The sequence below is a fragment of the Heptranchias perlo genome, chromosome 5 (assembly GCF_035084215.1).
Source record: "Heptranchias perlo isolate sHepPer1 chromosome 5, sHepPer1.hap1, whole genome shotgun sequence".
NCBI classification, from domain to species: Eukaryota; Metazoa; Chordata; class Chondrichthyes; order Hexanchiformes; family Hexanchidae; genus Heptranchias; species Heptranchias perlo.
In genome coordinates this window covers 73,130,311-73,274,489 of record NC_090329.1, presented here as the reverse complement: position 1 = coordinate 73,274,489, position 144,179 = coordinate 73,130,311, and the positions used below count along the sequence as shown (strand labels likewise).

The 144,179-nt window shown below is 43.8% G+C and overlaps 1 protein-coding gene across 5 annotated transcripts; it reads left to right on the top strand.

Annotated features, from left to right (window-relative positions):
- The first annotated feature begins 41,899 nt into the window (after positions 1-41,899).
- Positions 41,900-135,680, top strand: pkib (protein kinase (cAMP-dependent, catalytic) inhibitor beta). Of its 5 annotated transcripts, none has more exons than XM_067983809.1 (4): positions 41,906-42,022; positions 117,488-117,594; positions 132,317-132,491; positions 134,973-135,680. In XM_067983809.1, exons 3-4 carry the CDS (start codon positions 132,344-132,346, stop codon positions 135,056-135,058), a joined length of 234 nt encoding a protein of 77 aa, XP_067839910.1. In that variant the 5' UTR covers positions 41,906-42,022; positions 117,488-117,594; positions 132,317-132,343; the 3' UTR covers positions 135,059-135,680. The 5 variants fall into 5 exon arrangements, with proteins under 5 accessions (XP_067839913.1, XP_067839910.1, XP_067839911.1 ...); XM_067983808.1 differs by lacking the exon at positions 41,906-42,022 and adding an exon at positions 105,429-105,675; XM_067983812.1 differs by lacking the exon at positions 117,488-117,594 and having other exon boundaries at positions 41,900-42,022.
- Positions 135,681-144,179: the final 8,499 nt, after the last annotated feature.

The following is a 144,179-nucleotide window of genomic DNA, read 5'->3' as shown; positions in this document are numbered from 1 at the left end:
AATGTCTGGTGGAAAGTCCAGAAGTGATGTTGGATGCCGGGTAGCTGGTGGAACATCTCCCTGCCACATTTCCACTACTGTTCCATGGGAAATCCAGGTCAACAGATCATCTCTAACTAAGTTGCTAGAATTCTTTGTGGAGCTAATGGAAGTGGTGGATGGAGACCATCCAATCGTCATTATTTATTTGGATTTTCAGAAGATATTTGATTAAATTTCACAAGTTACTTCTGAAGATAATTAAGATTCATGGAATTAATGGCAAATCAGCTAGCTCTATTAAAAACTTGGTTAATAGTTGGAAGCAGGAGATCATTATAAACAAAAAGGCTCCTTTTTTGCAGTAATTGGCATGTGTCTCTTCTGTTTTCCTAATGTTCATACTATTGATAAATGATTTGGTGAAGACTACTCTCATGGATCAGAGATCTGTCCTTGTCAAAATCATAAGAGATTCCATGGCCTAGATTTTGTGCTTGCATAATGTGCTTGCACAAAATCCTTATCAGAAAAATGTTTGTCTGCGATTTGCAACATTATGTCAGATCCCTGTTCCAGTACCCATCTCTGGCCACCCAAAATCGGGAGGACAGTGATGAAAAATCTATGTCTATGTTTTTGACACTTCTTCACGGGAGCTTCTAGCTGTTCTGCATTGTAGTAAATTTAAATTGGTTACTGCATGGCTGGGAGCAGCCAGCCCATATGGAATATACATAGGGTCTGAAAATTTGTGTATTTGGGGTGTGTTCAGGTGGGTGAGGACCTTCAATGACAGAAATTGGGACCGGACGCAGCAATATCGGGTCTTTGCCCTGATGAAACTCATCCTAGGATTTACTATAGGGGCAGGAGGTTGTTACACCCACCTCTTGCAGCCTGACGTAATAAATGGATGCAGGACTAATGAAATGATTTCACCTGCCAGAATACCCGCTAGTCTCACTTCCGGTGCCTCCAACGTACTGTTCACCTGCAAGATAATGCAGATGAACAGTGCATTTCAGCGGCAGAAGTGGGATAGGCGAGAGTGTTCCAAGCTGGTGTCATGGCCTGGAATATTCAAGAGAAGACTTTTTGTCAGTAGGACAGAGGCTTCCTTGAGAAGGATCAGAAAAACCAGCCCTCATGAATTTGTTTGCATCCTTCAGTCTGCAGACTCACCTACATTAACAGTTCAAAGAAAGACTGCCCAGCCACCAAGGAAACTGAGTTATAGCTGTGGCGCCAATAAAAATGTCTAGCTGACTCTGATTGAAAGTGTAAATGGATCTGGCCAGGTTTGTATATTGGCAAATCTGTTAATATAAAGACAAAGGGACTTTTTTTAAAAGCTACGGTTATCTGCAGCCAATTTTAAAATTTGCATTTACTCTATCTAAAGTGAAAAAATATATTACAAAACTTTTCCTCATTTGACGCAGGATGAAACTTTGCTTTCAGCACAACATACAATTCTGGGCAGCCTATTTTCTCCATATCATTGAAGTATTGGAGAGGTTTCAGAGAAAAGTGACAACTATGATTCTGATACCTAGGACTGCAGGTTATGAGATGAGACTCACAGAGGTGAACTTGTGTTTAACTGCAGAATATAATTTTATGGGGCGGATATGCTACAGGTCAGAGAGACACAGATGTAATCAGGGTATTTGACAAAGACTATGAGCAGAGAATAAGATGACATTGGTTTAAAACTAATAAGCTTCATATGACACTATAAATTAGCACTTTCCCCAACGGAGCAAAACTATTGCATTGATTAACTCATTCGAAAAAGGAGCTGCATAAATATTTAGTTGGGAATGGGATTCGGCGTTACGGGGGTATCTGATGATGATAAATATTCAATGGGACATGATAACTATAAAAATATGCAGCCCATCCTCCTAGGAACAGATTTTCCTGGGATTAGGTGGCACTAGATTGACTTCCAGGCTCTTCCAAATTTATGTCCCACATCAAAATAAATTAAACTGCTCCAAGACACAGGTAACTCTTCCTAATCTGTGACATCACCAGAATGTCCTAGACTGAAGAAACCCTACATAGTGGGTCTCTGGTGGAAACTTTGCAGTTTTTCTATGAAATATATTTCTAATTGTATTCTTAACATAAACAGTACATTGAGTAAAATGTAACCCCACTATTTAAGAAAGGAGGGAGAGAGAAAACAGGAAACTACAGACCTGTTAGCCTGACGTCAGTAGTAGGGAAAATGCTAGAATCTATTATAAAGGATGTGATAACAGGACACTTAGAAAATAATAATAGGATTTGGCAGAGACAACATGGATTTGTGAAAGGGAAATCATGTTTGACAAACCTGTTGGAGTTCTTTGAGGATATAACTAGTAGAATAGATAAGGGGAACCAGTGGATGTGGTGTATTTGGATTTTCAGAAGGCTTTCGATAAGGTCTCAGACAGGAGATCGGTGAACAAAGTTTGATCAGATGGAATTGGGTGTAATATACTGGCATGGATTGAGAATTGGTTAACAGACAGAAAATAGAGAGTAGGAATAAACGAGTCTTTTTCCAGTTGGCAGACTGTGACTAGTGGGGTACCTCGGGGATCGGTGCTTGGGCCCCAGCTATTCACAATCTATATCAATGATTTGGATGAGGGGACCAAATGTAATATTTCCAAGTTTGCTGATGACACAAAACTAGGTGGGAATGTTAGTTGTGAGGAGGATGCAAAGAGGCTTCAAGGGGATATAGACAGGCTAAGTGAATGGGCAAGAACATGGCAGATGGAATATAATGTGGAAAAATGTGAAGTTATCCACTTTGGTAGGAAAAACAGAAAGGCAGAGTAATTTTTAAATGGTGAGAGATTGGGAAATGTTCAAAGGGACTCGGGTGTCCTTGTACATTAGTCACTGAAAGCTAACATGAAGGTGCAGCAAGCAATTTGGAAGGCAAATGGTATGTTGGCCTTTATTTCAAGAGGATTTGAGTACAGGAGTAAAGATGTCTTACTGCAATTATATAGGGCCTTGGTGAGACCACACCTGGATTATTGTGTACAATTTTGGTCTCTTTACCTAAGAAAGGATATACTTGCCAGAGAGGGAATGCAACGAAGGTTCACCAGACTGATTCCTGTGATGGCAGAATTGTCGTATGAGGAGAGATTGAGTAGACTAGGCTTGTATTCTCTAGAGTTTAGAAGAATGAGAGGTGATCTCATTGAAACATACAAAATTCTTACAGTGCTCAACAGGGTAGATGCAAGGAGAATGTTTCCCCTGGCTGGGGAGTCTAGAACCAGGGATCACAGTCTCAGAATAAGGGGTAGGCCATTTAGGGCTGAGATGAGGAGAAATTTCTTCACTCAGAGGGTGGTGAACCTTTGGAATTCTTTACTCCAGAGGGCTGTGGAGGCTCAGTAATTGAGTACATTCAAAACACAGATCGATAGATTTCTAGATATTAAAGGCATCAAGGTATATGGGGATGGTGCAGGAAAATGGTGTTGAGGTAAAAGAGCAGCCATGATCTTGTTGAATGGTGGAGCAGGCTCGAGGGGCTGGGTGGCCTACTCCTGCTCCTATTTCTTATGTTCTTATGTACTTCACCAGACTATCATTCCCCTTTAAAGAAACAGAATTGTTCTGGGATGGCATATTTGATTGTAACTGATCTCCAGTGAGAAATACAGCTTATCTAACGGGTGCTGAGTTATTGAGTGTGAGATGTATAGATGTTACACTGTAGAGTGATATGAAATGTATTGCTGAAAGTAATTACATTAAAGTGATAACACTTTATATCAAATTGGTTTTTTACCTTCCGAAGGAAAAGGAAAAGCAGAAGGGACAATGCTATACTGCTAGAATTCTAGCCACCCACCAACACCGTCACTATCAATCACTTTCTGCTGCCTCGCTAAAGTCTTGAGTCAACAAACAATAAAATAACCTCTCCTCCATTCGTTATAAATTGTTTAATCCATGAGTTTTGTGAAATCTATAAAAATAAGCATTATATTAAATTTAGGAGTCAGTGTAAAACATACTTTCACCTGCTGAAGTTTCGAAGTATTCCCCATTTGAAGATTTAACTTCAGTATTTTTTTCTGAATTGGGAGCTCAATAATCAGCAGCCATTCACTAATCAGCCACCATGTTACCTCTTGTTATGAAGTTCTTCAATTAACCTCCATGATTAGCTCAAACCTTAGCCTATTTTGCTTAGTGCCTGTCAACAGTTTGACTTTTAACTGACAGTACAGCTTAAATTTATTTACTGAAGCACATTGATGAGTATATATTTTCTCTTTCTTGTTTGTCAGTGTTTTCGTTATGTGAAACTGGCATACACAACACAATTTTTTATTGTGATATTGTCGTGGTAGGAAAGAACGTTTGGATAGTTTTGGATTTGCAAAGTCCAGAATTCAGATCTTCAGAATATAACATCTCTCTTTTAGATTTCAAGGAATGGCTCCTGAATAAGAAGAGGAACCCACCAGACTGCCAGCAGGGATAGGATTACAATTTATTTCTAAGAAGGTTCTGATGTAATGAATCAGAATATTTGGTGTTAGTGTGTAAACAATAAAGGTATACAGTCAATGCCATAAAACTGCCTAAAATGCCTTCATGTCCAACACTCCCAATAATTTAAAAACAAAATTGGTTATAGTTCCTTTCAATATAATTTAGAACCTCCACAAGAGGGTGCTCAATGCATAATATCACTGGGAAATATTAGTCTGATGAATGCAACAAAAATATTTTTTACCATAGTTGTTCTTTATATCCTGTTTAATTGCAATAATTCAATTTGGAATATTTTAAGAAATATTAGTTATAGTCAAAATTGAATTTGACTGAGAAAATATGGATTTGATACGATCACAATCTTCTGACAATTGCTTTCAAAAGCTACAAGGTAATTATAAAACCTTTCAGAAGCAGAATTATTTGTACTTATCATCTAATATCATATTTTGTTATTTTACAAGTTGTGTCCTTATTTTATCTCTACATCCTTTTAAGCCTTCACCATTCCTTCCTTATCCCTGTGCCACTATTCCTTTGAAGGCAATGCTAAGTTTATCTAAGATCACAATGGATCTGCATTTTTGAAGTGCTGTAGCCTTTTTCTTTTATGGCTGCTCTACAGACATAAAGATGTACATTGTTGTTGCTCTTACTGTGTTATTACCTTTATTTCCTTCCTTATACTAACTTTATAATGCCTTGTTTCTTTAATAACACAGTTCATTCTGTGATACTGAATTAATATTTCTTCTATTCTCTATTATATTCTCCACTATAGATTGCCTTTTTGTCCCTTACTGGCGCCGTCCTTTCTTTGACTGTCCTGATGCTCCTATCACGCTTATAAAATTTCTTGTTATTACCCTTTATGTAGATCTCCATATATTAGACCTGATACCAATTCATCTTTTGGATAAGTACATGGCAGAAGGCACTTTAGGGTGTAGTATTTAAGACTATTTCATATCATTGCATATACACTCCAGAAGAGGGAGCTCATCGTGGAGTCATTCATTTTGTTAAGCTCCTGACACGGAGGTATGTGATCAGCAAATTAGGTAAAGGGCTGCAGGAAACAAAGAAATAAAGGTACTCTGTGATCTTTGTAAAAGAAGTATTTTCTGTTCAGTTTAATTCAGAATCCAGTTCCATACACATTAGCATCGATGAGTGGCAAGAGCAGCCACACCAACTGAGAAAAAAAATCTGTTTGAATACATATGATCTTTGAGTCTGTTATCTCAATGGCCTCAGCGATGCCTATTCTGCCTATACTTGATGCAAATTCTTCAATTGTGATTTATAAGATAAAGAGCTTTGAAGATACATTGTTGAAGTTAAGCTCTGTTGAATTACAGTGGACTAACATGGTTAGTGCTAATTATAATGGTACTAAAACAGCATCTACCAATCATTTCATTGCGAAGGAAAACACTATGAAATCTTTCATCATGTTTTATCTCTCTGATTCTTTTTATCATCAAGGAGTAGTTAAAATCCATACTTCCAAACAATAACACTGCTACAGCCTATGCTTGCTCAGGTACTGCTACTCAGGCTAGTTCTCTCAGTGATCAAACATATATAATGAAAAGTCTCGTATCTAACATGCATCAATAGCATGATACCTGTCAAAGGCATCACACCTAAGAGCATAGTCCTAACTACATCATAGGACCCTGATTTGCATAATCTAGAGGCCTATCTCGTGAAACAGGCACGCTCTGGCCACCCAAGGGAAGGCCTCTTTCAAAATGGTGGCAGCCGGAACGTCGGCATTAATAGGACGGTAAGTCGATGGCCTCCATTTTGACACTGCTACAGCCCCGTTAACACCGATTTTGGCCTGGGGGTCGTGAATGGTAGCAGTGCAGCAGTAAAGTTGTAACCAAACAAAGGGGAACAAATTGATTCAATCCAAAGAAACCAAAAGTGGCCCCAAAACAATGATTAATGACACCAAAAGGTTAGGATGAACAGTTTAAAAATCAATCTGGTGGCCGTGCACTTCTAGGAGTGTGCTTTGCTTCTGCTTTTAAAGGTGCAGAATGTTGGCCTCGTGCCAATGTCGCAATGCATTACAATTCTCAGGGTAGAAAGGACATGCCTCAACAAGCCCTCAAATGAATGCACTAATGAGGCTTGTGACACTAAGCAGCATAAGCCTCCTGGGCTTCCAGCACAGGCCCGTTGGGAGACTCAGGGAAAGCACAATTCTGGAGCAGAATTTCAAGCCAAAAGACAGCAGCAGTAAGTTTTTTTTTATTCATTCATGGGATGTGGGCGTCATTGGCAAGGCCAGCATTTATTGCCCATCCCTAATTGCCTTTGAGAAGGTGGTGGTGAGTCGCCTTCTTGAACCGCTGCAGTCTGTGTGGTGAAGGTTCTCCCACAGTGCTGTTAGGAAGGGAGTTCCAGGATTTTGACCCAGCGACAATGAAGGAATGGCGATATATCACCAAGTCGGGATGGTGTGTGACTTGGAGGGAAACGTGCAGGTGGTGGTATTCCCATGTGCCAGCTGCTCTTGTCCTTCTAGGTGCTAGAGGTCGCGGGTTTGGGAGGTGCTGTCAAAGAAACCTTGGCGAGTTGCTGCAGTGCATCCTGTGGATGGTACACACTGCAGCCACAGTGTGCCGGTGGTGAGGGGAGTGAATATTTAGGGTGGTGGATAGGGTGCCAATCAAGGGGCTGCTTTGTCCTGGATGGTGTCGAGCTTCTTGAGTGTTGTTGGAGCTGCACTCATCCAGGCAAATGGAGAGTATTCCATCACACTCCGGACTTGTGCCTTGTAGATGGTGGAAAGGCTTTGGGGAGTCAGAAGGTGAGTCACTCGCCGCAGAATACCCAGCCTCTAACCTGCTCTTGTAGTCACAGTATTTATATGGCTGGTCCAGTTAAGTTTCTGGTCAATGGTGACCCCCAGGATGTTGATGGTGTGGAATTCGGCAACGGTAATGCAATTGAATGTCAAGGGGCGGTGGTTAGACTCTCTCTTGTTGGAGATGGTCATTGCCTGGCACTTGTCAGACGCAAATGTTACTTGCCAGTTATCAGCCCAAGCCTGAATGTTGTCCAGGTCTTGCTGCATGTGGGCACGGACTGCTTCATTATCTGAGGGATTGTGAATGGAACTGAACACTGTGCAAACATCAGCGAACATCCCAATTTCTCACCTTATGATGGAGGGAAGGTCATTGATGAAGCAGCTGAAGATGGTTAAGCCTAGGACACTGCCCTGTGGAACTTCTGCAGCAATGTCCTGGGGCTGAGATGATTGGCCTCCAACAACCACTACCATCTTCCTTTGTGCTAGGTATGACTCCAGCCACTGGAGAGTTTTCCCCCTGATTCCCATTGACTTCAATTTTACTAGGGCTCCTTGGTGCCACACTCGGTCAAATGCTGCCTTGATGTCAAGGGCAGTCACTCTCACCTCACCTCTGGAATTCAACTCTTTTGTCCATGTTTGGATCAAGGCTGTAATGAGGTCTGGAGCCAAGTGGTCCTGGCAGAACCCAAACTGAGCATCGGTGAGCAGGTTATTGGTGAGTAAGTGCCGCTTGATAGCACTGTCGATGACACCTTCCATCACTTTGCTGATGATTGAGAGTAAACTGATGGGGCGGTAATTGGCCGGATTGGATTTGTCCTGCTTTTTGTGGACAGGATATACCTGGGCAATTTTCCACATTGTCGGGTAGATGCTAGTGTTGTAGCTGTACTGGAACAGTTTGGCTAGAGGCGCAGCTAGTTCTGGAGCAGAAGTCTTCAGCACTACAGCCAGGATGCTGTCGGAGCCTATGGACTTTGTTGTATCCAGTGCAATCAGCCGTTTCTTGATATCACATGGAGTGAATCGAATTGGCTGCAGATTGACTTCTGTGATGGTGGGGATATCGGGAGGAGGCCGAGATGGATCATCCACTCGACACTTCTGGCTGAAGATGGTTGCAAATGCTTCAGCCTTGTCTTTTGCACTCACGTGCTGGACTCCGCCATCTTTGAGGATGGGAATGTTTTTCGAACCACCTCTTCCCGTTAGTTGTTTAACTGTCCACCACCTTTCACGACAGAACTTTGATCTGATCTGTTGGTTGTGGAATCGCTTAGCTCTGTCTATAGCATGTTGCTTCTGCTGTTTAGACACAAGTAAACTCAAACTGAATGAACTGTCAACTTTGGGACCCATTTTCCTGTCCCGCACCCCAGGCTCCTGGGTGCCAGTCAGACGGAGTGCATCAAAAATGTGCTCTGCCTGCAAGCACACCTATATTTCTGGGCTCAGTTCATTTACAAAGGCCAGATACTTCCCCAGTGCAGGCTCGCCACCGGCAGAGCCTAGCACCTGGAAACAGGGTGAGGAAAGTCATCCATGGGAATGGGCGCATGTATCAGAGTCTTCTGGCTGCTATCCCAAAGCTGCAGCCAAAGGGCCTCCAGTGCCAATTATTGCCCCTGGAAAAAGAAAATGGGATTTACTTTGGATCCTGCTTTCTCTGCTGCCTGCCCTTCTCTGATCCTCTGATTGGAGAGGGGTTGGGTAAAGGGTCTATGGCCCAATTCTGAGAGGTTTTGATAAGGCAAAACAAGAAAAATTATTTTCACAGGTTGTTGTTTCGGTAATTAGAGGGCATAAATTTAAGACCATCACCAACAGAACAAAGGGAGAGACTAGGATATTTTTTATTTTACACAGAGGGTTGGCTGTTAGGACATGCAATATGGTACCAGAAACAGTGATGGAAACTGAATCCATAATAGCATTTTAAAAGGAAATGGATAAATATTTGAAAAAGAACAATCTGAAAGGGTATGAGTAAAGGGCAGATCAATGGCACTATGTGGATAACACAGCTGAACAGGATTAAACTGCATGAAGGACCCCCCACCAACACTAGTTAAAGGGATCACGCAGGAGTTAGTTGCTGGATTAGTTATTCTGGCTGCTGGTACAATTGTGGGAGTTTGTGGAAGATTCCTATACTTGGAGAAAGTTGCAATATTATATGGAGAGTGGTCTGGCTGGCCGTGCAGTATTGTTAGTGGCATTTAAAATAGTGTGCTGAACAAGGTTGCTGCAAGACATGGGTGGCCTGCTAGAGTTTCCTTTGGGAATTGAATATAACTAGGAGCATGCAGAGAAGCCACGCAGAGTAGGACAAACTGCAAGAAGAGGGAGGGGGAGGAGGAGGAGGCACAGGGCACTGAGCAGGAGGCCATATCCAACGAGCGCCTTCAGGGATCAATTCTCTTACCTCAACTTCAGCGACAGCCGGTGCATCCAATGGCTGTGGTTCACTAAAGAGGTCGTGACTGAGATTTGTCAACTGCTGCAGCCACAACTGCAGCCTCAGATCAGGGCAAGGACAGCATTGCCTGTGGCTGTCAAGGTAACCGTGACGCTTAATTTTTACGGCTCTGGTTCCTTTCAGGCTGCTGCTGGTGATATAAGCAACATCTCGCAGTTTGCAGTGCACTGCTATATAAGGGAGGTCACGGAGGCTCTGTACACACTCAGAAACAGATTCATTTCATTCCCTCTAGCCTGAGATAAGCAGCATGAACGAACGCGAAGGTTTGCTCACATTACAGGCTTCCCCATGGTGCAGGGTGCCATTGACTGCCGCAAATTGCCATGCGTGCTCCACATCAGAACTATTCACGAACAGAAAGGGATTCCACTCCCTCAATGTGTCGCTGGTGTGCGACCACAGGCAGCGCATCATGCAGGTCAATGCCCGCTATCCTGGCAGCAGTCATGAATCCATCATTCTGCGGCAGTCCAAAGTGCCACCTATATTTCAACCAGCACGATGAGTCAAAGGCTGGCTACTGGGCGACAAAGGCTATTCCCTCATGAAGTGGTTCATGACTCCGGTCCAGAATGCATGGACACGTGCACAGCAAGCATACATGAGAGCCATACTGCCACATGGAACATCATAGAGCATACCATAGGCTCCTCAAGCAATGCTTTCGCTGCCTGGACCGGTCTGGAGGAGTCCTACAGTATTCAGCTGAGCAGATATCAAGATTTGTCGTTGTATGCTGCATGCTGCACAACCTCACCATTATGAGGGATCAGCCCTTGCCACCGCCTATCAGGCAAGAACCTGAACAAGAGGCAGAGGAAGAGAAGAAAGAGACAGAGGACGAAGTGGAGGAGGAGGAGGAGGAGGAAAAGGAAGTGGAGGAAGAGCAGGGAGGCAACAACGTAGACAGGCCCCATCTGCCAGGGCTCTGCGTGATCAGCTGATTAATGAGCGACACCAGTAACCTCAACAACACCTCCCCATTCACCAACAGTCCCACACTCCTTACCTTTCCTCTCTCACATGACCATCAAATCATCCTCCTTATGATTACACATTGTTTCCTCCCTCAGTTCATCGCAGAAATAAAAACCACCACCAAATACAAATTCATAACCACATTTATGGATTTACACATCAAATGAAATGATTCAAACTGATGCTAGTCACCTTTGTGCATTCCCTTAGTGCCTGTCGTTCACCTTTACCTTTCCTAGTGCTCCTACGAGGTGCATCCCCAGTGGCTGGGCATGGGTGGTGGAAGGCTGTTGATCTTTAACTGAGGAGAGTGCAGATGGCCTTGGAGGACAACCTCGAGCAGCTCTAGCCTGGGAGGGCTCGGCTTCAGACTGCACCATCTCGGCCTGGGCTGCAGCAGTCTGGCCTGGCTGACAGGCAGCAGCAAGGGGAATGGCGGAGTAGCAGGGGTGGGAGCAGAAATGCTGTCATCCTGAGAGAGGACATCATTTCTGCTCCGTCTTCCACGGCGCCACTGCCACTCTCCTGGGGCAGCACCTCAGCAATCCTGGTGATCTGCTGGAGAACAGGTTGCTGGAGTGGTGTAATGCCCTGGAAGCCCCGTTCCACAGTGGAACCCAGAGCCACGATAGCAGCAGTCTGAGCTTCAAGGCAGCAGTCAGACCTTTTGATGGCAGATGTTTATGCTGCAATGGAAGCATGGGTACTGCAGGGATCAGTGCTTGGGCCCCAGCTATTCACAATATATATCAATGATTTGGATGAGAGAACCAAATGTAATATTTCCAAGTTTGCTGACGACACAAAATTAGGTGGGATCATGAGTTGTGAGGTGGATGCAAAGAGGCTTCAAGGCGATTTAGACAAGTTGAGTGATTGGGCAAATACATGGCAGACATAGTATAATATGGATAAATGTGAAGTTATCTACTTCGGAAGGAAAAACAGAAAGGCAGCGTATTATTTAAATAGTGATAGATTGGAAATGTTGATGTACAAAGGGACCTGGGTGTCCTTGTACACCAGTCACTGAAAGCAAACATGGAGGTGCAGCAAGCAGTTAGGAAGGCAAATGGTATGTTGGCCTCCATTGTAAGAGGATTTGAGTACAGGAGCAAGGATGTCTTACTGCAGTTATACAGGGCCTTGGTGAGACCACACCTGGAGTATTGTGTGCAGTTTTCGTCTCCTTACCTAAGAAAGGATATACTTGCCATAGAGGGAGTGCAGCGAAGGTTCTGCAGACTGATTCCTGGGATGGCAGGACTGTCGTATGAGGAGAGATTGGGTCGACTTGGTCTGTATTCACTCAAGTTTAGAAGAATGAGAGGGGATCTTATTGAAACATATAAAATTCTGACAGGGCTAGACAGACTGGATGCAGGGAGGATGTTTCCCCTGGCTGGGGGGGTCCAGAACGAGGGGTCACAGTCTCAGGATACGGGGTAGGACATTTAGGACTGAGATGAGGAGAAATGTCTTCACTCAGAGGGTGGTGAACTTGTGGAATTCTCTACCACAGAAGGCTGTGAAGGCCAAGTCACTGAATTTTTAAAATTCGTTCATGGGATGTGGGCGTCGCTGGCAAGGCCAGTGTTTATTGCCCATCCCTAATTGCCCTTGAGAAGGTGGTGGTGAGCCGCCTTCTTGAACCGCTGCAGTCTGTGTGGTGAAGTTCTCCCACAGTGCTGTTAGGTAGGGAGTTCCAGGATTTTGACCCAGAGACGATGAAGGAACAGCGATATATTTCCAAGTCGGATGGTGTGTGACTTGGAGGGGAATGTGCAGGTGGTGTTGCTCCCATGTGCCTGCTGCCCTTGTCCTTCTAGGTGGTGGATGTCACGGGTTTGGGAGGTGCTGTCGAAGAAGCCTTGGCGAGTTGCTGCAGTGCATCCTTCGGATGGTACACACTGCAGCCACGGTGCGCCAGTGCTGAAGGGAGTGAATGTTTAGGGTGGTGGATGGGGTGCCAATCAAGCGGGCTGCTTTGTCCTGGATGGTGTCGAGCTCCTTGAGTGTTGTTGGAGCTGCACTCATCCAGGCAAATGGAGAGTATTCCATCACACTCCTGACTTGTGCCTTGTAGATGGTGGGAAGGCTTTGGGGAGTCAGGAGGTCAGTCACTCGCTGCAGAATACCCAGCCTCTGACCTGCTCTTGTAGCCACAGTATTTATGTGGTTGGTCCAGTTAACTTTCTTGTCAATGGTGACCCCCAAGATGTTGATGATGTAGAATTCGGCAATGGTAATGCCGTTGAATGTCAAAGGGAGGTGGTTAGACTCTCTCTTGTTGGAGATGGTCATTGCCTGGCACTTGTCTGGCGCGAGTGTTACTTGCCACTTATCAGCCCAAGCCTGGATGTTGTCCAGGTCTTGCTTCATGCGGGCACGGATTGCTTCATTATCTGAGGGGTTGCGAATGCAACTGAACAGTGTGCAATCATCCGCGAACATCCCCATTTCTTACCTTATGATGGAGGGAAGGTCATTGATGAAGCAGCTGAAGATGGTTGGGGCTAGGACACTGTCCTAAGGAACTCCTACAGCAATGTCCTGGGGCTGAAATGACTGGCATCCAACAATCACTACCATCTTCCTTTGTACTAGGTATCATTCCAGCCAATGGAGAGTTTTCCCCCTGATTCCCATTGAGTTCAATTTTACTAGGGCTCCTTGGTGCCACACTCGGTCAAATGCTGCCTTGATGTCAAGGGCAGTCACTCTCACCTCACCTCTGGAATTCAGCTCTTTTATCCATGTTTGGACTAAGGCTGTAATGAGGTCTGGAGCTGAGTGGTCCTGGCGGAACCCAAACTGAGCATCAGTGATCAGGTTATTGGTGAGTAAGTGACGACACTTTCCATCACTTTGCTGATGATTGAGAGTAGACTGATGGGGCGGTAATTGGCCGGTTTAGATATGTCCTGCTTTTTGTGGACAGGACATACCTGGGCAATTTTCCACATTGTCGGGTAGATGCCAGTGTTGTAGCTGTACTGGAACAGTTTGACCAGAGGTGCGGCTAGTTCTGGAGCACAAATCTTCAGCACTACAGCCGGGATATTGTCGGGGCCCATAGCCTTTTCTGTATTCAGTGCACTCAGCCGTTTCTTGATATCACGTGGAGTGAATGGAATTGGCTGAAGACTGGCTTCTGTGATGGTGGGGATATCGGGAGGAGGCCGAGATGGATCATTCACTCAGCACTTCTGGCTGAATGTGGTTGCCTCATATTTAAGAAGGAGCTAGATAGATTTCTAGACACAAAAGGCATCAAGGGGTATGGGGAAAGAGCAGGAATATGGTATTGAGGTAGAGGATCAGCCATGATCATATTGAATGGCAGAGCAGGCTCGAAGGGCCGAATGGCCTACTTCTGCTCCTATTTTCTACGTTTCTATGTTTTATGTTTGTGCTGCAATGGAAGTTGTGACATTGGTCATCGGACGCTGCACCATGGTGGCTTCCACAGTGCGGATCCCTCCTCTATCCTGCCTCTAAAGTATGCACAGTGTCTGTATCTGATCTGGTGGCTGTGAGTGTAAGATTGAGTGATGGTGTGTCTGCATCATCACTGTCATCTTCCTCTGCCTCCCCTGACAGTGCTGGTTTTAGTTCTTGGGTATCTGAAATGACAAAGGGACACGGGTTGGGTTGTGGTGCAGGGAGAGGAGACAGTAAGACTTGCGTGCTTACACCATCTGCAGCACGTGAGTCAGAAAAGATTGTGGGCTGAGGGAGAAGTAGGAAGCGAGAAGGAGGATTAGGAATGCAGAGTCCTTCATCATTGATCCCTCCAGCATCATTAATCCCTCCAGTGGCCATGGCCGCAGGGCCGGCCTGCCCGATGATGGCCATTACTGACTCCTCCATGGGGGTGAGGATATGTAGGCATGCTTGTCCTCCCCAGTTCTTTCCTGCTGCATAGTGTTATGCGCCACCTTCTCCTGCAACAAAGAAGGAAGTGTGTCAGTGAGTGTCTTGCAAGGTGTTTGAGTGATGTGGCTGTCATGGTTGAATAGCTGCCAGTGTGTGTGACCTATGAGTTGTGGGTGTGCGGCTTGCAAGACTGGTAATGTCTGGTAATGAGATGCAGCATCTGATTTGAAGAGTTGAGTACTGATTGAAAGAGATTGTTCATACGTAGGTGACGGGCGGTGTAGTACGCGGAGCAGTGGATGATGCTAGTGATACAGTTGGTAGGAGATGCCACTTGACAGTTGAATTCACTCACCTTGACCACTCGTGTCAAATCATTGAACTTCTTTTTGCACTGCATCCATGTGCATGGTGTGATGCTCCTAGCATTTACCTCGTGTGCGACTTCCTCCCACTGCCTTTTGAGCATATGTCCGGAGGGCCGCCTGCCCCCCTGTGGATATAGGATGCCCCTCCGTTCGTCCACCTCTACCACCAAGGCCTCTAGTGCATCGTCCAAGAACCTTGTTGCGCGCTTTCTCCCAGGTGCAGCCATTCTTCACTACATTTCACCAAAGAGTTACTTCCCAAATGACTTCCTGCAGCCACAGTGCACTGCCCCTTTAAAAGGTGCAGGCTTCCTTTAAGTAGCGCTAGCCACTCCCGATATCAGGGCCCCCTGCTGGGATGTGCAGCCAATCAACAGCATAGGTAGCAATGGCTGCACGCAGCAATCGCTGAAATCACCAGGTAGCACAAATGTTACGTGCTGCCTGCATTACTACGACTGGGCCCCGGTTAGTCACACTCCGTAATCCCAGCGCCCCATTTTCGGGTGTTATCCAATATAACCCCCTATGATTCTATGAACAGTACCATAATCAAGTAGATGGCCATGGTATAAAGTGTAGCCTATCGACCTGTTCACATTTACTGCTCGTCTATACAATGCCTTCCCACAACTTACAGATTTTACATTGCATCTCATGTCAACCACACCTCAGCAGGACGCACAGACAAAATACAACATACAATTGAAAGCCGTGTCACCTTCTTATCTTCCAAGGGGTTTCAAATTGAATATTTGGCAGCCATCAGTTACTGTCTACAATTTTGGAAATGTACCAGTGGTGACATTCGGCATGTTGTCATAGTATTCAGTGGAAAAAGTGGAAAAAGAGATAAAAGCATCAGTCACCTTTGTGATATATATATTATCTCATCTTGCATTGCGAGCCAGAAATGGGCCATAAGCATAACAATTGAGGGCAGTTTCATGCCTGTGGTGTCAGTTTGCTTTAGGTTTCCTAAGGTTGCAACTGTTTTCTCCTAGGGAAAATCTTTTGAAGCATTTTGTTTACAGGGAAGAGGGACAGCCAAAACAAGGACATTGGAATTTTTAGGAAATGGACAAAAACCATCACATTGAAAAAAACCTTTTTGATAAACCATCCCCACTTACCCATCATAAACCCCCATCCCTTGCCTATTGCTGTGGTTCAATTGCTCGCATGCTTGCCTCTGAGTCAGAAAGTTGTGTGTTCAAGTCCTCCTCCAGAGACTTGAGCAAAAATCCTAGGCTGACACTCAAGTGTAGTACTGAGGAAATGGTGAACTGTTGGAGGTGCTGTCTTTCAGATGAAATGTTAAACTGAGGCCCTGTCTGCCTTCTCAGGTGGATATAAAATATCCCATGGCACTATTCAGAGTAGGTGGGTTCTGCCTGGTGTCCTGACTAATATTTATCCCTCAACCAACATCACTAAAACAGATTATCTGGTCTTTATCGCATTGCTGTTTCTGGGACATTGCTGTGCGCAAATTAGCTATCGTGTTTCCTACATTACAACAGTGACTACACTTCAAAAGTATTTCATTGGTTGTAAAGCATCTTGGGACATCCTAAGGTCATGAGAGGTGCAATCCAGAATTGCATCTAGTCTATTCTTGATACTTTAAAGTATCTTTTTGCACAAAAGAAGTCAAATTATCCAGTACTGGTCCTGAGGAATGAGGTGGGTCAAGTGGAGCAAGTGTCAGTGGGGGAACATTTAGGGAGCAGCGATCATAGTATCATAAGGTTTAGTTTCGCTATGGAAAAGGACAAGGGCAATCTAGAGTAAAAATTCTCAATTGGAGGAGGGCAAATTTTAGTGGGATGAGAATGGATCTGGCCCGGGTAAATTGGAATCAAAGATTGGCAGGCAAAACTGTAATTGAACAATGGGTGGTCTTTAAAGAAGTGATGGTTCATGTATAGTCTAGGTACATTCCTAGAAAGGGGAAAGGTAGGGCAACTAAAGCCAGAGCTCCCTGGATAACGAAAGAGATAGAGAATAAGATGAAGCAGAAAAAAGATTGCGTATGACAGATGTCAGGTTGATAATACAAGTGAGAACCAGGCTGAATATAGGAAGTTCAGAGGGGAAGTGAAAAAGGAAATAAGAAGGGTAAAGAGAGAGTATGAGAATAGACTGGTGGCTAACATAAAAGGGAATCCAAAATGGGCATATAAATAATAGTAAGAGGAGGGGTGGTACCAATTAGGGACCAAAAAGGAGATCAATGCATGGAGGCAGAGGGCATGGCTGAGGTACTAAATGAGTACTTTGTATTTGTCTTTACCAAGGAAGAAGATGATGCCAATGTCACAGTGGAAGAAGAAGTAGTTGAGATATTGGATGAGCTGAAAATTGATAAAGGGGAGGTATTAGAAAGGCTAGTTGTACTTAAAGTAAATTAGTCACCCAGTCCGGATGGGATACATCCTAGGTTGCTGAGGGAAGTAAGGGTGGAAATTGCAGAGGTACTGGCCATAATCTTCCAATCATCCTTAGATATGGGGGTGGTGCCAGAGGACTGGAGAATTGCAAATGTTACACCCTTGTTCAAAAAAGGGTGTAAGGATAAACCCAGCAACTACAGGCCAGTCAGTTTAACCTTGGTGGTGGGGAAACTTTTAGAAATGATAATCCGGGACAAAGTTAATAGCCACTTGGACAAGTGTGGATTTATTAAGGAAAGCCAGCACGGATTTGTTAAAGGCAAATCGTGTATAACTAACTTGATTGAGTTTTTTGATGAGGTAGCAGAAAGGGTCGATGAGGGCAATGCAGTTGACGTGGTGTATATGGACTTTCAAAAGGCGTTTGATAAAGTGCCGCATAATAGGCTTATCATCAAAGCTGAAGCCCATGGAATAAAAGGGGCAGTGGCAGCATGGATACAAAATTGGCTAAGTGACAGGAAACAGAGAGTAGTGGTGAACGGTTGTTTTTCGGACTGGAGGGAGCTGTACAGTGGTGTTCCCCAGGGTCAGTACTAGGACCACATGCTTTTCTTGATATTTATATTAAGGACTTGGACTTGGGTGTACAGGGCACAGTTTCAAAATTTGCAGATGACACAAAATGTGGAAATGTAGTGAACAATGAGGAGGTTAGTGATAGACTTCAAGAGGACATAGACAAGCTGGTGGAATGAGCGGACACTTGGCAGATGAAATTTAACGCAGAAAAGTGCAAAGTGATACATTTTGGTAGGAAGAACAAGATGGTACACACTGCAGCCACAGTGCGCCAGTGCTGTAGGGAATGAATGTTTAGGGTGGTGGATGGGGTGCCAATCAAGCGGGCTGCTTTGTCCTGGATGGTGTCAAGCTTCTTGAGTGTTGTTGGAGTTGCACTTATCCAGGCAAGTGGAGAGTATTCCATCACACTCCTGACTTGTGCCTTGTAGATGGTGGAAAGGCTTTGGGGAGTCAGGAGATGAGTCACTCGTCACAGAATACCCATCCTCTGACCTGCTCTTGTATCCACAGTATTTATGTGGCTGGTCCAGTTAAGTTTCTTGTCAATGGTGACCCCCAGGATGTTGATGGTGGTGGATTTGGCGATGGTAATGCCGTTGAATGCCAAGGGGAGGTGATTAGATTCTCTCTTGTTGGAGATGGTCATTGCCTAGCACTTGTCTGGCGCGAATGTTACTTGCCACTTATCAGCCCAAGCCTGGATGTTGTCCAGTTCTTGCTGCATGACGGACTACTTCATAATCTGAGGAGTTGCGAATGGAACTGAACACTGTGCAATCATCAGCGAACATCCCCATTTCTGACCTTATAGTGGAGGGAAGGTCATTGATGAATCAGCCCACTAGTTACAGCCTGCCAACCAGAAAATGACCTGTTCATCCCTACTTTCTGTTTTCTGTCCCGTTAACCAATCCTCTGTCCATGCTAATATATTACCTCCAATCCCATGAGCCCTTATTTTGTATAACAATCTTTTATGTGGCACCTTATCGAATGCCTTTTGAAAATCCAAATATATTGCATCCACAGGTTCTCCTTTATCTACCCTGCTAGTTACTTCCTCAAAGAACTCTAATAAATTCGTCAAACACAATTTCCCTTTCATAAAACCATGTTGACTCTGCCTAATCATATTATGATTTTCTAAGTGCCCTTAATAATAGATTCCAGCACTTTCCCGACTACTGATGTCAAGCTAGGTTAACTGGCCTGTAGTTCCCTGTTTTGTCTCTCCTTTTTTGAATAGTGGGGTTACATTTGCTACTTTCCAATCTGCTGGGACTGTTCTAGAATCTAGGGAATTTTGGAAGATCACAACCAATGCATCCACCAATTCTGTAGCCACCTCTTTTAGAATTCTAGGATATAGGCCATCAGGTCCAGGGGACTTGTTGGCTTTTAGTTCAATTAGTTTCCCTTGTACTTTTTCTCTATTGATATTAGTTACTTTAAGTTCCTCCCTCTCATTATCCCCTTGGTTCCCCATTATATTTGGTATGCTTTTTGTGTCTTCTACTATGAAGACAGATACAAAATATTTGTTTAACGTCTCTGCCATTTCCTTATTCCCCATTATAATTTCTCCTGTCTTAGCCTCCAAGGGACCCATGTTTACTTTGCTAATCTCTTCCTTTTTATATAGTTGTTGAAGCTGTTACAATCTGTTTTTATAATTCTTGCTAATTTACTCTCATATTCTACTTTCTCCCTTTTTATCAATTTTTTGGTCATCCTTTGCTGGTTTCTAAAACTCTCCCAATCCTCAGGCTTACTACTATTCTTCACAACATTATAAGTATCTTCTTTTAATCTATTACTATCCTCAGCTTCTTTAGTTAGCCATGAAAAGATCACTTTTCCCTTGGAATTTTTTTTGATCAATGGAATGTATATTCATTGAGGATTTTGAAATATTTCTTTAAATGTCTGCCACTGCTTATTTACTGTCATATCTTTTAATCTCATTTCCCAATCTACCTTAGCCAACTCGCCCTTCATACCTATGTAATTGGCTTTATTTAAGTTTAAGACTCTAGTTTTGGACTTAAGTATGTCAATCTCAAACTCAATGTGAAATTCTATCATATTATGATCACTCTCCCCCATAGATATGTGATTACTAATTACCCCATCTCATTATACAATACAAGATCTAAAATAGCCTGTTCCCTGGTTGATTCCACAACGTATTGTTCTAGGAAGTGGTCTCGAATGCATTCCATGAACTCGTCCTCCAGACTACCTTTGCCAATTTGATTTGTCCAGTCAATATGAAGATTAAAGTCCCCTACGATTATTGCATTACCTTTGTTACAAGCTCCTAATATTTCTTGATTAATACTCTGTCCAACGGAATAACTACTCCCACCAATATTTTCTGCCCCTTGTTATTTCTTGTCTCCACCCATACTGATTCTACTTCCTGATCTTCGAAGCCAAGATCCTTTCTCACCACTGTTCTTATGTCAACCTTTATTATCAGGGCTACCCCCACCACCACCCCCCCCCCAGCCTTTTTCCATTCTGCCTGTGTTTCTGAAACGTTTGTGTCAATTTTCTTCATAATCGTAACTAACACAATACTGCCTGAAATTACATATAAATTCATTTGTATGCAAACAAGGTTATTCTAAGTTTTTGGAAGTGAATTGAATTTGCCAACTTGGCTTCAGTGGCTCAGATCAGTTGGAGAATTTCAGCTCCGAATTTCTGATCACCCAGTTTCAATGATGTTTTCAATAGCTGATTAATTAGATAATGTTTTATTTTGTTGATGACACAGAATATTCAGATAAACAACCAAAGAGCAGGTGCATGTCACCTTCTCACATCTTTGTGTTGCTGAGTCATCCCTTATCCAACTCTTCAAAGACCAAAGTTTATATGGCTTCTCCAAAACAAATGCCAAAATTTGCAACAGCATAAATTAGAATGAAGTTATTTATGAAATAAAAATACAATGATCCTGGTTATAATGAGCTGAAAATGAATGTTATTCTATTTCCTGATAATATAACCACCATCTAAAATGTCAAGGTATTTTAGTATTTGTGCTCTGCATTAGAATTACCAAATGAGGATTTAATGAACCCATTCCTTGTGTGCGCAATATTTTTACAAATTCCACAGGAACCTCTTAACCCCTGTTAGTGACAAATGTTTTGCCAATACAGATGTGCTCATTGTAAACTTGGTAACCAAGACCAAAAAATTGACCAGATGGATATGTTTCAACGACGCAGAAGTGCTATTGATTGTCCAAGTGGTCCTTGCAAAGAGAGCTGCAAAATTCCGCTCCCATGTCCCTTTCCCCCCTCCCCTTCCCCTGTCTGTTCCACTTGCAAGAAAGCAATCTTGGAAGAAGTTCACCAGCTGAGTGAATACCTTGGCTATCAGCCATAGAATGTGGCAGGAAGTCTGGAGGAGATTCCATAGCATCAAAAAGAAAAGAAAGCAGAAGCTTGTTTTCAATCAACAGTCACATACAACTACCACTGACAAACCAGAGGAAATCAAAATGTTGACACCATCTAAAGAAGCTATGGTGGAACTTATGGCCTAGAAGCTTTGGAGAGGATGTCAAGAAGCGGGTGTATCGCCAATGAATCTAATCAATCTCCTCTGCATCCTTAGCTTTTTCTCTTATTATAGATTTGTAGCACTTGCAGTTTTTCATTTTCTCACTAGTAGAGGTTTTGAAAGATAATGGTGGAAAAATGAATTTATTTTTATCTCTACAGTTCAAAAACTGTAGACTGCCATAAGAAAATTGCAAATTTAGGCAACATTATGCAAGAGAGTGCTAGAATTATAGAACAGATTAGCAGCAGGAGTGGTGAAACAGAAAGCCGTGGCAGATTTTTTAAAAAAAAGAGTGGATTAATGCCTATAGAAAAAGGGATTATAAGGTTATTAGTTCCAGAATCATAGTGAGGAGACTGATGGGAGATTTGAAACGCAGCTCTTGCTCAATGCATTACTATGTTATATTAGGGGCTTTTTGTATATAGATTTGTGCAAACTATTAAAATCTACTAATCTAATTAGAAATACATAAATAATAGTACAAAAATTGAAAATATTAGGTTGTTGGACTATTTGTGTCATTATGCATGGCAGAATAAAATGTGCAAAAGAGTCTTACTGCATAGATTTACAATGATCTCTGCTATCCTCAAAAGAAAAATCATTTTGATTATGACAAGAAGATAAAAGCAAAAAGAAAGTAAACTAAATGTAAAAATGGCTGGTCCTGAACAATGTGGAGTTTCAGTGCTTATTGTGACTTTGTAATGAAATGGGAGAACTCCGGGCCCACGGCATTCAGAATAACCAAGTCAACATGCCTCCAGCCTCCATCAGGCTGCTGGAGGCCGCCACCGCAAAGAAAATTTTTTTTAAAATTATTTACTTGAAAGTGGAGACCACTAGAGCAGGAGAGCACCTCCCGGCTCCACAGCAGTCCTGAAGGTCGTTACCGGCCCCCTCCCATTTACCTCCCCCCTGTTCTGATCGCCTCCCCCCTCACGTTTGCCTCCTCCTTCTTCTGATCGCCTCCATCTCCTCACCCGTACCAGCACCTACCTGAGTGCAGCTGCCAGCGACTCAGCCACCCAAAATTTAAATCCGCTTTGCCAGCGAGCTGCCTGCGGATGCGCAGTAAACATCTGCAGCTCACTGGTCTAATTTAAATGAGGTCGTAGACCCAATTTCGAGTGTGCCTCGGACCTATCCGTTCCAGCACAGGGATTCCCGTGACCATTCCCAGTGGTTTGACTGTGGCCAACACCAATAATGATAAATAGATATTAATGATTTGGACTTGAATGTGGGGGGGCTTGATGAAGAAGTTTGCAGATGATACAAAAATTGGCCATGTGGTTGATAGTGAGGAGGAAAACTGTAGACCGCAGGAAGATATCAATGGACTGGTCAGGTGGGCAGAAAGTGGCAAATGGAATTCAATCCAGAGAAGTGTGAGGTAATTCATTTGGGAAGGGCAAACAAGGCAAGGGAATGCACAATAAATGGGAGGGTACTGAATGGTGTAGAGGAACAGAGGGACCTTGGAGTGCATGTCCACAGATCCCTGAAAGTAGCAGGACAGGTAGATAAGGTGGTTAAAAAGGCATACGGGATACTGTCCTTTATTAGCTGAGGCATAGAATATAAGAGCAGGGAGGTTATGCTAGAACTGTATAAAACATTGATTAGGCCACAGCTTGAGTACTGCATACAGTTCTGGCCACCAGATTACAGGAAAGATGTGATTGCACTAGAGGAGATTTATGAGGATGTTGCCAGGGTTGGAGAATTTTAGCTATGAGAAAAGACTGGATAGGCTGGGGTTGTTTTCTTTGGAACAAAGGAGGCTGAGGGGAGATTTAATTGAGGTATATAAAATTGTGAAGCATTTTACTGTAAACAGATTAGTTCATGAAATAAGTTGTATTCCTTCTCATTCAGTCAACCTCTGCATACAAGCAGGAACTTCTCCAGTGAAGAAATCACCTGTGGACAAGAGACACTTCACATCATGGGGGGTCAGATGAGCTTCCTGTGTTGTGCTCTAGTGCATCCAACACCTCTGTTTCAGGCCACAAACTTCATTTTCTTCTTTTTGTTGACAGCAGGTCTCAGTTGTCCCCACAAGTGAAGAAAAGCTTCAGTTGCTGTATCTGTTCTGTTTTTATTAGACTAGATAGGGTGGATAGGGAGGACATATTTCCCTTAGCAAAAGGGTCAGTGACCGGGGGCATATATTTAAAGTAATTGGTAGAAAGATTAGAGGGGAGCTGAGGAGAAATTCTTTCACCCGGAGGGTGGTGGGGGTCTGGAACTCACTGCCTGAAAGGGTGGTAGAGGCAGAAACCCTCAACTCATTTAACAAAGGATACTTGGATATGCACTTGGATGGGCTATGGACCAAGTGCTGGAAATTGGGATTAAGCTGAATAGCTCTTTTACGGCCGGCAAGGACACAATGGGTCGAATGGCCTCCTTCTGTGCCGTAACTTTCTATGATTCTATGATTCATTCCAATTTCACCCCCAATCAAGTTTGAGGCAGTATTTGATCATACCTGCCTACGCTAATAGACTATCACTTGGAATTCCCACTGGGGTTCTCCTGATCTCTCGCTGTGACATCGATGGTTGAATGATGGAAACTCTGGAGAAATAGCTTAAATGTGCATTTATGCCGTTTCTCCAGGGTTTCTGTCAGTCTTTTGCCAAAGTTACATGGTCGAAACTAATCCAGCAGATCACACTGGCACTGATTTACGTTTCAGGATACGTTCCTCTTGTACCAGGTGATCTCAGCCCCATCCAGAAACAGGTCCAGCTCTCACTTTAAGAAATACAGCAAATCAGGGTTCATCGCACGAGCCAGCAACCTGTTCACTGGGAAAAGAAAAACCGCCTAACATCCAAACGAGTTCTGCCTTTATATAACTTGTGAACGTGACCCATGGTCATCCCTAAACTATTTTGTTGAAATAATTGGTCCATATAAACACAGTCTGGCCCCTTCATTATTTTATAAATCCTGATCAAATCACCCTCAAGTCTATGCTTCTCTGAAGTATAGAGAGCCAGTTCATTGAGCCTATCCATGTAACTAAGGTGTTTTAAACTGTGAATTAATCTTGTGGCCCTCCTCTGCACCTTTTTCAAAGCCTCAATATCACCCACCATGTGAAGAGACCAAAACTGGACACAGTATTCTAACTGAGGCCTAAGGTCTTGTACAAGGACATGCTTTGTTTTATAGTGAATATATCCTAGAACCCTGTTTGCTTTAGCTATAATTTCACAGTTTTGGTCATGGACCTTTAGAGATTGATGCATGAAAACACCCAAATCTCTTTCTTTCATCACTGGCATTAATTGTTTATGTATGTTTAGCATTTGATCTCCCCATGTGCATAACACTACACTTTTCCAAGTGAAACATAATTTTCCAAACACGGGCCCAATCCCCCAGCACATCTAGATCTGGTTGTAGTAGTTGAGCATCTCCTACAGTCCTAACTTTCGCACATATCGTGGTATCGTCCACAAACGATGAGTTAATTAACACAGTATTAACTGCTTTTCCTGACAGTCCTTTACACTACTCTATTGGAAAAAACTCTTTTAGAATCTAGTTTTGCGAGAAGACCAAATCCATTGTTTTTACCCATGAACTTTGTACCCTTGAAAGACATTATCCCTTTCCCTGGCTGCTTGCTCAGGCTGAACCAGATTGTGCAAAACCTTGGCATCCTGTCTGACTCAGAGCTGAATTTGAAACCCCACAGACTATCCAGCACCAAGGCTTCTTATTTCTACCTCTGCAACATTGCCTGTCCCTGACCCTACCTCAACCTCTCTGCCACTGAAACTCTTACTCACACTTTTGCCACCTGCAGATTCAATTCCTCCAATGCCCTCCTTGCTAACTTCCCATCCTTTACTTTCCATCAATTCCAACTTATCCAAAACACAGTTACCTGTATCCTGTCTCACACTAAGTACCACTCACCTGACCAACATTGGCCTCTGTCTCCCACAAAATTAATTTCAAAAGCTTTGTCCTCATCTTCAATTCCTTCCTGAGCCTCATCATACCTATGTTTGCAACGTCCTCCAATCCTATATTCCTGCCTGCAACTCTCAAACCTCTGACTCTGGACTTTTGTGCACACCCTCTCCTTTCGCCCCAACATTAATGGCAAAAGCTTTAAACACCCTGGCTTTAGTCTCCAGAATTATTGTCTTAATTAACCCTATGCCTCTGCATCTCCTTTTCTTCCTTTAAAAATTTCCTCAAAACCCATCTTTCAAACCAAGCTTTCGGTCACCCCTCCTAATCTCTCCCTCCATGGATCAGCGTCCATTTCTGAAGCATCTTCGGTCATTTTTTACATTAAAGGCACCATAGGGAAGATCATCTGCTTCTTGCCAGGAATACCTGGTGGGAAATTGGGCAAATCCTTGATTTTCCATTAGCAGTTATGCTGGTGATGCACAATTTCCTGATATGCAACCTTGCTGTGTGCCCCAAAGCAGCAAATTTCTCCAAATTGTTCTTTAAGCTGTTATTGTTGTTGCTGCTGCCTTTGTTAATTCTGCACTCATGTCCTCTAGCCCTGTGCTCATACTCCAAGGTTAAACAGCCTGGTTTTCCATATTTTTCATGCTAGCAATGTGGTATAGTCCTTCTAAGTTTTTAATTAGAAGCATGTTTTGTATTCATTGCTGTTTTACATGCTGCCCCATGGCAACACTTAGTTCAGAGGTTTATGGCTCGCCTAGAAAAAAGATTTTCCATGTAAGCCACGAGATTTTTTTTTTATTATTCGTTCACGGGATGTGGGCATCGCTGGCAAGGCCGGCATTTATTGCCCATCCCTAAGAGGGCAATTAAGAATCAACCACATTGCTGTGGGTCTGGAGTCACATATAGGCCAGACCAGGTAAGGACGGCAAGTTTCCTTCCCTAAAGGGCATTAGTGAACCAGATGGGTTTTTATGACAATCCAGTAGTTTCATGGCTATCATTACTGATACTAGTATTTTAATTCCAGATTTTTATTTAATTAATTAAATTTAAATTCGCTAGCTGCCGTGGCGGGATTTGAACTCGTGACTCTGGATTTTAGTCCAGGCCTCTGGATTACTAGCCCAGTAACATAACCACTACGCTACCGTACCTTCCCTGACTTGTAGACATTCTATTGATGGAGACTACACGCATAGTGCCGGGGAAGTGAGGACTCAGCAAGTTCAGTAGAATATTTTTTTTATTCATTCATGGGATGTGGGCGTCGCTGGCAAGGCCAGCATTTATTTCCTATCCCTAATTGCCCTTGAGAAGGTGGTGGTGAGCCACCTTCTTGAACCACTGCAGTCTGTGTGGTGAAGGTTCTCCCACAGTGTTGTTAGGTAAGGAGTTCCAGGATTTTGACCCAGCGACAATGAAGGAACGACGATATATTTCCAAATTGGGATTGCATCAGACATATGTTTGGATTTAAGTACATTTGAAATTGACTGGTCCCAGTAATGAAGGTTGATAATATAAAACAGAAAAGGATATTTTGTCAAATGTATCTTTCCCTGGAGATACAGGAATTGCAAGGCAGCGGCAAAACATGTCCACAAGAGTGGGAATCTGAGTCTCCAACAGCCCTTCGTTGCTGGTGAGAGATTCACTATTAATGAAATGCCTCTCTCTCCAGAGATAATACCTGCTGGTAAATGCTCTATTAATGGTTACAAATGTGGCATGGCGACACACTGCACTGACCTTTGTTCTTTTCCTTCCATTGGAGAATACATTAGTTTCTGGTACTGACTAATATGATCATATATTATGTAATGTTAGAGGATAGTTTTGACCTTTAAAAACTCTTGGGCCTTTTTCTAAAGTGCTATAGTGAGAGGATGTTTTAAAGTGCACTTTAATGGAATTCTCACTTGTTTTCCACTTGGTTGTTATTTGCTGTGACAGTTGTTATTGCCTTGGTTATATTTCTGTAAGTTATTGCAATATCCTATTGCCTTTGGTACAGTGTGTAGCGCTGTATAATCAACAATATTTGTTCCTCTTTCATCTTTTTTGAAAATTAAATAAAAACCATGAACCTATATCACGATCCATTGTGAAACATAGAAACATAAAGACATTGAAAATAGGAGCAAAAGTAGGCCATTCGGCCCTTCGGGCCTGCTCCGCCAATCAAAATGATCATGGCTGATCATCCAACCCAGTACCCTGTTCCCGCTTTTTCCCCATATCCCTTGATCCCTTTAGCATTAAGAAATATATTTATCTCCTTCTTGAATACATCTAATGACTTGGCCTCCACTGCCTTCTGTGGTAGAGAATTCCACAGGTTCACCACCCTCTGAGTGAAGAAATTTCTCCTCCTCTCGGTTCTAAATGGCATACCCCGTATCCTGAGACTGTGACCCCGGTTCCGGACTCTCCAGCCATCGGGAACATCCTCCCTGCATCTAGTCTGTCTAGTCCTGATAGAATTTTATATGTTTCGATGAGATCACCTCTCATTCTTCTAAACTCTAGTGAATATAGGCCTAGTCGACCCAATCTCTCCTCATATGTCAGTCCTGCTATCCCAGGAATCAGTCTGGTAAACCTTTGTTGCACTCCCTCCATGGCAAGGACATCCTTCCTCAGATAAGGAGACCAAAACTGCACACAATACTCCAGATGTGGTCTCACCAAGGCCCTGTATAACTGCAGTAAGACATCCCTGCTCCTGTACTCAACTCCTCTTGCAATGAACGCCAACATACCATTCGCCTTCCTAACTGCTTGCTGCACCTGAATGCTCGCTTTCAGCAACTGGTGTACAAGGACACCCAGGTCTCGTTGCACCTCCCCTTTTCCCAATCTATCACCATTCAGATAATAATCTGCCTTTCTGTTTTTACAACCAATGTGGATATCTTCACATTAATCCACGTTATACTGCACCTGCCATGTTCTTGCCACTCACCCAACTTGTCTAAATCACATTGGAGCCTCTTTGTATCCTCCTCACAGCTCACATTCCACCCCAATTTTACCACCCGGAAAAAGACCCGTTTATTCCTACTCTCTGTTTCCCGTCTGTCAACCAATTCTCAATCCATGCCAGTATATTCCACCCAATCCCACGTGCTTTAATTCTGCACACTAACCTCTTGTGTTGGACCTTATCAAAAGCCTTCTGAAAATCCAAATACACCACATCCACTGGTTCTCCCCTAACTATTCTACTAGTTACATCCTCAAAAAACTCCAGTAGATTTGTTAAGCATGATTTCCCTTTCATAAACCCATGCTAACTTTGTCCAATCCCGTTAATGCCCTCCAAGTGTTCTGTTATCACATCTTTTATAATAGACTCTAGCATTTTCCCCACTACTGATGTTAGGCTAACTGGTCTGTAATTCCCTGTTTTTTTCTCTCCCTCCTTTTTTAAATAGTGGGGTTACATTTGCCACCCTCCAATCTGTAGGAACTGTTCCGGAGTCTATAGAATTTTGGAAGATGTCCACTAATGCATCCATTATTTCCAGGGCCACTTCCTTTAGTACTCTGGGATGTAGATTATCAGGCCCTGAGGATTTGTTAGCCTTTAGCCCCATTAATTTCCCTAGCACTATTTTCTTACTAATACTGGTTTCCTTCAGCTCCTCCCTCTCACTAGACCCTTGGTTCCCTAACATTTCCAGGAGTTTATTTGTGTCTTCCTTTGTGAAGATAGAACCAAAGTACGTGTTTAATTGTTCTGCCATTTCTTTGTTCCCCATTATAATTTCCCCCATTTCTGACTGTAAGGGACCTACATTTGTCTTCATTAATCTTTTTCTTTTGACATATTAATAGAAGCTTTTACAGTCAGTTTTTATGTTCCCTGCTAGTTTACTCTCATACTCTATTTTTCCCCTCTTAATCAATCTCTTTGTCCTCCTTTTGCTGAATTCTGAACTGCTCCCAATCCTCAGGCTTGCCGCTTTTTCTGGCAATTTTATATGTCTCCTCTTTGGATCTAATATTATCCCTAATTTCTTTTGTAAGCCACGGTTGAGCCACCTTTCCTGTTTTATTTTTGCGCCAGACAGGAATGAATAATTGTTGTAATTCCCGCACACGTTCTTTAAATATTAGCCATTGCCTATCCACCGTCATCCATTTTAGTAAAGTTCCCCAATCTATCATAGCCAACTCGCACCTCATACTTTCGTAATTTCCTTTATTTAGATTCAGGACCCTAGTTTTGGATTCAACTACTTCACTCTCCATCTTAATGTGGAATTCTATCATATTATGGTCGCTCTTCCCTAAGGGACCCTGCACAACAAGATTGTTAATTAATCCTTTCTCATTGCACAATACCCAGTCTAGGATCGCTTGTTCTCTAGTTGATTCCTCAACGTATTGGTCTAGAAAACCATCACATACACACTCCAGGAATTCCTCCCCCACAGTATTATTGCTAATTTGGTTTGGCCAATCAATATGTATATTAAAGTCATCCTTGATTATAGTTGTACCCTTCTTGCATGCGTTTCTAATTTCCTGTTTAATGCCCTCCCCTACATCTCCATTACTGTTTGGGGGCCTATAGACAACCCCCACCAACGTGTTCTGCCCCTTGGTGTTTCTTAGCTCCACCCATACAGATTCCACATTGTGGTTTTCCGAGCCAATATCCTTCCTCACTATTGCATTGATTTCCTCCTTTACTAACAACGCTACCCCACCTCGTTTCCCTTTTTGTCTGTCCTTCCTAAATATTGAATACTCCTGGATGTCCAGTTCCCATCCTTAGTCACCCTGCAGCCATGTCTCCGTAATCGCAACTATATCATAAACGTTCATATCTATCTGCGCTGTTAATTCATCTACCTTATTGCGAATGCTCCACGCATTAAGACACAATGCCTTTAGACTTGTCTTTTTAAGATTGCTCGTCATCTTAGTTTTATTTTGCACTATGGCCCTATTTGTTTTTTGCCCTTGTTTTCTCTGCCTTCCATTATTGCTTCTTCCCTTTCCATCTTTTGTTTCTAACCTTGTTTCCCCCTCCTCTGTCTCCCTGCTCAGGTTCCCAACCCCCTGCCATTCTAGTTTAAACCTTACCCAACAGCACTAGCAAACACTCCCGCGAGGACTTCGGTCCCGGTCCTGCTCGGGTGTAACCCGTCCCGCTTGTACAGGTCCCACCTTCCCCAGAACCGGTCCTAATGTCCCAGGAATCTAAATCCCTCCCTCCTACACTATCCCTGTAGCCACGCCTTAATCTGGTGTATTCTCCTGTTCCTATACTCACTAGCACGTGGCACTGTGAGTAATCCAGAGATCACTACCTTTGAGGTCCTGCTTTTTAATTTATCTCCCAACTCCTTAAATTCACCTTGCAAGACCTCATCCCTGTTTTTACCTATGTCGTTGGTACCGATATGGACCACGACTACTGGCTGTTCACCCTTACCATCCAGAATGCCCTGCAGCCGCTCCGTGACATTCTTGACCCTAGCACCAGGAAGGCAACGTACCATCCTGGAGTTACGTTTGCGGCCGCAGAAACGCCTATCTTTTCCCCTTACAATTGAATCCCCTATCACTATAGCCCTGCCACTCTTATTCCTCCCCTCCTGTGCAGCAGAGCCACCCGTGGTGCCGTGAACTTGGCTCTTGCTGCTTTCCCCTGATAAGCCATCTCTCCCAAAAGTATCCAAAGCGGTATATCTGTTTGAGAGGAAGATGGCCCCAGGGGACTCCTGCTGTACCTGCCGAGTCCTTTTACTCTGCTTGGCGGTCACCCATTTCCTTTCTGCCTGCGTAATCTTTACCTGCGGTGTGACCACCTCACTGAACGTGCTATCCACGATAGCATCGCTGATGCTCCACAGTGATTCCACCCGCAGCTCCAGCTCCAAAATGCGGTTAGCCAGTAGCTGCAGCTGGACACACTTCCTGCACACATGGTCGCCAGGGACACCGGTAGTGTCCATGACTTCCCACATAGTGCAGGAGGAGCATATCACGGGTGCGAGCTCTGCTGCCATGACTTGCCTTAGATTAAGCTCATTAGTTACTCCCTTAAGGAGTTTACTCCTTTAAATTATTCTTAATTTATAGAATGTTAACTACACTAGGGACCTTGATTCACTAAAAAACACTACTTGTTGTAAGACCTGCAGACCTTCCCTTTCTTTTTACTTTAGTCACTGCACTGCAGAATAGTAGAAATACTTACCAATCAGCTGCCTCCCCTGCGCCACGTCATTTTTTCACTGGTGATGTCACCTCTGGAACTCCACCGCTGGTCTCAGTTTATCCGCCTCCAATCTCGCTCAGCTCACCTCTCCCGCTCTCGGACCCTCCTTTATCCGCCTCCGATCTCGCTCAGCTCACCTCTCCCGCTCTCGGGCCCTCCTTTATCCACCTCCGATCTCACTCAGCTCACCTCTCCCGCTCTCGGGCCCACCTTTATCCACCTCCGATCTCGCTCAGCTCACCTCTCCCGCTCTCGGGCCCTCCTTTATCCGCCTCCAATCTCGCTCAGCTCACCTCTCCCGCTCTCGGGCCCTCCTTTATCCGCCTCCAATCTCGCTCAGCTCACCTCTCCCGCTCTCGGGCCCTCCTTTATCCGCCTCCAATCTCGCTCAGCTCAGCTCTCCCACTCTCGGACACTCCTTTGAGAAAATCAACCTGATTCAAAATCTCCAATTGTGATGGCAGTACCTCTGAAAAATATGTTCTTTACTAGGCGACCCTGCAAAGTCCTCCTCACGAACATCTGGGGACTTGTGCCAAAATTGGGAGAGCTGTCCCACAGACCAGTCAAGCAATAGCCTGACATAGCCATACTCACAGAATCATAACTTTCAGCCAAAGTCCCAGACTCTTCCATCACCATCCCTGGATATGTCCTGTCCCACCGGCAGGACAGACCAACCAGAGGTGGTGGTACAGTGATATACAGTCAGGAGGGAGTGGCCCTGGGGTCCTCAACATTGACTCTGGACCCAATGAAATCTCATGGCATCAGGTCAAACATGGGCAAGGAAACCAACACGAGGGAAAAACTTACTTGACCTTGTCCTCACCAATCTACCTGTCGCAAATGCATCCGTCCATGACAGTATTGGTAGGAGTTACCAGCGCACAGTCCTCGTGGAGACGAAGTCACGTCTTCGCACTGAGGACACCATCCAATGTGTTGTGTGGCACTACCACCGTGCTAAATGGGATAGATTCAGAACAGATCTAGCAGCTCAAAACTGGGCATCCATGAGGCACTGTGGGCCATCAGTAGCAGCAGAATTGTATTCCAGCACAATCTGTAACCTCATGGCCCGGCATATTCCTCACTCTACCATTACCAACAAGCCAGGGGATCAACCCTGATTCAATGAGGAGTGTAGAAGAGCATGCCAGGAGCAGCACCAGGCGTACCTAAAAATGAGGTGCCAACCTGGTGAAGCTACAACTCAGGACTATATGCATGCTAAACAGCGGAAGCAACAAGCTGTAGACAGAGCTAAGCGATTCCACAACCAACGGATCAGTTCAAAGCTCTGCAGTCCTGCCACATCCAGTCGTGAATGGTGGTGGACAATTAAACAACTAACGGGAGGAGGAGGCTCTGCAAACATCCCCATCCTCAATGATGGCGGAGTCCAGCACGTGAGTGCAAAAGACAAGGCTGAAGCATTTGCAACCATCTTCAGCCAGAAGTGCCGAGTGGATGATCCATCTTGGCCTCCTCCCGATATCTCCACCATCACAGAAGCCAGTCTTCAGCCAATTTGATTCACTCCACGTGATATCAAGAAACGGCTGATTGCACTGGATACAGCAAAGGCTATGAGCCCCGACAACATCCCAGCTGTAGTGCTGAAAACCTGTGCTCCAGAACTAGTTGCGCCTTTAGCCAAACTGTTCCAGTACAGATACAACATTGGCATCTACTTGACAATGTGGAAAATTGCCCAGGTATGTCCTGTCCACAAAAAGCAGGACAAATCCAATCCAGCCAATTACCGCCCCATCAGTCTACTCTCAATCATCAGCAAAGTGATGGAAGGTGTCGTCGACAGTGCTATCAAGCGGCACTTACTCACCAATAACCTGCTCACCGATGCTCAGTTTGGGTTCTGCCAGGACCACTCGGCTCCAGACCTCATTACAGCCTTGGTCCAAACATGGACAAAAGAGCTGAATTCCAGAGGTGAGGTGAGAGTGACTGCCCTTGACATCAAGGCAGCATTTGACCGAGTGTGGCACCAAGGAGCCCTAGTACAATTGAAGTCAACGGGAATCGGGGTGAAAACCCTCCAGTGGCTGGAGTCATACCTAGCACAAAGGAAGATGGTAGTGGTTGTTGGAGGCCAATCATCTCAGCCCCAGGACATTGCTGCAGGAGTTCCTCAGGGCAGTGTCCTAGGCCCAACCATCTTCAGCTGCTTCATCAATGACCTTCCCTCCATCATAAGGTCAGAAATGGGGATGTTCGCTGATGATTGCTCAGTGTTCAGTTCCATTCGCAACCCCTCAGATAATGAAGCAGTCCGTGCCCGCATGCAGCAAGAACTGGACAACATCCAAGCTTGGGCTGATAAGTGGCAAGTAACATTTGCACCAGACAAGCGCCAGGCAATGACCATCTCCAACAAGAGAGAGTCTAATCACCTCCCCTTGACATTCAAAGGCATTACCATCTCCGAAACACCCACCAGCAACATCCTGGGGGGTCACCATTGACCAGAAACTGAACTGGACCAGCCATATAAATACTGTGGTTACAAGAGCAGGTCAGATGCTGGGTATTCTGCGATGAGTGACTCATCTCCTGGCTCCCCAAAGCCTTTCCACCATCTACAAGGCACAAATCAGGACTGTGATGGAATACTCTCCACTTGCCTGGATGAGTGCAGCTCCAACAACACTCAAGAAGCTCGACTCCATCCAGGTCAAAGCAGCCCACTTGATTGGCACCCCATCCACCATCCTAAACATTCACTCCCTTCACCACCGGCGCACAGTGTCTGCAGTGTGTGCCATCCACAGGATGCACTGCAGCAACTTGCCAAGGCTTCTTCGACAGCACCTCCCAAACCCACAACATCTACCACCTAGAAGGACAAGAGCAGCAGGCACATGGGAACAACACCACCTGCATGTTCCCCTCCAAGTCACACACCCTCTTGTCTTGGAAATATATTGCCGTTCCTTCATCGTCGCTGGGTCAAAATCCTGGAACTCCCTTCCTAACAGCACTGTGGGAGAACCGTCACCACACGGACTGCAGCGGTTCAAGAAGGCGGCTCACCACCACCTTCTCAAGGGCAATTAGGGATGGGCAATAATTGCTGGCCTCGCCAGCGACTCCCACATCCCATGAACGAATATTTAAAAAAATCAGAAAAGCTGAAATGGGCTGTTTTTCTTTTTAAAAAATGGATCTACTGCTTGTGCTGTGTGAACAAGAATGAACTGTCTGGTGCAATGGTAATACACCTCTATGGTAATACACCTCTATGTTAATACACCTCTATGTTAATACACCTCTATGCCACTGATGCTCTACATCTTCCAATCTCCCAGACCTTGTGCAGAAAATAATATTTGTCTTCCTTATATTTCCAGCATTAGTTTGAATACAAAAGCTGTGTAATCCTCAGTAATGTCGGGTAAAATAAAATGTACACATATTGCATTTTGTGGAGCAGAGATTGCCAGGTAGATAAGTTATCAAGGATAAGCTGAGAGCTTTAATATGTAACGTAGCTGTTATTGATCCTATATTGTGTTAGTGCGGAAGAACAGCCCAAGATCACGTTATATAACTAGACAGGCCAGACTGATTAGAGATTTTCTTTCTCCCCAGCTGACCCAAATTTTGACATCAGGCTTCTTCTGGAACAGATAATGTACTGAAATTTTACAATTTAATATAATGATGTCCACATTTGGGCACACTTTTCCAATTAATTTTTACAGATTTATAGAAGGTGGCTATTTGGCCGGCTGCACTTGTGCTGGTTCTCTGAAAGAGCTATCCAATTAGTCCCATTCCCCTGTCCTATTCCCAGACTCTTTTCATTTTTTCTTTTAAAAATATTTATCCACTTGCTTTTTAAAAGCAATTATGGATTCTGGTAGGAAATTTCATGTCCTAACAACCTTATGCATATTAAAATATTTTAACCTCTCTGTTCTTTTGCAAAAGAAAATAAAAATTGAGAGCACAGGTGACAAGGTCTATATATGTGCATAAGAACATAAGAACAAAATAAATAGGAAAAGGAGAAAGACATATGGCCTCTCGAGCCTGCTCCACCATTCAATAAGATCATGGCTGATCTTTTACTTCAACTCCACTTTCCCACCCTATCCCCATAACCCTTGATTCCTTTAGTGTCCAAAAATCTATCAATCTCAGTCTTGAATATACTCAACGACTAAGCATTCACAGCCCTCTGGGGTAGAGAGCTCCAAAGATTCACAATCCTCTGAGTCAAGAAATTTTTTCTCATCTTGGTCCTAAATGACCGATCCCATATCTTGAGACTATGACCCCTAGTTCTAGACTCTCCAGTCAGGAGAAGCAGCATCTCAGCATTTACCGTGTCAAACCCTCTAAGAATGTTATACATTTCAATGAGATCACTTCTCATTCTTCTAAACTCTAAATAAGAGAATATAGACCTATTCTAGTTAATCTCTCTTCACAGGGCAACCCTCTCATCCCAGGAATCAATCTAGTGAACTTTCATTGCATCCCCACTAAGGCAAGTATATCTTTCCTTAGGTAAGGAGACCAAAGCTGTACACGGTACTCCAGGTGTGGTCTCATCAGAGCCCTGTATAATTGCAGCAAACCTCCTTACTCTTGTACTCCAACCCCCTTACAATAAAGGCTAACATACCGTTTTCCTTCCTAATTGCATGTTGTACTTGCATGTTAAGTTTCTGTGATTTGTGTACAAGGACACCTAAATCCCTCTGACTGCCAACATTTCTTAGCCTCTTTTTAAAAAATCTTCTGCTTTTCCATTCATTCTACCAAAGTGGATAATTTCACATTTCCCCACATTATACTCCATCTGCCACCTTCTCGCCCACTCACTTAATCTGTCTATATCCTTTTGCAGCCTCTTTGTGTCCTCCTCACAGCTTACTTTCCCACCTAGCTTTGTATCATCAGCAAACTTGGATATATTACACACGGTTCCCTAATCTAAGTCATTGATATATATTGTTAACAGCTGAGGCCCAAGCACTGATCTTTGCAGCACCCCACTAGTTACAGCCTGCCAACCCAAAAATGACCCCTGTATTCCTACTCTCTATTTTCTGTCCGTTAACCAATCCTCAATCCATGCTAATGTATCACCCCTAATCCCATGTGCCCTAATCTTGTATAACAACCTCTTGTGTGGCACCTTTTGAAAATCTAAATAAATACATCCACTGGTTCTCCCTTATCTACCCTGCTAGTTACACCCTCAATAAATTCTAATAGATTTGTCAACCACAATTTCCCTTTCATAAAACTGTGTTGACTCTGCCTAATCATATTATGTTTTTCTAAGTGCCCTGTTACTATGTCCTTAATAATAAATTCTAACATTTTCTCTACTACTGTTGTGAGGCTAACTGGTCTGTAGCTCCCTGTTTTCTCCCTCCCCCCTTTCTTGTATAGCGGGGTTACATTTGCTACCTTCCAATCCAAGGGGACCGTTTTAGAATCTAGGGAATTCTGGAAGATCATAACCAATGCATCCACTATCTCCGCAGCCACCTCTTTTGGAACCCTAGGATGTAGGCCATCAGGTCCAGGGGATTTGACGGCTTTTAATCCCATTAATTTCTCCTATACTTTTTCTATACTAATCTTAATTACTTTACTTTCTTCATTCTCATTGGACCCTTGGGTCCTCACTACACAGTATATATAAAACAATAGGTACTATCCCTTTGTAACACATGTCTGAAAGGTAATTCCATCCGTCATGTAGCTAACCCAGATAGAAATGGTATTGTCTCAGTCACTAATCCATGTAGAGATATAATTATGTGGACAGTTTATATTTGCATCTAAACTCACACAATTGAAGTGCACCTGTTTATTCAAAATGTTCAGCAGAGAAATTCGGCCCATTCTGAGTACAGAATCAGTGTATTCTAGATGGGGTGGGTAGGAATTTGGGAGGGAACTTTTTTAATTCGTTCATGGGATGTGGCGTCGCTGGCGAGGCTGGTATTTATTGCCCATCTCTAATTGCCCTTGAGAAGGTGGTGGTGAGCTGCCGTCTTGAACCGCTGCAGTCCGTGTAGTGAAGGTTCTCCCACAGTGCTGTTAGGAAGGGAGTTCCAGGATGTGACCCAGCGACGATGAAGGAACGGCAATATATTTCCAAGTCGGGATGGTGTGTGACTTGGAGGGGAACGTGCAGATGGTGTTGTTCCCATGTGCCTGCTGCTCTTGTCCTTCTAGGTGGTAGAGGTCGTGGGTTTGGGAGGTGCTGTCGAAGAAGCCTTGGCGAGTTGCTGCAGTGCATCCTGTGGATGGTACACACTGCAGCCACAGTGCGCCAGTGGTGAAGGGAGTGAATGTTTAGTATGGTGGATGGGGTGCCAATCAAGCGGGCTGCTTTGTCCTGGATGGTGTCGAGCTTCTTGAGTGTTGTTGGAGCTGCACTCATCCAGGCAAGTGGAGAGTATTCCATGACACTCCTGACGTCTGCCTTTTAGATGGTGGAAAGCCTTTGGGGAGTCAGGAGGTGAGTCACTCGCCATAGAATACCCAGCCTCTGACCTGCTCTTGTAGCCACAGTATTTATGTGGCTGGTCCAGTTAAGTTTCTGGTCAATGGTGACCCCCAGGATGTTGATGGTGGGGGATTCTGTGATGGTAATGCCGTTGAATGTCAAGGGGAGGTGGTTAGACTCTCTCTTGTTGGAGATGGTCATTGCCTGGCACTTATCTGGCGCGAATGTTACTTGCCACTTATCAGCCCAAGCCTGGATGTTGTCCAGGTCTTGCTGCATGCGGGCTCGGACTGCTTCATTATCTGAGTGGTTACGAATGGAAATGAACACTGTGCAATCATCAGCGAACATCCCCATTTCTGACCTTATGATGGAGGGAAGGTCATCGATGAAGGAGCTGAAGATGGTTGGGCCTAGGACACTGCCGTGAGGAACTCCTGCAGCAATGCCCTGGGGCTGAGATGATTGGCCTCCAACAACCACAACCATCTTCCTTTCTGCTAGGTATGACTCCAGCCACTGGAGAGTTTTCCCCCGATTCCCATTGACTTCAATTTTACTAGGGCTCCTTGGTGCCACACTCAGTCAAATGCTGCCTTGATGTCAAGGGCAGTCACTCTCACCTCACCTCTGGAATTCAGCTCTTTTGTCCATATTTGGACCAAGGCTGTAATGAGGTCTGGAGCCGAGTGGTCCTGGCGGAACCCAAACTGAGCATCGGTGAGCAGGTTATTGGTGAGTAACTGATAGCACTGTCGACAACACCTTCCATCACTTTGCTGATGATTGAGAGTAGACTGATGGGTCGGTAATTGGCCGGATTGGATTTGTCCTGCTTTTTGTGGACAGGACATACCTGGGCAATTTTCCACTTTGTCGGGTAGATGCCAGTGTTGTAGCTGTACTGGAACAGTTTGGCTAGAGGCGCGGCTAGTTCTGGAGCATAAGTCTTCAGCACTACAGCTGGAATGTTGTCGTGGCCCATAGCCTTTGCTGTATCCAGTGCACTCAGCCGTTTCTTGATATCACGTGGAGTGAATCAAATTGACTGAAGACTGGCTTCTGTGATGGTGGGGATATTGGGAGGAGGCCGAAATGGATCATCCACTCGGCACTTCTGGCTGAAGATGGTTACAAATGCTTCAGCCTTGTCTTTTGCACTCACGTGCTCGGCTCTGCCATCTTTGAGGATGGGGATGTTTGCAGAGCCTCCTCCTCCCGTTAGTTGTTTAATTGTCCATCACCATTCACGACTGGATGTGGCAAGACTGCAGAGCTTTGATCTGATCCGTTGGTTGTGGAATCGCTTAGCTCTGTCTATAGCATGTTGCTTCCACTTTTAGCATGCATGTAGTCCTGAGTTGTAGCTTCACCAGGTTGGCACCTCATTTTTAGGTATGCCTGGTGCTGCTCCTGGCATGCTCTTCTACACTCCTCATTGAACCAGGATTGATCCTCAGGTTTGTTGGTAATGGTAGAGTGAGGAATATGCCGGGCCATGAGGTTACAGATTGTGCTGGAATACAATTCTGCTGCTGCTGATGGCCCACAGCGCCTCATGGATGCCCAGTTTTGAGCTGCTCAATCTATTCTGAATCTATCCCATTTAGCACAGTGGTAGTGCCACACAACACGTTGGATGGTGTCCTCAGTGCGAAGACTCTTCCCCTTGATTTCCACCTCTTTCCAATCAGATTCCTAAATTCCAATGGGTGGGTGCCTCTTCCATTTCCCAGTGAGATCAATTGCTGTTAGGGAAGTGCCACAGCAACAATAAAGCAGCCAACACCTAAAATTTTCACAAAGGGATGCTTGGGCCAGAGCTGCCTAGATCCAAATGTGTAACACAACTATGGATTTTATTCCTCTCAACAGTTTGGATGTTCTGTTTATATATTTGAGTAGCAACTACATTGTAAGCATGCATAGTTACAGTCTAACTAATGGAATGCTATTTTGTAATTAACAGCCAATGGTAATAAAACCATCTAAAGCAACATAAACTGTACTAATACAAAACTAAACAGCCATATAAACAAACCTAAATGACCCATCTCAGTTTTAATAACAAGTTTCTCAATTGATAATTGAACAAAAATTATGTGCAAAATCACATTGTCATGTAAGATAGGTTTTGGGAAGGGGATTGTTATATTCTACTATATAAGTTCCTTAAAAGAAAGAGGGACAGATGAGTTCCAAGGACCAGTTTTCAATGTCATTATCAACATCAAATTGTCTGCACTAAAATAGACCATAAAATAACAATAAATAAGAGGAATGCAGAGAAATGCAGAAGATACCTCAAGGATCTTGAAAAGATAACATGAATGATGGTTGCCCATAATAAGGTCTATGTTGGATTGGGCTGTGTCACCGAAATTACAGACTGCTGGAGAAAGGAAAGTGGCCATACTTTACAACTGCATAGCACATTCATCAAGTCCTTAGGTTCCGGAAATTATTTTCTAATATTATATATTATTGTATCATGTTATTCATATCATGTAATTCACGGTGTAAACATATTTTCCACATGCACACATGTAATATAGGCTACTGTGATTTTAACGTGAGCACATATAGGCCTCAACCTAAGCCTTAAAAAGGCCTCAAGATTGTTGATAAGAAAGGTAGTTTATCTCAGAGGAGCATTCATAAAAATGTATCTGTTTTTCTGTTGCCTTTCCTGGGTTTCAGACTCCTCCTGTCAGTGATGCAGGGTGCGGCTCCGGCTTCTGCAGCACATCAGTTCAATGTTCTGCCTTTTGTAGTCATGAATTATATATATAAAGAAACTCATCTATTCAAGATTAGATTCTGCTTTGATGCAATTCAGCAATACTTCCTAGAGGGCTGATTATGTCGTATATATATCCTGCTTCTTCTTATTTAATCTGCTGATTACTACTGAAATAAAGTCACAAATGGTAAAGCATGAACCAGTCTCATGAAAAATAACTTTATCTTGACTAAATGTCCTCATTCTCCAACAATACTTTCAATAAAGTGCCTCAATGGAAAGTAGACCTGACAAGTAATTAAGATTGACAATGATTCATTTTGATTTAAAAGTGTGACTTATTTTGATGTATGTCGCTCTTAATTGTAACCATAGCTCATGTGTTTAGATGCCTTTGAAAGCTATGTCATTCTTACTGATCATAAATGTTTCCTTTATGATTTTGCTGATGTTGACAGCTTTGGAAATATATCTTGTCTTAATCTTCACTCAGTATTGGTTTGATGTTGAGTATGTTATGTGCAATTACTACTGAAGGATTACCTTTATTATGATAATTTGGACTCTACCAATGGAATGGTTAATCATGGGGAATTTCCATTTGTTTCAATTTTCAATGAATTTCAATAATGTAATTGAGAGCTCAAATGACAGGCAATTTGACTTTTGTCGTACCTTTAAATAATTATTTTGATAAATCATTACTGCATTGTCTTGAAAAGTAACAGGTTTGGGTTTTGTTTCAGACCTGCCTCCATGTGAAGCATGAAACAAGCTTGGCTGATGTCATGGTATCACAGAGGCAATGCGATGCTCACATCAAAATCAGCCAGGCAGAGATAGCCAGTAACAAATATAGACCAACATGTGTTCTTCTGCTGAACCTTTCCCTCTGGATTTTAATCATTACACTGGCTGCTGAGTGAATAGCATAAGCTTCTTGTGGCTCTGCTGCTTGGTGAGTAAATACATAAAACCAGTTTTATACAGAAATTGATAATATGCTGAATTGAAATCCTTACAGTGCTTAGGTTTTAAATACAATTAGCTGCATTGCTCCATCTGTCTTATCAGAGTTTGACTGAGGAAGTAAAGAGACTCCCTTAAAAATAGATATCTCAAATTTCTATTTCCTAAAATGTAGAATTTGTGCTTTATAAGTTTTTAATGATAAATACTGGAGCTATAATCTGAATGAAATTATTTGGCATGGTGGAATATTATCTAATTAATTTCACTTTGTTAATGCTACACAGATCAAGCATAAGAGCATAAGGGCATCATTAGCCAAGTGGTGAGGCAGAATACAGCTGAACGATGAAGACTGGGTTTTCATTTTCCAGAGGCTTTTTGCATTATGTTGGTGTACAGAGGTGATTTCCATTGACAGTGCTTATTACAGACTGCTTTCAGTTCAGTGGACTCTGTAGAAAAATTGCTACTAGATAGATTATCATTATTCTAAAGTGCGCTCATTTTGTTTGTCATCACAATTAGTTCCAGACACCTGAGCACACTGTTCAATGAAGCTAAAAATGAAATTAGAGAGTGTGGAGGCAGCAGCACAACCCAGTTTAATTTAAGAGGTTATTCGGAATCTGAAGCTTAAGTCATGCTCTTGGTTTGTAATTTGTGCAGAGTAAGTCGACATGATAGCATCTTGTTTGTTCCCATAATCATTGTCAATCATTTTAATCCTACTATTTTCATTTGTTATGCTGCTTTCTGTTCAGATAGAATTTGATTTATTTCTTAAGCTACTTGCCAGGTACTTTTGAAAGACCCAACGTGGTAATTCCTCCTACCCACTCCCCTGGGTTGTGTTACAGATAATTATTTAGTAGGTAACAAGTCCCAGAAGAAGGATTATAAAAGCAAGTGATCCTTGAGGGCTGTAGTGCTTGTCTTTGATATGTCCCATTTAAACACAGTTGAGCGTAAGAAATACATGTATACTATTTTCGGTAAAATGCTTTGCCTGTTATTTTTCGACCATTAATTTTAATGGATGGAAAATCACCAGCTGTGCGCCTGCAATTTCCTGTGATATGATGCACTACATCCTGTGAATGCTCTCCCTGCTGGGAGCACAGAACTGGCCCAAGTGTTCCACTGAAGCTCGCAGACCTCACCTAAGTGGATCTTCTTCTTGTATGAACCTTGATAGTGAATATTGACAGCCACTCAACCACAAAAGGCATCACAGCCAACCCCAATCTTGTCCCCAGCTGACATTCACACACTGTTCAGCACAAGTTACTCAACAGAGATCAAGTACAGGTACTTGATTTTTGCTTTCCCTTTCCCTAGCCCAAAGGATACAGGAGCAGCAATATGGGATTGCCCCTATTGCTGCTCCAATTGAGATCACTTTATTTCACATGGACTAAAGATTGAATCTGAAATCAACACAACGACGTCTGCATGATATCAGTGCCCGTATTGAGGGCAGGAGCAGCATTGTAACTATGTGAGATCCAATGGTTCTCAAAGGTCCACATGTTTGTTGGCGGGAATTTCCTTGGAGGTTCTTCCCGTCAGGCTCCGTAACTTTGGTGGAATATCAGCGGAAATCCCAGATACACCGCGTAGATGGGGTTTCTGTCAATTTTCCGCCAAAGTTACAGTGGCTGATTGAGAGAGGTCGGAAATTCCCGGCATGTATGTTTATCATGCAAGACAAGATTTCAAAACTAATAGAAATACAATCTATTCAGGGTGCTTTTATGAAATATTTGGATCATCTAAAATGTTTTAAGTAGTTTGTTTCTAAAATATGTACTGGCAACAACAGTAACTTTTAATACAAACAACACTTTTGTTATTTCTTTTACTGTTTTTGACTGAATTAATACTGAAGTCCTTAAATTTTAATTAAAATATCCAAAACTTTATGACTAAACCAGACTAGACGAAGGAGAGCATTTAATAGTTTTGACCTTTTTCAGAACTGGGATGTTGTGTTTCTTGCAGTATTTTTTTAACTATCTATTGTTCATATTCACATAAGCATTAAGTTTACATTTGTGGCATGTTTCTCATTGCAAATTGCTCCACAAAGCGCTAATAAAAATTATTTTAAAAACAATTTCATGATGGTAGCCATTTAAAGAATTACTGATAACTGCAATAATACATGTGGAAAAACATATAATCAGAGCTAGTGTATTCCATTTGAAAACTGATCCTGTAAGGAAAGGTTCTGTCTAAAATAAAGGCTTCATAGGAGAATAAATCCTTCAAAAGTTGCACAAAAGCATCCTGTAGCAGCAAAGCCTACCATGGAAGCACTGGGAAGAATTGTTGTCTACACCACCAGTAAGTATAAGAAACCAGTTTCCCACTGGAATTTTTAAAAAAAAATTTAAATGCTGAAAATGTTTCAAATAGAAAAATAATTGGAATGTTACTGACGATTCTTTCATTGGAGAATGATTGGTGATGGTGATTTTAAAAAATATATATTTTGGTGGTAAAATAGCTACATCAGCAAAATTGTTATTGCCGAAACCTCAAATGTTCTGAAAGTCTTAATTTACTCTGCATTATTTAAGCATAACCTTCCATTTGGCATGTGTAATATTTAGAAATTGATTGGCAGATAGCTGACTTTGTGCCAGTAGCCATTGCAGAATCAAATTTGTTCTGGTGCAAAAAAAGCCAGCAATAAGAGATTTTAACATTTTACAAATATATGACACAATATCTAATCATAAAGTGAGTCAGGAGTGTAATCAGAGCTGAATTGTACCATAAACAGCTGATGAAAGGTTTTTGGGAGATGGTGATTTTTGTATTCTTCACAATAGAAGCACAGCTGAAATCAGTTAATTAGAGCATTACCATAGAAATGGAATAATTGGCGCAGGTTTTCCTGTTATTGTGCCTGTGTGTATTGGATCGCCTAAACAGAACATCCAGAAGTAAACTAGGCAGAGAGAATCTCGCGCCCATAAGGGAGCCTGCCCAATTACCCATCCATCCATTTAATGGATCAAAATCAGGCAGGCTCCCTTTATGGGCATTTGATGCCCAAAACCCAAATTTCCCTCTGTGCTCTGTAACCAGGTAATCCAATAAGCCCAGATGCAAAAACAGTAAAATCAACTACTGATGTCATGATGCACAAACCTATATTGGAAAGAGGCATGTGTCTTGATATTGTGTCATCAAGGGGTGTGCCTATATTGTGTGCTGTTACTAAGTGCAGTTGGACCAGCTATAGACGCACGGAAGAATGTATCTCTCTGGTTACCAGTCTAACACAATCCAGAGATTTTCGCCACCTGGTTGCTAATGGGTTATGGGAGCCAGCAGCCAAAGTGGCTTCAATGCACTAAGAATTGGTGGCATAGTGGGCACTGGTGGAGTCCCAAAAGTTGGAGTCCCATTGCAAAGTACTTTTTACAGTGGTGTTTATTTAGTTTGGATTGTGGGAGTGTGGGTGTCTGTCTGCTTGCCCCAGTGTTTATACTGCTAACAGCAGCTCCTTTATCCCAATGGGAAAATTACAGACAGCACTGTCAGTGCAATCTGAACTAATTAAATGGTAATGTGAAAGCGCTTTTTATCGTGGAATAATACGACTTATGTTCAATGTCAAAATCATCTACATGCTGAGTTCCTGGTCCCAGCTGTAGTGCTGCAGAGATTTGCTGAACAAAGACCAGACACTTCCCCATGTAGAGGCAAAGAAAATCAGAGCAACAGTCACCTCTGGCTGTTCGAGTGCACCTTGTGGTGGCTGATTCAAGAGCAGCATTGGTACAGACTTTGGAGCAAGGCTTCTGTCCACTTTGTCGGCTTGGTGTTTGCCACTGTGAGATCCAAGAAAAGTAAGACTGCTTAGAATCCCTCATATGTTATAGTTGATCTTGTGTGATATTACTCATGGAGAACATTAAAAACAAAATTGGCCCTTTCCTTGCAACTTTCTTTCTTATAATTTCTGCTAATTCTTTGTGAGGCTGAAAATCCAGGGCCCTTCCAGTGCTCTCCTGCCATAACTCCCCCAAGAGGTGGGGGTTACCCAAACTGCAGATCCCACACCGCAGTGTAAACATTGACTCTGCAGTTTGGGTGCAGCAAAGACATGCCAAAAACTTTGCCAAGAAGGCAAACAAATTGGGAATTTTAGTGAAAAATCATGGAAAATTGTATGTCTCTCCTAGGAATAATAATGAATAAAATATTTTTCATTATTGGTAATGTTACAAATTGTTGTGTACATATATGCTCTGACTGTCATAACATCATACATGTATAATGATGCAATGTCAACAGGCTTCACTGCGATTTGAAAGGAAGAATGGAATTTGGGAGAGCCAATGCAAATCAGTTCTCCAAATCTAAAGCAAAGTTGTCAGTGATTCGCTATCAGTTCACTTGGTGCAGTATAAATGCACCCTTAAACCTAAATTTTCATTCCTAATGGTGAATCATAGAATCATACAGCACAAAAGGAGTCCATTCGGCCCATCATGTCTGTGCTGACTCTTTGAAAGAGCTATCCAATTAGTTCCACACCCCTGCTCTTTTCCCATAGCCCTGCAAATGTTTCCTTTGGCTACCCAGCCCCTTCCTCCCTTTAACACCCTAACATCTCTTAGATTAGCTCTCCCATGTCACTTGGCACACAATCCTTAACTGTTAGCCTCCCTTTCATTTACTGAACTTTCTTGCAAGAGAAAATGGTGCACAATGCCCATCAGAGGCAGACAACCAGAGGGAGCATTCCCATCTTTAAATCTCTCGTGTGGTATAATGAGAAGGCTATGGAGCTTGTGGGAGATGGCAAAGTCAATGGCATATTGCTGGTGCCAGGTTAGTGACTGAACACCTGTTCAATCACCCTGGAATCCCTGTGACGCTTCACCCCATTCTCTGTCTCCTTAATCCCAAGGGGGTAAGCCTCGCCCATTCTTGGCTTTTACCTTCTCTTCCTGCAGATCCACTACAGCACCGGGGAGCACAGGAGGAAGATGATGAAGTAGACAAGGAGGAGGAAGAATAGAGAATGAGCTACTTCTCATCATTATTGTAGTTGACTAAGAAGAATGATGATGAAGAGGGAGATGAAGGCAGACTGAAGCCCACCTAAGTTTCTACACAGACCTCCTGCTTCATTTTCTTCTGTGCCATCCCCTTCCAACTCACCACCTGCATCGCTTGCTTCTTCACTCCCAGACACCAGCTTAGGTACCTTCACCTTGGGGCAATTAGATCATGTTAGTGAGGATGTGGCATTGGGTGATTCTCAGAGCTGAGGGACTGAGGACTGGATGAGGATGTGCCACCTTCCCAGTGGAGGCTGAGAAAAAGGCTGCCTATGGCTTTGGAGTTGTTGGACCCATAATTCATGGATACTTGCCTGAAAAGGATGTTCAAGGAATGTTGTACCAATGTGCAGGTTCTAAGGTCAGTCTCTGAAGATGTGTGGCAACTGACAGGTGTGATTGTCAAGCCTATGGCTCTCATTTTCAGCATCAGGGAAGCTTTGTCTTTGTTGCAGGCACCAATGGATCATATGACAGCATAATTGGAATCTGCAGCAGATCCCCAGCTAAGAAGTGGCCAGAATCCAGGTGGTGCCTCCACCTCCATGGAAGTACAGACTGTAGCTTCAGTGGCATTTGGGGAGAGAATTGAAAACAGCCTGCATAGTGACCTCTGGACCATGGCAGCCGTGATGCATGCTGCTGTCTTTCAGGGCTTTCAGGATCTGATAGCTGCCATTAGACTAGCCATCCTGATGATCAGTGGTGACACAGATACAGGACCCAGTGGAATGGTGATGGCCCACCCTGATACACCACCTCTCAGGAGAAGTAGCACATGCCAAGCTTCCAGCCTCCCCCTTCAGAGATTCAACCTAGCGGAACATGGAAGGCAGGACCAGGCTGCACAGGAAGAAGCTCTAGAGATGCAACCAGCAGCACATCTCTGCCAGGAGCAAACTGCCATTATAGGAGGGCCACCTATGTCCCATAACCATTTTTGTAGTGTATGAGCAACCAACCACCTGCCGTGATAGTGGCCCTCAGGTTACATTTAGGAGAAGCACTAGAGTAGGTGAAAGAAAGGCACATGTAGGTATCCAGGGGAAGCATGGTTGGCTTGTGTTCACCTTTGGAGTTCATTGTATTGGAAGAGAATATGCACTGACATGACACTTTGTTATTGATGGAGGTTAGAGTCATACAGCAAAAGGTGTGCTTATTTGGTGCTGATTTATTGATGCAGTTGATGATTATTGGCAGGCTCCTGTAAGGCCAAAGAGGGCTGATGTGTTGTCATGTTGTAGGATGGATAATGGATCGAATGAAAATCCCTTTATTTGAAAGCGGGAGAGAAGGATGTAAAGCTCTGGTGTCAAAGGTAGACTGCGTTACACAGAAAAGAAGATTACAGTGATGAGATGTACTCTGATGTCCCTTGCAGCAGTCAGTGAGAGTCCTCTGAGTGTAGTTTTGGTTTCAACTGAGCCAAAGGAGTACATTTTCATCTTCATCACCTGGGTGGCAATCTGGCAGAGTGAATCGCCCACTCCTATAGAAACTGCTCGATCATCTTTAAAGTACTTTAAAAGCTTAGTATCAATTCCCCAAGAAGTACCACAGGACCCTTTACAGCCTAGCCTTCACATGCAAGTGTGCCTTCACCCGTTGCCTTATATACATGGATCCCATAAAAAGCCTCATTTGGTTTATAATTGCTTGTTTCAAGCACCTATCATCATTCCTATTATGGTCTGCATCCTAGTACCTGGATTTGACTGCATTTCTTGGCAACCAGAAAGCAATCATAATTTTGCATTCTTCTTAAAGGAGAAGACAACCCATAACAGAGCAGAGCGAAAGAGAGATTGGCCACAGATGTTGCTTGCCCCCAACCTCCGTTTCTTCTCCTCTGCAAGGAAGAAGCATTGGAGTTACTGGGCAGACAGGAGGGGGAGTCAGAGATGGGGAAGTTGGAGGGTAGGTGCCAACGGCAGCTTCATCATGGAATTCTGCTTCTCTTCTTTCTCATGCTTTTGGACCACATATAACCTGTCAGCAAACTACATCATGAAACTCTCCAGTCACTGGTATTGAAACGTACTTGTGTAGTCTGCTTCTCAGCAACCCATTCTAACCACCCTTCTCCCCCCTCCAGATGTCTCACAGCAAAAAGCAGCAGAAAAGTAAAAAGATCTGCCAAGCCCTTGTGCTTTCTGCCCTGCTGGCACAGCATCACTTGTGGCATCACTTACCCTCTCCCTACCAAGTATCAGCCCAGAAACATCCACTTGAGGGACATTACAGAAAGAAAGAGCAAAAGACCTCAGGATGCCCAAGCCCTTTACAACCAATGAGGTACTTTAGAAGTCTGTGTTTAGTTAGCCAGAGGGTGATGCATTTAGCACAAGTGGGCTGGAGGAGCTGGCATGAGGAGGCAGACATTGTTGACCGGAGGACATAGTAGTTTGGATGAACAGCAACTAGATCCAGATTTCATAGGTCCTACGTTTGAAAAAAGGATGCTTGTTGAACATGAAAAATGTGTACAAACACTGGGAATGGTGTCCCAGAATGTGTAGCAGACGGCGAGTCAAATGGAAGAGTTCACATCTGCAGTACCATGATCGATCAGATCATAGCACTGTAGTCCACCATAGAGCATGTTGCAGTTCCTGACCAATCTACTGTAGAAGCCTTCGCCACAGAGGTCCTAAAGACAATCTTAGCTTCTCCCTGGACAGACTTGCTGTAGTGGGGAGGGTTGTCCCTCTCAGCTTCAACACACTTGGCAACCAGTTACATAAAAACATCTCTTAGGGTTTCACTGATCTGATTGGTGCCATTGGGTCTGCTATAGTTTAAAAAAATTGGACTTCAAAATTGACTATTTTTGAGGTTAACAGAATGCTGTCTGGTTATGTTGCCTTTATGTCCAATGATATCATGGGTATTGGGCATCCAGTTATATTTGTGTACCCCTGCAATAAAGGTTTCTGGTGACTCTATTAAGAGTATACATAGGAATAGAGCAAAACTTTATTTACAGACATTTGATATTCATTTCATGTTAAATATTCGGGAACCTTTCCTGTCCAAACAGAATTATAAAACGCAATCTTTAGACAAGAATGGACATCCTAACATTAGAAGTACTTGTCACCATGAATGGTGGATCAGGATCATTATTCCTGCAGACAGTATAATCTTCCAATCCTTATTATAGACAGCGTGTTGTCATTTATCTTAAATGTGCCTTTTGTAGCTCCCTGTACATTTTCTTGAATTTTAATAGATTGTTACCAATTTTTCTCCAAATTTACCCAGATTTTTGGGATCCAGTTTTTTGCCACTGATTTTCTCCCTTTTTTTTTTCTCCTGGTTGTTGACATTAATATCAGACCCGAAAAACACTCCAAAAGACTCAGGTTTTAAAATCGGCAATAAAAAACAACTTTAATAATCCTTACAAATATTGCATCACCATAATGAAATCTTAATGTCTTGTGTCTTGTTGGTTCAATTAATAGGGATGAATATAAGGGGGAATTTTAACTCTCAGACGGGAAGCCAATGGGACATGCAGGCCACCCGCCTGGGAGTATCCTGGCTGACCTGGCCAATATTAACAGCTGGGTCTATTTTACATCCTGCCGGCCAGCCACTCTGCCCAGGGGAAGGTCAGGCAACCTAAAGGTCACCCGCCAGCCCTCAGATAAATCTGGGAGGGGTTGTAATATCCAAGTGGAAAACAGAAGCACCATATCTAGCTGCAGGTAGAGACATAATTCAGATATCTAGCTGCATCGCAATATTATTACAGCCTTGCACAAGATTGGAACAGTAGCCATCAACATTTCCCGAGTCCTCAATAGCATGTGGCACTCAATCAAAACGAATAAACATGACAAATATTGGTAGTAAAACATCATTACAGTGGCAAACAGGGAGCAAAATTATAGTTTAATTTGGCTCCGCTTTACCACTTCAAGTGAGGTATGTTTTGTTTCTCTAATTCGTTACTCTCCATCAGCTAGCCACATGAAGTTATTGTTGTGTGACTGACGAACCAGCATTATTAGACCTGGATAGTGGTAGAGGTGCAATAATGGCTTCAATGGGAATTGAGGCTGTATGCACTGCGAGTGGATTGTCATGGTTCGAGATTTTTGCCTACTTAGCCTAAAAGGGATTTTGAATTAATTTATATTGTAATGTTGCAATGAAATTAAATTCAGAGGTTAACTCCAAACAACACACGCACACTATCTGTGTTATTGATTAGGCCCCTTAGCTGGAGTACCAGATTTTTTTTTTATTATTCGTTCATGGGATGTGGGCGTCGCTGATGAGGCCGGCATTTATTGCCCATCCCTAATTGCCCTTGAGAAGGTGGTGGTGAGCCGCCTTCTTGAACTGCTGCAGTCCGTGTGGTGACTGTTAGGAAGGGAGTTCCAGGATTTTGACCCAGCGACGATGAAGGAACGGCAATATATTTCCAAGTCGGGATGGTGTGTGACTTGGAGGGGAACGTGCAGGTGGTGTTGTTCCCATGTGCCTGCTGCTCTTGACCTTCTAGATGGTAGAGGTCGCGGATTTGGGAGGTGCTGTTGAAGAAGCCTTGGCGAGTTGCTGCAGTGCATCCTGTAGATGGTACACACTGCAGCCACTGTGCGCCGGTGGTGAAGGGAGTGAATGTTTAGGGTGGTGGATGGGGTGCCAATCAAGTGGGCTGCTTTGTCCTGGATGGTGTCGAGCTTCTTGAGTGTTGTTGGAGCTGCACTCATCCAAGCAAGTGGAGAGTATTCCATCACACTCCTGACTTGTGCCTTGTATATGGTGGAAAGGCTTTGGGGAGTCAGGAGGTGAGTCACTCGATGAAGTAGTTAGTAAAATTCTGTATACTCACAATACCATATCAGGTTTGAGACAACAGGAAAGGTGCCGTTTTGGCAGAGAGGCTCGCACCTATAATGTTCAATTACTTTCACCTATTGAGTGTCGCAGAATTCCTAGCCATTTAGACAATATAGTTGTCATGCCACCTGCAGCAAGCTGGAGGGGCAGGGGTTAATATTTTGGCTCTCTTGCGTTCTCTCTGAGTGGAGAAAGTCGGTGTGCAGTAGGGTTGAGTCTCAAGCAGTCAGTGAGGCTGCATGTGTTTATGCTTCAACATGAGATCACTCACAGTCTTTCTCTCACTTGCTCTCCAGAGGAATGGTGTGAGAGATTTCAGGTTGAGGCGTGCAACCTATAATAAGGAAAGGTTAGTACCAGCTGGGTTTCAGGCATTGCTAGCCTGCAAATTGAGTTTAGCTTCTTTGCAAAGTAAACCACTCTAGTCCTGTTATTTTCCATGCTATGAGGAGTGACCTGAAAGATTGCAATTCACTAGAAATTGTGTTCTGTTCATTCCTATACTGCAGTTTGTTAGTTTACAATTAGCATTCTCTCGCTTATCAGTCTGCCTTCAAGTGAATAGAAGAAACACACTTGGTATAAGTCTAAGATCACAGTATCCAGTGAACACAACAAGGGGACATATTGTTACAGCTCCATATCATGCTATTGTATAACTAGTATTAGACAGGAAAGATATACTCCTGATTGTATGGGATATGGGTCCACTCATGACTCTGACTCTGAGTGACCAGTGACTCTAAACCCGAGAGAATACCTAGTGCAAACTCAAAATTTGTAACATGGGTCCTTCCACTTAGTAGCTCATCTCCAAAAATGATCCAGATGTTATGGCATTTTTTGGGTGTGAAAGAAGCTGAGTGTAAAACTTGCCTCTACAAATAATCAGTTTGTTGTAGCTTTAGCCATTTTACTTCAGTTTATTTTCTGTTTTGTTAGTCACAATTTCTATGGCAGTGACCAATCACTGTATAGATAAAAAATTGGCATGCAGGATCTGTACTGTTCAGATATAGAGGGAATGAGTCCTTGTCACACCTTGATTGCCTCTCACCTCCCCTTCCATCCACACAATCACACAATTTAGTTGTGGGATTGTAACAGAAGAGCAATAAAAAGCCAAACTAGAATATAAAATAAGGGATGGGCCTAACCTCCACCACACAAAAAAAAAGAGACTGTCAAGACTTCTCCACCCTGAACTGGAGTTTTTATATAGCAAACTTGTTTTATTAAAATGTATCTGTCACTTATTCCTCTGGATTAATCAGGATTGTCCAGTTATACTATGAAATATGATATTTGAACCTCCATACTGGGGTTGAAAGCTTCAATAAGGTAAAAATTATCCATAATTAATTTATTTATAAATGTTGCAACTGTACAAAATCTACTCACAAGTGGGGGTACTGGATAATGCAGAGAGGCACAATGGGGTGAAATTTCTTCTGATAATTTTAGCAAAAAAAGTCAGCATGAATACAAAATGGAAAATTTCATCTTATTCTCAAACAGACTTTTTCACGAAAATTATTGGCAGGAGGATTTCCACTCAACAGCCTCTCAGCATCTGCTCTGTCAAGCCCTCTCAGAATCTTGTATGTTTCAATGAGATCACCTCTCATTCTTCTGAACTCCAGAGAGTATAGGCCATTCTACTCAATTCCTTCCCATCTTACTTGTGATTTTATCATCTTGCTTTGCTTTAAAAAGTAAGGTGCTATCTTTTTTTAAAAAAAAACATATTATTTGCAATGAATAATATATTGTTGAAATCTTTTATCCTGCTCAAGCCTGGACCTGAAATGTAGGTCAGGTGTACTCCCTTACCACACAATCTTCTTTTATACATGACTGAATCAAACTGCCAGCTATTATGGCTTGATTTTGTAAAATACTTCAGTGCTGCATTCCTATTTGAATTGAAATAAGAACGTCAAAGGTTTAATTGTAAAATTCACTTAGTGGTCCAAAACAGCATTTGAACTGCCTTTTCATTCAATATTGAAAATCAGGCTGCTTTATAACGTTTTCAAGTGATTTCTGCATAGATTAAAAAGCAAACCTGCTACACAGTAAGGTGAAAGAGATAATTTAAGACTGTACAGATATAACCAGCAAATGGGATGACTGGTAACAGAAAATACTGGAAACACTCAGCAGATCAGGCAATATCTGTGGAGAGAACAGATAAGTTAATATTTCAGCTGCAAACTCTTCATCAATTCTGATGACGATAGTGGAGAGATATTTTTCTTGTTTTGGGGAATTTTGACAGTTTTATTTTAAATATTTGTTCTCTGGAGGCTGGCAAGGCCACGTTTATTACCCATCCCTCGTTACCCTGAGAAGATGGTGGTGGACCTTCTTGAACCACTTCTGATGCTCCCACAATGATATTAAGTAGGGAATTCCAGGATATTGACCCAGGGACGATGAAGGAATAGTGATATGTGACAGAGAGCTTCACTTAATTCCAGCAATAGCTTTATAAAGCAGCCTGATTTTCAATGTTGATTGAAAATGCTGTTTTAGACCATTAAGTGAATTTTACAATTAATCCTTTGAAGCCACATTACATATTTCACTAGTTTGCATGTATATTGATTTTGATCAACTTTCATTTTTTTATTAGATGCAGAAAAATGGATTAATGTACTTAACAGAATGTGCTGTGCAGTTTTCTTGATCTCTTTTATCACCAAATCAATTATTTCTAACAAGGAAAAGACATTAAATTTCTTCCAACAGAATTTCTTCCACATTTGTATCATGTACACATTGCAGCACTCTATCACCTTTTCGGACTCATTTGGTCAAGATTTAGAAACGGTCTTATCTTCTAGTTAGTGCCAATAACAGTGTCTGTTCATTACATGTGGGCTGCTCGCCTCTCTACATGAAAAATAGAATTGGTTTAAATGTGATAGAAACTGTACATGTAAGTTATACTGCAGGCAAGTGTACCTAGAATGCTCGAGTTTTTGATTTCATGTAATTGTTTTCTTTTCCAGTTAAATTATATTATTTTCTGTCGTCTTCTTTTCTTGGTGCTTCTGGTGGATGTATCTTGAAGGCATCTGCTCACAATATTTGTATAATTTGCCACCAGGAGACTCATAAGAATGTCTGAAGTTGGCTAATGCTCTGCTTTTCTGTCTCAACCTGTGGAGAAGGTATCTTGCTATATTGCATCTGAGAATACTAACACTCACTGGGTGATCACAATTGTAAACAATTTTACAACACCAAGTTATAGTCCAACAATTTTATTTTTAATCCCACAAGCTTTCGGGGGCTTTCCCCTTCCTCAGACCGCCTGAGGAAGGGGAAAGCCCCCGAAAGCTTGTGGGATTAAAAATAAAATTGTTGGACTATAACTTGGTGTTGTAAAATTGTTTACAATTGTCAACCCCAGTCCATCACCGGCATCTCCACATCATGGGTGATCACAGGCATTTCCACACAGTGGCACAGTGTGTCAGAGCCCCTGCACCATTCATTTAAACGTATATAACGATACATCAAGCTGATGTGTAAACATGGCTGAAAATCTATACTCCATTATCTCTGTGTACACTCTCTTGTAACCATTTTAATTAATAAAAATGTCAGTGATTTATGGAGTATCTGTGTTTTCCCCACATTCTATGGATATTTTCCATGACAGTACTGACCATTTAGTATGATCCTTTCAATCTTCTGTTACAGAACGTGTTGAACAGAGAAGGTTTCTAGAAGTCCAGTTGCCCCATCAATGCACCAATCATTTGCCATGTTTCATAAGAAGCTTTCCGTACTTCCATAAGGCCTCAATTTCGTCTGTGTTTTAAAGTTTCTGCTTTTGGGTGCTAAATAGCCTGTTTTATTCAGTTCATAAAAATGATCATCTCAATTACATTGGCTTAAATTTTAACCCTCAAGAAAAGGTGGGTTGGGGATGGGTGGGCATTGAAAATAGTCCATTTTCGGATTATGAGTCAAGGTCCCTGAATTACTAGTCCAGTAATATAACCATTACACAGATGAGCAACTATGAACACTAGAACAGATGTTAGAGTATACCTAACATTTAATAGTTTGCCAAAACTATTTTCTTCTTTATCTTTTGTTGTTTCTCCGATTTCTCCTCCCTTTCATTCTTTACTTTGTTCTTATTTCCAACAAATGGTTTGTTAGAAGACATGGAAATTTATGCAACAATCATTGTCAAACTAGTTTGTGTGTTTGTGTAAATGTCAAGCCGTTATCAGCATATATGGGACCTAACACTGGGGCAACTCATTTGACTGGCCAGCAAATTGGAGTGGAAATCATCTGTGCCGCTTTTACTCCCAAAAACAAAGAGCCTGAATATCTAAACATGATTTCCCAGTGTCCAGGCTGCAATAGATAGCACACACGTTGCTTTGCAGCCTACAGTTAACACCCTCAACTTCCTCAACAGAAGGAGCTTCTACAAAGGGTAATGAAAATTTGGAACACTCTCTCCCAAATAGTTGTGGATGCTGGGTCAATTGAAAATTTCATACCCGAGATTGATAGATTTTTGTAAACCATGGCAGGTAAATGGAGTTAAGATACAGATCAGCCATGATCTAATTGAATAGCGGAACAGGCTTGTGGGGTTGAACGGCCTACCCCTGTTCCTATGAAAAGAAAGACTTGCATTTGTATAGCATCTTTCATGATCTCAGTACATCCCAAAGCGCTTTACAGCCAATTAAGTACTTTTGAAGTGTAGTCACTGTTGTAATGCAGGAGACCTGGCAGCCAATTTGTGTAAAGCAAGACCCCATAGACAGCAACATGATAATGACCAGATAATCTGTTTTAGTGATGTTGGTTGAGGGATAAATATTCGCAGGACACTGGGGAGAATGCTCCTGCTCTTCTTCAAAATAGTGCTGTGGATTCTTTTATGTCCACCTGAGAGCGCAGACGGGACCTCTGTTTAACTTCTCATCAAAAAGCAGCACCTCCAACATTGCAGCACTCCCTTAGTAATGCACTGGAGTGTCAGCCTAGACTATGTGCTCAAGTCACTGGTATGGGACTTGAACCCACAGCCTACTGATTCAGAGGTGAGGCCACAGCTGACACAGGCAGACTGAATGGCAGATATTACCGTATTACTGATTAAAACCATTAAAAGCAGGTATTATCATTACATTTTAAGCATCACACTTTAGATGTTACCTCTAAGGTCAGTTACACCATTATAACAATGCAATTACGTGCATTGTTACACCAACACGCAGTAGGTGTAACGAACAGAAAATCTCAAATTTGAAATATTTTATTGATAGATACAAAATGCATTCCATGTAAGTTTGATTGTCTACTTCCATTTGCATTTTAAAAAAAGAAAAATCCATATTATGCTGAAATTATTAAATGATCTTGTTTCTGATAAATATGCCCCTATTCTGTTAGAATTATATTTGAATTAAATTTTTGTATTGAGTTATAATTATGTATTCAGGATTAATTACTCTTTTAAAAAATATCAACTCTTATTCTTGAGAAGTGGGTGAATTTATTGCCCTGAAAAGGTGCTGGTGGGTCATCTCTATAAACTGTTGTAGAAGGCTAACCAGGAAAACTTAAATGAGCCCGTTAATAAGAATAATGAGGCATATTTGTTATTTTTTTTCTTATTCTTGAGAATGTCCTCGATAGCTACTTGAAACAAGGTGAGATTTGATCACATCTGTTGTCTGTGAAATAAAGCAGCTTAACGATTTGTATCTTGCCGCACTGAAGTGCTTTAGTCCGCCTTCAGAAAGACTGGCGTAGTGTATGTGAAGGCACATGCAAGAGTCACAATATCCAGTTCAGATCACAAGGGGGTTCTATTGTTAAGCTCCTGGGTTACACTATCATATAATTAGATATTGCGCAGTACAGGTGCACTTCTGAATGTATGAACCCTGGGCCAATTATTGGAGTGGCTAATACCGCTGTCCCTAAAGAGAATATCTATTGCAGACTCAAAGCTTTTAACAGTAACCTCCTGCAATCCTCTGCCTTATAACAGGGCTGCCATTATAACTGAGGATCTTTGTAATGCAGGTGAGACATTGCAAAGCATAATAGTGACATCTTGTGGCAAAATAAAACCCAGGAACTCCTGCATGGGCTCTGAGTCTTCTGCTATGTTTTGCTGTTGTTGTTGTTTTGGATAATCCTGGGTTGGGCCTCTGCCAGACACTTGGCTTGGGTTTCCCTGGGCTTATTCACCTTCAATACCAGAAGCTTCGCTCAACTGGATACAAACAAGCATCTGTACATTGGTAAGTGACCTTTCAGGTTCTCTAGATTGACCATGGAACTGTAATTGAGAAAGCAGAAAATCAATGGCTATGAGGTAATTACAGGATATACAGCCAGATAGTTCTAATGGCAGCAGTTTCAACATGACCTCTGTATAAATGCTGCAACGCATGAAACGCTTCCAGTGTGGGACTCTGTCTTTAAGGCAACTAAACCTTTTATTAATCATGGATCTGATGTTGTCATAGTAAGCATTAGTTCCAGGCTGGATTATTATGAAATGGCAAATACAACACGAGCAATCATTTTTCTGGGACTCAAGATTATGTAAAGGTTATTTCGAATCTGGCCATGAATTTGCAAACAACTTTAGAGATTTTACAAATCAACAGACTAATATTGTGACTTTACATAACACCATTTTTTACATAGTCATAAATAGGTTCCAGATATTGGCAAAGAAACAGTTAAGTGCTGTAGGGAATTACGAAAACTCCTTTATCTTCCTTCTCTTGTTTTGCCCTCTTTTTAAGGCAAGTGGGAAATGCATACAGATCAGCTGAGTGCACTTAAAATAGCCATTCAGAATGCAGAATAGACTTTTTAATTTGTAAACTAATTAGAATAGCCAATCAAAACACCATAGAAATTCTCTCACAATAGTCCTCAGAACAATAGCTGAACCATGGGCACTCAAACCAACACAAAATAAAAGAAAGCAAGGTAAGCTGTAAGAATATATTCAACTCAAAAATATAATCAAGTGATATTTAATTGAAACATTCAGTACCTCAAAAATGTACCAACACTGTTATTATCAGTATTGCTATCAGTGCTGTTGCTACTCACTGGTGTAACGGCAAAGTACAGGATGTATCTTCAATGCTGAAACAGTAGCTCTTTTATTCTAATTTGTTTTGCACACGATAACATAACAACAAACTAAGTTCTAATACTAATGCAACTATTTCTATAGCCCAAATTTGAGCCATCCAAATATAAGTAGGATTATACTGTGTTTAAATTTTGTCTAAAAGCATACATCAATTGATTTATCAAATGATGCCCATACAATGGGGTAAGAATTCCTCTGGCTGCTATATGTAATAACGTTGTCTATTGATTCATGAAGATTTCTTGTTCAGTATTTCTAATGAAACACATTTACAATGTCACTTCATATACTGACCAGAGGAATTCTTTCCTCAAAATGTCGTTGAATTCCGAACTACTGACTTGTTATAGTATAAGGATATTTGTTTTAGTTGGTTGATGTCACTGAATTTGATGTTTATTCAGTTTTTGCTAATCATTTGCTTGAAAATTGTTTACTTGGGATTCCTAAGCATACGGGATTATGGTGCAGTATGTTATGCTGTGTCATATTGAATTGTGTTATTTGGAATAAACTAAAACAACCATATTTTTCCAAAGTTGCAATTTGATGGCTACAGAATAAAATTCATCTCCCTTTCTTGGACTGCCAGTTTGTGGCGACGTGTTTTTCTTTACTATAAAGCTCCACTAAAGCCACCAATAGGCCACATGGCATGCTGCAGGATCTGCCAGCCCCTTCTGATGTTTAAATACTAAAAGTCCTTTAACTTTGCTTTTTCTTCTCTATCAATAGTGCACTATGGACTTCAAGACATTGAAAACCATACCTGCCACATCAGTTATTGGCTTTCTGCAAAATTTGTGGCAAGTCCTCAGATCTTGGTTCTGTCCTTTTCCATCTCCAGTCATCCCATCCTTTTATTTCTTACTGAAACCCAAGTTTCATCTCTTTCATAACCACTACACTACTGTACCCTATCTACGGTATTAACTTTCAGATTATCAATCACCTTAACAATTCTAGCCTATGGATTTCTACCAGTAAACTTATTGCATCTGTTACATGCTGCAGCACAGCCCAGAGAACTATAGAAACTATATTCAGCATGAAAGGAGGCCATTCTGCCCATTGTGTCTGTGTCGGCTCATGGCTAAGGCAATCCAAAACTAATCCCACTGCCTCGTTATCTCCTGATAGCCCTGTATCTTCTTCTGCTTCAAATAATTATCCAATTATCTTTTAAAAGGGGCACTGGTCTCTGCCTCAACCATTGCCTGTGGCAGAGCATGTCATGCTCCAACAACCCTCTTATGTAAAGAAATTTCTCCTAACCTCTCTCCTCACTCTTAATAACAATTTAAAATTGATGACTCCTCATCACTAATGCTGCAATCAGAAGAAATAGACTTTCCCCATTCACCCTATCAAACCCCTTAATTGTTTTAACAACTTCTATTAAATTGCCTCTTAGTGAAAATAGCCTCAGTATCACAAGTCTTTCCTCATGACTGTAGTTTCCCATCTCTGGCATCATCCTGCTGAATCTATGTTGTACCCTCTCTATGGCTTTAATGTCTTTTCTATAATGCACATAGTACTCCAACTGTAGCTTAACCAATGTTTTGTTCAAATTTATCATCACTTCTTTACTCTTGGACTCCATGGGCCCGATTTTAGGAGGGGTGCGGGTTCTCGGCGGGTGGGCAAGCGGGCGCGTGGGTAACGCGCCCAGTGAAATTAGCAGGTTTCCTGCGCGATCGTAGCAAGCAACCCACTAATTGGATTCACTTACCTGCTCCTCCGGGTTCCCTGCTGCTGATCTGCGTGTCGGGCGAGCTGCGCATGCGCAGTAAAATCTGTCCGCTGGAGGCGCTCTATTTAAAGGGGCAGTCCTCCACTGACAGATGCTGCAACCAATAGCAAAGATGACTGCATGGAGCAGCCCAGGGGGAAGGCTGCTTCCAGTTTAATGATGCCTCACCCCAGGTATCAATACATGGGGTGAGGAGGAGGGGGAGGACAGAGATCTTCCACGCGGCGGGCGGGAGGAAGCGGCCCGCCTCCGCCACCAGGAAGGCCTGGCTCGAGGTGGCAGAGGGGGTCACCTGCACCACCAACATATCGCCCACCTGCACACAGTGCAGGAGGCGGTCCAATGACCTCAGTAGGTCAGCCAAAGTGAGTACACGTAGTCTTTCCCCTACACTCCGTCTGCCACACCACTGCCCCCACCCCACATCTCCTTCTGCACTGCCAACACTACTCTGTCACATCACCCCTCATACCCACTCAAACCCCATCCTGCACCTACTCACCTCGCCAGTACTCACCCCGCCACTACCACTCAACCCAATCCTCATACAATCTCATGGCTCTATCCCATACTCACCCTCTCGTGCATCTCTCTCACGGCCAGCCTCACTCAACCTGCCACTACCTGTGCTGCAGCCACAGGGCATGCATCACATATGTGCAGTAGGCAGCGTAAGGCAAATGTGTCGTGAGCATGAAGGGGATGCACAAGGATGTTTGAGGGTTTGTCATGGTTGTTACTTATATTGAATTTCAGAACAACTCACATCACACATTATATTGGCACCACTACTGCCATGTCTTCGCGAATCCTGTCCGGTTTGTGCAATAATGCCCGCTCCTGGGTATCACTATGAGGACCCACCACTGATGCCACCCATTGTGTCACTGCAGAGTGGGTGTAGGTGTATTTGCAGGGCTCTTCTGCGCAGACGACTGAGAGACATCGGCGATGTCCCCGGTTGCACCCTGGAAGGCTGTGGAGGAGAAGTTCGGGAGGGCAGTGGTGACTTTGACAGCGACAGGTAGGAAGATGGTGCATGGGCCAGCCAGGAGCAGCTCGGCATGAAAGAGGCTGTAGATGTCCACGGCTACATGTCGAGTGACTCTGAGCCTCCGTGTGCACTGCTGCTCAGAGAGGTCCAGGAGGCTGAGCCTCGGTCTGTGGACCCTGTGGCGAGGGTAGTGGCCTCTGCGACGCATCTCTCTCTGCGGTAGCCCTCCCTCCTGCTGTACAGGTGGATGTGTCACAGCACTCTGTTGTGGAGCTCCACGTGTCAGAGGTGGATGGCGAGGCTGGTGATGCTGTTCGCCCTCCGAGGAGGTCATGACTGCAGCTACGGCGGCCTCCATCCGCTAGATGTACATCTGAGGGGGTCTGCAAGGTGTCTCCGGACCCCGGGGTAAGTGTGCAGGTTGGTAACTTTGACCGTCAGGAGGAGGGTGGTGGAGGCCAAACTTTGTCCCAAGTGACGGAGCGGCCTCCTGCAATGTGTGAGGGTCTCCCCACCACCTGTCAAATGGACCTTTGCAGCTGCCACAGGCTGACAGCTGCAACACGTCCATTCGATCTGGGAGTGTTTCCCCCAGTGTGGGAAACAGTCCCATGTTGATCCAAAATCCCACACAGTCCCTTAATCAGGTCAGTTAATGACCTGAAATAGCTAAATAAATACTCTCAAGTGGCATCCCGCTGGCTTTAATTGCCTGCGGGATTCCCACCAGCGGGGGCTGCGCGCGCACGCCGGCGCGTCAGCGGGGAACCCGGAAGTGGGCGGGATCGAGGCGGGATCCGGTCGGGATCCTGCATTTCACGATTTTCGAGGCCCCCCCCGCCGAGAACGCACCCGATAGTGGGTGCTAAAATCAGGCCCCATGCCTCTATTTCTAAACTCAAAATGCTGTTGGCTTTTTCATGGTTTTATCCAAGCACACTCGTACTTTCAGGGAATTATGTATTTGAATCCCTAGGTCTCTCTGTTCATCCATGCCCTTCAGCATTCCCATTCCTTTTATTCCACCAAAATGTATTACCTCACACTTGCATTGAATCACATCTGCTATCTGTCTGCCCATTGCATTAACCTGTCTACATCTTCCTTAAGTCTTTTACTGTCCACCTTGCTGTTTGCAAAACCCTCTAGAGGGTTTTAAATAGAGTCATAGAGTCATAGAGTCATAGAGTTATACAGCACGGATAGAGGCCCTTCGGCCCATCGTGTCCGCGCCGGCCATCAGCCCTGTCTACTCTAATCCCATATTCCAGCATGTGTGAGTCAAAGGAGGAGATTGCGGGGGCTCTGACACATATATTCAGAACCTCTCTGGCCACAGGGGATGTGCCAGAGGACTGGAGAACCGCTAATGTAATACAATTATTCAAGAAGGGGAGTAGGGAAAAACCGGGGAACTACAGGCCAGTGAGCCTAACATCAGTGGTAGGAAAATTATTGGATAAAATTCTGAAGGACAAAATTAGTCTCCACTTGGAGAAGCAAGGATTAATCAGGGATAGTCAACATGGCTTTGTCAAGGGAAGATCATGTCTGACTAATTTGATTGAATTTTTTGAGGGGGTGACTAGGCGTGTGGATGAGGGTAACGCAGTGGATGTGGTATACATGGATTTCAGTAAGGCCTTCGATAAAGTCCCCCACAGGAGACTGGTCAAGAAGGTACGAGCCCATGGAATCCAGGGTGCCTTGGCACTTTGGATACAAAACTGGCTTAGTGGCAGAAGGCAGAGGGTGATGGTCGAAGGTTGTTTTTGTGACTGGAAGCCTGTGGCCAGTGGGGTACCACAGGGATCGGTGCTGGGTCCCTTGCTGTTTGTGGTCTACATTAATGACTTGGATATGAATGTAAAAGGTATGATCAGTAAGTTCGCTGATGATACAAAGATTGGTTCGGTGGTAAATAGCGAGGAGGATAGCCTCAGTCTGCAGGACGATATAGATGGGTTGGTCAGATGGGCGGAACAGTGGCAAATGGAATTTAACCCGGAAAAGTGCGAGGTGATGCACTTTGGAGGGACTAACAAGGCAAGGGAATACACAATGAATGGGAGGACCCTAGGCAAGACAGAGGGTCAGAGGGATCTTGGTGTGCAAGTTCACAGATCCCTGAAGGCGGCGGAACAGGTAGATAAGGTGGTAAAGAAGGCATATGGGATACTTGCCTTTATTAGCCGAGGCATAGAATATAAGAGCAAGGAGGTTATGATGGAGCTGTATAAAACACTGGTTAGGCCACAGCTGGAGTACTGTGTGCAGTTCTGGTCGCCACACTACAGGAAGGATGTGATCGCTTTGGAGAGGGTGCAGAGGAGATTCACCAGGATGTTACCAGGGCTGGAGCGCTTCAGCTATGAAGAGAGACTGGGAAGATTGGGTTTGTTTTCCTTGGAGCAGAGGAGGCTGAGGGGGGACATGATTGAGGTGTACAAAATTATGAGGGGCACAGATAGGATGGATACTAAGGAGCTCTTTCCCTTCGTTGAGGGTTCTATAACAAGGGGACATAGATTCAAGGTAAAAGGCGGGAGGTTTAGAGGGGATTTGAGAAAGAACTTTTTCACCCAGAGGGTGGTTGGAGTCTGAAAGGGTTGTGGAGGCAGGAACCCTCACAACATTCAAGAAGCATTTGGATGAGCACTTGAAATGCCATAGCATACAAGGCTACGGACCAAATGCTGGAATATGGGATTAGAGTAGACAGGGCTGATGGCCGACGCGGACACGATGGGCCGAAGGGCCTCTATCCGTGCTGTATAACTCTATGACTCTATGACTCTATGACTCTATTTAAATGATTAGCCAATTTCAAGATTGTGCTACCTATGCCCAAGTTCAAATGATCTATACATTATTAGAACAAAAGTAGATTCAGCACCATCCCCTGGGATACCCCACTTCCAACCTTTCTCCACTCTGAGCAACATCCATTTACCCGAGTTCTGTTAATGCTGCAGCATTTCCCATTATACACTGTACCCAAATTTTTCTAAATTTTGTAGGACACTTTATTGAATGCCTTCTGGAAATTCATATACACTACATCTACTGAATTGCCATTATCTATCCAATTGGTCACTTCTTTAATCTGTCAAATACAATTTACCTTTAATAAATTCATGCTGGCTGTCCTGCATGTTTTTAAAAATGCTCATTAATTCTAATCACTAGTTATTGATTCTAGGAGTTTGCCCACAACTGATATTAGACTAGCTCGTCTATAACTATCCAGTTTATCTTTTTTCCCCCCCTTTTTTGAACAGAGATTTGCATTGGCTACTCTCCAATCCCTTGGCACAATTTGCAATATTTAAGGAGGATTGAAAAATGGTGACCAGAGCCTCTTGCTATCTCCTCTGACTTCTTCAGCAGACAAGGGTTCATGCCATTAGGGTCTGACGACTTATCCACATGCAGTTTTGCTAACTTTTTCACAACTAATTCCTTTTCTACAGTTATCTCTAACCATATTCTCCTCTAGTACACCTACATTCTCATTTGTTAAAAAAAACAAAACGTTTATTCGATACCTCTGCCATAACTTCATCCTCAACAATTAGACTCCCTCCTTCATTCTGGATACAATGCAGTACAAAAATGGAGCACTGTTAATTCTAACCCTAATCTATTGTGACTATTCTATTGTACCTGAAACATACTGCCACTAAAGGGCATGACTCAGTTGGCAACACTGGCAGCACTGAGTTGACAGTGGCATCAGGTTGAGGCAAGAATGAGTCACACACATGCTACACTGCAGATAGTACTGAGGAAACATTGAAAGACTTGAGCATGCTCAGATTGTGTACTTCAGGGCTTTGGTATGTTCTCTGAGAATGAAAATGGGGAAAAAGACAATGGTAGAAATTGGTATGCATTTATATGCTTTGTGCCCATTTTACACCTGAAAAATGGATACAAAGCATATAAATTTTAGCAGTAGGATTGCCTGCACCCCATCTGCACAGGCGTCGGTCCTGCTGCTAAATTTGTGGGGCCCTTTTTGTTTTAGGTGTTGTTCCGGGACGCCTATAGATGTTAGGCCCCTTAAATATGTAAATTAAGGGCGTAATGCCTGCTGAAAGACCCCTTTTCAAAATTTGTGGACGATGAGCAGGGCAGGAGTTGCCCCGCCCTTTTCAAGATTCTTCAGTGCCCCCTGCAGCCACCAATGACAGTTAAGTTTAAAAATGATTGTTTGTTTTTAAAAAAAGAATCCCGAGGAGCAGGAGTGTCCCTCTGACTCCATAGGAGTCGTGATCATGCCCCCGCTCTCTTTCCCCCCCCCCCCCACCACCAGTAGCCTGCCAGAGCAATTTGCCTGCCTGTTCTAGAGTTCAATGGGATGAATTCTAGAACGGGCAGATGATCCGCTTTGCCAGATTACTGCCTGGGGGCAAAGTTGAGAATGACCCCAAATGGGGTTTAATGTGCTGTCAACAGCACAGTTGCCAACTATTTGCATTAGGAGTTTTACTGGCCATCGGGGGTGGGGGTGGTGGTGGGGCAGGAGGCCCAGATATCAACCCAAAAGGCAGTGGGAGGCAGCAAGAGACGAAATCAATGCCAGGCGCACAGCATCATGAACATGGATGCAGTACAGGAAGAAGTTCAATGCTTTGACATGAGTGGTCAAGGTGAGTGAGGTCAACTGTCAAGTGGCATCTCCTACCAACTGCACCACAAGCCGCATCCACTCCTCCATGCACTACACCCCCCATCACCTACAAACCAACAACTCTTCCAATCGGATGCTTCCTCTCAACCTTACACATTACCACTGTTGCAAGCCGCCCACCCACAACTCACAGGCCACAAATTAAAAGCTATTCAACCATTATAGGCACGTGACCCAGACACGCATCCCCCTTTCATGCAGGAGAAAGTGGCGCGTATCAGGAGGCAGCAAGTGGCAGTGGCATTTAGCCCCTTGAGCCTGTTCCACCAGTCAATGAGATCTTGGTGGACCTGTGACCTCAATCCATATACCCCTAATAGCCCCGTATCCCATAATACCCTTGGTTCACAGAAATCTATCAATCTCAGATTTAGAGTTCACAGTTGAGCTAGCATCAATTGCTGTTTGCAAAAGAGTGTTCCAAACTTCTCCCACCCTTTGCATGTAGAAGCATTTCCTAAATTCACTCCTGCACGTCCTGGCTCTAAATGTTAGGCTATGTCCTCTAGTCCTAGTATTCAAGTATAGGAGACCTCCAAAAACAGCTACAAATATCTCGGCAGCCAGAAGCAATAATCCAGCCACTAACCTGTAAATCCTGCACGGTCCCTTTACATAGCGCTGGCAGGGGGTCCTCCAGGCACTGCAAGACATATTCAGATGGTCGGGGTTAAGACTGTGCGTTGAGTTGAGCATTAAGTCCCAAAATGGTGTCTATCACTTTAAATCAGTGTTGCACACTGGTTGTATCCATTTTCTCCTTTTTTTACATGCTTCCGGCGTTCAGTATTTGCGCAAGCGCTAACTCCTATACCAAGATGGCATCCGGCGCACGGTCGCGCTGGAAACAAGCGTGCACAGCCAAGATGATATCTTGGATGTTGGAGAGGCAGTGTAGCACTGAAACAACGGGCGTACGTGGCCCAATTTAGCGCCTGATGTTTCTACTTGTAGGGGAGTCCAAAACTAGAGGTCATAAATATAAGATTGTCACTAATAAATCCAATAAGGAATTCAGGAGAAACTTCTTTATCCAGAGAATGGTAAGAATGTGGAATTTGCTACCACGTGGAGTAATTGAGGCGAATAGTATAGATGCATTTAAGGGGAAGATAGATAAGCACATGAGGGAGAAAGGAATAGAAGGATATACAGATGGGGTTAGATGAAGTAGGGTGGGAGGAGGTTTGTGTGGAGCATAAACACCAACACAGACCCGTTGGGCTGAATGGCCTGCCTCTGTACTGTAAATTCTATGTACTCAAATTTGTGGGATCTATCAGCTTAGTGCTGGAGGCTGGAAAACAGCTAATAACAGCTCCCAGTGTGAATAGCGCAAATGCAGGCTGAAATAGCTGATTCTCTGTGCAAAAAGCAGACAGTTGACATCTGTGTACATGTAGGCCTGCTGTGTTATGCACACTGGGCAGTCAGCCCGCTGAATCCATCAGCTTTCCACCCGGGAATTAAAAGTCCCCCTGTTGTTTTTTGAGTTGTCAGTATTTTTGGGGCTGAATCTGTTTCTTTCAAAGGTGTTTGTCAGCTTTTCTGAGTCATGTAGGTTGGCACATATGCAGAGCTCGGATGAAACAGGTCAGAGAGCATGTGATTGTAAAGTATTCACAATTGAGTGTATCTGAGTAATCTCAAAAGGCTTGTAGCCTGGGCTATAACCCAAAAGAAATACGTGCACAAATGATATTTGTATCTGGTGCTTCATTCGAACATAATGGTGAAGTGAGATGTAGGAGAGGGCTATGGGAAGTAAAAGGTGGATGTGTGATCAAGACTAGTCCTGAACTAGACAATAGAAAGAATCTTGTTACACAGACACAAACAGTGGAAAGAAAAGCATTGCCTTTATACTTCTAATAACTGTACTTTACTTGACACATACACACAATTTAAATTAGAGATGGTATGCTGTTTTCGCTTGGCCCATGAGACTGCTTATCAAAAATCCTTCATGTTTTATTCAGCATAGTTCATCCAAAAATTATGTTGCCTGGAAAATATCTACTTTGACTAGAATTGCAATACCCAGCTGAGTGAATTCAAACATTTTAAGAAAAAACTATAATTAATATTTGAAAGGTTCTGAGTGTTTTATTCTTCTGTGTTGAAGAAATTGTGGGCCTGAAATTTTAATTTCTTAAGTGCGAAAATTCTACAGTTCTGGAATAGGGGACTGGAATTTGGGTCATCAATTAGATATGACAGAATTAGCAGTGGCACAATAATTGGAGAGACTCTCATGCCGCTGAGAGGGAACGAGAGGCCCGCCCGATGTGATCTTCAGACCTTGAAATAGGCGTCCAGCGCTTCTGCCCAAAACAGGTGGGAGCCTCATTTAAATGTTTAATTCAGAGTCCTACACCTATTGGTACTTGATGTGGAGCAGCCTAAGCAGCGGTTCTTAAAGGGTTTGGCTCCCACAGCTGGTCGGTCGGATTCTAATGAGGGCCGACCATCAAAATTGTTCAGGCCGCTCGCTGCTGCAGTCAGACTGCTGCTGCAATTACAACACCTGCGGCATGCCCGATTATCGTAGAAAACCAAAATGTCCCCTTCTAAATGATTATAGAATTGTTTGGCAGAAGATGTGCCCGCCCCCAAAGTGGGGCACATAAGCAAATGACAGGATAATAACACCAAAAGCTACTGCCCCAAAAATTCCACCATTTACACCAGAATTGCACCTGACTTAAGTTTAACCTGCATTATTTGTTAAACCAAGAAGTGGTTGAGTTCACATAGCTTTGAATGTCCACAAACTTTGTTTGAAACATTGCCCCTGAAATTCATGGGTTGGGAGAGGGCATAATTCACGATTTGCACCTTTTGCAGGGGTTGGAATTTGAGGGGAATCCTTGATCCATTGGGATTCTGCACGAGAAATGCCTACACTCTGAGTGGCAAGCATATGTAAATCATGGTGTTAGGAAAGGATGATGCCATCCTGACTTTTTCTGTCCCATTGGGCATCCCATCTGATTGTACAATGCTACATAATAGATGCAGTTACCAGGGTCTGCTTATCAAAGCGGAAGTATTTATATAAAGGCAAGATTACTTTTGTAGACTTTTGGTCATTTCTTGGAATTGGCTGGAGCTATTTGAAAAATTCTTCCACCATTGCACTCAGGAAGACTTCACCTACATTCCCCAATACTTGTGGAAAGCCTGGTAATTAAAGGTAATCAGGGAAGATTATTTTTCCAGACTTCCCATTAGGCATCCCACCTAACATATGTGTTGGAGGAAAGAGAACAGCAGGAGCCAGATTAATCAGACAGCACCAGAAGACAGCCAGACTATCCTGGCAGTAACATCTAGCAGAATGCATTGCCCCAGGTGCACTCCCCAAGATCTCTCACATGAGCTGTGTCTCAGAAGGATGTGTTTCAATCATGAAACTTTGGCAGTCCTCTGGTCATTGGTACAGCCAGATCTGCAACCAAAGCCCACAGCATGTGCAGCTCTGACTGTGGCAGAGAAAGTGATCACAGTTCATTCCATCGAGCCAGGGGATTCTTGTCAGAGCATCCATTTTGTTAAAAATTGCTGTACAAGACGAGTCACCAATCCCCTTCTTGCTAGGGCGGCTCAGTTTACACACTTTTACGGTGGACCCAGAAAGATAAATGAGAGCAATAAATTTTTAGAGAATCATCGGATTCTCAAAGGTTGTGGGGGCCATTGATTGCACCCATGTGACTTTGCGTGCTCCAGATGTAAACCCCTATAGAAGTTAGAAGTTACAACATGGAAACAGGCCCTTCGGCCCAACATGTCCATGTCGCCCAGTTTATACCACAAAGCTAGTCCCAATTGCCTGCACTTGGCCCATATCCCTCTATACCCATCTTACCCATGTAACTGTCCAAATGCTTTTTAAAAGACAAAATTGTACCCGCCTCTACTACTGCCTCTGGCAGCTCGTTCCAGACACTCACCACCCTTTGAGTGAAAAAATTGCCCCTCTGGACCCTTTTGTATCTCTCCCCTCTCACCTTAAATCTATGCCCCCTCGTTATAGACTCCCCTACCTTTAGGAAAAGATTTTGACTATCGACCTTTTCTATGCCCCTCATTATTTTATAGACTTCTATAAGATCACCCCTTAACCTCCTACTCTCCAGGGAAAAAAGTCCCAGTCTGTCTAGCCTCTCCCTGTAAGTCAAACCATCAAGTCCCGGTAGCATCCTAGTAAATCTTTTCTGCACTCTTTCTAGTTTAATAATATCCTTTCTATAATAGGGTGACCAGAACTGTACACAGTACTCCAAGTGTGGTCTCACCAATGCCCTGTACAACTTCAACAAGACATCCCAACTCCTGCATTCAATGTTCTGACCAATGAAACCAAGCATGCCGAATGTCTTCTTCACCCCCTATCCACCTGTGACTCCACTTTCAAGGAGCTATGAATCTGTACTCCTAGATCTCTTTGTTCTATAACTCTCCCCAACGCCCTACCATTAACGGAGTAGGTCCTGGCCCGATTCGATCTACCAAAATGCATCACCTCACATTTATCTAAATTAAACTCCATCTGCCATTCATCGGCCCACTGGCCCAATTGATCAAGATCCCGTTGCAATCCTAGATAACCTTCTTCACTGTCCACAATGCCACCAATCTTGGTGTCATCTGCAAACTTACTAACCATGCCTCCTAAATTCTCATCCAAATCATTAATATAAATAACAAATAACAGCGGACCCAGCACCGATCCCTGAGGCACACCGCTGGACACAGGCATCCAGTTTGAAAAACAACCCTCTACAACCACCCTCTGTCTTCTGTCGTCAAGCCAATTTTGTATCCAATTGGCTACCTCACCTTGGATCCCATGAGATTTAACCTTATGTAACAACCTACCATGCGGTACCTTGTCAAATGCTTTGCTGAAGTCCATGTAGACCACGTCTACTGCACAGCCCTCATCTATCTTCTTGGTTACCCCTTCAAAAAACTCAATCAAATTCGTGAGACATGATTTTCCTCTCACAAAACCATGCTGACTGTTCCTAATTAGTCCCTGCCTCTCCAAATGCCTGTAGATCCTGTCCCTCAGAATACCCTCCAACAACTTACCCACTACAGATGTCAGGCTCACTGGTCTGTAGTTCCCAGGCTTTTCCCTGCCGCCCTTCTTAAACAAAGGCACAACATTTGCTACCCTCCAATCTTCAGGCACCTCACCTGTAGCGGTGGATGATTCAAATATCTCTGCTGGGGGACCCGCAATTTCCTCCCTAACCTCCCATAACGTCCTGGGATACATTTCATCAGGTCCCGGAGATTTATCTACCTTGATGCGCGTTAAGACTTCCAGCACCTCCCTCTCTGTAATATGTACACTCCTCAAGACATCACTATTTATTTCCCCAAGTTCCCTAACATCCATGCCTTTCTCAACCGTAAATACCGATGCGAAATATTCATTTAGGATTTCACCCATCTCTTGTGGTTCCGCACATAGATGACCTTGTTGATCCTTAAGAGGCCCTACTCTCTCCCTAGTTACCCTTTTGCCCTTTATGTATTTGTAGAAGCTCTTTGGATTCACCTTTGCCTGATCTGCCAAAGCAATCTCATATCCCCTTTTTGCCCTCCTGATTTCTCTCTTAACTCTACTCCGGCAATCTCTATACTCTTCAAGGGATCCACTTGATCCCAGCTGCCTATGCATGTCATATGCCTCCTTCTTCTTTTTGACTAGTGCCTCAATCTCCCGAGTCATCCAAGGTTCCCTACTTCTACCAGCCTTGCCCTTCACTTTATAAGGAATGTGCTTACCCTGAACCCTGGTTAACACACTTTTGAAAGCCTCCCACTTACCAGACGTCCCTTTGCCTGCCAACAGACTCTCCCAATCAACTTCTGAAAGTTCCTGTCTAATACCATCAAAATTGGCCTTTCCCCAATTTAGAATTTTAACTTTTGGGCCAGACCTATCCTTCTCCATAGCTATCTTAAAACTAATGGAATTATGATCACTTGTCCCAAAGTGATCCCTCACTAACACTTCTGTCACCTGCCCTTCCTTATTTCCCAAGAGGAGGTCAAGTTTTGCCCCCTCTCTAGTCGGGCCATCCACATACTGAATGAGAAATTCCTCCTGAATACACTCAACAAATTTCTCTCCATCCAAGCCCCTAATGCTATGGCTGTCCCAGTCAATGTTGGGAAAGTTAAAGTCCCCTACTATTACCACCCTATTTTTCTTGCAGCTGTCTGTAATCTCCTTACATATTTGCTCCTCAATTTCCCGTTGACTATTTGGGGGTCTGTAGTACAATCCTATCAAAGTGATCTCTCCCTTCTTATTTTTCAGTTCTACCCATATAGACTCAGTGGGCGAACCCTCGGATATATCCCCTCTCACTACTGCCGTGATGTTCTCCCTAATCAAGAACGCAACTCCCCCTCCTCTCTTACCTCCTGCTCTATCTTTCCTATAGCATCTGTACCCTGGAACATTGAGCTGCCAGTCCTGCCCCTCCCTTAGCCATGTTTCAGTAATAGCTATAACATCCCAGTCCCATGTACCCATCCATGCCCTGAGTTCATCTGTCTTGCCCATCAGACTTCTTGCATTGAAATAAATGCAGTTTAATCTAGACTTCCCTTGGTCTTTGCCCTGCTTTCTCAGACCATCTGTCCGGTCATGTTCTGTACACTCTCCCTTACTGCCTTTTGTTTCTGTCACCATTTTATTTCCCACTGACTTCCTGCATCGGTTCCCATCCCCCTGCCACATTAGTTTAAACCCTCCCCAACAGCACTGGCAAACACTCCCCCTAGGACATTGGTTCCAGTCCTGCCCAGATGCAGACCGTCCAATTTGTACTGGTCCCACCTCCCCCAGAACCGGTTCCAATGGCCCAGGAATTTGAATCCCTCCCTCTTGCACCATCTCTCAAGCCACGTATTCATCTTAGCTATCCTGTCATTCCTACTCTGACTTGCCCGTGGCACTGGTAGCAATCCTGAGATTACTACCTTTGAGGTCCTACTCTTTAGTTTAACTCCTAACTCCCTAAATTCAGCTTGTAGGACCTCATCCTGTTTTTTACCTATATCGTTGGTGCCTATATGCACCACGACAACTGGCTGTTCACCCTCCCCCTCCAGAATGTCCTGCAGCCGCTCCGAGACATCCTTGACCCTTGCACCAGGGAGGCAACCTACCATCCTGGAGTCTCGGTTGCGTCCGCAGAAACGCCTGTCTATTCCCCTTACAATCGAGTCCCCTATCACTATAGCTCTGCCACTCTTTTTCCTGCCCTCCTGTGCAGCAGAGCCAGCCACGGTGCCATGAACCTGGCCACTGCCACCTTCCCCTGGTGAGCCATCTCCCCCAACAGTATCCAAAACGGTATACCTGTTTTGGAGGGAGATGACTTATATCAATTGCAAAGGCTTCCATTCGCTAAATGTACAGCTCGTTTGCGATGATGCGCACAACTTACTGCACGTGAATTCTTAACATATCAGGAGCTGTCATGATATTTTTATACTTTGTCAATCCAGTGCCCCAGCTCTCTTTCTACAGAAGGGGCAAGGGGCAGGATCGTTGCTGAGTGACAAGTGATACCCTGTGCTCCTACAACTCACGACCACAATTTGTAGGGCCACCAGTGCTGCAGAGAAGCTTACAGTAAGACAAGGATGAGAACTGAGCGAGCTATTGGGATGCTTAAAGGAAGGACCTTGTGCCTGGATCGAACTGGATTTGCCCTGTAAAATGTACCAGGCACCATCTCTCGAATTATGGTCGTTTGTTGCGTGCTATATCAATATGCTATCAGGAAAGAACTGCATATCTCCTTATGATTAAGGTTACATCAAAATCAGAGTTCAAAGGTATTTAGGATCCAAAAATGTGCAATATTTACAAGTTTCTCTTTCCAGGCCTGATTTCCAGTACACCAACATCTTCTTTTAGTCCCATAACGTCTCTTCCAATTTCTGCCAGCACGCTTGTTTCCTTTGTTCATATAGTTTCAAATATAAACGTGACATGCTTCACATAGGACACATCTCTGCCCCGATCTGCTAAATCCTAATACTGAGACAAATATTTGATCATCACCAGCAATTTCGATTCTCAACAAGGTCCCCAAACACCAAATTGTTAGAACATTCATCATCTTTCTTTTACTATTTATTCATGGGAATTCAGACATATATTCTCTTTGATTTGACTAGCAGAATGTTCTGTCTTTGCATGCTGAACTTGTCTGGACAAAAATCAATTTGCACAGAATTAGAATGTGATACGGTGTAGGCAGCCTGTAAATTCCCTATGGTTGAGGACACTGGAAGAGATTCTGATACCCATAGTTATTGGTAAGTACCGCTTGATAGCACTGTTGACGACACCTTCCATCACTTTGCTGATGATTGAGAGTAGACTGATGGGCCGGTAATTGGCCGGTTTGGATTTGTCCTGCTTTTTGTGGACAGGACATACCTGGGCAATTTTCCACATTGTCAGGTAGATGCCAGTGTTGTAGCTGTACTGGAACGGTTTGGCTAGAGGCGCGGCTAGTTCTGGAGCACAAGTCTTCAGCACTACAGCTGGGATGTTTTTGGGGCCCATAGCCTTTGTTGTATCCAGTGCACTCAGCCGTTTCTTGATATCACGTGGAGTGAATCGAATTGGCTGAAGACTGGCTTCTGTGATGGTGGGGATATCGGGTGGAGGCCGAGATGGATCATCTACTCAGCACTTCTGGCTGAAGATGGTTGCAAACGCTTCAGCCTTGTCTTTTGCACTCACGTGCTGGACTCTGCCATCATTGAGGATGGGGATGTTTACTGAGCCTCCTCCTCCCGTTAGTTGTTTAATTGTCCACCACCATTCACGACTGGATGTGGCAGGACTGCAGAGCTTTGATCTGATCCGTTGGTTGTGGAATCGCTTAGCTCTGTCTATAGCATGTTGCTTCTGCTGTTTAGGATGCATGTAGTCCTATGTTGTAGCTTCAACAGGTTGGCATCTCATTTTTAGGTATGCCTGGTGCAGCTCCTGGCATGCTCTGCTGCTTATTGCAGGCAACTCGTCTCCTATACTGAAACGAGGCCCGATCACGAAAACTGATGGACCTTCCTCCAATGTCATCAGGTGAGCGGAGCAAACATCCCACCCACTGTATGCCAGAAACAAAAATTGACTCCCTTTTCTCTTAAAAAAGCATTATATAAATGTAAGTTGTTGTTGTAAACAGTCTACCAATATTAACGATTGTGATTCTTGAAATATATAACATCGCGTGTTTATATGAAATTGATTCTCTGTTAGTTTTAGAATCTTATTCATCCTTCATTTGTTATTAATTGTTGCATCCAGTCATTACCGTATAAAATAAATGCCTTCCAAAAGTCCATATTAATGATATCCACCTTGCTGATTTATATAAACATTCAACTAAATTAGTCAAACATGACCTGTCTTACAAATCCAAGTATGATTGTACCATGGATCAATAAATCAGTCCTTTTTCTTTCTTCGTTCATGGGATGTGAGCATTGCTGTCAAGGCCAACATTTATTGCCCATCCCTAATTGCCCTTGAGAAGGTGGTGGTGAGCCACCTTCTTGAACCGCTGCACTCAGTGTGGTGAAGGTTCTCCCAGTCAGGATGGTGTGTGACTTGGAGGGGAACGTGCAGGTGGTGCTGTTCCCATATGCTTGCTGCCCTTGTCCTTCTAGGTGGTAGAGATCGCGGGTTTGGGAGGTGCTGTCGAAGAAGCCTTGTAGTCCAGGCTCAGCACTACTAGGACTGCAGCTCTTCGGATGCTACGTTTAAATAAAATTTTGGTGCTTAGTGCATGTTGTGCTGGCGTGCACAAGGGACCAGTTGTTGGCCACGTGCTGCTGTTAAAGGGCTGTGGATTGTCTTTGAATGGGAAATGGCTGCAAATTTAAAATATGGCAGAAGCAAGGCACAGAGGCAGAACTGGATCTTTCCAAGATGTTGCTTTAGAGAGGCTTCTGCAGGAGGTGCTAGAGAGAAGGCTGGAGTGGAGGAGCACACTCCAGTCAAGAATATCACCAGAGGAGGATGGATGGAGATGACAGAGAATTAACACTGTTGAGCTATGCAGGATTGTCAGGTTATGTTTGCTCACACTTTCCATAATGGAACAGAGTTGGGTATCTTAATAGTACTTCAGTGTAATGGTGCACCATCAGAGGGGGACAATGGCCTGTTCAGAACCAACTGTTCATCTACTTTCCAAATGCAGAGATATGCCCATGGTTCACCAGGGCACTCTACATTGCTATCATCACAATGTGTTTACCCTGTTGCCCATTAAATGTAGCAAGCAACAAACATTTTGCCCACACAAGGTACCTGTGTGCTACAGATTGGCATAATCATTTGAAGTGGCTGTTTGTCTGGGCACTTGGGTCACACACATCTTGTATCACATTCCTAATTCCAGCTGGTACCAGCAAATGCAGAGAAGAGGCAGTTCATCTAAGCTCTGACCATTGACTCTTTATGGAGTTATGGCTTGGAGACTCTGGGCATGGAAGCAATAGAGAGACTTGGGGAAGTCACATCTTTTCCCAAACTCACAACTAGTAACATCCTTTGTTTTTATTCTTTCTCTCCTTATTCACTCACGCATTTGTGCACTCCTTCACATGCAGACATACACCGCTGTTCTACAACATCTTGCCATATGAATCTCTCTATTAAAGGGTGCCTTTATTATAAAATATTGGTGGGGGGGGGGGGGTAATTTTCAACTTACCGCTGGAGCATATAACTGGAATTGCATGTTGGGTGCCTGTTATAGAAACCACCTGATTTTCTTTTCTATTGATTTCAATGGGGTAGTTTTTATAAAGAGACCCCAACCCACAACACTGGTTTTACGCTCCGGTGGGTAAGTTTAAAAATTACCCCCATAGCTCTTTTGCTGTTCCCCTAGGTACCCAAGAGAAGGTGGTAGAGTCCAATGTCCCACCTCATCTAAACACCTCGCAGTACCCTACTTCTACCATTCCGACTGTGGCAAACACCAGCACAGAGTCATCCATTTCTGGGATAGATGGTTAGTGAGATGCAGGAGAGAGCATTTAAACACAGACCATAAGTGAGAAGAAGCAGGGGGAAATGGAAGAGATACAACCCGCTGGCTGAAGAGTCAGTTCAAGGACTCCAGCAGCTTCTGAGTCCTGGGATTTGGGCCTGCCGATTCAGTCATTTGAGAGTGTGCCAAGCAGCCAGCACATTGGGGGCATTTATGGAGAAGCTTGCAACACAAAGATGCATGACTGCTTGACCAAACTGCTGCCACTCCAGGATCCTCCACAGTAAAGCTTGAACCTTGTTCAAGGTCCTAGCTTCTTGCATACCTCCCATCATGAATGCTTCGGGGGTCTCAAGACCTCGGGCTCCAATTTACAGTAGTCTGTCTTGCCTGGACTCATCAGATTGGGGAATCAGATGGAAACAGCCATATGCTGGGTTTCAACAACTTCTTCCTGCCCAGCAGCCTGTTTGCACGCAGATTTCTGGACACGCCGTAGGAGAAAATGGGTATGGTAGTGTAGTGATTATGTTATTGGACTTGTAATCCAGATTAATTCACGGAACATAAATTCAAATCAGTTTTAAAAAGCTGATATCAATAAAGTAACTATGAAGTTGTTGGATTGTTGTAAAAATGATTTCCTTTAGAGAAGGAAACCTGCTGTCCTTACCCCGTCTGGCCTATGCGTGACTCCAGTTCCAAACCAATGTGACTGACTCTTAACTGCCCTCTGTTGTGGCCGAGCAAGCCACTCAATTGTACAAGGCAAATAGGGATAGGCAATAAATGCAGGCCGTGCCAGCGATGTCACATCCAAAATATTTTTAGATAAATACAGATGTGTTACATAGTATGCTGGCCTAGGTAGCCACCTGAATATCCATTTTGCAAGAGTACAGGGACACTGGGCTGTTGAAGAATGAATGTATCACGGCAGCTTCTAATATACTGAGCACTGATATGCAGAAACCAATGCCTGTGTTTGGACACTAATTGGACACTAAGGGATTGAAATCTCTTTCGGTCTCTATAATGGTGTTGGTTAATAGTTGGGCTTGCATGGCTACATGAGTGCAATCTATGGGTCCAAGCACTCGTGGAAATCCCATGATCCGATTAAAAATTAATGGCCCACTCACTTTTTTTATTTGTTCATGGGATGTTGGCATCTCTGGCGAGGCCGGCATTTATTGCCCATCTCTAATTGCCCTTGAGAAGGTGGTGGTGAGCCGCCTTCTTGAGCCGCTGCAGTCCATGTGGTGAAGGTTCTCCCACAGTGCTGTTAGGTAGGGAGTTCCAGGATTTTGACCCAGCGACTATAAAGGAACGACGATATATTTCCAAGTTGGGATGGTGTGTGACTTGGAGGGGAACGTGCAGGTGGTGTTGTTCCCATGTGTCTGCTGCCCTTGTCCTTCTAGGTGGTAGAGGTCGTGGGTTTGGGAGGTGCTGTTGAAGAAGCCTTGGCGAGTTGCTGCAGTGCATTCTGTGGATGGTACACACTGCAGCCACTGTGCGCCGGTGGTGGAGGGAGTGAATGTTTAGGGTGGTGGATGGGGTGCCAATCAAGTGGGCTGCTTTGTCCTGGATGGTATTGAGCTTCTTGAGTGTTGTTGGAGCTGCACGTATCCAGGCAAGTGGAGAGCATTGCATCACACTCCTGACTTGTGCCTTGTAGATGGTGAAAAGGCTTTAGGGAGTCAGGAGGTGAGTCACTCGCTGCAGAATACCCAGCCTCTGACCTGCTCTTGTAGCAACAGTATTTATGTGGCTGGTCCAGTTAAGCTTCTGGTCAATGGTGACCCCCAGGATGTTGATGGTGGGGGATTGGGCGATGGTAACGCTGTTGAATGTCAAGGGGAGGTGGTTAGACCCTCTCTTGTTGGAGATGGTCATTGCCCAGCACTTGTCTGGCGCGAATGTTACTTGCCACTTATCAGCCCAGGTATAGATGTTGTCCAGGTCATGCTGCATGCGGGCACGGACTGCTTCATTATTTGAGGGGTTGCGAATGGAACTGAACACTGTGCAATCATCAGCGAACATTGCCATTTCTGAACTTGTGATGGAGGGAAGGTTATTGATGAAGCAGCTGAAGATGGTTGGGCCTAGGACACTGCCCTGAGGAACTCCTGCAGCAATGTCCTGGGGCTGAGATGATTGGCCCCCAACAACCACTACCATCTTCCTTTGTGCTAGGTATGACTCCAGCCACTGGAGAGTTTTCCCCTTGCTTCCCATTGACTTCAATTTTACTAGGGCTCCTTGGTGCCACACTCTGTCAAATGCTGCCTTGATGTCAAGGGCAGTTACTCTCCCCTCACCTCTGGAATTCAGCTCTTTTGTCCATGTTTGTACCAAGGCTGTAATGAGGCCTGGAGCCGAGTGGTCCTAGCTTGATCCTATGTCACTTTTAATGAACTGGGCTGCTTTGTCAAACAGGGCATTAAGTACTTGCCTTATGTAACAATGCACAACATATTAATTGACCTGGCAGTAGTTATTGGTTGCTCCTTGGAGTGATCCAGTGGCCAACAAATTAAGGGCTGTAGCAACTTTCTGAGCCACTGTAAACCTTGTCCTGTTTCTTAAAGTTTTCAAATCTCCCTGCAAGATGACACAGAGCTCTCCCTGGGCTTCTGGGCTGAGCCACAGACTCCTTATACATAACTTCAGGGAAATATTCAAATATGGTCTTCTGGGTCTGTGAAGCCTGGGTATCTGCAGAAGGGTCTGGATTTGTGGCACTGCTGCCTTATGAGCCTGGCTTCCCTGATTCTCTGCTGTTCTTCCTCCAACATATAAATCATAAAGAGGAGAATTCTCACTGGGAAACTCATACTGCAGCCTAGCGTTATATTTTAGAGAAATTTCCCAGACAAAGAACAGTCTTGAGGGAGACTTCCAAATGAAGCTGGGAGCCTCAAAAACTTAATCTTATTTCATTATTTTCTTCTTTTTGTTGCATACATTTTACCATTTTGTTATAGTCCCAGGGAAAATCATCTCCACATTTTGGGGGAACATTATTTAAATCTTTAAAAAAAATGTGCTTTGATATTTGATTAGTCTTTATTTAATAATTTTATGAAAGATGACTATAATCCTGACAACATACTGCAAAAAGCAAATCTCACCTTTGCTCTTGTGATATGATGCTGTCTGCTTGTCAACATTTGTCAGAATAGCTCTGGTGGCTGTGATTACAGTGAAACCTGAAGAAAGGCTCAACAAAATAATAGAATACATATAATCAAAGAAATGAAAGTTAATTAGAATTCCCTTTTATGAGGCTGCAACACACCTTTTTGGGATGCGGATTATTTTAACAACTGCAAGAATATCACTTTGAGATTAGCAAATTGAGTTTAATTCAGAGTTTCAATCCAAATTTATATATTTCAGATTCTCCCAGATTGAGCTGACTGTAAATTAAATGAACTTTAAAGATTCAAAATGATTGTAAATGTACACATGCAAATCTCCATGTAGGTCAGTCACATTTTGGAACAAGATGACCAATGGAATGACTGGAAAAATAGTTGCTTAACACAGGGTGGTTACCTTTTGCCCAGCTCAAAACCGGACAGGCCAAGATATTTCAAAAAGGCAATGTGCATGCACAAAATAAGACCTAATTGTACAGAGCCTTTAAAAAAAAAAATCCAGCTTTAGAAAACTGTACATTTTTATTGCTCAGATTTAATTTCTCTAAATTATTGGATCACTACATCTGAAGCTCATCCCTGTCACTTTTTATGCCAAGAAAAAAACAACTTTTTAGGGAAGTAAATCTGGCTTCAAATGTTTTTTTTTACACTCTGTCATTAACCTGTACTTGCAGCAGTTGATCATAAACAAATGTGAAATGTTACATTAAATTATTCCCAGCTGTGGACAACAAGGTTATTTCAGTTCAATGGGCAGTTTCATAAATGTTAACACAGCAGTATCCATTGTCCTCTCAGCAGCTTTTGTTTCTTGAATAGAATAAGCTGTTCCAGCATCATTAAATGTGATAGGACAGCTACCAAATAAGGAAGAGGATTTAGCCTGCATCCGAAAACCAAGCCAATTGTTTCTGACATTGTAAGTGTATCTTCTGATGCAAATTAATTAGAAATTGATTTATTTTCTGGGAAGATGGGTTTGTATCAGAATCAGTAATGGCTATTTCAAAAATAGTTGTTAGAAGTGTGCGCTCATAAGCTTACATCAACAGTACAGCACTCACAGCACAGTGAGTCTTCTGTAGAATTTACAGTTGTTTTGGAATATTAGTTCATATTTGATATTTTACAGTTGTAACATATTATTTTTGTTGTTATGAAAAGATCTGTTGTCTGATAAGTGCCTTCAGCAGTATCTGAGAAGGGGGGTACAGACAGGCAATGTAATTTAATATTATGACAGGCAAATAAAGGTTTCACTAATCATTCAAGTGCGCATTTAGTCCATCAGTGTCTGCAATAAACAGCAGACCGCAGCCATTCCCAAACACTTCTAGTAGGATTGCTTCAAGAAGGGGAGACAAGAGTTAAGTGTATCTGGACAGGTGAGTCAGTTCTTTATCATAGCCACCAAGTCAACAAAACAAAAGTTGTGAATGTTGTAGGTTCGTTTCTACTCGTACGTTGACATTTAAAAATAATTGATTGTTATAATTCTGAAATAATAAAAGGAATACATGAGCTAAAGGATTTAGACAATATCAGAAGCGTACAAAAGCAAAGCTTTGGGAATTTAGAACTGAATGTGAACCCATAATTAGAATACGGACTTACATACAATCCCTGATATATATATAGGGAAAAAATACTGTACTATTAAAAAAAAATTGTCTTACTTCCGGCAATGGCTAATCATCATAACACTCCATGTATTTAATATGTGACTTTCCTAAATGGGTATTAATTGATTTGCAACATTTTTATTGCAGGTTTATCAAGAAATAATGATTTATTTGAGGGAAATTCAGTCTATGATATTTAGTTTCTAACCATTTTTAAGTGCTAGTGCATTACTCTTTCTACCGTATTAGTAGCATTTACTTCATTTCCAGACTATTCCAGGGTGAACCTGCTTTACACAACCGATTTAGCTGTAAGGCAGTGAATAACATCTGTTTAAATGAGTCTTTTAATTAGTCCAGTAGTTCTGGGTCTTGCTGAAAGGTAGTTTCTGACAAGTCACTTTAACTTCATGTCACAGCAAAGCTGTCACAGCATCAGTTTTGCAATTGCAGTATGATGCGCACATTTCTATCCTTCGTGATTTTATTTTCTGAATAAAATGCATTTTTACAAAGCTTATTTTGAGCTTTAATAAATTCTAAGTTATAACTGTGGGGGTTGATGATAATCAATAATATTGCATTCAAATTAAAGCATTGGATTTAGACTTTGCTCTAAACCAATGTATTTTATTTTTTTTGTGTGTGAACTCTCATCCAAATCACATTATAGAAAAAGCAGAAAAGAAATCATTAAATATTGTTTCGGGCAAACAAATGGTACTCTTATAAGATAATACCTGCCACAAATTCCTAATCCAGGAGAAACATCAAGCAACATTGCAACAATACATGCTTCAATATTGCTAAAGAAAACTTCTTGTTTTCTATTACCATCTCCACATTTGCCTTTTATTCTGTATAAATGAATCCTGTGCTTATTTCATTATTATTTTTATGCTTTACTTTTTTAAAATTCTCCCTCTTGGACTAATATTGGAAAGTATCAACTGACTGAAGGATTTGCATTTGACAATGTAGCTGATTTTCTCATCAATGAGACTATTTGTGTTTGGTTTAAAAAAAAGTTGTGATGATTGTGAAGTGTTACCATTTACAGAACCTGCAGGAAAATAGAAAACATTTGTTGCTAAGCAACATAATTCTGTAGAAGCATTTATCATCTGTGTATATAAGAGGGAGGCAGTTAGAGAGTTGAGTGGCATGGACAGTAATATAAAAAATATAACTGTCCTACTTAATTAAATGTGTTTTTATTTGGGGAGATGGAGGATGGGAGGCCAGGATGAAAGGTAATGTGATAATAAGTGTTCATTAGTTAACAAGTGATGTTTCATAAGCCTATGAACTATTAAAAGACCTGATTTAAAAAGACTGAAATGTCACTGCCAGTGGTGAACTATCAGAAAATTTACTTCTTTTTTAAAAAAAATCCAATTCACCCACTGAATTACATTCTACTGACTTGTTACAATATTTCTTTTTCATGTGTGTTTGTATAAAATTTTACATTTACAACTGGAACAATAATGCTAAATTGATTAACACAGTTATAAGAAAAATGCATAAGTAGCAAATATGATGGGCCGGATCTTGCTATGAGCGGCGAACAAATGGTGCTAGCCATTCGTTCAACTTGCACTTGCCCATAGACTTTGGGCTCGATTTTAGGGTCGGGTTTCCTGCGGGTTTCCAGCGGGGGGGACCCGAAAATCCCGATATGCGGTCACGTGACCGGATCGCGCCGCGATCCCGACCACTTCCGGGTTCCACGATGACGTGCGGGGCTGCGTGCGTGGCCCCCACTGGTGGGAATCCCGCAGGCAATTAAAGCCAGCGGGGTTCCACTTGAGTGTACTTACCTTGCTCGTTGTGGTCAGTTAATGAGCTGAATCAGCTGTCAAAAGAGGAAGTGTGGGATTTTACCTGCATCGCAGAGTGTTTCACACACTGGGGGAAACAGTCTCTCTCCAACCAGGCGTGTTGCAGCCAGCAGCCTGTGGCAGGTGCCAAGGTGCACTCCACGGGGGAGAGCCCTCACCCACGCAGGAGGCCACCGCGTCACATAGGGCAACCCCTGCCCCCCACCACCCCCCGCCAAGCCAGAGGACAGACCGACACGAAACCGCAGCCCCAGTCCGAGGAACCACCCACCTACCCTGCACAACCCCTCAGACCAACACCTGCCAGATGGGTGGTGCGTGGACACCCTCGGAGGACGAACAGCATGACCAGCCCCAGCAGCCTCGCAGTCCACGCCGTCCGCCGCAGAGACGTGGAGCCCCCCAACACGGTGTTGTTGCACACCCACCTGCACAGCAGGAGGGAGGGCTACCGCAGAGAGAGACGCATTGCAGAGGGCACTACCCTCGCCACAGGGTCCAGAGACCGAGGCGCAGCTCCCCGGACCTCTCCGAGCAGCAGTGCACACGGAGGCGCAGATTCGCTCGACATGTAGTCGTGGAGATCTGCAGGCTCTTTCATGCCGAGCTGCTCCTGGCTGGCCCCAGCAACAACTGTTTACCTGTCGCTGTCAAAGTCACCACTGCCCTCCACAACTTCTCCTCCGCATCCTTCCAGGGTGCAGCCGGCTACACCGCCGATGTCTCTCAGTCGTCTGCGCGGAAGAGCCCTGCAAATACACCTGCACCTACTCTGCAGTAACACGATGGGTGGCATCAGTGGTGGGTCCTCATAGTGATACCCAGGAGCGGGCATTATTGGACACAACAGACAGGATTCGCGGAGACATGGCAGTGGTGGTGCCAATATAATGTGTGCTGTTTGTTGCTCTGAAATTCAATATAGGTAACACCCATGGCAAACCCTCCGACACCCTTGTGCACCCCCTTCATGTTCACGAAACATTTGCCTTACGCTGCCTACTGCACATATGTGATGCATGCCCTGTGGCTGCAGCACAGGTGGTGGCAGGTTGAGTGAGGCTGGCCGTGAGGGAGATGCACGAGAGGGTGCGTATGGGATAGAGCCATGAGATTGTATGAGGATTGGGTCGCGTGTTAGTGGCAGGATGAGTACTGGCGAGGTGAGTAGGTGGAGGTAAGATGAGGATGGGGTTTGAGTGGGTATGAGGGGGGATGTGACAGTAGTGTTGGCGGTGCCGAAGGAGATGTGGGGTTGGGGCAGTGTTGTGGCAGATGGAGTGTAGGGGAAAGACTTCGTGTTCTCACTGTGGCTGACCTACTGAGGTCATTGCAGCGCCTCCTGCACTGTATGCAGGTGGGCGATATGTTGGTGGCGCAGGTGACCCCCTCTGCCACCTCTAGCCAGGCCTTCTTGGTGGCAGAGGCTGGCCGCTTCCTCCCGCCCGCCGGGTGGAAGATCTCTGTCTTCGCCCTCCTCCTCACCCCATCTGATGATACCTGGGGTGAGGCATCATTAAACTGGGAGCAGCCTTCCCCCTGGGATGCTCCATGCTGTAATTTGTTCCATTGGTTGCAGCATCTGTCAGTGGAGGACGGCCCCTTTAAATAGAGCGCCTCCAGCTGACAGATCGTACTGCGCATGCGCAGCCCGCCCGATGCGCAGACCAGTAGCGCGGACCCCGGAGGAGCAGGTAATTGATTCCTATTAGTGTGTTGCCTGCTACGATCGCGCGGGCAACCCACTAATTTCACCGAGCGTGTTGACCACGCTCCCGAAACCCAACCCGCCGGAAACCCACAGGCCTGGTAAAATCGAGCCCTTTCTGTGGGGTTTTGCACAGCAAGTTGCCGTCAACAGGACAGCCAAAAGACATGGCGCCCTCTACTGGGCACCTGGAACCTGTGTGAACAGGGCAAGCAGCTGTATATCTCCTTAACCAATCAAATTGAAGAATTGTTAATAAGCAGCGCAGAGTCTGAACTAGAAAGTGTGGACATGATTTTAACATGGATCTTAACAGAAGGGGGTCAATAATCAGGTGGGAAACCCGGAGAAAAAAATTGTGCGGTTTCCCAAGCGATCGCAACACAATTGAAACCACTGAACTGAACTTCCGGGTTTCGCGTCCTCAAGCAGTGCAGCGGACGGACTGCGCACCCGCATGATGTGTTTAAAGCCCGCTATTTAAAGGGCACTCCAACAATGCATTTTGAAGGAAAAAGGAGGCTAAAATTACCATACAATGTTCCAGAGCCAAGCTAGCTCTCAGGTTCTCTGACGCCGCCCCGGAGAGATAGCTACACGCAGTGAGAAGCAGGAGGGAGTTGCTTTATCCAGTGGACGGGAACAAGAAACCTGGGTCTGTCACGAAGAAGGCGTGGCTGGAAGTGGTAGACCAGGTCAGCAGCAGGAGCATGGTGTCCCAGTCGTGGTTTCAATACAGAGAGATTTAATGACCTAACCAGGTCAGGAAAAGTGAGTACAGTTACTGATTGACCTGCATTCTGTGCTGAACATTACCACCCTCACAGTGCCTTGTGAAATCTACTCCATCACATCACTCCTCACACCCACTTAAGGCTCAGTCTCAACTTACCTTCAATTTCTGTGCTCTTCTTCACCCCCCCACCACTCCGATTTGTGCACCCACCTCTCTCACTCACCCCAATCCTGATCCAATGTGATCAATGTTCTTAATCTGTCTGATCGTCACCCTCTGATGCATCTGCTTCATTATCATCCTGACCCAAAACAATGCATCCATCGGGTGACCACTTCACCCTCACTCACTCACACGTCTGTACTTTCTCCCCTTGTAAGGGAAGAGAGCGCAAAATGCACGTGAGAGGGCGAGGACTGGAGGGGGGCCACAACAAATCGTGGCCCTCAGAGGCGGAGGAGGAGGCATTGGACATAAGCTGGACAGTGGAGTGCCCAGCCTTAAGGAATGCCGAGACTGGCACCCCTCAAATGTTTGGTGACAGAACTTTAACATCCCTCACACACAACATGGACTGATGTTATCAATGATTGACCTGTTGCACACCTCAATATGCTCATCACAACATTACTTCTGCGATGATTATTAATATTGCTGTATGTTATCTACTATCTGGAATGCACTGCCCGAGGGGATGGTGGAGGCAGATTCAATCATGGCCTTCAAAAGAGAACTGGATAAGTACTTGAAATGAAAAAATGTGCAGGGCTATGGGATAGGGCGGAGCAAGGGGGCTAGCTGGATTGCTCATGCATAGAGCCGGCGCAGACTCAAGGGGCCGAATGGCCTCCTTCCATGCTGTAACCTTCTATGATTCTATGTTCTCTTCCAGGGGCGTCATAGACCGAAGACGTGGCTGAGGGCGATTCCTCAGAGGGCGCGCCATCACATCTTAGCGAGCCTCCACCAGCACAGATACTCACACTTCGGTGGGTTGTCACCTGGTGAGTCACCACACACAAGTGAGCACGAGCAGACATTAGTGGTAGGTGCAGCGGTGGAGAGTCCGCGTCGGTGGGCGCACTCCTTACAAAGCTCTGCTCAGCTTGGCACGGATGCTGAACCCCGGGGCCACCCTTGAGAAGGAGAATGATAGAGGTACAGGAGCAACTTTGCCAGGGAGTGGAAAACGTGCCATGCACACTCTCCACAATAGCGGAGAGGTTGGAGGAGTCTAACTCCATCACTAGTGGATTGGTGGTGCAGGTACGTGTGCAATGTCTGCGATGGAGAGAATGGCAGCCTCCAATGAGCTTCAAGCACGGCTCACGTGAGTCCATTCAGGCCCTGGAAAAGGCCGTGCAGACTCAGGGCGAATTACATTCTGCTGCCTTAGACATGCAGACCGATATATTAGCACTGGCCTTACAAGGTATCACACATGTCCTCCAAACTGTTGTCCAGCAGAGTGGTGGGAGTGATGTGACTCTGGCCCACGAGAGGGAACGTGGCGAAAGGGAACGTGGAATTGGGGACACCACTCAAAGTGCTCCCACATCTCACCTGTTGCTCCCCACACCCCCCCCCCCAACTCAATCGGTATCAACAATGCTGCCTCCTCTCCAGATGGCCGAGTCTGACCCTACATAGGTGCAGGTGGAGCAGTCTTTGGAGGGGCCCTCACGGGCTCCAAAACACAGAGGTCGTAGGCTGAAAACATCTGAGCAACCTGCCACTAACCTCTGCTGCAGCCACAGGGGATACATGATGGAGAAGCTGTAGGAAGAGAAAGTCAAAGGTTTTGTAATCACCAAGGGTATGCATAAAGGGTGTCTGACAGACTGTCATGTTTTTCATTCATACTTGGTTTATGTTAACATCACATTAAATGTTCTGATTCTCACCACCACTGCTATGTCTTGCCCATTCTTGAGTTCCTTTTGTGAAAGTGCCCTTATATGTGGTTGCTCATGAACAACGAGACTTGATGCCACCCATTGGGTGTGTTTGCAATGGGTGTATGTGAGGTTGTATGAGTGTTTTATGCAACGTGGAGGAGGGAGCCTTTGTGGTTGTGGTGGTCCTTACAGGTGGTCTGAGTACTTGACTATCGTCACTTTGCAGATCTCCCTATGAGAATCTGAGTGACTCCCTGGCATGATGAGCAGCCAGGTGCGATGCTGCTCTGCTGATGGTGTCGTTCTTTCTTTCTTTCTTTCTTTCTTTCTTTCTACCCCCTTCAATGTTGATGGTAGGTGCGGGCTGCTTGTGGAGCACATGGGACCTCACCCACCAGTAACCCTCTCTATTGAGCGATGTTGTGCAGGTTGCAGCATACGAGTATTATTCTACACCCCCTCGTTGGTGAGTACTGAAGGGCTCCCCCAGATCGATCCAGGCACCGGAAGTGCATCTTCAGCATTCCTATGGCTTGCTCTATGACAGACCTAGAGATGCTGTGTCTGTCATAACGCTTCTGTGCTTCGCTGGTGGGGTTCCTCACCAGTGTCATGAGCTACGTCTGCAGAGGTATCCCTGTCTCCTAGGAGCCGTCCCTTAAGTGTGTCTTGTGCGTGGAAGAGGGCCGGGATGTTGGATTTGTGCTGAATGAAGGAATCATGGCAGCTGCCCGGGAATTTGGCACACACCTGCACAAACCTCTGGTCGCAAAGCAGCTGCGCATTGATAGTGATATCCTTTTTCTTTTGATGAACAGCTGCAGAGGGGTCGTGACAGAGTAGATAGAGAGAAACTGTTCCCATTGGCAAAAGGGTCAAGAACCAGAGGACATAGATTTAAGGCGATTGGCAAAAGAACCAAAGGCGACATGAGGAAAAACTTTTTTACGCAGAGTGGTTATGATTTGGAATGCACTGCCTGAGGGGGTGGTGGAGGCAGATTCAATCATGGCTTTCAAAAGGGAATTGGATAAGTACTTGAAGGAAAAAAATTTGCAGGGCTAGGGGGAAAGGGTGGGGCAGTGGGACTAGCTGGATTGCTCTTGCAGAGAGTCGGCACCGGCTCGACAGGCCGACTGGCCTCCTTCTGTGCCGTAACCATTCTGATTCTACAATAACATTCCTGGCTCATGTGGAGGTGCTTGATTGCTACGTGTGTGCAATCAATTGCACCCTGTACTTGTGGGAAGCCAGCTAGAGAATGGAAACTCACTGCCCTCTCAGTCTGGCTGATGTTGTCAATGGGGAAGTTGACATAGTCGGATGCCCTGGCAAACAAGCCAACCGTGACCTGACGTATACTCTTATGGACAGACTGAGAAATCCTGGTGATGTCACCGGTGGCACCCTGGAAGGATCCAGAGGCAAAGAAGTTGAGGGCAGTGGTGACTTTAACTGCAACGGGCAATGCATGACCGCCAGGCCCAGTTGGGAGCAGCTCTGCATGAAGGAGCTTGCAGATATCTGCGACCACCTGGCAACTCAATCTGAGCCTTTGTAGGCACTGCTCCTCAGAGGTCCAGGAAGCTCAGCCTCTGCCTGTAGACCCTCTCACGAGGATAGTGTCTCCTGTGATGTTGGCCCCTCCATGTTCCACTCTTTGTTCTTCTGCAGGTCCTTGTGGTTCTCGTGTCTTGTGGAGCTGCAACTCCCAGAACTGCATACCATGCCTGGTGAAGATGGTAATGTGCCTCCTTCTCCGATGTAGTGTTGAATACATCCATTGCCCCCACCCACCCCCCCCCGCCCCATCCTGATGGTGTTGGTTTAAATGTCCAAATGGTTGGCGGCTGCAACTCTCTTCCATTTCCATGGTCTGTTTCAAAGGCCACAGGAGACACCTTCAGGCAGAGTTAAAATCGTTTGTCTGCCTCAATCCCCATAAATTGAATTGATTTAAGTACTTCAACTGTCTTCATTGACCCTTTTAAATGACATCCTGGTCTAATTGCCGGTGGGATTCCGATGTCTGGGGGAAACTCATTTTTCAGCGCATTGGAGCCAGAACTTATTCCTGCTCCCAACTTTTAAAATTTTTATTGCCCCGCCCCCAACCCACCCGTTCTTCGGGGTTAAAATCATGCCCTGTAAGTTAGAATAGTGAATTCAACCTCAAATTAGGCACAGCAAGCACAATAAAAAGAGGGAAAGAAAGATTGGATTAAGAGACAGAGATCAAAGAGACAGGAAGAAAATGTATTTAAATTTGTTTTAATGTCTAACAATAATTAATATCTGAAGGAATGAGACTCCACAGTTGTAAAAGTTAGTTTTCAGTGTCGGAGAGGTTGTTTGGCAGTAATTAAGACTTACCACGCAGTTAAAAGGGTACTTAGGCTGGAATGGACAAACCCTAACTTTCTGTGGTGAATTTAGTCCGTATCTATGAGGTAAACACAGGAACTTCACGCCATTCATGGCGAGCCAGATAGCGAGAAACAGTTTTCGCGGAGCTTTTGGAGGAGCAGTGCATCTCGAACAGCAACTTCCAGTTTTCCACATTTAACTGCGTACGTGCAGTCGCCAGGAGTTACTGCTGATTTGCACATGAATAACAGTGAGTGCTGTTAGACTCACCGTTATTTTACAGCAAAATCCGGCCCGATAACTTTAGGTACAATCTAGGTTAAGGCAGTTGCATGTGTTTTGAGCTAACCCATTAGTAACCCAGTAAATTCTTATCTCAAAGTTCACAGGAGGTGCTACTGCCAACATCTTCCCAGAAATGTGCACAGCATGGTTTTCAATTGATTCAATAAGCGGATTGGTATGAATCTGATTTTAAATAATATTTTGCAAATTGCTATTATTGATTTCAAAGAGTTTACTTCATACATAATATTTAGCATAGGTAATAATTCAGAATCTGTGTTGAAATTATCAGATGATTCGTAGGCTCTGATATTTACGGGGAGATTGCAGGGGAGTGCAGTAGCACGGGGAAAACCCAGGGACGCAGAGGTCCTGCCGGATTTAACGGCAGGACCTCATTATAATTTTTCTTCCAAATTGACAGGCTGGCCGACTGCCAGGCGGGAGAACCAGCGGCAGGGGGCCGCAGCCAAGGACTCTTGGGGAAGGTCTCCAGCAATCGGGAGGGAGGAGAGAGCAAGAGATCGGGGCTTGGGAGGTGGGGAGAGATCGGCGATTGCGGCAGGGGACCGAGAGAGGCCAGAATCAGCAAAGGAGAGGCCGAGGGCTTCCTTGAGGTTCCCGGGGAAGCACTCCTGCTCCTCCTGGCCCACAAGGAGTGCTGTAAAAGGCACTTACCTCCTGGGGATGGCAGCTGCCGCCTCCCATTCGCTGCCGGGTTTCCCGAGCCCTGGGAAACCAATGCGGCAACTGTTTAAATTTAAATCAGGCTCCCAATTGCACTGTTAATGATGTGTCCCACCTCTCCACAGCGGCACACTCGCACGACATGAAATCCGCCCATTGTGGGGGGGTCGGGGGGAGGGGGGTTAATATCGAGGCCATAGTGAGACAAAATACTATTCGGTTAACGTTAATCTTAAGGACAAGATTTATGTTTACATAACATAATACCATAGCTCATTCCAGCACCTTATTACAAAGCCAGTATAAAGAACATCTGTATTGTATATGTTTGCTTTTTCACGAGATATTCCCCTGGGTTACGTGCCACTGGCACTCCTGCAAGTGAGCCTTGCTTCCCCTACAAACCAGTATGCCTTTACCTTAGATCAGATCAGAGTACTTTCTAAATGGTGAAGAGGTCAAAACAGCAGATGTCCAAAGAAACTTAGGGGTTCATGTACATGGATCATTAAAATGTCATGGACAAATATGGAAAATAATCAAAAAGGCTAATGGAATGGTGGCCTTTATATCTAGAGGACTAGAAATCGAGGGGGTAGAAATTATGCTACAGCTATACAAAGCTCTGGTTAGACCACACCTGGAGTACTGTGTTCAGTTCTGGGCACCGCACCTTAGGAAGGATATATTGGCCTTGGAGGGAGTGCAACCTAGATTTACTAGAATGATACCTGGACTCCAAGGGTTAAATTATGAGGAGCGACTACACAAACTAGGGTTGGATTCCCTGGAATTTAGAAGATTAAGAGGTGATGCGATCAAAGTGTTCACGGTATTAAGGGGAACTGATAGGGTGGATAGAAAGAAACTATTTCCACTGGTTGGGGAGTCTAGGACTAGGGGATATAGCCTAAAAATTAGAGCCAGGACTTTCAGGAGTGAAGTTAGGAAACACTTCTACACACAAAGGGCGGTAGAAGTTTGGAACTTTCTTTCGCAAACGGCAGTTGATGCTAGCTCAATTGTTAATTTTAAATCTGAGGTTGATAGATCTTTGTTAACCAAAGGTATTCAGGGATATGGTATTATAAATGGAAAGCCACGTGGTGAAGGATAGAATACTAGAGCCTGGTCTTTAGTTGTTTCCAAGCTTTTATTCATAGAGATTCCCCTTACAACCATGCACCACATCCTAGATAAGCTCTCCTATGAAAAGGATAGAAAAGTGTCCTCAATTGATACCCACCACCCGAATACAATTAACATATGGGGCTAAGGCGGGGAGATGGAGTTAGGTCACAAATCAGCCTTACCGCATCCACCCAATCAAGCCCCTTCACAATCTTATATGTTTCAATAAGATCGCCACAGAACAGGTAAGCTTAAAATTATCAGGTCTAAACCAAGTTTTAACAGCATGGTAAGTCTTAATGACTGCCAAACAACTAAAAATTAACTTTTAAAAATGTGGAGTCTCATTACTCCATATTTTAATAGTTTTTGGGTTTTTTTTAATAATTTTTAATTTTTTTTAACTTTTCCCTTCTGTTTGTTTTTTTATTATAAAATTCAATTATTTCTTACCCTGTCTGTTTTGCTGTCTATAACAGTTTGGTCAATGATTATAATGTTGTACCTTTTAGCTTCCTGGTTTTCATGTTCCAAGCCTGCAGAGACAGTTAACGCAGCATGTCAAAAATGCTGCAATTTGAAAGGTCGAGGGGAGAGTGTAATCCTCTCGCTTCTCCCAGGGTCCAAGCTTCGCTTGAACAGGCACTGGGCTGTTCTCCACTTCCTAGCCATTGAAGTGCCCGAAGTAAGTTAGTGGGTTAGTATAAATCTATGGAGCGGCGAGTACTGTTGGTTTGCCACTCCGAGCAATTTCTGCCCTAACATTACCTACACATTTAGATTCAAGAGTTTCTGTCCCCTTGTGACAATACACCCCCAAACTAGGGAGAACCTAGGTTAAGCCAATTGCAAGCGTTTTGAGTCAACTAGGTAACCAGTTAGTAACCAGTTAAATCCTTATTGTTCGCAGTGATACAGGAGCCAACATCCCCTTTAGAAATGTACACAGATTAGCTTGGCTCTTGATAAACTTTTTAATACTTTATTTTCTAAATACTTTGGGTTCTGTCTGAAAAATTTCTGAAATATCCAAATTGCTATACTTTTCAGAAACAAAAATAGATAATACATGTTGTCGCCTCTCTTTCTCGCAATTCTCTGTTTGAATCTCTCCAATCAGGTTTCTGCTACTGGCACAGCATTAAAATGGTCCTAATCAAAGTCACAAATAGCATTCTCTGAGTGTGACTATAGTACAATGTCTCGCCTCACCCTCTTTGCTGCCTTTGACATGGTCGACCATACCATTCTCCTCCAACCCCTCTCCTCCGTTGTCCAGCTCAGTGGGGCTGTTCTCTCTTGGCTCCATTTTTACCTATATAATCATAGCAAGAACATCTCCAGCAATGGCTTCTTTTCCTGCCACTGCACTGTTACCTCTGGAGTCACCCAAAGATCTGTACTTGTCGTCCCTCTTCCTCATCTACATGCTGCTCCTTGGTGACATCATTCGCAAACATGAGATCAGCTTTCACGTGCACTCTAACCCAGCTCTTTTCTCAACCCCTCTGCTCCCTCTGTGTTGTCAGACTGCTCGTCCAACATCCAGTCTTGGATGAGCCTCAATTTCCTCCAACTAAACATTGGGAAAACTGAAGCCATTCTCTTCAGCCTCCACCACAAACTCCATGTCCTTCCCACCAATTCTATCCCCTGCCCCAGCCACTGTCTCTGTCTCAGACCGAACAAGATTGTTTGCAATCTCAGCATCTTATTTGACCCTGATTGAGATTCTTGCCTATATCCTCTCCATCACAAAGATTCCCGACTTCCACCTCTGTAATATCATCTGCTTCCGCCCCTACCTCAGTCCATCAACCGCTGAAACCTTCATCCATGCCGTTGTCATCTACAGACTCGATATTCCAATGCTCTCTTGGCTATTCTTCCATCCTCTACTTTCCACAATCTTCGGCTCATCCAAAATTGAGCTGCCCATATCCTATCCCACAACAAGTCCTGCTCACCCCTGTTCTTGCTGACCTACATTAGCTTTTGGTCCCCCAGTGCCTCAAATTTAAAATCCTTATTGTCATGTTTGAATTCCTTTTATAGCCTTCCCCTCCCTATCTTGGTAACCTCATCCAGTCCAACAACACCTGCCCCCCGAACTCTTCATTCCTCTGACTCCGGTCTCTTGTGCAACTCCCTCCCTTCACCCCACATTGTTGCCTGTGCCGTTAGCCACCCAGGCCCAATGCTCTGGCATTCCCTCGTTAAACCCATCTGTCTCTCCACCACCTTTGCGGCCACTATCATTGTCTGAAAAAGTGCTGCCTGATTTCACTCCTAAATGGTCTAGCTCTAATTTTAAGGTAATGCCCTCTTGTTCTAGACTCCCCCACCAGAGCAAATAGTTTCTTTGTATCTATCCTATCGAATCCCTTTATCATATTAAACATCTCGATTAGATTACCCCATTACCTTTTTGTCGCCATTTGATTGACCTCATCTTCTTTCCTACTTTTTCCATCTATGGTGATTACCCGCACTATGGCAGTTAAATTCGATAACCCCTGAATCCGGGCACGGAGGTCGAGGTGCGCGATTAACCTGCGCCCGGTCATTGAGATGCAGGCAGCACCTGAGATTCGTGTTGCCTGCTCACTCACAAGCAGCCAGGCCTAGCTGCGTTGTTCAGTGACTTCTCACCAGCAGGTGGGACCAGATATCGCGTCATTGGCCTGCACCTCTTAAAGGCAGTCTGCACCTCTTAAAGGCAGCCTGCACCTCATATTTGCAAAAAATAAGGTACGGTTCCGCACGGAGTCTGAATGGAGATCACACACGTAAAACACAGACGCCGGTCCCATCCTATATTTGCAAGCTGTTGAGTTATGTTGAAATATTGAATGAAGGTTGCGCACTACTAAATCCCACATCCTCTAATCTGCACACCAGACCAATTTGCCAATCTGAGTTTCTACCAGGCCTACGAGAGAGTGTGCATCAAGATTCTCTGATGATGCACTAGAGGCCTTGGTGCAAGAGGTGGACAGAAGGTAGGGGCATTCTATATCCGCAGGGGTTGGGGGGGCGTGCAAGAGGCCCTCCAGACATATGCTCGAGAGGCAGTAGGAGACGAAGTCAATGCCAGACACATAACACCACGAACATGGATGCAGTGCAGGAAGAAGTTCAATGCTTTGACACGAGTGGTCAAGGTGAGTGAGGTCAACTGTCAATTGGCGTGTCCTACCAACTGCACCACTAGCCGCATCCACTGCTCCACACTCTACAACCCCATCACCCACCTACCAACAAACTCTTTCAATCAGTACTCAACTCTTCCAATCAGATGCTTCCTCTTACCCTCATATATTACCATGTTGCAAGCCGCACACCCACAACTCACAGGTCACACACTGGCAGTTATTCAACCATGACAGGCACATCACCCAAACATCCTGCAGGACACTCACCGAGATATTTTCTTGCAGGAGAAGGTGGTGCATAACAGGAGGCAGCAAATGGCAGTGACATTTAGCCCCTCAAGCCTGTTCCTCCATTCAATGAGATCATGGTTGGTCTGTGACCTAACTCCATATACCCACCTTAGCCATATCCCTTAGTACCCTTGGTTAACAAAAATCTATCAATCTCAGATTTACAATTCACAATCGAGCTAGCATTAACTGCCGTTTGCAGAAGAACGTTCCAAACTTCTGCCACCCTTTGCATGTAGAAGTCTTTCCTAACTTCACTCCTGCAAGTCCCAGCTCTAAATTTTAGGCTATGTCCCCTAGTCCTAGTATTCATGTAATGGAGACCTCCAAAAACAGGTACAAAAGCATCAGCAGCCAGAAGCATTAATCCTGCATGGTCCCTTTAAATAACACTGGTGGGGGGTCCTCCAGGCTGTCAAGACATGTTCAGCTATTCGTGGTTGAGAAAGTGTGTTGGCTGGAGCGTTGAGTATCAAAACGGTATCTATCCCTTTAAATCAACGCTGCACACTGATCTAATGTATATTCTCCTTACTTTACATGGTACCAGCGTTCGTTATCTGCGCGTGTGTAATTGCCTTTACCAAGATGGCGTTCAGCGCACATCACGCTAGAAGCATGCAAGCGCATTCTGGATGCCATTTCGGGACCTTAGGAGGCTGCGTAGCACCTAAACATAAAACAGGCGCTTTGCGGCCGAATTTATAGCCCGTTGGGTTTTGGCCATACTCCCTAGGTTTCGCAATTGTAACATAACCTTGTCACCACTCTTCAGTATGTTTTACTATTTTTTTTATTCGTTCACGGGATGTGGGTGTCGCTGGCGAGGCCAGCATTTATTGCCCATCCTTAATTGCCCTTGAGAAGGTGGTGGTGAGCCGTCGTCTTGAACCGCTGCAGTCCGTGTGGTGAAGGTTCTCCCACAGTGCTGTTAGGAAGGGAGTTCCAGGATTTTGACCCAGCAATGATGAAGGAACGGCAATATATTTCCAAGTCGGGATGGTGTGTGACTTGGAGGGGAACGTGCAGGTGGTGTTGTTCCCATGTGCCTGCTGCTTTTGTCCTTTTAGGTGGTAGAGGTCGCGGGTTTGTGAGGTGCTGTCGAAGAAGCCTTGGCAAGTTGCTGCAGTGCATCCTGTGGATGGGACACACTGCAGCCAGGGTGCGCCGGTGGTGAAAGGAGTGAATGTTTAGGGTGGTGGATGGGGTGCCAATCAAGCGGGCTGCTTTGTCCTGGATGGTGTTGAGCGTCTCGAGTGTTGTTGGGGCTGCACTCATCCAGGCAAGTGGAGAGTATTCCATCACACTCCTTGTAGATGGTGGAAAGGCTTTGGAGAGTCAGGAGGTCAGTCACTCGCCACAGAATACCCAGCCTCTGACCTGCTCTTGTAGCCACATTATTTATATGGCTGGTCCAGTTAAGTTTCTGGTCAATGGTGACCCCCAGGATGTTGATGGTGGGGGATTCAGTGATGGTAATGCCATTGAATGTCAAGGGGAGGTGGTTAGATTCTCTCTTGTTGGAGATGGTCATTGCCTGGCACTTGTCTGGCACGAATGTTACTTGCCACTTATCAGCCCAAGCTTGGATGTTGTCCAGGTCTTGCTTCATGCGGGCTCGGACTGCTTCATTATTTGAGGGGTTGCGAATGGAACTGAACACTGTGCAATCATCAGCAAACATCCCCATTTCTGACCTTATGATGGAGGGAAGGTCATTGATGAAGCAGCTGAAGATGGTTGGGCCTAGGACACTGCCCTGAGGAACTCCTGCAGCAATGCCCTGGGGCTGAGATGATTGGCCTCCAACAACCACTAACATCTTCCTTTGTGCTAGGTATGACTCCAGCCACTGGAGAGTTTTCCCCCTGATTCCCATTGACTTCAATTTTACTAGGGCTCCTTGGTGCCACACTCAGTCAAATGCTGCCTTGATGTCAAGGGCAGTCACTCTCACCTCACCTCTGGAATTCAGCTCTTTTGTCCATGTTTGGACCAAGACTGTAATGAGGTCTGGAGCCGAGTGGTCCTGGCGGAACCCAAACTGAGCATCGGTGAGCAGGTTATTGGTGAGTAAGTGATACTTAATAACACTGTCGACGACACCTTCCATCACTTTGCTGATGATTGAGAGTAGACTGATGGGGCGGTAATTGGCCGGATTGGATTTGTCCTGTTTCTTGTGGACAGGACATACCTGGGCAATTTTCCACATTGTCGGGTAGATGCCAGTGTTGTATCTGTACTTGAACAGCTTGGCTAGAGGTGCAGCTAGTTCTGGAGCACAAGTCTTCAGCACGACAGCCGGGATGTTGTCGGGACCCATAGCCTTTGCTGTATCCAGTGCACTCAGCCGTTTCTTGTTATCATGTGGAGTGAATCGAATTGGCTGAAGACTGGCTTCTGTGATGGTGGGGATATCGGGAGGAGGCCGAGATGGATCATCCACTTGGCACTTCTGGCTGAAGATGGTTGCAAACACTTCAGCCTTATCTTTTGCACTCACGGATGGGGATGTTTGCAGAGCCTCCTCCTCCCTTTAGTTGTTTAATTGTCCACCACCATTCACGAATGGATGTGGCAGGACTGCAGAGCTTTGATCTGATCCGTTGGTTGTGGAATAGCTTAGCTTTGTCTATAGCATGTTGCTTCTGCTGTTTAGCATGCATGTAGTCCTGAGTTGTAGCTTCACCAGGTTGGCACCTCATTTTTCGGTACGGCTGGTGCTGCTCCTGGCATGCTCTTCTATTCTCCTCATTGAACCAGAGTTGATCCCCTGGCTTGTTGGTAATGGTAGAGTGAGGAATATGCCGGGCCATGCGGTTACAGATTGTGGTGGAATACAATTCTGCTGCTGCTGATGGCCCACAGCGCCTCATGGTTGCCCAGTTTTGAGCTGCTAGATCTGTTCTGAATCTATCCCATTTAGCCCGGTGATAGTGCCACACAACACGTTGGATGGTGTCCTCAGTGCGAAACGGGACTTCTTCTCCATGAGGACTGTGTGGTGGTCACTCCTACCAATACTGTCATGGACAGATGCATTTGCGACAGGTAGATTGGTGAGGACGAGGTCAGGTAAGTTTTTCGCTCGTGTTGGTTCGCTCACTATCTGCCGCAGTGCCCCGTCTGACAGCTATGTCCTTCAGTGCTCGGTCAGTAGTGGTGCTACCAAGCCACTCTTGGTGGTGGTCATTGAAGTCCCCCACCCAGAGTACATTCTGTGCCCTTGCTACCCTCAGTGCTTCCTCCAAGTGGTGTTCAATATGGAGGAGGACTGATTCATCAGCTGAGGGAGGGCATTAGGTAGTAATCAGCAGGAGGTTTCCTTGCCCATGTTTGACCTGATGCCATGAAATTTCATGGGGTCCAGAGTCAATGTTGAGGACTCCCGGGGGGTACTCCCTCCTGACTGTATATCACTGTACCACCACCTCTGGTGGATCTGTCCTACCGGTGGGACAGGACATACCCAGGTATGGTGATGGTAGAGTCTGGGATGTTGGTTGAAAGGTATGATTCTGTGAGTATGGCCATGTCAGGCTGTTGCTTGACTAGTCTGTGGGACAGTTCTCCAATTTTGGCACAAGTTCCCAGATGTTTGTGAGGAGGACTTTGCAGGGTTGATTGGGCTTGGTTTGCTTTTCTCGTGTTCGGTGCCTAGTGGTCCAATACCGGGTGGTCCATCCGGTTTTATGCTTATTATGACTTCTTTTAGTGAGATTTTACAACTGAGTGGCTTGCTAGGCCATTTCAGAGGGCAATTAAGAATCAACCACATTGCTGTGGGTCTGGAGTCACATATAGGCCAGACCGGGTAAGGACGGCAGTTTTCCTTCCCTGAAGGACATTAGTGAACCAGATGGGTTTTTACGACAATCCGGTAGTTTCATGGCCACCATTACTGATACTAGTATTTTAATTCCAGATTTTTTATTTAATTAATTGAATTTTTAATTAACTGAATTTAAACTCCCTAGCTGCCGTGGCGGGATTTGAAGTCATGACTTCGGATTATTAGTCCAGGCTTCTGGATTACTAGTCTAGTAACATAACCACTATGCTACTGTAGCTAAACTAGCAGAGCTCAGAATAACTCTGGGTCAACTTGATTGGTGCTATAGTAGAAGCTTCGTAACTGGAAGACCCTTATTGAAGGAAAATGTTTCTTTTTACTCAATCCTTTTATTAAGCAAATGCTTTACATAGAATGTACAGCACAGAAACAGGTCACTTGGCTCAACAGGTCTATGCCGGTGTTTATGCTCCACGTGAGCCTCCTCCCACCTTTCTTCATCTAATCCTATCAACATTTCCTTCTATTCCCTTCTCCCTCATGTGTTTATCTCGCTTCCCCTTAAATGCATCTATTCTGGTCGCCTCAACTACTCCTTGTGGTAGTGAGTTCCACATTGTTACCACCCCACGGGTGAAGAAGTCTCTCTTGAATTCCCTATAGGAATTGTTAGTGACTATCTTATATTTATGGCCCCTAGTTCTGATCCCCCTGCAAGTGGAAACATCTTCTCTACGTCTACCCTATCAAACCTTTTCATAATCGTAAAGACCTCAATCAGGTCACCCCACAGTTTTCTCTTTTCTAGAGAAAAGTGCCCCAGCCTATTCAATCATTCCTGATGGATACAACCTCTCAGTTCTGATATCACCCTAGTAAATCTTTTTTGCACTTTCTCCAATCCTTTTCGTAATATGGAGACCAGAACTGTTCACAGTACTCCAAGGGTCCAGTGGTCTATCCAAGGCTCTATACAAGTTCTCTGCTTTTCAATTCTATCCCTCTAGAAATGAACCCCAGTGCTTGGTTTGCTTTTTTAATGGTCTTCTTAACCTGCGTCGCTACTTTTAGTGACTTGTGCATCAGCACCCCATAATCCCTCTGCTCCTCTACCCCATTTAAATTCTTATTTTCCAAGGAGTATGTGGCCTCCTTAATAATCCCACCAAAATGTACCACTTCACACTTACCTATATTAAGACCATAAGAGATGAGATTAGGCCATTCGGCCCTTCAGCCTGCTCCGCCATTTAATGAGATCATGGCTGATCTGATTTTTACCACAACTCCACTTTCCCACCTTTTCCCTGTATCCTTTGTTGCCCTTGCTGATCAAAAATTTGTCTAACTCAGCCTTGAATGTATTCAATGACTCAGCATCCACAGCTTTTTGGGGTAAAGAATTCCAAAGATTCACAACCCTCTGGGAGAAGAAATTCCTCCTCATTTCCATCTTAAATGGGCAACCCCTTATTCTGAAACTATGCCCCCTAGTTTTAGATTCCCCCATGAGGGGTAACATCCTCTCAGTATCTACCCTATCGAGTCCCCTCAGAATCTTGTATGTTTCAATAAGATCTCCTCTCATTCTTCTAAACTCCAATGAGTATAGACCCAACTTGTTCAATCTTTCCTCGTAAGACAACCCTTCCATACCCGGAATCAACCTAGTGAACCTTCTCTGAACTGCCTCCAATGCAAGCATGTCCTTCCTTTAAATAAGGGCACCAGAACTGTACGCAGTACTCCAGTGGTCTCACCAGCACCCTGTACAGTTGTAGCATGACTTCCCTGCTTTTATACTCCATCCTCCGAGAAATAAAGGCCAATATTCTGTTTGCCTTCCGGATTACCTGCTGTACCTGTATGTTGACTTTTTGTGTTTCATGTACGAGGACACCCAGATCCCTCTGTAACCCAGAATTTTGTAGTATTCCTCCAAAATAATATTTTGCTTTTTTATTTTTCCTCCTAAAGTGGATGACTTCACATTTTCCCACGTTATATTCCATCTGCCAAATATTTGCCCATTCGCTTAACCTGTCAATATCCCTTTGCAGACACTTTTGTGTCCTCATCACAACTTGCTTTTCCACCTATCTTTGTATCATCCGCAAATTTGGCCACAAGACACTCTGTTCCTTCATCCAAGTAATTGATATATATTGTAAATAGTTGAGGCCCCAGCACTGATCCCTGCGGCACCCCACTAGTTACAGATTGCCATTTTGAAAATGATCCTTTTATCCTGCCTCTTTGTTTTCGGTTAGTTAGCCAATCCTCTTTCCATGCCAATATATTATCCCCAACACCATGAGCTCTTATCTTGTGCAGTAATCTTTAATGTGGCACCTTATCGAATGCCTTTTGGAAATCCGAATATACTGCATCCATTGATTCCCCTTTATCCACCCTGCCCATTACTTCCTCAAAGAACTCTAATAAATTTGTCAGACATGATTTCCCTTTCATAAAACCATGTTGACTCGCCTTGATTGTATTATGAGTCTCCAAATGTCCTGCTACTACTTCCTTAATAATGGATTCTAGCATTTTCCCAATGACAGATGTAAGACTAACTGGTCTATAGTTACCTGTTTTCTGACTCACTCCCTTCTTGAATAGGGATGTTACGTTTACGGTTTTCCAATCCGCTGGGACCTTTCCAGAATCTAGTGAATTCTGGAAGATTACAACCAATGCATCCACTATCTCTGTAGACACTTCCTTTAAGACCCTTGGATGAAAGCCATCAGGTCCAGGGGACTTGTCAGCCTTTAGACCCATTATTTTACCTAGTACTTTTTCTCTGGTGATAGTGATTGTTTTTAGTTCCTCCCTCCCCTTTGCCCCTTGATTATCTACTATTATTGGCATGTTATTAGTGTCTTCTACAGTGAAGACAGATACAAAATATCTGTTCAATTCCTGTGCCATTTCCTTGTTTTCCATTATTATTTCCCCAGTCTCATCCTCTAAGGGACCAATGTTTACTTCAGCTACCCTCTTCCTTTTTATATATTGAAATTCATTTGCCAATTACACGCCCATTCTGCAAGTTTATTAATGTCTTAATAAATGCTGTAAAGTATATTGGGAATGCAATAGTGCCTCAGTAAATGCTCTCTGCAAATGAGCTTTTGTATTAACAGCCTGGCTATTTAACAGCCATGTAATATATTGCCACATATAGTTAAAAGCAGATTCAAAATTTGGATGTAAAACTGGGAGCAAATGTATTGATGGAAACGTTTTCACGCTCTGATAGCAGAGTGCCTTTTATTTAATATCAGGCACAGCTTATCTAAATGGAGAATTACATGCTCAAATAATAGATATCCAGGAGGAATTACCACGTAATAATCTAATGAAAGAATAAATTGCAATAATAAAGCTCAAGCAGTTTATAACTGTCATCTTGGTTTTCTATCTTGAAAGCGTTAAATCATTTTATGAGTATTTTATCTTGTAGCAAATACTATTTGGTTGTATGGAGTGATTTTGCTCAGTTTTAAGTCCTGTTTTATAATGACTATGAATGCCCTCTGTCAATGATAGAGTGACTTTCACACTGGAGGACAAATAATTATAACATCGTTGCTGAAGTTAAAAGTAGTTGACAACTGGCTGATCAGGAAATACTGTAGCCAACGTATTTTACAGTCCTTCAATCATCCTATAGAGTGCATATGTCACCATCTCTTGACTTAGAGAAGATAAATCACTGGATGGTGCTGGACAGTGAATTATGTCAATGATGATACAACTGTTTTATTTTCATACACCAACAGTCCTTGATAATTCTATTTATTTAACAAAGTATTTTTTGAAGTAAGTTAATATTATTTCTTGTTAGTTTGTCATGGAGTGGTACATATGAGGAGGACATGTGATGCATTGCTGCATGTTTTACAGCATCAGATGGAGGTTGGCGTTTGATTGGAGAAGAGGTTCGAAATCATGAGGGAAGTCAGTGGGTGAATGTTTTAAAAGAAGAGTTTGGATTCTGATTAGGGACATAGGAAAAGGAGTAGGCGCTTTAGCCCCTCGAGCCTGTTCCGCCATTCAATGAGATCATGGCTGATCTGTGACCTAACTCCACATACCTGCCTTAGCCCCATATCTCTTAACACCTTTGGTTAACAAAAATCTATCCATCTCAGATTTAAAATTAACAATTAAGCTAGCATCAAATGCCATTTACGGAAGAGAGTTCCAAACTTTTATCACCCTTTGCGTGTAGAAGTGTTTGCTAACTTCACTCCTGAAAGTCCTGGCTCTAATTTTTAGGTTATGTCCCCTAGTCCTAGACTCCCCAACCAGCGGAAATAGTTTCTCTCTATCTACCCTATCAGTTCCCTTAATATCTTGAAATCTTCGATCAAATCACCCCTTAATCTTCTAAATTCCAGGGAATACATCACTAGTTTGTGTAATCTCTCCTCGTAACTTAACCCTTGGAGTCCAGGTATCATTCTAGTAAATCTACGCTGCACTCCCTCAAAGGCCAATATATCCTTCCTAAGGTGCGGTGCCCAGAACTGAACACAGTACTCTAGGTGTGGTCTAACCAGGGCTTTGTATAGCTAAAGCATAACTTTTTTTGTATTCTAGTCCTCTCGATATCAAGGCCAGCATTCCATTAGCCTTTTTGATTATTTTCTGTACCTGTCCATGACGCTTTAATGATCTATGTACATGAGCCCCTAAGTCTCTTTGGACTTCCGCTGCTTCAAGCTTTTCACCATTTAGAAAGTACTCTGATCTATCCTTTTTAGTTCCAAAGTGGATGACCTCACACTTCCCTACATTGGAATCCATTTGATTACAGAAACTTTTTAATTTTTTTCTGATTGACAACATTTTTATGGGTTGAATTAATTATTTGCTAAGAAGGAATCCAGAATGCATAATCTGATTGTGTTTGTTTGCAGCTTGCACAAAGCATTTGTTGTTTGCATGATGTTAACATAAAAATGTTCCATCAGTAATTATAGGGTTAAAATAACTTTTATTCATTGTTAGATTTTAGTTAATGAGAAACCTAGGTGAAGGGCTAAGGCCCATTGTACAGGATACCACCAGGGCTAAAAACTATAGGAGAGAAAATGGCATAAATCAAGAAGTAATGGTCGGTTGACAGAAAGTTTGAGTTTTAAATGCCTACAGATTGTAGGAGGGAGGAATGACTAAAGGAAATAAAGAAGAATTAGAGGTGTCTATCAATGTTTTCTTTTCATAACTACATTGAGTTCATCTGGAGTTGCTGTACGTACTCATCTACTTCCGTGTGTTAGCTGGAGGTCATCGATAAGAAATGTCATGGTCAGTTTTGATTTGCTTTTAGATATTTTTGTTTTAGCTGTCATTAAGAAAATTATTTATGTTCTCGTCTTGTTGCTTGTGAGAAGCACAAACTATCAAATGTAAGTCAGAATTGGAGAGGATACAGTTATTAAATGGATGTAAGCAGTGAGAGTAAAATGCATTCACAACAAATTGATTTTTTTGAAATGCAACTAGGTGTGATATAAGGACCATTAATCAAACATATCCCTCAGAATGTCCAAACATTCACATCAAAGAGGAAAGGCTATTACACATCCTAACGTTATTGAATGGTGCTTGTATTAAAGTCATATAATTCTAAAGTATAATATCCTCAGACAGAGACAGTAATAAAACTAAATCCCTGTGCCATCGTGTCCTGTTCCTTATAAAAAGGTTCTCAGTGTAAAGTTTAGCAGCTGTCAACACAACTCACCATGTATAAAACTGTACTTCAGACTCCAAGGCAACCAACCATTATTCAAAAGTAACATTGAATTACTTTGATATTCGATGCCTCCAGAAATCCACTAAATGGGCATCTAAGTGAAAGTGCTTCAATTGTTAGCTATGCTTTAACACAGTGTAATGAATGTGCATATTAAACAAGTGAACAATCCTCCTTTTTAGAAATCAATGCGAAGTGTCTTAAATTAAAGCTCGAGGCTCTTCATTTGTTCAACCTAAGTATTGGAAGTAAGTAATTCAAACAATGTAGAATAATGCATAAGGTAGAGGATCTCTCCTGTATCACTGTATACAGCAACAGCTATTAAATCCAATCCATTAATTAAGTCCAGCATTCTTGATGATATAGGTCTCTGCATGATGCAAATTAATATTATTGCTAGAAAGTGCTTTTCTCAGACCTGAAAAAAAAATTTCTAGAGTATCTTTGTTCTATCACTATCATCTTCATCAGACTTATTGAAATAGTAATGAAAGACAAGGTACATACAATAAAAGATGATTCAAGTAAAAGAGAATTCAAGGGCTGTCAAGGTTAATACAAGCATGCAGTCCTATAGTATTAATAATATATGACAGAGAATGTGAGATATTTAAATTTCGCTAGGAAAATGGAAATTAGGAAATCAATACGTTCAGCTCATCTAACAGAGTATAAATATTTGAGAATGTATAGAATGAACTTTGGCCAACATTGACACTTGTTCTGAAACTCATGTCAGTCTTTATATATTCCAGATAAAGTACATTCATCTGTGCAACTATATTTTGACTGAGGCATGGCTGAATCAGTTGGCCCTCCCCCCCCACCCCCCCCTTTATTTGTTAACTTTTATTGACTCAATGCTGACAGTCAGTTTGAAACAAAAGATATCTGAATCAATGGGACAATTTTCTTAGATCTATTTGGAGCTTTATTACTGCTCCTTTAAGATGTGATGATCATTCTTTTGTAAACATGCCACTTTTTCTAATTCAAAGCATGCACTGGTAATCATATTCAAGGAATTAAATAGGACTTTGGATACTTATTTCATGAAAATAACCTTTGGTCTAAAATAATCAGCATCTCCAATTTTCACTTCTTTATAAACAAATTTCAATTTATGTCTTAGCTCAACGACACTTTCCCAGAATTTACCATACCTCTCCTTGATTAAAAGTTAAAACAGAAGGGCATCAAATGTCTGGTTCCAGATACAATTCATCTGCTTTGAAACAGGACTCTAATCAGAACTTCTGGTTTCCTAAAGCTGAAGTCCTGGTTTGTCAGAAATCTTGAAGTTCTACTTTAGCAAAAGTCCAAAATCTGTATTTTACTAATAGATTCACAGATACCTCAGGCATTTCTACTATTATTACGTGTTAAGCGGCTAGTTTGATGCAAAAAAAAGCCATATGTGTAGCTTTCCCTCAAATATAATGCTTGTGCCTTGGGAGCATTAAAGGCATTATATAAATGCAAGTTGTTGTTGTTTTTAAGATATAACTTTCAATATATTTATTTTCTTAAACTTCTGTTAAAGTAGAATAAATGTCTAATTCACAAGGAACATGAAAAGATAGAATTTGGCACAAAATTTAAAGAAATGCTGGGAGGTTTTCCAAACAAACTTCAAAATCATTCACAGTGATTGATGAACAAATAGTAGATTTGCACTAGGACTATAATTGAGGAATGGGGGAAGGGGGAAGAGAGAGAGAGAGAGGGAGTGGGAGTGGGGGAAAGAGTCCAATACCAGGTTTGTGCCAAAGAAGCACACCCCTTTGATTCTGGAGTATGAAGTATGTTAACCAAAGCAAGTAAAAACTAAAGTGAGAAAAAGGGTTATAAGAGAGCTATAAAGTTTGGATTAAAAATTTAATAGGGCTAGTCACATGCTGGTGTGTTTATGGGTCTAATCATATGGTAATTCATAATAATGTTTATATATATTTGTTTATTAAGTTCAGGTTAGTAGGGAAAGGTGCAATAAACTTGAATTAGTATTTTAAACAGGTTTAAAATAGGATAAATTTCCATACATAGAAATGAGCAAGAAACTGATGTTATGTGATTTTATGACCATCAGTTTAAAACATAAACTAGCATATTTATGTCTAATTAAAACATGACAGTCAGAGGGTTAATTGCTGGCCAGTTCATGTTCTAGCGGAGCAGATTGCCTGTCCATTGTAAAACTCGCCATTAAAATCAACAGGATGAAAATCAGGATGAGTTCTACAGCGGGCGAAAATCCGCTCTACTCCGCAGATTACCGCTCAGGTGATGAAGGTGAAAATTACACTCATTTTGCTCTTCCCCCTCGCTGCCACCACTGATATTTTCTCCCTCTTTTCCTCAAAGTCTTCATTACTGCTTTGGTACATTTTCACAGACACAAGCTGCCATCCAGTACTTCCCCTCAGCGGCCTTTTTTCATGTATGAGCCATGACAATGAATGTTGGCAGACTGTTCAACCATGGAGGGAACACAGTGGAACCTGAATCTGTCCGCGTTCATCATCTACACATACACTTTCCAACAAGGCTCACTAATAATCAGAAACAAGAACCCTGGCTGATTTCCCCGCCCCCCCCCTTTCTAGCCCAGGCCATTGTACCACCTCTACCACCACCCAGGTTGAGATCAGCTGACTCAGCACAGAACAAGGATTGTACCTGGGATCTGCTGTTCAGTGAGCTCAGTTCCACACTATAAAGTGCATTCCCCTGCTGGAGGAACTTGATGTATATTTGATCACAAATCCTTTGTGTACTTTTTTTTAATCTGAGAAAAATTGATATTAGTGGGGGCCTCTTGGGATTGAGATGCCCCTGTACCTCCTTGTGTTGAGTCGTGAGATGAAAAAAAATAATGCAGAATATTAAAATGCACAAGGAGAACTAAAATGTTTTTATTTACAGTACTCCTATTTAGAAACTAGCAAATTCTAGTCCACAATGAATTATGCATTTCCTGCAGAAATGCTACTGCAGTTCTAGAAAAGTTAAAATGATGTGGCCTGTTAGGTCAATGTATGACCTAAAAGAACTAAATGGACATCTGCCAGTTCCAGGCTTTAAGCATTTTCATTTCTGTTTAACCAGGCTTTTTCTTTTGTACAAACATTAACATCCATTAATGGTATTAAACTATCATGCCACCACCATGATAAAATATTTATAAGCAAAGCCAGTACAAAAATAACAATTATACAGTATTCTTTAAATACAACTTAAATGTGTCTCAATGTATTTGAAAAGCTTTGTTAATTATATACAGAAAAGGTGACCAGGAATCTGCTACAAGACTGCAAGACACTCTCATATTGTCTGCTCCCTGTCCTCTGTTTATGACCAGGACATGTCTCTCCTAATCTTTGCCATACACATGTAATCTGAATTTCCTCTGTGTCCATTCATGTGCGCATTTTGGCTGCTACTCTGTAGCCAAGTCCCTTTTTTGTCTTCTCTTGGTCCTTCTCTTTCCCTCTGGTCATGCAATGATGTCACTTTTTTCATTTCTCCCCTCTCTAATACTTTACCTCCCCAATACCTACACCAGTCTATCATTATTCCTCTGCCTTCCTGCATTCCTGCCACTGTTCTAGGCTTGAATCCTATTTAGATAAGCCCACAGCTACCCTCTGTGCCTCTCTCGGCATTCTCCAAAGGACCCATCGAGGCACCCATTGCTGCCTCCTTTTTCAAATAAAACAGTTGGACTATAACCTGGTGTTGTAAGATTCCTTACATTCCTTACTGCTCCAACTGCCTTATCCTCCTTGCTTGTTGACCTTCACACCCAGTACACTTGCTGAAGGCTAATTTTGCCAACCTCCGTCCCATTCAGCTCACCCCATCTACCACTGCCTCCTCAGATGTTGCAGGAGATCAACAATCACTGCCCTTCCCTGCAATTAACCTCCAGACAGACCGTTCACTTCGTGAACAAGATCCTTGCCATCCAAAACCTTAGTGTGGATGATTGTATTGACATCATGGAGTAAATTTTAACCTCAAGAACGGGTGGGTTGGGGGCTGGTGGGAAGGTAAAAATTGTAAAAAAAAAATAAAACCTGACCCCAACCTGCAGGTCAAGGGGCGGGCGACCAACCCGCTGTCAGGAGGCGGGTCGGTCAGTGAAAGCTTTTAAGGAGGCTGTAGATCTCCATTTTGACAGCTTTTTTGTTTTTAACTCCTGGGGACTGGAATTCCTGGGCCTTCTGCTTCACGCCACGTGAGAGGAGGCGAGACGGACCAGGTCAGCAGATAAGTGCCTTTATTGCACTGCTTGTGGGCCAGGAGGAGCAAGGGTGTTTCCCCTAGGCCCAACAAGCCTATCTACCGCAACCCTACAAACGCGATCAACTCCGACTCCCCCCTCCCCCCACGATCTCTGACCCCGCCCCCCCACGATCTCTAACCCCCTCCCCCCACGATCTCTGACCCCGCCCCCCCACGATCTCTGACCCCCCCCCCCCCCCCATACCCATGACCCCAATGACTCCCCCAACCCCCCCGATGACCGACTCCGGCCCCCCCCCAATCTACAATTTACCTGCTGGCATCCACTCAATGGCTGTTCAACTGTCCAACTGACGGCTGGCCTGTCGAGCAGGAACACTACAAAAAAAAGAAAGACATCCTTATGTCAAAATTGCAAGGACGTCCGGGAAGCCCATTCTTCCGGGTTTCCCATCAGGAATTCCCCCCCGCCCTCCTCCCGACTCCTGGTTATAATTTACCCCCATAGCTTTGTTGAAAACTTGGCTTATGGGTGGCAGCACCTTGCCTCTTACTGAAGCCTCCATGCCGGTATTTACTTTCCACCACCTACCCTGCCTGAACTGCTATGGTGATGTTGTGGCTGTTATCACTAACTTACACTTTGGTCTCTCCTCTTACTCATCTGGTAACTTACACTTTGGTCTCTCCTCTTACTCATCTGGTAACTTCCTTTCCTTTAAGCACCTAACATTGTTCCACTCCTTTCATCTCTCCTTTAAAATCCTTGTTCTCTATCCCCTCCCCAAGCCTTACCCCAAGTTTATCACCAATATATGTTCCCTCATTTCCTCAGTGAATTCAATCTCCATTTCAACTCACCTTGCTCTCTCTCCTCTGATTCCACTGCCCTCCTGTCCTCCCATAACCTTGACCTCCATATAAACTCTCCTGCCCATTTTCACGGTCAGCCTCTCAGCCTTGACACCTCCATGTCCTCTCTAAACTCATGGGGGGTGATTTTAATCCCCAAGAACAGTTGGGTTGGGGGTGGGTGGGAGTTGAAAATAGTTTTTTTAGGTCGCAACTGCAAAATTTTTGGACTTTGCATTCCCAGCGGGTAGCCTGTACTTTTACGTGCCGACGTTAAACCCGGAAATAAAGCCAGGTTGCGGTCGCGACCCAAAAGACAACTATTTTCAACTCCCACCTGCCCCCAACAGGTCTGTTCTTGGGATTAAAATCACCCCGATGATCTCTACCACAGGCAAGGCTATCTCTGACCACTTCCTTGTGTCCCACACCAGCCACATCTTACTACCCTCTTCCAACCCCACTTCCTTCTGTGTTCACCCCTGGAATGAACTCTCCCCAAGTCACTTTTACAACTACACTTTTAAACACACAACTGTCCAACTTTTGGCCCTACATTCACCTCAAGACTTCTGCAGTAGTCTATTTTCTCAACCACTCCCTCTCCTCCAGCTTTGATGCTCTTATCCCCAGTAAAACCCTTACTTTTTCCATTCTGGCCATTCCATTGGTATAGCCTCCATCTTCGATCCTTCAAGTCCATGGGGTACAGACTCGAGCATATCTGGTGCATAACTAGTTTAGCCATCCATCATGAGATCTGGGTGGACCATATGAAGCACTATCGGGTCCTGCTTTCCTCTGCCAAGATCGCTCACTACTCCAGGATCATCCTGGAAAGCAAAGATAATGCCCAGCTTCTTTTCACCACTGCAAACCATCTCCTTAAACCCCCCTCCCTTACCCTCTCATGTCCAACAACAATGCGGGGAGCTCGTAGACTTCTTTATTACTAAGATTCAAACCATCAGTTCAGCTGCCTCTGCTGCATTATCCCTATTTTTGCCCATCAAGCTAAATCTCCCACAAGGCTACCCACTGCCCTAGCCCTAAACTCAAGTATGTCTCTAGTTCCTCTCCTATCTCCCCACCATGTCTTCTCCAAGCTCATCTTGTCCATGAGATCCACCTCCTGCTCACTTGAACCCAGTCCCACTAAACTGTTGACCATCATATTTCCCTTCCTGGTCCCCATGCTAGCTAACATTGTTAGTGATTCCCTCTCCTCGGGTAGTGTCTCCTTGCAAACTATTGACCCATCTCCAACCTCCCTTTTCTCTCCAAACTCCTTGGGCGTGTTGTTGCCTCCCATAACTCCACTTTGAATCTGTCTAATCAAGTTTCCACCCTCGCCATGGCACTGAAATGGTCCTAATCAAACTCACAAATGACATATTGTGTACATCTCCGACAATGGCTTCTCTGCCCATCTATCCTTGCTCCCCTCCTCTTCCTCACCTACATGCTGCCCCTTGGCTCATCTGAAGACACTGGGTCAGCTTCTACATTTATGCCGACAACAACCAGCTCTACCTCTCCACATCCTAAAGTGTCTCCCAGCCAGTGAAGTACTTTTGAATTGATCCTGCAAATGAGCTAATGACCAGATAATCTGTTTTAGTGTTATTTGTTGAGAGATAAATGTTGGCCTGGATACCAGAAGAACTCCCCTGCTAATCTTCAATTAACGCCATGGGATCTTTCACATCCACCAGAAAGGGCAGACAGCACCTCAGTTTAACATTTCATCTGAAAGATGGATGTGATATTAAACAGAGTTAATCTAAGTGCCATTGCAGTAGAATGGCCAGCTTTGTTCTGCTGGCAACCCCCACCTACTGGTAACTGAGTTCAAACTACTGACTCATTTCACTTGGGACCCTTACAGTTATCAGACAGAGAGGATTTTGGCCTATAAATTTGCATTGTATTTGTACCAAGCTGTCGGAGGTAAAGGAACAGTATGATGGATTTTCCAATTCCAGCTTTTCTAAAGTTGAACACTGCACAGTAGGCTTTACGCCTAGACCAACTCCATTGGATCTACTGGGGTCAGCCTAACAATATTTGTGGTGTGTTTTTGGCTGAATTGGGCCTTCCTTTCAGTGCTCGCTTAATGGGAGTTGGGATTTCCGGCGCTGCTGCAACTCTTAGAGCAGCAGCCATTTGCGGGATCAATTCAAAAGTACTTCACTGGCTGGGAGTCACTTTAGAATATGGAGAGGTAGAGCTGGTTGTTGTCGGCATAAATGTAGAAGCTGACCCAATGTCTTCAGATGAGCCAAGGGGCAGCATGTAGGTGAGGAAGAGGAGGGGACCAAGGATAGATGGGCAGAGAAGCCATTGTCGGAGATGAACACGATATGTCATTTGTGAGTTTGATTAGGACCATTTCAGTGCTGTGGCACGGGTGGAAACTTGATTGAACTTACTTTTTAGCAGCAAATAATCCTACAGTGCCTGGAAATACTATGAAACAATGAGGCAAGAACCTTATGCTGAGTGATGGAGCTGCTGCTTCAAAAAGTGGGCAAAAAGGGGGTTGTCCTGTTTAGCACTACAGTTTATTCTTCAATTGTGCTACAATTGATCCTGTCCTGCAAGCGACTGTGCCCACTAACATGCTGCAGAAAGGTCTATCCTGTTTTGAATTGCAAAATATTAGAGCATTATATATTCCTTTTATTGTTTAGTTACATACATAAGAAAAACAGATGTTTTCTGATTTGGCTAGTGTAAAATGATAGCAGACTTTCCTCTTGAGATTACCAGCTGAGAACATATGCTATCACCAATAAAGCAGGCCGCATTGTTTGATTTCACAGTTGATGAGATATTAAGATACCAGGTTTGTATGTCTGGGCTCATTGTGTCAGCATTTGCATGTAGATGCTAGGTGTCACTGTGCATTAACATGGAATTCGTCCATTTGCTAACCTTGTATCTTTGTTTTGGTTTGATTGACAACTCTGCAGCCACAAGCTGTCCGAGCCTGGATGAATATGACAGCTGCTAGAGATAGCTTTAATTTGTTTAATTCAGCCAAGTTGTGCGGCAAAACTTCAATAAAAGAATTCTGATAAAAGGACTTTTAGAAAGTTGAAATGATTCATTAGGGTGAGCTCTGAGAAGAGATTAATTTACCTATAAAAGGTAGGTAATTTATCTAATCTGCTGATCTATTTTTGTTTCTGTATAATCTTCTTAGTAAAACTAGTAGCTTAGCCTGAGCTACATAGTCTGTCAGCATGGTGCTTTTCCATTGGTTTAAGGAGATCTGGAATAAATGGAGCCATTCAGTACTATTTCCCCAGTGGTAAAAGGGAACAGCATTCTAGCTGTGGTCTATTATCCCAGATATTTTGCATAGAAAGTCCAACTCCAATTCACAGGAAGCACAGGTATGTCTCTGGAAGTTAATTTTTCAAAGAGCATGAATAAAGAACATTGGGAAATGGCAAAATTGTAACCAACTGCCTTGCTAACTCAACCAATTTTGACTCGCCACTTAAGTGGTTAACTTAATGAGGGTGTACTGCATTTCACTGAGCAGCACCCTTAACCAATGAGTCACTGGAGAGTTTTAAAAATTTTATTTTCTGTTATTTTAGCCCATCTCTGTGATCTACCAGATCTGTCATCCTGTTTATTCCCATGACCTACAACCCAGAGTAAGATTACCATCATGAATGTATGAAATCAATGCCACAATTGTAACATCACAGCAAAAGATAGTGCTGCTAACTCAGTAACCATTTAGCATAGATTTTTATACTTTGTTTTAACTATATTAGAAATAACTGAAAATTCCAAAATTGGCCTAGCATCTGGAATGGCCTGTAGGAATGAAGCCTCCATATGCCCCAAACAAGGTATTGGTGTGAGAGGGGGCAGGGATGGACATGGGAACTCACTGTGTTGGGAGTTCTCAAATTCCTAGCCCTCAGAGGGAACCAAATGCCTAATGAGACCAAACCACTGCCAACGGAAGTGGGGCTCACCTGGGGGTCCAGTTTGGGATCACGGCTTGGACCCCTGAAGGTCGCCAATTTAAACCAATACAGCCCCCTTACAAAGGGGAGGGGATGGGGGGGCACCTAAAAGTGTTTTTTGGGGTGGGGATTTGGCAACCATACTCCTGCCAGACTTTAAGGCCTCTTCAGCAGGTGGATGCCCCAGATGTGGTCCTGGTGGCACAGGCCTTTGTCATTCTAATGGAAGGGACTTTCCCCTGACCCTGTATAATTTGGCAGGTCCCAGGCGGGCTCATCTCGATATTTACACTGGAATACGCCTCCCTGTGAATTTTCAGCCCTACAATGATTTGCGGGCAAAGGCATGAGACCTTACGACGTTCGTAAAATAAAAACTAGATATAGCAATCCTAGCTCAAACCTAAACACACTAGATGTTCTTGGAAGAGGATTAGGTAATTTAGGGGATCTTCAAAATGCTGTAAATGAAAAAAAAAATTATTCCGTTTATTACACGGCATTTGATGCAGGAAATTACAGAAAAACTAGTTTGCATCAATAGCAATTTTGGTGGCGGGAAAGCCATGAGGGATGAAGGTCAAACTAAAAATTTGAATAAGTTTGAAAAACTCCTGGGTTTGGCCTAGTTCCAAACTTTTTTGAATTTGACATCTTCATAAAAATGTACTTGGCTGCTACTAGCTTATTAACTGAAACACCGGACAGGAATAATGGTGAATGCCTCCATCTGTGCTGCAAATTCTATGGAGGAGAAATTTGTTCTGGTCGCGCACTTTTTTGGAATAAAAATTAGCGTTGGGGGACCAATTTCCAGGCGCGATCTCTAATGCCTGATCTTCCCCGGAAGTGCACAGAATATCAAATTGGAAGCCAACAACTTCCAAGTGTCCAGAGCGCCAGCCTGAAACAAGCATTAGGCCTTGCTATGCTATTAGCATTTGGATATGCTAATCGGAGTCCTATCACCTGTTTTAGGACCCCGCTCCCAAATTTGGGTTAAACTGGCAGAGTATGTGCTACCAAGGACTTACCTGTGGGCCGGCTTGTCTTCAGAGCCAGACAAGTTTCCGAAGGTCCTAGCTGGTGAGCAGCATCCGGAGGCCCGAGGTTGTCTGCAGCTCACTGGTTTTATGGAGATGAGGCCCGAGGCCCGATTCACAACGAACCTTGTACCGATGTCTTCCGACACACATTCCAGGCACGCCACCCATTTCATGTTGTTTTCCGGCCCTACACCAAATTCACCTCCTATGATTCTATGAACGTTTCTGTATTTGTTTACATCCACACAATACATGCTCAGTCTTGGCAATTTAGTGCATCTGATCCCCATTACTCCATTAATGCATATTTAGTCCCCTCTTGTTTAGTGGGGATAGAGGTTAGATGATCCACAGTAGGCTACTGGGAATAGATAGTAGGCATATGTCTGATCCTTTTGATCCAGTGCAGACTAGGGCCCAGATGCCAGTTCTCCATCTGGAAATCCAATGGCGTTTAGAGAGTTTGTATAAATCTGACCTTGGCCTCGTGGGGATGAGAGTTGCTATGATTCTGATCTTTTCAATTTAATGTCGTTTATAGCACAAGTGTGAATCTGGTATCTGGCAGCCTAATGGGGATAAAGGTGTAAGTATTAATGTGATATCAGACAGCAGTCAAGAAAGGTATTTAGGCACAGCGTTTAGAGAACTCAGTGTTCAAATCGACCTATATGTCCTTGGGCTACAGAGGGTAAAAGAAATCAGCTAGGGTTCTCGTTCAAAAGTGTGTGTATGTATGTGCAGGTTGAGTAAAGATAGGCTCACGCTTGGCTGTGAAGCCTTAACAGCTGAATAGCCTGCTGATGCTTATTGTATAAGGTCACATAATAACTAAAAATTAGTTCCAGATCTTGGGGCTTCAAGTTATGAGGCAAGACTCACAGAACAGAACTTGTTTTCTTTTCATCAGAGAGCAATGTAATGTACTTGTTTAGAGTCTTTGTTGGGGTAGAGTAGGAGGAGGTTTACATTGCATCTAACCACCTCCCCCGGTCTGGAAGTGTCTAATGCTGGTAAGGTGAAACATTAGAAAATGCTCCATTCCCCAGCATTGAGACCTATCAGCATAAAAATTTGCTAAGAAAAGCAAGAGACCAGTTGTGAGTGCATTTAATGAACCATTAGGAAACCAGTTCTGGCATAATGCTGATTTGGCCATTAAACAGGTGGCTTTTAGTAATATTTAAATCAGGCATTAAAATGCAAATTCTCTGACCTAGTTTCAGAATTCTCCAGCCAGTCACCCAGTGTCCTTGAGGAGTGATATTCACATCCAAGCTTTCAATGTGGAAACAAGCCCGGGCACTGCTTTCTATCACCTAAACTTGTGAGTAGACAGATGTGTACTACATTTTAAACAAATTTTAGCAAGCCAATGATTAGAGCTAATTGTTCTCTCCTTCCACTCTACAGTCTTCCCAGTGAAGTTTTCATAAAGACATGTGGATGCACATGAGAATTTAGGAGAATGCAGAATGAATGATGTGTTTGCATTCTGGCTCTTGGATCTCTTGGTGAATTAAATATAACCATTTTACTTTGTGCTATGTTTTTATGTAACTTAAGACCAAATCTCTCTTTATCAAGATTTTTAAATAAATTATCATAATCAGAATTTAGGAGAATGCAGAATGAATGATGTGTTTGCATTCTGGCTCTTGGATCTCTTGGTGAATTAAATATAACCATTTTACTTTGTGCTATGTTTTTATGTAACTTAAGACCAAATCTCTCTTTATCAAGATTTTTAAATAAATGATCATAATCAGATAACTAATTTGTTAAGTAATGCTATTCTAAGATTAGGATTTCTATTGAGAGAGAATAGAATGGTATATTATTCAGTGCCTGGGTCAGAAATCTGCTTGGATCAGATGTGTGATTCACTAGACACCATGGGTCAGATTTTGCAGTAGTAGGGCATCTAACGGCATCTGCCATTAGTTAGACTTGCCCCTGCACCCATCAGCTCAAACAATTTCTGCCCGTTAAGTTGCTGAAAGTATGAGCTGGTAACGGCTCAGCGAGGGAAACAGGGCATCTGGGACCTGAGTGAACAGGGCAATCAACAAGGTACCTCCTAAACCAATGAGATTTAAAGATTAGGAAATAAACAACAGAAGGACTGAGAAGAAGGGTGAATTAAAGGGGGTGCATTCCATGTCAAATCAGATACAGAAAGAGAAATAGAGAAGGAAAGAAAGATTGGATTAAGAGAGAGAGAAAAAAGAGACAGAAAGGAAAAGTAAGAATTTAAAAAATTTTAAAATCTCCAAAAACAATTCACAACCTGAAGGAGTGAGACTCCACACTTGTAACAGTTAATTTTCAGTGAGAGGTTGATTGGCAGTCATTAACACTTCTCATGTCGTTAAAAGGGCACTTATGCTTGTAGTTACTAGCCCTAAATATCTGCAGCGGGTTTAGTTCGTATCTACCGCACAACTTTTTTTTTATTCTTTCATGGGATGTAGGCATCGCTGGCAAGGTCGGCATTTATTGCCCATCCCTTGAGAAGGTGGTGGTGAGCTGCCACCTTGAACTGCTGCAGTCCGTGTGGTGAAGGTTCTCCCACAGTGCTGTTAGGTAGGGAGTTCCAGGATTTTGACCCAGCGACAATGAAGGAACGGTGATGTATTTCCAAGTCGGGATGGTGTGTGACTTGGAGGGGAATGTGCAGGTGGTGGTGTTCCCATGTGCCTGCTGCCCTTGTCCTTCTAGGTGATAGAGGTCACGGGTTTGGGAGGTGCTGTCGAAGAAGCCTTGGCGAGTTGCTGCAGTGCATCCTGTATATGGTACACACTGCAGCCACAGTGCACCGGTGGTGAAGGAAGTGAATGTTTAGGGTGATGGATGATGTGCCAATCAAGCGGGCTGCTTTGTCCTGGATGGTGTCGAGCTTCTAAAGTGTTGTTGGAGCTGCACTCATCCAGGCAAGTGGAGAGTATTCCATGACACTCCTGACGTCTGCCTTGTAGATGGTGGAAAGGCTTTGGGGAGTTAGGAAGTGAGTCAGTCGCCACAGAATACCCAGCCTCTGACCTGCTCTTGTAGCCACAGTATTTATATGGCTGGTCCAGGATGTTGATGGTGGGGGATTTGGCAATGGTAATGCCGTTGAATGTCAAGGGGAGGTGGTTAGACTGTCTCTTGTTGGAGATGGTCATTGCCTTGGGCACTTGTCTAGTGCGAATGTTACTTGCCACTCATCAGCCCAAGCCTGGATGTTGTCCAATTCTTGCTGCATGCGGGCACGGACTTCTTCATTATCTGAGGGGTTGTGAATGGAACTGAACACTGTGCAATCATCAGCGAACATCCCCATTTCTGACCTTATGATGGAGGGAAGATCATTGATGAAGCAGCTGAAGATGGTTGGGCCTAGGACATTGCCACGAGGAACTCCTGCAGCAATGTCCTGGGGGTGAGATGATTGGCCTCCAACAACCACTACCATCTTCCTTTGTGCTAGGTATGACTCCAGCCATTGGAGAGTTTTCCCCCTGATTCCCATTGACTTCAATTTTACTAGGGCTCCTTGGCGCCACACTCGGTCAAATGCTGCCTTGATGTCAAGGGCAGTCACTTTCGCCTCACCTCTAGAAGTCAGCTCTTTTGTCCATGTTTGTACCAAGGCTGTAATGAGGTCTGGAGCTGAGTGGTCCTGGCAGAACCCAAACTGAGCATCGGTGAGCAGGTTATTGGTGAGTAAGTGCCGTTTAGTAGCACTGTCGATGACACCTTCCATCATTTTGCTGATGATTGAGAGGGTAATTGGCCAGATTGGATTTGTCCTGCTTTTCACGGACAGGACATGCCTGGGCAATATTCCACATTGTCGGGTAGATGCCAGTGTTATAGCTGTACTGGAACAGTTTGGCTGCAGGCGCGGCTAGTTCTGGAGCACAAGACTTCAGCAGTACAGCCGGGATATTGTCGGGGCCCATAGCCTTTGTTTTATCTAGTGCACTCAGCTATTTCTTGATATCAAGTGGAGTGAATCGAATTGGCTGAAAACTGGCTTCTGTGATGGTGGGGATATCGGGAGGAGGCCGAGACGGATCATCCACTCTGCACTTCTGGCTGAAGAAGGTTGCAAACGCTTCAGCCTTGGCGGTGTCCGGCATGTGAGTGCAAAAGACATCATTGAGGATGGGGATGTTTACAGAGCCTCCTCCTCCCATTAGTTGTTTAATTGTCCACCGCCATTCACGACTGGATGTGGCAGGACTACAGAGCTTTGATCTGATCCGTTGGTTGTGGAATCGCTTGGCTCTATCTATAGCATGTTGCTTCCACTGTTTAGCATGCATGTCGTCCTGAGCTGTAGCTTCACCAGGTTGGCACCTCATTTTTAGGTATGCCTGGTGCTGCTCCTGGCATGCTTTTCTACACTCCTCATTGAACCAGGGTTAGTCCCCTGGCTTGTTGGTAATGGTAGAGTGAGGAATATGCCGGGCCATGAGGTTACAGATTGTGCTGGAATACAATTCTGCTGCTGCGGATGGCCCTCAGCGCCTCATGGATGCCCAGTTTTGAGCTGCTAGATCTGTTCTGAATCTATCCCATTTAGCACGGTGATAGTGCCACACAACACGTTGGATGGTGTCCTCAGTGCGAAGACGGGACTTCGTCTCCACGAGGACTGTGCAGTGGTCACTCCTACCAATACTGTCATGGACAGATACATCTGCGACAGGTAGATTGGTGTGGACGAGGTCAAGTAAGTTTTTCTCTCGTGTTGGTTCGCTCACTATCTGCCGCAGGACCAATCTGGCAGTTATGTCCTTCAGGACTCGGCCAGCTCGGTCAGTAGTGGTGCTACCAAGCCACTCTTGGTGATGGACATTGATGTCCCCCACCCAGAGTACATTCTGTGCCCTTGCTACCCTCAGTGCTTCCTTCCAAGTGGTGCTCAACATGGAGGAGGACTGATTCATCAGCTGAGGGAGGACGGTAGCTGGTAACCAGCAGGAGGTTTCCTTGCCCATGTTTGACCTGATGCCATGAGATTTCATGGGGTCCAGAGTCAATGTTGAGGACTGCCAGGGCCACTCCCTCCTGACTGTATATCACTGTACCACCACCTCTGGTGGGTCTGTCCTGCCGGTGGGACAGGACATACCCAGGGATGGTGATGGAAGAGTCTGGGACGTTGGCTGAAAGATATGATTCTGTGAGTATGGCTATGTCAGGCTGTTGCTTGACTAGTCTGTGGGACAGCTCTGCCAATTTTGGCACAAGTCCCCAGATGTTAGTGAGGAGGACTTTGCAGGGTCAACTGGGCTTGGTTTGCCTTTGTTGTGTCCGTTGCCTAGCAGTCTGATGCTGGGTGGTCCTTCTGGTTTTATGCTTTTTATGACTTTTTTTTAGCGAGATTGTACAACTGAGTGGCTTGCTAGGCCATTTCAGAGGGCAATTAAGAATCAACCACATTGCTGTGGGTCTGGAGTCACATATAGGCTAGACCAGGTAAGGATGGTAGGTTTCCTTCCCTAAAGGACATTAGTGAACCAGATGGGTTTTTACGACAATCCAGTAGTTTCATGGCCACCATTACTGATACTAGTTTTTATAAATACAGCAACTTCACGACATTCAATGCATTTTAATGGTGAAGCAGACAGCAAACTACCATTTTCACAAAGCTAACGGCAGAGAGGCACAATTCAGACAGCAACTTTTGGATATTTGAGTTTAAACGCGCATCTGCTCCTCGCCTGAAGTTGCTGAACCATTTATGCATAAATAATGGTGGGCACCATTGGCCTCACCGTTACTTGACAGCAAAACCTGGCCCCATCTATTTTCATCCATGTTTTATAATAATGCAAAAAGTAGACCACATGAACAAAATGGGAATTGTTTAGAATCCCCACATTATTTTATTATATTGATCATCATTGTTCGATGTCAAATGTATTTCCAAGGAAAATCGGCCTAGAAATTTGAAAGCACCCATTTTTGGGTGTGCACAGGTCACCGGGATCGATCCCTGCACTTGAATGGATCGGCCCAAGGCGCACTTGGTACTCATTAGCATCGAGCCGGCCTGGTGTCCCCAGGCAGTTCGCTAGCCAAGAGGAATCCAAGATCAGGCCGCTGCAATGCCAGCATTGGCCCTGAGGTAAGTAGTTAAAGGGGAGCTGGAAGACGGGCGATCATGAAGGGGGCAATCGGGAAAGTAGGGCAACCAGGTTAGGAGAGTAGCGGTGGCCAAAAGGGGATGGGTTGCGGTAGGCCCCTTATTTGAATATGCAAATGCATAATGCCTGTTTCAAGCTGGACGCCAATGTTTTTGCCAACAATATGGTGGGTGGTACACTTCCAGCTTGTAATGACGTGCGCTTCCTGCCTGCCATGTTGGATAATGGAGCGGTCTGTTCATTAAACCTATTATTAATACATTTCAGTTCTGACTCAACCATGCATTTTTCTGAAGCAGAGTATTGCTGTCAAGAGAATAATTTACATAAAGTAAAAAAGAAGGTATTTAATTCATCGGTTTGCTTATATTTAATCATTCTCTGTCATCTCATGCCAAACAATCCTCTGATAATTGGCTGGTTGGGTAATTTTAGTTCATGGCATTGAACATCTACTGTGGTGTTAAACTCACGCATAGTGGCGATTAAACCACTGAAAGTATCATAGAATCATAGACAGGTTACACCACAGAAGGAGGCCATTCGGCCCATTAAGTCCGTGCCAGCTCTACGCAAGAGCAATCCAGCTAGTCCCACGCCCCCACCCTATCCCCATAGACCTGCAAATTTTTTCCTTTCAAGTACTTAGCCAGTTCCCTTTTGAAGGCCATGATTGAATCTGCCTCCACCACCCCCTCGGGCAGTGCATTCCAGATCCTAACCGCTCGCTGTGTAAGAAAAGCTTTCCCTCATGTCACCTTTGATTCTTTTGCCAATCACCTTAAATCTACGCCCTCTGGTTCTTGACCCTTCCGCCAATGGGAACAGTTTCTCTCTATCTACTCTGTCTAGACCATTCATGATTTTGAATACCTCTATCAATTCTCCTTGCAACCGTCTCTGATCCAAGGAGAACAACCCCAGCTTCTCCAGTCTATCCACATAACTAAAGCCCCTCATTCCGGGAATCATTCTAGTAAATTTCTTCTACATCCTCTCTAAGGCCTTCACATCTTTCCTAAAGTGCGATGCCCAGAACTGGACACAATAATCCAGTTGTGGCCGAACCAGTGTTTTATAAAGATTCATCATGACTTCCATACTTTTGTACTCTATGCCTCTATTTATAAAGCCCAGGATACCGTATACTTTTTAACCGCTTTCTCAACCTGCCCTGCCACCTTCAACGATTTGTGCACATATAACCCTAGATCTCTCTGCTCCTGTACCCCTTTTAGAGTTGTGCCCTCTAGTTTATTTTGCCTCTCCTCGTTCTTCCTACCGAAATGTATCACTTCGCATTTTTCTGCATTAAATTTCATCTGCCACGTGTCCGCCCACGACACCAGCCTGTCTATATCCTCTTGAAGTCTATTACTGTCCTCCTCACCCTTCCAGGTTTAGTGTCATCTGCAAATTTTGAAATTATGCCCTGTACACCCAAGTCCAAGTCATTAATATATATATCAAGAAGAACACTTCAGCAGTCATGGACATTCATCCACCGACCTTCGGGTAAGCGTACTCCAAGGCGGCCTTCGAGACACACGACAACGCAAAATCGTCGAGCAGAAATTGATAGCCAAGTTCCGCACCCATGAGGACGGCCTCAACCGGGATCTTGGGTTCATGTCACGCTACACGTTACCCCACCAGCGAACAAATGTTATCTGTTTTTAATATAATGGGTCATTTGCTGGCTTTCTCTGCCTTCCGGATGTTTCTGCCTCTCTCTGTTTTTTTTTCCTGTTTGTTTTTTTGTTGAATGTGTATTCGGGGGTTCTGCAGGTGACACCTCTCTGTCTGAACACGGTGATTGCCTTGGCAACGGGCAGTTGCAGGGGCATTCTGTAAACACCATGTATTGTTCTATATGTATAAATGCGTAGGCTTCGAGGAGCTCCTGAACATTTACCTGAGGAAGGAGGAAGCCTCCGAAAGCTTGTGAATTTAAAATAAAATTGCTGGACTATAACTTGGTGTTGTAAAATTGTTTACAATATATCAAGAAAAGCAGTGGTCCCAGCACCAACCCCTAGGGAACACCACTGTACACCTCCCTCCAGTCCGATAAACAACTGTTCACCACTACTTTCTGTTTCCTGTCGCTACTGCCCCCTTTATTCCATGGGCCGCAATTTTGATGATAAGCCTACCAAGCGGCACTTTATCAAATGCCTTTTGATAGTCCATAGACACCACATCAACTGCACTGCCCTCATCTACCCTCTCTGTTACTTCATCAAGAAACTCTCAGGTTAAACACAATTTGCCTTTAACAAATCCATGCTGGCTTTCCCTGATCAATCCACACTCGTCTAAATGACTGTTTATTCTGTCCCGGATTAACGTTTCTAAAAGTTTCCCCACCACTGAGGTTAAACTGACTAGCCTATACTTGCTGGGTTTATCCTTGCACCCTTTTTTTGAACAAGGGTAACACTTGCAATTCTCCAGTCCTCTGGCACCACCCCCATATCTATGGATGTTTGGAAGATTATGGCCAGCACCTCCGCAATTTCCACCCTTACTTCCCTCAGCAACCTAGGATGCATCCCATTCGGACCCGGTGACTTATCTACTTTAAGTACAGCTAGCCTTTCTAGTACCTCCTCTTTATCAATTTTTAGCCTGCAGATTGGAGAGTAGCAAATGTAACCCCACTATTTATAAAAGGAGGGAGAGAGAAAACAGGGAACTACAGACCGGTTAGCATAATATCATTAGCTGGGAAAATGCTAGAGTCTATTACAGAGGAATAACAGAACAGTTAGAAAATATCACCGGGATTAGACAAAGTCAACATGGATTTATGAAAGGGAAATCGTGTTTGACAAACCTACTGGAGTTTTTTGAGGATGTAACTGGTAGAATAGATAAGGGAGGACCAGAGGATGTGGTTTATTTGGATTTTCAGAAGGCCTTTGATAAAGTCCCACATAAGTGGTTAGTGTGTAAAATCAAAGCACATGGGATTGGGGGTAATATACTGGCATAGATTGAAAACTTGTTAACAGACAGGAAACAGAGTAGAAATAAATGGGTCTTTTTCGGGGTGGCAGGCAGTGACTAGTGAGGTACCGCAGGGATCAGTGCTTGGGCCCCAGCTATTCACAATATATATCAATGATTTGGATGAGGGAATCAAATGTAATATTTCCAAGTTTGCTGACGACACAAAACTAGGTGTGATCGTGAGTTGTGAGGAGGATGCAAAGAGGCTTCAAGGTGATTTAGACAAGTTGAGTGGGTAAATACATGGCAGATGCAGTATAATGTGGGTAAATGTGAAGTTATCCACTTCGGAAGGAAAAACAGAAAGGCAGAGTATTATTTAAATGGTGATAGAATGGGGAATGTTGATGTATAAAGAGACCTTGGGTGTCCTTGTACACCAATCACTGAAAGCAAACATGCAGGTGCAGCAAGCAGTTAGGAAGGCAAATGGTATGTTGGCCTTCATTGCAAGAGGATTTGAGTACAGGAGCAAGGATGTCTTACTGCAGTTATACAGGGCTTTGGTGAGGCCACACCTGGAGTGTTGTGTGCAGTTTTGGTCTCCTTACCTAAGAAAGGATATACTTGCCAATGAGGGAGTGCACTGACTGATTCCTGGGAAGGCAGGACTATCGTATGAGGAGAGATTGAATCGACTCGGCCTGTATTCATTCGAGTTTAGAAGAATGAGAGGGGATCTCATTGAAACGTATAAAATTCTGACAGGGCTAGACAGACTGGATGCAGGGAGGATGTTTCCCCTGGCTGGGGGGTCCAGAACGAGGGGTCACAATCTCAGGATACGGGGTGGGACATTTAGGACTGAGATGAGGAGAAATTTCTTGACTCAGAGGGTGGTGAACCTGTGGAATTCTCTACCACAGAAGGCTTTGGAGGCCAAGTCACTGAATATATTTAAGAAGGATCTAGATAGATTTCTAGACGCAAAAGGCATCAAGAGGTATGGGGAGAGAGCGGGAATATGGTGTTGAGATGGAGGATCAGCCATGATCATATTGAATGGCGGAGCAGGCTTGAAGGGCCGAATGGCCTACTCCTGCACCTACTTTCTATGTTTCTATGTAGCCCATCCAGTATCTCAACTATACCTTCCTTTACTGAGACTCTGGCAGCATTTTCTTCCTTGGTAAAGACAGATGCAAAGTACTCACTTAGTACCTCTGCCATCCCCTCTGCCTCCGTTATGATCCCTAATCGGCCCCACCCCTCCCCTTGCTACCCGTTTACTGCTTATATGAATGTAGAAAGCTTTTGGATTCTCTTTTATGTTGGCCGCCACTCTATTCTCATACTCTCTCTTTGCCCCTCTTATTTCCTTTTCCACTTCCCCTTTTAATTTTCTATATTCTGCCTGGTTCTCACTTGTGTTATCAACCTGCCATCTGTCATACGCCTCTTTTTTCCGTTTCATTTTACTCACTATCTCTTTTGTCATCCAGGGAGCTCCGGCTTTAGTTGCCCTACCTTTCTCCCTCGTGGGAATATGCCTAGCCTGTACCCAAACCATCTCCTCTTTAAAGGCCGCCTACTGTTCAGTTACAGTTTTGCCTGCCAATCTTTGATTTTAATTTACCCGGGCCAGATCTGTTCTCATCCCATTGAAATTGGCCCTCCTCCAATTGAGTATTTTTACTTTAGAGTGCGTCCTTGTCCTTTTCCATAGCTATTCTAAACCTTATGATACTATGATCGCTGCTCCCTAAATGCTCCCACACTGAAACTTGCTCCACTTGGCCTGCCTCATTCCCTAGAACCAAATCCAGCGATGCCTCCTTCCTTATTGGGCCAGAAACGTACTGGTTAAGAAAGTTATCCTGAACACATTTCAAAAATTCCTCCCCCTCTTTGCGCCTTATTATTGTTATCCCAATCTATATTAGGATAGTTGAAGTCCCCAGTACTCTATAGCGTTTGCACCTCTCTGTAATTTCCCTGCAAATTTGCTCCTCTATATCCTTCCCATTAGTTTATAGAATAGACCCAGTATTTCTTAACTCTAACCAAATAGATTCTGTCCTTGACCCCTCCAGGATATCTTCTCTCTCCAGTACTGCAATATTCTCCTTCATCAATACTGCCACCCTTCCCTCCCCTGCCTTTCTTTCCTTCCCTATCTTTCCTGCTTGGTTGTAAATTTATCAGTAGTTTGACTTTAGGGCCCAAGTTTTTTTAACTTTAACTTTCAAATCCAAAGCCATGTATCTTTTCATGCCTTTTTATCCTGAAATGACTAACAATGATATGTTCATGAAAGCTGATTGTAAATAGTGAGAGTTGACAAAATTGTCAGCAATATGAGATGGTAATCATCTGAGATGGGACTTTAGATGATATGTTCTGAAAGTGACAGTAAAAGAAATTACAATAAATGAGCTCCTCTGGTTTCCCATTTTATTCTGTCCACTTGTAGAAAGTTCTTCAATCTGCTAGATGCTGCAGCAATGGAGCCTTATAACTAATTATCTGAAGGAAAGAACCCAAACTATGTTCACCCAGAAATAAGAACAGAAAATGCGGGAAATAAATAGCACATTTGTCACCATCTATAAAGAGAAAAGACAGGTTGATATTTTGGGTGTAACTTTTATCAGAACTGAACACTGAAGAATAACAAGGCCCTTTTGTATTGTGCAAGAGAGGGGAAAAAAGAAAACATGTAGATAAAGCGCGAACAAGGATAAAGGAAAGATGATGGGGAAAAAAAGTAAAGATGCAGGACGTCTGAAATAAAATCAGGAAATTCTAGCACCACACAATGGCCTAGGAATTCTTTGGCATTGCACTTGTGACTGTTTCACAGGCATGAAACGGGCACCTAAGCATCCAATATGGAGGATGGCATGCGGACGCATATTCCGTGCCCATAGTGCCTTTCCCACAATATTGGTATAGGTTCCTGTATAGGTGTCCAGGGCCCGCGCCTGAAACAGGAATTGGACCGTTATGATATATGCAAATAGGAGGCGTAACACCTGGATAAGGCCCCTTTTCCAAAATTTGTTAGCTGCTGACTGCAGTATGCACTATTCATGCTGTGGTCAGTACTGCCCAGTGCAGCCAAGTCAGCATTCCTTAAAGGGACAGCTAGAAGCTGCCTCCTGAAAGGTAAGTTTTTATTTTTTTTACTTACATTATTGTGGAGCCGGGAGGAGCTGAAAAGTCAATAAGCACAATCTCTCAATATTTGTAAACTTTTGTTGTGTTCTTAACCAAATGGCAGATATATTTTTGGAAACTGTCCTCATATTGGAATGTTAATGGAGATTGAGTTTCGGATGTTTATTTTTCAAAGAGTGGCATCCTGAATTGTTCTTATCATCAATCAACATCGAAAGCCATTTGTTCAATTGTTTAATGAACAGTGACCTCTGCTGGTAATACATTTGTGTGTGTCTATGTCTATGTCTGTGTGTGTATACCTCGTCAAGAAAAGCAGGAATTATAATAGAGATGGAATTATTTTCCAATATTCTCTGGTCACTTACCAGAGTTCACTAACAATATAGTATTATGGTATCTCAATAATAATATAATGTTACCTATACTATAATGTTGTCATTATTCTTTATAACATGGGACTGAGATTATTGGCCATCTTGCTCCAGAAATATTTTCAGTCAAAGTTTTAAACTAAGAAGTTCAATCTAACTATTCTGTTTTCAAATAGGATAAATATAAACAAAACCTGACCTTGTTGAGTTAGGATGGTACAACACAAGGTCCAGCCATGAAAAATGTGATACGACAACTTGAAAACATAGTATTGTGACAGTTCTAAATATATTTATGTATATATGTGTACTTGTATATAATGCTTTGTTGTGCAACAAGTGCCAAACTGCCCTAGATCTTATAGCAGGGAAGTTATACCATAAATATTACATTGCTGTGAATCAGTTTTGACTGTACAGCCAAATCCACATTACATTGAGTTGCATCGAAACTACAGTATAGAAACAAGCCATTCGGCCCAACAGGTCCATGCCAGTGTTTATGGTCCACGTGACCCTCCATACTTCATCTAATCCAATCAGCATACCCTCCTATTCCTTTTCCCTCACATGCTTATCTAGTTTCCCCTGAGGCCTATTTACCTCGACTGCTCCTTGTGGTAGCGCGTTCCACATTCTTACCACTCTTTGGGTAAAGAAGTTTCTCCTGAATTCCCTACTGGATTTATTAGCGACTGTTTTATATTGATGACCTCTAGTTTTGGACTCCCCACAAGTGGAAACATTTTCTCTACATCTACCCTATCAAACCCTTTCATTATCATAAAGACCTCTATCAGGTCACCCTTCAGCCTTCTCTTTTCTAGAGATAAGAGCCCCAGCCTGGTCAGCCTATCCTAATAAGTATACCCTCTCAGTTCTGGTATCATCCTTGTGAATATTTTTTGCACCCTTTTCAATGCATCTATATCCTTTCTATAATATGGAGACTAGAACTGTCCAAGTGCGGCCTAACCAAGGTTCTGTACAAGTTTAACATAACTTCTCTGCTTTTCAATTCTATCCCTCTAGAAATGAACCCCAGTGCTTCTGATTTGCCTTTATTATGGCCTTAATAACCTGCATCACTACTTTTAGTGATTTGTTTATCCGGACCCCTAGATCCCTTTGCTCCTCTATCCCATTTAGACTCTTATTATCCAAGCAGTACATGGCCTCCTTATTCTTCGTACCAAAATGCATCACCTCACACTTACCTATATTGAAATTCATTTGCCAATTACAAGCCCATTCTGCAAGTTTATTAATATCCTCTTGCATTTTGACGCATTCTTCCTTTGTATTAACTATACCCCCCCAGTTTGGCGTCGACCGCAAATTTTGAAATTGTGCTTCCAATTCCCAAATTCAAATCGTTAATGTAAATCGTGAACAACAGTGGTCCCAGCACTAATCCCTGTGGAACACCACTTCCCATTTTTTGCTGGTTCAAAGTTCAGCTTTGGGTGTGAGGTGGCCTCATGGAGTTGGTCTGGCATCACTTTAGCTTTGTACTGGTTACAGTATAACTGAAGTTTAGAAAGCTCCAAGTAACCAGCAGAACATTCAGCACTTTTCTAAGATTAAAATGGGTCACTGATGGCTCAGTGAATTTCTCCTATGATTAGGCAGGCAATACAGATCATGAAGGTTTTTGGTTCGTGTAATTGTATCCATCTTGGAGAAATTGAATTTGAGTGATTTTTAAAAAGATTTACCAGTTTTTGGAACATAGGAACAGGAGTAGGCTATTTAGCCCCTCATGCCTTTTCCGCCATTCAATGAGATCATGGCTGATCTTTGACCTAACTCCATATACCCGCCTTAGCCCCATATCACTTAATACCATTGGTTAACAAAAATCTATTGATCTCATATTTAAAATTAACAATTGAGCTAGCATCAACTGCCATTTGCAGAAGAGAGTTCCAAACTTCTACCATCCTTTTGCGTGTAGAAATGTTTCCTAACTTCACTCCTGAAAGTCCTGGCTCTAATTTTTAGGCTATATCCCCTAGTTCTAGACTCCCCAACCAGTGGAAATAGTTTCTCTCTATCTACTCTTATCAGTTTCCCTTAATATCCTGAAAACTTTGATCAAATCAGATTTTGGAAATCAGTTAGCAAATCACTACAAAAGTGTGGTTAAATACATACACTGGAGCTGTTTTTCCCTGACTATAGAACACAGCAGAACTATCTGTACAACTCATTGCTATTGACTTGCACTGTTTTCAAACCAGGTGCTAGTGTCAAAAGGCACTTGCATTCTAACACATGCAGCAAAGTGTTTTTAATCCTGCAATGGAGAGAAAAAAAGGGTTTTATGCCAGCACCAAGAAAACTGTCAACAATGTGAGCTGATAATATTAAAGGCAGCATGTCAGTTTTAAGAGGAACGATTATATTGTGACATATACATCTGGTAAATTATAATAAGAAATATGAGTACTACTGAGCTTTAATTAATTACATATTTTAACTTATTTCTAACATTTTTATAAGGAAGACATAATAACTTCCAGCTTGAATCTTGAATTTGTGTTCAGGTCTTCAGCTGACATTATGTGCACCCAGAAGGTTTAATGAACATGTATTAAAGATGTGTCCTATATCCTAGTTTGTTCAGAGACATGTATTTGTCATAACCACCTGTAGGATCTACTTCAGGGGCTCTGCAAATACTGTACAACTGAAACAACAGAACTGTATAGTAAGTATGTGTGTTGCTTTTAGTTTTTTTTTTATTTACAGTTTTGTTTAGCTGAGTGAGCAGAGTGACCCAGGCTACAAATTCTCCACAGCTGTCAGAATCCCATGATTTATTTCAGCAATTTTTCTCCCAATTTTCTCACGTTGGCCATTTACCACCAGGTAACTTTTACAAGCCAGAAGGACAGGACAGTCATGACTCAGACTTTCCCATTACAACAAATAATGACACTAAGATGTAAGAGCCAGGCAGTTCCATTTCTCACCCCTTCCACATGAAATGTAATGGGGTAGATTTTGACTTTGTGCGATAGTGTAAAACAGGTGATAGCGAGTGGCAGCCTGTTTTACATCTCTCCCGATTTTTAGTTTAAACTGAAATCAATGGAAATAAAAATTGGGAGAGATCTAAAACAGGCTGCCGATTCATATCGCCCATTTTACACAATCGCACAAAGTCAAAATCAACCCCAACGTCTCTTGACTGAGTATGGATGATTTGAGTGTCAAACAGTGACAGGAATCAGTAAAGTTACCTATAAATTATGAAGTGAGGACGATCATAGATCCACTGCTCTGGAGCAGATTAGTGCTGAGTTTATTTTTAGTCTGTCTTGTACATGTCTGGGGGAGAATAAGCATCAAGAGGTACTACTTTACAATTGTCCTTCTTTCCTTTCAGCTGTTGATATGACGAGACGACTCAGAAATGACTGATGTGGAGCCTGTTGTCACGGATTTTGCCTCATCGGAGCGGTCAGGCCGCAGGAACGCCTTACCTGATATCCTTGGCTCCCCAACAGGAGCCAATTCAGCTGATTTGCCACACAAACTGTCAGAACTATCCATGAGCACAGGTAGAGATTTCAGCCAAGAATGTCCTGTAGTTAATATTATTACTCTAGCTATTATCTAAATACAAGTACGAAGTCAATACCTTTGCCAAAACAGTGTTAGCAAACAAGCTTTTAACAATATCAGTGAAGTATTAGAGTTCAGATATTGGCCCGGATTTTGCTTTGAAAATAACGGTGAAGCTAACAGCGCAAATCGGACAGCAACTTCCAGCGAGCAGAGATGTGCAGTTAAATGCGAAAATCCAGAAGTTGCTGTCTGAAATGCGCCACTCCTACATAAGCGGCCAAAAACGGCATCTCGTTGTCTAATTCCCCATTCAAATGTATTGAACGGCGTGAAATTCCTGTACTGACGTCATAGATATGGACTAAACTCGCCACAAAAAGTTACGGCTTGTCCATTGCAGTTTAAGCCTTTTAACGGTGTGATAAATCTTAATTACTGCCAAACAATCTCTCTGGCATTGAAAATTAACTTTTACAAGTGTGGAGTCTCATTCCTTCAACTTTTAATTGTTGTTGGAGATTTAAAATTAGTTTTAATTAAATTTTGCTTTTCTTTTCTGTCTTTTTTTTAATCTCTCTCTTAAGCCAATCTTTCTTTCCTTCTCTTTTAATTCACTTTATGTACCTGATTTGAGATTGAATTCACAATTCTAACTTATACTTCCTGGTTCAAACTCGGCGCTGCTTATTAACGATGCTTCAATCTGATTGGTTAAGGAGATACACAGTTGCTTGCCCTGTTCACACAGGTCCCAGATGCCCTGTTTGGATCTCCTGCTGACAGCAATTTGCTGTGCAAAACCCCATGGAATGTATATGGGCAAGTGCAAGTCTAACGAGCGGCTAGCGCCATTCGTTCACTGCTCACTGCAAAATCTGACACATTGCCTTTTTGTTTATCTTAAATATATGCTTAGATCTGGTAGTATGATGCGATGCACTTGATGATGTTCTAATGTGATATATCATTGTGTTAGGGTGCAGGTTTAGGCTTGTCATTTCTGAATCCCAAATTCCTAATATTAGCCATACCGTAGGGAGGAGCTGCTGAGTGGGAGGTCAGGGAGGGATGCAAAACAGGAATAAGAGTCCCAGAGTCCTGGTCCTACGTGGCTTGCTTAAGAGTGAATTGGGAGAAGCTTGGAAACAGGCTCGTGATCCTCTCAGCTACTGAATGATTAGTGCTTTTTAGTCTTGTTTTTCTTTTTGAAAAAATGATTGAACTCATGCTTAATGCTGCTGAGTTTCCAAGACCCTAGCCCACAATACAAATAAGTGGACTTATCTAAATAACCTTGTCTCCACATAACTTTACATATCAAGGTTTGAAGAGATGAGAGTACCATTAAATTCCTCCTGTTATAATTGTGATAATAAGCGGCATTAATCAGTTATAAAAATACCCATGCTGTCCATAGATCTAAGTAATTCAACTTCTTCATGTCTTTGATGTACTTGTCTTTGTGCTTGAAGTTCTTTGAATAACATTACCCAATTAAACTGGCCATTTATGTGAACCACACACTGTTAGGTGACCTGGCTTCCTCTAAAGCATGCATCACTTCTCCAAATGTTGTGTAAATACTGAGCCACATATTGGATAGATATTTGCACAAGTAGAGTGATCCTTGGCATTTCAGAACGAGCTGGATGGCTTAGTGAAATCTGGTTGCATATGTTACATAGCCTCGGGGGATTGCACTTGTGGTGGTGGATAGGTATAGTTACATATTGGAAAGTGGAGCATTGTGCCAGCTCTGTTATTCTCCTCCACTGCACCGCCATCTTGATGGGTCTCACTGAAGTCAAGTAAGGTACCTCAGATTCATCAATTCTGTCCCGGAACCTCTGCACCATATTTATGCTGGTATGGGTGTGAGTGTACTGCGAAACATCGAGTATATCAAGGCCACCAATGAGATATCAGTACCTGACAATACAACTCATGATTCAGGAGCTGGTGGACTGACAGGGATGAGAAGTTCTCTTCACTTATAGCCTGGGCTTTGGGTATTTCTGTCTTCATCTATGAATTTGTTAAGATACAAATGACCATTTGTTCACAGAAATCATGTAACTGCATCTATACAACCCAAAAACCAGCAGACAGACAGACCTCCTTCATGAAGGTTTTCCTAAATCAGGTGTGAACAAGAACAAATGAATTTCTAAATCAATTCTACCAAAACAAATTTAACACTGGTGCTCTTTTTCAACCTGCTTAAGAGGGATATTAGATGTAAAAAGTAGGGCTTTTGTGAAATTTACACTGGGCGTAATAGTATCTCTGAGTTATTGGGACAATGTTGTTAAGATTATGTCAGTGTAACTTGCATCAATATTTGGTCATATTCATTTTCAAATTACAAAATCAGCTGTCACCTCAATGAATATGAAAATTATATTTAAAGTAATAAGCAACTGAGGTGTAATTCTTATTCCTTACTATTCCTCTTATTCTTTCTTTGATCCCAGATGAAGGAGCAGAAGAAGAAAAAACATCCCCATCAGAAGCACCGCCCAAACCTCCAGAATGTGAAGATAAGAACAATACATCATAACAGACCACCTAACTGCAATATTATATTACACGTGTTCATATAATTTTCACAAGTGACACCCAAGGGTCCAGATTAGTCCAGCATCTCAAATCCAGAGATCACCACTTCAAGTTGAAGCAATCTAGGCATTCATTTCTCTCGGGAGTGTGGGGAGAAATTAGTTGAAAATTCTCGAAGATAAAATTTCAACAACCTGTTTGTTATTTTAGCTGCTTCTAATTTATATATTTTTCTTCTTTGACATGACATTTACTAACGCACAGTTTTGATTTACTCAAACAATATTTATATAACTAGGCAAAATATCAGACATGTGGGTAGAATATGTGCAGATATCAGTCATTTGCAATGTAACTTTTAACAAGCATCTAGGATTACTTTCTGACCAGAATTCTATCAATAGTTTCCAGAAAATGGCATATATGGGAGATTGTCTTATTTTTTATGCCAAAGTTACTTACTGCTCCATGTCCTTTGCTGTGTTGTACTGTCTTTGGTGTTCTTAACTTCCAACCTCCATGGTTTTACTGGGCATTGACTATTCTATACTGCTGTAGTTTGTATGGCATTTGCAAAAAGTTTTAGATGTGATTTTTGATATAAAGTTTCCTTTTAAAATAAATTCTGCTGTTTTGTGTGTCATTCTAAAAAAATATGCCTTGGAATTGTGAATTTAAATGTAAAGGTCAAAGATCAACTAATTTCTTACTTGCAATGTGTATATTTTTTATCATCCTTACTAATGTTTATTGTCTCCTACTTTACATAAATATTTTTAATTGCTAGAGAAACTTAGCTGATCCTTCTTGAACCAGACTAAAGCATCTTCTCTATATTGTCTCATTCCTCCCCCTTGACAACTGATTCAAGGTCAGTCGCACAGTGCACTCTCCTCGGGGAAATTTCATATCCCCTTTTTGCACTGGGCCACATTTTGCTGCAGCAGGGCATCTAACAGCAATGGCCATTAGTTAGACATGCCCCTGCAATGTTCTGCTCAAAACATTGTCCACAAAGTTGCTGAAAGTGCAAGCTGATAACGGCATGACGAGGAAAACTGGACATCTGGGATCTGAGTGAACAGGGGGCAACCAACAGGGTATCTCCTTAACCAATGAGATTTAAGGATTGGGAAATAACCAGTGGAAGGACTGAGAAGGAGGGTGAATTAGAGTGGGTGAATTCAGTGTCAAATCAAGTACTGGAAGAAAGGGAAAGAAAGATTGGATTAAGAGAGAGAGAAAAAGAAAGAAAAAAAAATAATTTAAAATTTGACATTTTTAAAATCATCCCAAAAAATTCAAAACCTGAAGGAATGAGACTTCACACCTGTAATAGTTAATTTTCAGTGCCAGATAGGTTGATTGGCGGTCACTAACACTTACCATGTTTGTTAAAAGGGTACTTATGCTTGTAATTAATAGCCCTAAATATCTGCGGCCGGTTTAGTTCATATCTACCATGCAAATACAGCAACTTTATTCAGTGACATTCAATGCCTACCAATGGTGAGGCAGACAGCAAAATGGTGTTTGTGCCAAACTAACAGCTGAGCGGGGCAACTCAGACACCAGCTTTTGGATATTCGCATTTAACCGCGCAGCCGTTCCTCGTCTGAAGTTGGTGTACAATTTATGCATAAATAACAGCGAATGCCATTAGCCTCTCCGTTATTTTGACAGCAAAATCTGATTCAATGTCTTTCACTCATCTATGCTGCCCTTACCTAAACCCAACTGACATGGCAGTTTAAGAATTTGAATTCATTAAAAAAATATGGAAATAAAAAACTGGTATCAGTAAAAGTGATCATGAAGCTGTCGGATTGTCGTAAAAACGCAACTGATTCGCTAATGTCCTTTAGAAAAGGAAACGGGCTGTCCTTTCCTGGCCTGGACTATTTGTGATTCCAGTCCCACACTAACGTAGCTGTCCCTTAACTGCTTTCTGAAGTGGCCTAACAAGCCACTCACAGTTGCATCAAACCACTACAAAGAATAACAAGGACAAAACTGGATGGATCGCTCAGCTGCAACCTAGGTATCGAATCAGGACTCGACAAAGGCAGAGCCAGCCCAGTTGACCCTGCAAAGTCCTCCTCACTAACATCTGATGATTAGTGCCAAAGTTAGGAGAGCTGACCCACAGACTAGTCAAGCAACAGTCTGACATAGTCATATTCACAGAATCATACATGTTAGCCAACATCCCAGACACCACCATCACCATCCCTGGGTATATCCTATCTGACCTGTAGTACAGATCGACCGGAGGTGGGGACACAGTGGTATATAGTAGGGGTGGGGAGGAGTGGCCCTGGGAGTCCTCAACATTGAATCTGGACCCCATGGAGTCTTAGAACTTCAGGTCAAACATGGGCAAGGAAACCTGCTGATTACCACCTACTGCCCTCCTTCAGTTGAATCAGTCCTCCTCTACCACTTGTAACACAGAATGTACTCTGATGGGGGACTTCAATATCCATCACCAAGAGTAGCATGGTACTACTACTATTAACTGAGCTGTCCAAGGCCTGAAGGATGTAGCTGTCACACTGGGCTTGCAACAGATAGTGAGAAAACCAACACCCTCCACCCTCCACCACCGACGTATTGTGGCTGCAGGATGCACTGCAGCAACTCACCAAAGCTTGTCTGGCAAAATTCCCACCACCTCCACCACCTAGAAGGCACAGTAAGAAAAGCTAAGCAAATCTTGGGCTGCATTGCTGGAAAGGTGGATCACAAATCTCAGAGAGGTGATAACAACTCTGCTCAGGATACTGATCTGGTCACATCTGAAGTACTGTGTACAATTCTGGTTATCATACTACAGCAAAGATATCCTGGCATTGAAGGCAATACAGAAAAGGGCAACCAGATACCTACCTTAAGTCAACTAGTCTATAAGGAGAGGCAGGGATTGTTTATTCTGAAGAGAAGAGGCTCAAGAGGGGGTATTATTTCAGTATTAAAGATTCGTAAGAGAATAGGTAAACTAAACATTAATAATATGTTTGAGATTTCCAAAGGACACAGCCATAACCTCAGAAGAGGGATGGTGAAGAAAGTTTAGATAGTATAGTCCAGAGGGCCGTAAAGGCAGAAACCTTTAATGGAGAATTGGATAGATATTTGAGAACAGTGGTGATTAGGAGGCAATAGTTTTTGGGACCAGCTGGATGTCCTGAACGTTCCTAAGTAACATCACATCAGCCATTACACTCGAGAAACCCTTAATTGTGGGGCATTAACTTAACTGAGAGCTATCATTAACTAGAACATTCCTGTAAGTCAAGCAATCATTTAGCTCTTTTTAACGTGAGAATAACCAGTAATTCCCCACCGATGTAGTAAACAACATTCCGTAACGTGACTGTGTTTCAACTTAATTTTAAAAAATCTACTTACTCAAAAGAAAATGTGGACCTGAATCTTCCAACCTCCTTTGTCTGGGGTGCATGTCTGGGAGGGGGTGGGGGAGGGAGGCAAAACTTCCACCGGTCATGGAGATTTACTCCTGACCACAGACAACCTTCCAGCCTTGGGGTCATTAGAATTTTGAAGGTTGGCTTCACGACCTTCACCAAGGAGACACGCCAAAATGGGGGCAGAATTTAGCTGTGGTAGGCCTCCAAGGCCTACTACAGTGTGGGATTGGAGGCAGCCTTGCACAGGCCCTGGTGCAAAAAAAAAATTTCGGGCCTCCCACCACTAGCAGGAGAACTAACTCCCTTAAAATAGGATTCAAAGGATGCAAATCGCAGAATTGCATCTAACTGTAATGTGGGTCCAGGGGAGGGATGCAGGAAAAGGTGGTGATGCTGTGGATCCACTGGGAGGAAGCTGGTGGGAAATCCAGGCCTGTAACTCTACAAACAGAATTACTATTTCCAAATGTAAAACATTTACTTCTCAAATGGGGTTTAATTTCCTCTGGTAGTGCATTGATTAACACATTTGTGTAAAATTCCTTTGTGCGCTATTTTAACACAATCATTAACCCATTTCAAAATTGGTTAACAACTGTATTAAAACAAAGCACAAAATAATTTTACACAAACATGTTAATCAATGCACTACCAGGAGAAATTAAACCTCAAAGTGTTCCACCTATTTGTCTGCTCTACTTTCTTAAAAATCGTCAGAACTTTCCTAAGTTCGGTCGGTAAATGCATCATGCGGTGTGTACTGAACATACAGATGCATAATGCTTAGTCTGTGCTGAGTCAGTTGATCTTAGTCAGGGTAGCAGTAGGCTGCTGTGATTACCACCAGCGTGCCTAGGCTAGGATGGAGGTGGGGGAGGGGGAAAATCAGCTGGGTCTCCTACTCACTGTTAGTAACATCAGAAAGTGTATTTTGGGTGTGTGCGCGTGTGTGTGTTTGTAGGGAGGGGGGCCGAATCGGGTGAGATCAGGATTGGGTTCAGCTCTAATTCACTATCTAGACTCATACAGGAAGAAAGGCCATTACCAATGCAAATCTGCTAATACATATTACTAAAGCGGTTCCCACACACATGTGCTAATCTTCCCAACTCAAATGGGCTTTAAAGGCCAGCCAGCTTTTTCATATCAGAAACAGATCCCTTGAAGCTACAAGGTTAATTTCCCATTAGCTGATATACATTCGCAAACTATGTGGACTGCCTTCAGTGCTGCTCCATTATACCAGGAATCAGACACATATGCCAAGAAGTGGTGAGGCCTCACCTGCTAATATGCCGTGAACCGTATCTACATGCCCAGGCACAGCTCCCCGATGATGATGTAGGAGCAGTTCCTCTGCAGGCTCTGGTTCAATAGGGAAGCAGTTACAGAGCTGTACTATCTGCTTCAAAGAGACCTGCAGCTAATCTCTATCATAAGGACAGCAGTGCCAGTGGTAGTCTTCAACTTTTATGCCTCCCTCTGGCAGTGCTAACATCTTCATCTCCTTTCCCACTGAACAGTAACAACAGCATGAAGGGCTGCTCAATTTTACTACATTGCTGGATTTCCTAAAGTACAGAGATAAGTGATGGCACTCACCTGGACCATTAGGCACAATGCATTAGCCTACATTAACAGGAAGGAGTTCTACTCCATTAATGTGCAACTGGTCAGTGACCAACACCGCATCATGCGGATTAATGCCCGCTTTCGAAGCAGCAGTCATCTTATATTTGTTTAAGACAATCATCTGTTTGAAGGTGAAGAGAGACTGGAAGGATGGCCCTTCAGAGACCAAGGCTACCCCTTTCAGCCCTGGTTAATGACATCCTTGCGGCAGTAAGTGACAGAAGCAGAATGCAGGCACAAGACCCATGCAACGACTAGGATCATTTTAGAGCACACCATTCAGCAGCACAAGCACGATGATCCAAGTGCGTCTTGCTCTAATTTCTATGATTCAGAAAAACCTGCATAGCCAGGTAAACTGATCCGCCAGGCACTCATTTAAAATTCATTTAACAGAGTGCCTGAGCTGCCTCTTTGAAGAGCCCTTCTGTCCACATTGCACTGAGGAAGTGGCTCCGGGCATCTTCTGCATCACTGTTCTCTTCACTTCCACAACTAACACCAACTGCCATTGTGGCTGTGTTGCTCCATTAGTTCTCTAAAATTAGACATAAAGGGCTCGATTTTAGGGTCGGGTTACCTGCGGGTTTCCAGCGGGGGGGCCCCGAAAATCCCGATCTCCGATCACGTGACCGGATTCGGACGAAATCCCGGCCACTTCCGGGTACCGCGCTGACGTGCGGGGCTGCGCGCGCAAGCCCCGCTGGTGGGAATCCCGCAGGCAATTAAAGCCAGCGGGGTTCCACTTGAGAGCACTTAACTTGCTCGTTGTGGTCAGTTAATGAGCTGAAGCAGCTGTCAAAAGAGGAAGTGTGGGATTTTACGTTCAAAGCAGTCAGTTTCCCACACTGGGGGAAACAGGACCCTTCAAACCAGGCGTGTTGCAGCCAGCAGCCTGTGGCAGGTGCCAAGGTGCGCTCCACGGGGGAGCGCCCTCACCCACGCAGGAGGCCACCGCGTCACATAGGGCAACCCCTGCCCCCCACCACCACCCGGCCAAGCCAGAGGACAGACCGACACGAAACCGCAGCCCCAGTCCGAGGACCCACACACCTACCCTGCACAACCCCTCAGACCAACACCTGCCAGTTGGGTGGTGTGTGGACACCCTCGGAGGACGAAGAGCATGACCACCACCAGCAGCCTCGCAGTCCACGCCGTCCGCCGCAGAGACGTGGATCCCCCCAACACGGTGTGGTTGCACGCCCACCTGCACAGCAGGAGGGAGGGCTACCGCAGAGAGAGACGCGTCGCAGAGGGCACTACCCTCGCCACAGGGTCCACAGACCGAGGCGCAGCTCCCCGGACCTCTCCCAGCAGCAGTGCACAGGGAGGCGCAGATTCGCTCGGCATGTAGTCGTGGAGATCTGCAGCCTCTTTCATGCCGAGCTGCTCCTGGCTGGCCCCAGCACCAACTGCTTACCTGTCGCTGGCAAAGTCACCACTGTCCTCCACACCTTCTCCTCCGCATCCTTCCAGGGTGCAGCCGGCAACACCGCCGATGTCTCTCAGTTGTCTGCGCGGACGAGCCCTGCAAATACACCTGCACCTACTCTGCAGTAACACGATGGGTGGCATCAGTGGTGGGTCCTCATAGTGATACCCAGGAGCGGGCATTATTGGACACAATGGACAGGATTCGCGGAGACATGGCAGTGGTGGTGTCAATATAATGTGTGCTGTTTGTGGCTCTGAAATTCAATATGGGTAACACCCATGACAAACCCTCAGACACCCTTGTGCACCCCCTTCATGCTGACGAGACGTTTGCCTTACCCTGCCTACTGCACATATGTGATGCATGCCCTGTGGCTGCAGCACAGGTGGTGGCAGGTTGAGTGAGGCTGGCCGTGAGGGAGATGCACGAGAGGGTGAGTATGGGATGGAGCCATGAGATTGTATGAGGATTGGGTCGCGTGTTAGTGGCAGGATGAGTACTGGCGAGGTGAGTAGGTGGAGGTAAGATGAGGATGGGGTGTGAGTGGGCATGAAGGGTGATGTGACAGAATAGTGTTGGCGGTGCCGAAGGAGATGTGGAGTGGGGGCAGTGTTGTGGCAGACGGCGTGTAGGGGAAAGACTTCGTGTTCTCACTGTGGCTGACCTACTGCGGTCATTGCAGCGCCTCCTGCACTGTATGCAGGTGGGCGATATGTTGGTGGCGCAGGTGACCCCCTCTGCCACCTCGAGCCAGGCCTTCTTGGTGGCAGAGGCAGGCCGCTTCCTCCCGCCCGCCGGGGGAAAGATCTGTGTCCTCCCCCTCCTCCTCACCCCATCTGATGATATCTGGGGTGAGGCATCATTAAACTGGGAGCAGCCTTCCCCCTGGGCTGCTCCATGCTGCAATTTGTCCCATTGGTTGCAGCATCTGTCAGTGGAGGACTGCCCCTTTAACTCGAGAGCCTCCAGCTGACAGATCGTACTGCGCATGCGCAGCCCGCCCGACGCGCAGGCCAGCGCCGTGGACCCCGGAGGAGCAGGTAATTGATTCCTATTAGTGGATTGCCTGCTACGATCGCGTGGGCAACCCACTAATTTCGCCGTTCGCGTTTTCGACGCTCCCGGAGGACCACCCGCTGGGAACCCGCAGGCCTGCTAAATTCGAGCCCAAACTCTCTGGACAAGTTCAAATGCAGTGCAATTAGCTTATTATGTGGTCCTATGTGAGTGAAGCTACTTTAACCTCTTTTCTCAGTGCTTTTTAGTGCAGTGTGAGACTTTAACCTCTGACGTAATTTCTTTGCTTTCAGATGAGACATTGGGCGTCATTTTAGCACCCGCTATCGGGTGCGTTCCTGGCGGGGGGGATCCGAAAATCGGAGAATCCCTGAGTGGGTCAGGAGCCCGACTCCAACCCGCCCACTTCCAGGTTCCCCACTGACGCGCCAGCGTGCGCGCGCAGCCCCCACAGGCGGGAATCCCGCAGGCAATTAAAGCCAGCGGGGTTCCACTTGAAGGTATTTATTTTGCTTGTTCAGGTCATTAAATGACCTGATTAAGGGATTATGTGAAGAGGGGTGGGATTTTAGAGCAAACTGGGACTGTTTCCCGTACTGGGGGAAGCACTCCCAGTTCAAATGGACCTGTTGCAGCCATCAGCCTGCGGCAGCTGCAAAGGTCCATTTGACAGGTGGTGGGGGGAGACCTTCACTCATTGCAGGAGGCCACTCTGTCACTTGGGACAAAGTTTGGCCTCCACCACTTTCCTCCTGACAATCAAAGTCACCAACTTGCACACTTACCCCGGGGTCCAGAGACATGTACCTACCTTGCGGACCCCCTCAGATGTACATCTTCCGGATGGGGGCCGCCGTAGCTGCAGTCATGACCTCCTCGGAGGGCGAACAGCATCACCAGCCTCACGAGCCTCGCCATCCACGCCGTCCACCTCTGACACGTGGAGCTCCACAACAGCGTGCTGTGACACATCCACCTGCACAGCAGGAGGGAGGGCTACCGCAGAGAGAGATGCATCGCAGAGGGCACTACCCTCGCCACAGGGTCCACAGACCAAGGCTCAGCTTCCTGGACCTCTCTGAGCAGCAGTGCACACGGAGGCTCAGAGTCAGTCGACATGTAGTCGTGGACATCTGCAGCCTCCCTCATGCCAAGCTGCTCCCGGCTGGCCCGAGCACCATCTTCTTACCTGTCGCTCTCAAAGTCACCACTGTCCTCAACAACTTCTCCTCCGCATGCTTCCAGGGTGCCACCGGGGACATCGCCGACGTCTCTCAGCCGTCTGCACAAAAGAGCCCTGCAAATACACCTACACCCACTCTGCAGTGCCACAATGGGTGTCATCAGTTGTGGGTCTTCATTGTGATCCTCAGGAAAGGGCATTATTGCACAAACCAGACAAGATTCGCAAAGACGTGGCAGTAGTGGTGCCAATAGAATGTGTAATGTGAGTTGGTCAGAAATTCAATATAAGTAACAACCATGACAAACCCTCAAACACCCTTGTGCATCCCCTTCATGCTCACGACACGTTTGCCTTACGCTGCCTACTGCACATATGTGATGCATGCCCTGTGGCTGCAGCACAGGTAGTGGCAGGTTGA

Excerpts from the sequence above, each read along its gene's own strand:
- pkib (XM_067983812.1), top strand. The coding sequence starts at position 132,344 with ATGACTGATGTGGAGCCTGTTGTCACGGATTTTGCCTCATCGGAGCGG. Across the intron at positions 132,492-134,972 it reads AGAACTATCCATGAGCACAG|ATGAAGGAGCAGAAGAAGAA; the intron begins GTAGAGATTTCA and ends CTTTGATCCCAG.